Source organism: Aythya marila (assembly GCF_965140915.1).
Source record: "Aythya marila genome assembly, chromosome: 27".
Taxonomy (NCBI): Eukaryota; Metazoa; Chordata; class Aves; order Anseriformes; family Anatidae; genus Aythya; species Aythya marila.
The window spans coordinates 2,111,658-2,212,930 of record NC_139068.1 but is presented as its reverse complement, the minus strand read 5'-3'; the positions used below and the strand labels follow the sequence as shown (position 1 = coordinate 2,212,930).

The following is a 101,273-nucleotide window of genomic DNA, read 5'->3' as shown; positions in this document are numbered from 1 at the left end:
TGAGCCAGCGCTGGGAACAGAAACGCCTCGGGAGCCAAATCTGGGGGTCGCCATTGCCTCAGCAGCCAAAAAATCCAGGCCCATTGGGTTCTGCCTTCCAGATGTTCGTGGCTCTGCTTCACGCTGTCCTGGGCCAACCAAGCTCCCTGAAAACGGGGAACATACGGAGAGAAGAAATGCAGGAGAGATCGGCTGTCTGCGGCTTGTTCAAGCTGCCAGCCCTGTTTCTGAGCAAGGAAAGCAGCAACTTGGGGAGTTTTGGCAATGCTGCCCATGGCACAGCAGGGACCCATGCGGGAAGTTCTTGGCTTGGCTGGGGGAGATGAAAGTCAGGGCAAAACTGCACGTAGCTGGGGTGGCAGCAAGGGGCTGTGCTCAGAGCAGCCTGAGCTGCCTGGGACTTTCCAGGGGGCAGCCCCCCTCCTTCTGGCTCCAGCACCTTTCACTTTCCTTCCAGCGCTGTTTGTGGACCAATTCTTTCGGTTCTGAGAGAGACCCATCTCTGGCAGGCATCAGGAAAGGGGGGCAAACAGGCACGGCTGCGGGACCCCCTTCCCCACTTCTTTGGGACAAGCAGGACACCTGGGATACAGCGGAGGTGGAAAACAGCCCGATATATGAATGGAAAGCCCAAGGTAGAAAATGTTAAAATGAAGCCTGAATTTGTGAGAAACAGCCCCAATTACCTGGGAACCAGGCCCTGGGTGAGAAGTTGGGCAGGGGGCTGAGCTCCCACCTGGCACAGCAATGCCTGGCTCTGGCAGAGCAGGGGATGCTGCCGAGGTTTTGCAAGCTCAAGGAAAAAAGCAGGGCTGGGTACAGCCCCAGCAAACCGGGCTGGCTTCAGGGTGCTTTGGGGTCAGCAGGCAGGGCAGGAGGCCGCTGTTCCACAGGACAGCTGGATAATTCACTTGTTATCACTGTTATTATCTCAGTGTTATCTCAATATTATCTTATTGTCCTGGTGCAGCCGCTGGCACCAGGCTCATGTGCAACCCCTTTGATGGCCTGGGAAGGGGGAGAGGTTTGAGGCTTTTAGCTGGAGGGTCTCTGGGTCTCCAACAGAGCAGGCAAGAGTGGTGCCAGGGCCTCGGAGCGATTCCAAATGGTGGGAGGGGACAGGGACACGTGTGGCTGAGTCTATGGCCGAGGCCATCCCTCTCCGTGCAAACACACATCGATCGTGCTCTGCCCAGTGCCAAACCTGCACTAACCCCAAGGCCCAGGCTCCTGTGCCAGTGCCCAGCACCAGAATCCAGCACTGAGAGCAGTGGGAGTCACCAGGAGCTGGACCAAAACCCAGTACCAACACCCCGTGCCCAGTACCAAGACCTACACCCAAAGCTGATTCCCAGTACCACCACCAATGCTTAGTACCAGTCCCCAACACCAAATCCACGTAACGCTATCAGTGCCCAGTATGAGTATCCCACGCCCAGTACCAGTGTGAATACCCCATGCCCAGTACCAGTGCCCATCTCCAGTATCCAGCACCCATACCCCATATCCAGCACCCATACCCCATACCCAGCACCATATCCCATTCCCAGGGCCAGTACCAATACCCCTCACCCAGTATCAGGACCAAGGCCAAATGCTAATACCCAGTACTAGGCCCAGTACAGGATCAATGCCCAATATCATCCCCAGTACCCCCCAGTACCTTCCCAGCTCCTCAATCCCTGGCCATGGAAGAGGGGTTGCTACAATCTATGATGCAGGAAAAGGGGCTGGGGGTGGCACGAGCCCCCAGTGGGCTGGGGCTGGGCTGCAGCATCCTCCTGGACGTGGCCTTGTCAGCAAAGAGCCACGAGGCATGCGGCTCCCCCAGGCCCCCTCTGCCTCCTGGGTGCACCCTGGGCCCAGCAGTGCCAGCGGAGAGCAGCTCACGCAGTGACCCTCCTTGCAGGCACTTGTACTGCTGCCTTTGGAGCTTTATGAATATTGTAGCAAAGCCGTTCCTTCCATCTCTGCTCCCTTCCAGGGAGCCCCAAACCTTCTGTGCATTCGTTTCCACCTCACTATCCCTCTCAATTATTTAAGCTCGCCTTCCCGAAAGCGGAGCCCTTCCATTATCGCTCCTTCCTGTGGCGTCTGGAATTTGGGGACTTGCAGATCTGCTCGATTTCCTCGCACTCATGCAGCATGGCAAGGCTTCCTGCTGCCCTCCCTCACCGCTCCCCTCCATCCTGGCCATGGGCCACTTAACAGAGGCTTTGCCCACCGAAAAAAAAGCTTCCTTAAAATTTTTGCATCAAGGCGAAGCTCAGAGGCGAGGTCCCTGTTACTGCACGCAGCCGCTCCGTCCATCCAGAGAGAGTCGTGGTGACAAAGATATGGGGAGAGGTTTTGTGACCAGAAGTGACATTCAAGTCACCAAGACCTCGCAGTTCAAGCAGCCCTTTGGTGCTTTTTACTCATGTATTTCCTAAAAAAGGTTTGATTGCATTCCCTGTGCAGCACTGGCTGGCCCCATGCCGTGGTTGTAGGGACTCAGCTCACAGTCCCAGGGTACGACAAGAGGCTGTGGGCACAGGTAGCTGCAGGCAGCACTACGGTCCCTTGGAGCACTCAGCTGAAAGAGAAAAATCTCTCATTGTGGTGCCAGCCAACACTGGAAGTACCTGTTAGGGGTCATTGGGGGGTGGATCCGACATCCTCCCCGAAATGGCACAACCCCAACCACCTTTTAACTAGAAGGCAAGAGTGGTAAACAGAGCTCCTCAAATACTTAAAATTTTAAATTTTAAAACCCTGGGACAAGAGGCTCAGCAGTCCCAGGGGTTTCATTAACATCTTCTCCACCTACTTCTGAAGAGGCAGCAGTTTTAGCAGGGGCACGCGTGCCCTCCCGCTGGCACAGCTCCTCGCAGCTCGGGCTGTGAGCAGCACAGCCAGGCCATTTGCTGGAACAAAAAGCCTTCATTCCATGCTTTTATCCCCATCCTGGTGCTGTTTATAGGTTATTCCCTGGTTAACTCATACTCACTGCCAGCCTCTTGATTTGGTTCACCCATGGGAGGTTTGGGTGGGAGGAAGGGCTGATGGAGACCCCGCTCTGAGCAGCTCCTGCTGCTGCCAGTGCCAGGGGGGACACCACAAAGTGCCACCACAGCATGGCTTATCTGTGACCCAGTGGGGGCTATGACAGTGATGTGTGACACCGGCCACGGCAGCTCTGTCCCCTTCCAGCCGCCCCGTTTGCCCCGTGGCCAGTCCCCAGCAGTGGGACCCTGCGCAAGCTGCAGCCCCTGGTGCGTCACTGCCTGAATTAATCATCAGCCTCGCTCCACGCCGGGCTCCTTACTTAGAGAGATTTTTGCACATTAAAAATTAACGGCTCTAAATGATTGATGGCCGAGAAGCCCCACGCGCTGCGGCAGAGCTCAGCCTGCTCTGGTTTGCTTTCCTGAACGGCTGTCACGCAGCCCTGTCCCCAGCCATCCCCTCCACTGCTTCAGGCACCATCTGGGGGAAGCAAAGCAGCACAGCAGCAGCCCCCAAAAAGAGAGCACTGGATATATAAAGATGCCATCCATCTGCTGGGGATGCTGTTTTAGTGTTCTAGCTGGTGGGAGGTAGCTGAGCATCTTTAGGGCTCATCCAGGACGGTGGCAGCCCCCACCACCAGAAGGGAGGCTCTGTGCCTGCACAGGTAGCGGAGGCGTTGGCTTGCCCTATGTGTGCAGGGTGAAGCGTGCAGTGCAGAGCAGTGCAGCAGGGCTGGGAGATGCAATTTGGGACCTTCTGCTCCTTCTCTCCCTCGTCTCCACCTCTCCACATTGCCCCCTGCTGTGGGCAGGCAGCTGGGAGCAGCCATTGAGGGGATGCCTAGGTCAGGGTGGGGGACAAAGAGCTTCTTGGCACTGGCCCAGGCTGTGTGGCCTCTTGTCCCTCCTGTCATTGTGCCACCGCCTGTGAAGAGGTCCTGCCCTCATCTCCCAGTAGGGCCCGACTGCCTCCCACAGCCCCCCTGGCACCCACCCCACCCGCTGAACCCTGCACCCACCCTGGGCACCCACCTCGATACTCATCACTAGCACCTGCTTCAGGCACCCATCCTGCACCCCCTCCCCGCTCACCCAGCCCATCCCCAGCATCCAGCACCCCATCCACCCCAAACACCCACCCTGTGCCCCCTACTTCCTTCACCCAAACCCACTCACCCACCCCCGGACACCCACCCTCAACTCCCCGTGCACTTCCAGCACCCATCCAAGGCACCCCTGAGCCCACCTCCTGCACCCACCCCACCCCCAGCTCCCACCCCAGGTATACCCCAGCTTCAGGCTCTCACTTCCAGCTCCCAACCCTCTCACCCAGTCCCAGCACCCATTCCAGATACTCCCCGAACACATCCCCAGCACCCACCCCATGCACCCACCCCATACCTGCACGCCCAACATCCATCTCATGCACCCACCTGCAGCACCCACTCCACACGCGTACCCCAGGCACTCACTTCCAGCACCCAACCCTCTCACAGCACCCATTCCAGGCACCCCCCCAAAACCATCCCCAGCACTCACCCCATGCACCCACCCCATGTATGCGCCCCCAGCACCCCCCATACACCTCTCTCATGCACCCATCCACCCCACGTATGTGCCCCCAGCACCCCTCCCATGCACCCACCCACCCCATGTATGCACACCCTGCACCCCTCCCATGCACCCACTCCCCATGCACCCCTCCCATGCACCCACCCCAGCACCCATCCACCCCACGTATGCACCCCCAGCACCCACCCCATGCACCCACCCCATGTATGCACCCCCAGCACTCCCCCCATGCACCCACCCACCCCATGCACCTGCCTCCAGCACCCACCCCATGCACCCACCCACTCCATGTGCGCACCCCCAGCACCCACCCCAGCACCCACCCCATGCACACGCCCCCCATGCACCCCCCACCCCCCGCACCCCCCCCAGCGCCCTCCCCGCTCCCCGCAGCCGCTCCCCGGCCCGGCGCTGCCCCCTCCCGGCCGCTCCCGGCCCTGCCCGGAGCCCCGCGGGGCCGGAGCCGCAGCCTGGTGGGCATCAATAAAAAAAGGTTGGAAAAAGCCTCCGAGGTCACCCAATCCACCCTGCCACCGACACCACCCACAAAACCACGTCCCTAAGCGCCACGTCCGACCTTTAATGCAGTTTTGCGGCTGCATCCCTGGAGCAGCGGGTGCAGGGTCACCGGCACCCCGCAGCCCCAGCACCCCACAGCCCCAGTACCCCCCAGTCCCGGCACCCCACAGCCCCAGCACCCCCCAGCCCACTCTCACCAGCCCAGCCCGATGTGTCCCACCCTGGCCACCTCCTCGCAAAGTCCCCGGCCCCAGCAACACCCTTGCAGCCCAAGCCCTGCAGGACCCTGCTCTCAAACCTCCCCTTCCCCTTTTTTCCTTTCCCCACCATCCAGCGAGACCAATGCCTCCTGCCCTGGCCCCAAGCCCAGTTCCGCTGCCACGTCCCCTTCCCTGATCCCTCCTGCTCCCACCTCTGCTCCCCGTGAGGTGGAGGTGACAGAGTGGGACCTACAGCCCTGGGGCTGCACCCGTGCCCTGTGAGGTTCCTGAAACCTTGAAGTGACAGCAATTTGGGGGACCATTTCTCAGCTTTGGGCTCCTCCAGCTCGTGGGTGCCCACCCGCTCCCAGCCATGTGCCCATGCCCAGAGCCCCCGCAGCCCGGCCGGCTGGCAGAGCACTAACAAGCAACCAAACACCCCTCAGGTCAGGCGTCTGCACTCCTGGAGGGGCAGCACTGGTGGAGAAGCTCCATGTGGAGGGCAGTTCCTCCCACAGCACCCATGGGTGCTGGCTGAGGATACCTTGGTGTGCCTGAGCCTCTCTCTCCGCACCCCACAGGGTTTGGGGTTAAGATGCCCCAGTGGATGGGTCCGAGCCACCCAGAGCAGGAGGGCCAGGGCAGCACCCTGGTGCTGTAGGACCAAGCCACGCTGTCCCTGCCATCCTGCTCCACAAGGGAGGAGGGACATGGGTCCTGCACACCCAGCTGTCCCCTTGTTCCTGTAGGGCTGTCCCCTGTCCCTGCAATACTCAGGAGATCCCAACCCCACCAAGAATCACCTGCAGGAAAACCTGTGGTGACTCGGCTGCTGCCAGCACCTCTCCACTTGCTGGCAAAAGAAAAGAAAAAGAAAAAAAAGCAGCTGGGTGCCAGCACTGGGGCTGATTCCCAGGAGCAGCATCCCAGCCACCCGCATCCCTCCTGGTGTCACCCATTCCCGTCTGGCCAACGGGAACCTCCTGGAGATGGTGGCGATGGTGATGGGGAACCAGCTTCTGCCTGGCAGATGGGGGGAGAAGGTGGGGATTTAGAGAGCAGAACACAAACGGCTGAGGTGCTCCCGGGAGGAGAACGCGGGCTCCAGCACAGCCCACGGAGGGGAAGCAGTGGGAAGCCCCATAGTGTTGGCTCCGCTCCGCCGCGGCGGACTCAATGGCCCGATTGTGCGCCGGGAACAGATGCACCGCTCCAGGCAGCCGCACAGAAAGGCTTTCTGCTGCCCTCAATGGCAGAGCTGTGCGGTCCCGCAGGGAAGGTCCCGCTCGCTGCCCCGGCCCTCGCCAGATGCCCGGCGGTCGGGGACCCGCCAGCAGCGGGGCGCAGGGCGCAAAGGGTGCTCTGTGTGTGAGCGCCGCTGGAAATGTCAAAAGCAAGGCGGGTGCCGCGAGCCCCAGGGCTCTGCTAGGCCACGGCATGCGGGGGGGTGCAGCGGGGAAGCGGGGCTGGGACAGGGGTGACGGGGAGCTGGAAACGGCTGGAAATAATTCCCAGTGCAGAGACTGAGAGACGTCTTTGTCGGTGGCGGTGGTGGAGCAGAAGGGCATCCGCTGGGAAGGATGTTCCCTATGCCCTGGGGACGCTTTCCTGGGTGTTAAAGGCCAGAGAGCCAAGAAGAAGCATTTGGGGGCTGTTTTGTCCTCCCAGTGCACACCCATCCGGATCCTGCTCTGCAGGGTGAAGGCAAACATGCGGGTACAGCTCAACCCGTGTCACCTGCCACGGCTGAGGTGGGGACACCGGTGTCCCCCCGCAGGGCAAGGTCTTCCCTTCCTGCTCACCACATGCACAAGCCATGTGAGAGAGACACAAGCCACACACAAATGAGACAGGAGGGCAGCAAGACAACAGCTTGGCCCTCTCCTTGTGGGTGCTGCTGCTCTGAGCACCCTGGGGCTCCCACTCCTTGCTGGCAACACCTACCTGCTGCCACAGAACTGGCTGCCACGGGGGGGGCAAGCATGGCTGCTGTCCCCAGGCTGGAAACATGGAACTGCCACGGGGAGGTCAGCATGAAAGCCAGGAGACAGAGCAGACAGGTATGGAGGTACAACCTGCAGGCTCCAGAATAAAATAAAATAAAATAAAATAAAATAAAATAAAATAAAATAAAATAAAATAAAATAAAATAAAATAAAATAAAATAAAATAAAATAAAATAAAATAATAAAATATTTAAAATCAGTTTTTAAGGAGTGCTGCGTTTAAGCGACTGGCACAACTTTTCAAAACAGCTCCAGCTGCAGATCCTACATGCACAGCCCGACCTGAGTGCCTGGGAAGCCCTGGCCCAGGCAGCACCCCACTCCCCCTGACTGCCGGGGTGCATTTAGGGCTGTGCAGCATCAGGAAGGTGTCAGCCACTGGGGCCAGTCCCTGCGGTGCTGTCAGTGAAGCTGGCCTCTGGCCAAAGCAAATCCCAGCTGCGGAAAATCTGCACAACACTTTCCTCAGCCCTGATAAGGCTGGGCTGGAAACAGACACAAGAAAAAAGCCGCCCCGGCCATCCCCCACACCAGGAGTGCTAAATATTGTCTGAGATAAAAGCCTGCAGCCGCTGTGCCACACAGGCAAGGAACATCACCTGCAGGCGGCTAGATCAGAGGGGACACAGGAGAGGGGACGCAGGGACAAGGGGACCCTGCACCTGGGGATGAGAGGGCACACAGGGTAATGGGGTGCTGCACATTGGCGGGACGTGGGAGGGGGTGACATGGAGCAGGAGGTCCACAGACAGCGAGTAACATTGCACGTGCTCTGTCCCTCAAGCATCTGCCACGGTGGCACTAAATCAGGCTGGAGGGTGTCCCCGAGGAGGTGACAGGGAAGTGGAGACGTCGGCGCGTGAGATGATAAATGGGGACTGACACCGTGGCTGGGTGCAGCTTCCCCCTCCACCATCAGCCCCCTCCCTGCCAGCGGTGTGCCCGGGGTGGGCGTCCTGCAGCCCCCAGCCAAACCCCCTCCCCTCAAGTGTCCCCAGGCAGCCCCCAGTAGCTGTGGAGGCTGCTCCAGCTCCGCTTTTGGGCTGTTTGTTTTGCTCCGCTGCTGCTACAATGTCCCGGGGAGGAAGGATCTGAGCAGAGATGCAAGGAGAGGAAACCGGCTTCCTGCCCGCTCGCAGACCTGCAGGCAGAAAACAAGGACATCCTGCCACGGCCAGCGGGGACGGCCGAGCCTCCTGGCAGGGAGGCGTGCTGGGCTGGTTTATTTACGCTGGTTTATTTAGGCGTTCACCTCGCTTTCCTACGGAGGAAGCAGCAGCCAGCCCTGCTCCAGGGGTCCCCGGGGGTCCCGCTGCGGGTGCGGCCGGGCGAGCCCATTCGGGGGGCCACAGAAGGGGCAACGGAGCTGGGAACGGGGCTCGGGCAGGCGCAGCGGAGCTGGAGCAAGCAGAGATTAACTCAGTCTGCCAGGAAATGGCTCAAACGCAGCCGAGTGGCTGCTTTTCCAGGTGCTCCCTGAGCATGCACGGCTCTCCCTGCCCCGGGCCGGCACTAGCAGCAGCCCCCAGCATGGCCAGGAGGGCTTTGCGAGCTGCTGCCCCAGATGGAACAGAGCCGTGGAAGCCTGGCCGAGCTCTGCAGGTTTTCTGTTACACTGACCCTGCTTGGTTTCTGTGATAACTCCTAGGGACGTGCACTCAGCCTGTCCTGGCAGTTTGCAGTGATTTCCAGGTCCTGGTTGTGGTCTGCTGCAGAGAAACGCCCCATCACGCTGCTGTGCATCGCAACACATGCACACGTGTGTGCATCCCCCTCCCAACTGCCCCCAGGGACTGGGAGCATCGTGGTTGTCCTGATAGGGAAACCGAGGCATGGGCACATGCACAGCCACAGCCAGGGCTGGCAGGGAGTAGAGGATGAGGGTTCACAAGGAAAAGCCATTTTCTGAGACCCTCTTTTGGGGCCTCAGAAAAAAAAAATCTTATTTTTTTTTTCAATTCTTTTATTTAAATTTAAATTCTTAAATTCTTTAAGAAATAAATTGTTTTATTTAAATTTAAACTCTTAAATTCTTTTTTTAAAAATTCTTTTTTAAATGTTTTTGTTGAACTGAAGACTCATTGGGTCATGGAGCTTCTTGCTCAGATGGCTGCTGCTGGGAGGCCCAGGGCTGCTCTCCCTGGCCAGTGCAAGGCTTGGGACTGGAAGAGCCGTGCAGGACCCTGCCGCGATGCCATGAAACTCTGCAGATCCTCAGACAGCTCAGCTGCCACATTCCAGTCTCATAACATTTGTTGTTGTTGTTGTTTTTTCTTTTGGCAAAACTGCCCTTGTAACAGCAACAAAAGCCCAGCCAGCCCTCATTGCAGTGGCGTGGCTGTGGCTTTACCCCCGTGAGGTGCAGCCAAGGAAGCCAGCAGTGCCCTTTGCCTCCAAGCACGGGTTTGGATGCTGCTGCCCGGGGCCAGCAGTCCAGCCGGGCGGGTGCCACCACTCAGACCGGTCCTGGCTCAGGCTGCCACAGCCCCAAGGGGAAGCCTGCAGGCAAACCTCCTCCATCTGACTGCCCAGACCCAGCACTTTCCCCGTGCCGCCTCCCAAAAGCATTTGTGATTTGTGGTTAAAGCCCTGGCCGGCCCTTGGGACGTCTCTGTCTGCGTTCTTGCATTGGAGCTCTGCATAAACCACAAATGTGAGAAACAAGCACCATCCCTCGGGGCTGACTGCCCTTGGACACCAAAGCTCAAAGCCAGGAGCTCGCACTGAGAGCGGAGGGCATCTTGGGCAAAGGCTGCTCTCGTGTTTTGTCCTCAAAATGTCTTTGAGCTGCCACAGCTCTGCGCACCAGCACCAAATTCAGGCAGCCCAGGTCTTCGTGCCTTGTGAGACCACGGGCTGTAAGAGGCCTTCCCACTCTTCTCACAGCTCTGCTGGGGTGGCATCAGCTCACAAGGGTTGGAGAAGCAGGAAGACCTCGCTTTCCCAATCTCATTTTCCCACAACTTTCCTTTTTTTTTTTTTTTTCTTGTTATATTCGCAAGGAGGAAACAAGAAAAGTTTAGCGATGGGTGAAATTCTTGACAGATGTCCAAGAGCAGGAGCAAGGGACCTGGACACGGAGCCGTGCAGCCAGGGGGTGGGCGCTGGCTGGTTTTGACTCATTGCTGGGTTTCACCTTTCCAGATCTTGATGGAGAAGGAAAGCTGCAGGGGGACGGAGGACCCAATGATTTCTTTGTTGAGCAGTCACTGAATCATCAGGAGCAGTGCTATTTTAGACCTGCTTTGGGTACAGAATGAGGGCATGAAATCACGCAGCTCATTACCACAGGATGCCGGAGAGGCCAAGTATGTAAATGGACTGGAGAGGGCTGGTGTCTGTCGGGAGAGGTAGAGCCATTAGGGCTATTAAGGTATTTCCGTCCGGATGCAAACCTTTTGTCAGGAAGTCCCCAAGCTGCCAGCTGGGAGGGATGTCGGGAAGCACGTCTTGTTTCTCCTGCTCTTCCCGTGAGCAGCATGACGGAAGAGCCGGCCGTGGAAGAATACCCAGGGGTTCAGCAGCTGGGGACGGATCCTGCTGGAAAGGAAAAAGAAACACAAAATCGGTGCTGAGGGACTCAGCAGGCGAATCCAGACCGTAGCAGAGAGCGAGGGCAGGCTTTATGGCACGAAACTGCCGAGGGTCCCTGCGGGATGGAGAACGGGCCCAGACCTCGCCAGCGTGCAAAGCAGGCGGGGAAGAAATCTGGCAGGAAAAGGAGACGAGCAGCCTGAAAACCAGACGAAGGCTGCCAGCCCCCCGGCAGGGCTGGGCCTGGGGAGCTTGGCCAGGGCAAGCGGCACGGGGGGGGGTCCCCAACTCTGGGGGGGTGGGAGCCGGGCAGGGAGACCCCCAGCCCAAGCTGCGTGCGCTCGGGGCACCCCTCGTCCCCCGGGGTGCAAAGAGCGAGGGCTCCCCCAACCGGGGAAGGGGGAGGCGAGGGTGGGGGGCACCCAGCTTCGGGATCCCACCGGGACCGGGGGGCACCTCGAGGGGGTCCCGCTGGCGTCGAGGCGGGGAGCGGGATCCCGTCGGGGCGGTGCCGGGGGCGGTGCCGGGCGGTGGCGGCGGCGGCCGGTGCCAGTCCCGGGTCGGGCCGGGGGCGATCCCCGCCCGCCGCCGCCCCGCCCCGGCCCCGCCGCCGGCCCGCCCTCGGCCCTCGGCCCCGCGGCTGCGGCGGGGCAGCGCTGCGAGCCCAGAGCCGCCGGGCCCGGGAGCACGGCCCCGCGGAGGGGCCCGGGAGCAGCCCAGGGGTCCGGCACGGCTCGGTACGGCTCGGCACGGCACGGCTCGGCCCGCCGAGGTGAGGGGCGGTGGGCCCGGGAGCGGCTCCGGCGGCGGGACGGGGCCCACCGAAGGGTTGCTGCAGCCCCAGAGGAGCCCCCGGGGGTGTCGGAGGGGCTCCGGGCATCCCGGTAGGGAGAGAGACGGAGCGGGGCTGGAGCGGGGGCTGCGCGCCGTCGGGGCCGGGCTGGGCCGGCGAACGGCGGCTGGAGGCGAGGGAGGGTCCCGGGGGGATCCGGGGGGGTCCCGGGTTTGGGGGGGCTGCGGGGAGGGGAGGGTCCCGGGATGGGAGGCTGCGGGCACCCCGTGGTGCTGGGGGCACCCCATGGTGCTGGGGGTACCCCATGGTGCTGGGGGCACCCCGTGGTGCTGGGGGTACCCCATGGTGCTGGGGGGCTGCGGGCACCCCGTGGTGCTGGGGTCCCAGGGACCCATGGGTGCCGTGGGGTTCCTCAGGTGCTGCAGGCACGCAGGGCTCGGGGTGCTCCCAGGTGGGGAGGGCGAGGCCAGGGCTCAGCCCTCGCACGCATTTGGGGAAGCCGCCGTCCCCCGCCCATGTCTGAGTGCCCACCCAGCGTGGATTCAGCCTCCCTGCCACGGGACGGGCGCAGGCTGTCGGGGTTTGTTGTCCGCTCCTTGCTTCGTCACCGGCCCCGAAAGAATTGGAAGGTGTTGGTGGAAAATGCTGGTGGGCTGCCGTGGTAGTAGGTAATACCTACTGGCAGTAGGTATTTCGTAGCAGAGCTATAGGGGCCCTGTAGGTGCAGTGGGGTACCCAGAGCCGTTCCCCAGGCGAGCCAACCGTGCGCCTGCTGTCCGGGCACTGTGTGAGCTCGGGGAGGTCCCAGCATCGCTGCAGCGGGTGGGAGCCTGAGTAGCTCCCTGGCCTCCCGACCGGCCAACCCAGGCAATGGTGACGACAGCTCCAGAAAGAAGAGCCCAGCCCTCAAGTCAGGCTGTGGGGAAGACCAAACTTTTCTCCCCTCCCTCCGTCCCTGTGTCAGTGCAGGCACACCCACCCCGTGCGTGGCCAAGGACCTGCTGCAGCCCCGGATGGCCCAGGCACGGGCTGACCCATCCGTCCCATCCAGCTGGGGCAGAGGCACTGAGGGGAAGGGGCGATGAGCACCCAAACCCCCCTGGCTGTGCCCAGCCTGCCACACCGGCGGTGGCATCGCAGGTGATGTGTCCCTGTGACAGCCAGCTCGGGGCTGTGACGGCTCCGTGCGAGGATCCCAAATCCCAGCAGGTCGCTGGCAGCTCCTGCCCTCTCGCTGCGGAGGAAGCCGCCTGCTTGCTCAGTGGTTTCCCTTTAACTTTGGAACAGCCTCAGCCCGGGGCTTCAGGGCTTATCGCCCGTGCGCAGCTTCAAGGGAAACGTGCCTCGCGAAGATAAATCAAGTCGCACTGGCCGGGGCTGCTCTGGACTCTGTTCTTCTCACATTCCTCATGACCTCAGTGTTTTGGCTCGGAGGACGGCCAGGGAGCGCCGTCAGCATGTCCAGCCCTGGGCGGTCGCCTCGCTCCAGCCCCGTGGATCGTGCGGCTGGGGGAGCAGCCCCGCTGCGCCCCTCGCCAGGGGATGCGGTGCAGAGGTGGCCAAAGCTTAAAAATCGCTCGCCCACTGGCCCTGGGCTTTGGCACTGGAGGAGCATCGCCTCGTGGACCATGAGGCCAGCGGCTCGCAGTGGGTTGGGCTCAGCCTGGGGTGCGGTGCTGGGTGGTCCTGAGCCAGAATTCCTCTCCAGGCCTGGACGGTAGATTAAGCTTCGGTGGCTGTCGTCAGCTTGCTCGGCTGTGTGAGTGCAGCTCAGCATCCAGCTTGGCTCCTGGGCCTCTCACCTGCTGTGGGTTTTTATTGTACTCGAGCTGAGGAGCTCCACTTTGGCCCAAAGTTTCCTTTGTGGGCATCAGTACGATAGCAAAGGGATAAAACAAGTGTGGGACCAGGGCAGAGCACAACCCCAGCTCTGCAGGGACAACTCAGTCCTTGTACATCCCCGTCTTGCTTAAGAGCCTTCCCAGCAGCACAGCAGCTTGTGCCAACCAGCTTTTGTGTGGAGATGCCAGGGCCAGAAATGATGCTTTAACTTCTTCCGAAGGGAGCTGGGATGGCACAGGGTCCTCCCATCCCCGGGACCAGTGCTTTGAGCACAGCACCAGGTCCTGGCATGTCTCCTCCTGGGCACGGGGGTGCCCGCTGGCTCGGCAGGGGTGTGGAGGCACCCGGCAGCACCCAGCCCAGTGTCCAGGGGAGCGGCCGAGGCTGCCAAAACCCAGCCTTCTGCAACAAAGCCGCCGACACGGTCCTCCCCGCCCTGGCTTGAGCAGAGATGGAGAGCGGCTGCTCTTTGAACCGGTGCCGCGGTGCTGGCGGCCGCAGGGACAAGGCTGGCTTTGTGTGGCCGAGCCCAGCAGGTGACGGCTGGGATGTGGGGACTTAACCCTCTCACCGCTGCTGCGTGTCAGCTCCTCTTCTCGAGCCTCCAGAGCTCAACTTTGACCTGATGCTCTCCTCTCCTCCCCTCCCAGCCCAGTGGCAAGGCCCTGGGTCACTGGCGTGGAGGGGATGGCTAAAAGGCAGCGAGTGCGACGCTGGAGCAGGGGCACCATTGCCATGAGCTTTATGGGAGGCGTCGTAGTGCCCGGCCCTTGCAGCCCCCTGCAGTGCAGAGCTGAGCACGGCGGTGCTGAGCACAGTGGCTTTTCCTGGCTTGGCCCCAGGCAGGACAATTCCCGGTCGCGCGTGCGGAAGGGAGCTGCCGGGCCGCTTCCCCGAGGAAATGCGCCCGTGCTTGGGGCCGCACGGCCGCTGCTGTTGCTCTCCCTTTTCCTCCCGCTTGATCCACGGTGAGCACGAAGCCCGGTGGGGACTCGATCCTGGCCTCGGCTCTTTTTTTTTTTTTTACTTGCACCGAGGGCACCAGGCCCGGTGCAGGAGGGCACCGACCGCTTCCCCAGTTCAGCGAGGAGGAGGACGCTTGAGCCTGTTGGGCATGAGGCCGGGATGGGGTGGCAGCACGGAGGTAGCTCTTCGCTGAGAAGATCCCGAGGGAGGTGGAGGCAGCTGTCTCAGGATGCTCATCAGCTGGGATGGGTTGGTGAGGTCAGGGAGCCCAGGGTTCGATCCTGCCCAGCCGGACCCAGCCCCTCATCCCTGTGTGCCAGGGCCAGCAGCGCGGGGCCGCGGCCGTGGAGCATCCCTGTGTGGGGAGAGGCTCGTGTGGTCCCAGGCGCTGCTCCTGGGGCCAGCTGAGCAATTTGCAGTGAGTCACTTGCTACGACTCGTTAAAATGAGGCGTTGGGCTTGGGGGCAGAGTGGGGCCAGGGAGAGGAACAAAGTGCCCAGTGCTTGGTCCCAAAGGTTCGGTTGTGGATGCCAGCGGTCCCTGTGCCCTTTTCCAGGCAATGCTGATCCCCAGCTTCCCTCACGCAGATCGGACCTGGTCCTTTTCTGTGGTGTTGATGCCTCTGGGCCTCTCTGGCCACTCACACCATCCCTGAGCTGCTCTCCAAATAGGCTTCGACATGCCAGCAGCTTCCTCCGACTCGCCCACGGGGGCACTTGTCCTGTGCCTTCTTCCTGAGGGTGCCGAAAATAGCCCAGTGCCAAATGCTCTGCCCGCTGACAGCTGCACAGCGCCCTGTGGGGAGGGTCCCCACGTCCCCCCCAGCACAGGGACCCCCAGGCAGGGTGGGCATAGGCACGGAGAGCCCTGGGAACACGGGGACCAGCGGTGGAGCTCCTGGGACAGACATTGCTTGAGTGACAGCTGCTTCCTGCAAGGGATCAGCGAAGCTGGGAACAGGAATGTTCCCAGCACCGGGCTTGATTTGGCTCAAATGTTTTCCACCAGGCAATATTGTTCCCGCAGCCCCAGTGCCCAGATGCAGCAGGTTGGAGCTGAACAATTGCAGCTGCCAGCCCCTCGGCGGTGAGCTCACCCCTGGACCGTGGCCCGTGCTGCCATTTCCCTCTCCTCGCTTTTTGTTGGGTTTTCAGGAGCGTTGCAGCCCCTTTTTGCACCTTTTTTCCCCCGCGGGGAAGGGAAATGCTGGTGCTCGCCGCGGTGCCTGCCTCCCTGCGCTGAGTGCCAGGCTTGCAGGCGGGCATCCCGCTGGCTCCCCTCCAGCCTGAGCGTGCCTGGCTCCTGGGAAAACCAGGCTCTTGTTTCGAACCCTCCTACGCACACACACACCGTGCTCTATCCCATGGTATCCTCTGGGAAAAGCAGCCAGGTCCCTGCTGGGGCCACCAAACAGCCCCCAAGGGTGGGCGGGAGCCAGGGCTGGGGGTCAGCAGCGGAGGGGGGGGTTGGCAACGCAGGGTGCCCTGCGGCGAGGGTGGACGTGGTGCAGAGCAACTGCTGGGTGCCGGGAGATGCCTGTGGTCGCGTGGCTTTGCAGAAGCATCTGGTTTCATTATCCTAGGCAACCTACTTGCTCCCGTAAAGGCTCAGTGCCCCGCTCCAGCAGCCTCCTGTTCCCTGCCTGCTCCTCCGGCGCAGCCGAGCTCTGACTCATGGCTTTGCGCCCTCGGAGCTGGCAGCGTGGCCGCCCCAGCCCAGGCTGCGAAGCATTCCTTAAATGTACAAACAATCCCCAGCCCCGCCAGCAGCGCAGGGCTCGCCTGCCTGGGAGCAGCCCCAGCCGGGTGCCGGCACCCGGAGGGGACCCAGCTGGTGTCGGGGCATGGCCGCAGGGATGTGCCCCGGGTTCGGGGCTGGGGCACCCGCGCCAGGGGAGCGGTTTGGGGTTGCTGGGGACGCTCTGGTTTGCAGGGTGTGTCAGGACAGGGCCCCGCTGTCGTTTCAGGTTGATGGTCCCATGGTTGGTGGCATCCCGGGGAGAAGATGGCTCAGCCTGCGCACCTGAACCAGAACCTTCCAGGTAAAGGGCCCAGAGCTGCGTGCGGGGACCTGGCAGGGCCACTGCGGGCAGGGGACAGGGGAAGGAGCAAAGGGGACGGGCAGGGCTCAGCCATCCCGTACCAATGGGTGTCAGCACCTGCAGCAACTCGGAAGCAGAGCAGGTGCCCTGCAACACCTGCTGGCACCACAGGTGCCAGGGATGGGCCATCCACCGCGTCCTTGTCCAGCAGCATCACAGCGAGGGGGCTGCAGGCTGTGAATCCCGGCACGACCTGGCTGGAGAAGCGCTCCCGTCTCTGCCAGGTCCCTCCCTAAGTGTCTCCGCCTGTCTTGCAGATCTCGGGGGCCCCTTCTTGTACAGGGACCAAGACGATGGGGAGAAGAGCTCGTATTCGGTGGAAACCCCCTACGGCTTCCTCTTGGACCTGGATTTCCTGAAATACGTCGATGACATCGAAAGCGGCCAGACGCTCAAGAAAGTGCCGCTGCCGCGCAGGGCGAAAGGGGCCAGGCAGCAGCTCGGCACGCTGCGCAGCCCCAGCAGCCACACCAGCGGCTGGACCTCCACCGAGTCCCTCACCTCCACGGCCAGCGAGGACGGCAGGACCGCGCTGCTGCTGTCCCCACACGGCCGGGCGCCCCCGGAGCCCCTGAGCAAGCCAACCTCCCACCCCACGTCTCCCCCGCCGGCCGTGCGGCTGCTCCCACCTCCTGCCCGCAAGTGCTGGGCACGAAACCTGCAGGTGGAGAAGACCTTGCTGGAGACGAGCAGGAGGCTAGAGCAGGAGCAGAGCCATTCGCAGCCGGGCGCCCCGAGTCAGGTGCACCCATGGGTGCCGGCGGGCACCGAGGGCCAGCCGGGCTCCACACGGATGAGCCCTGGCAGCTCGGGGCGCAGCACGCCGGCTGCGGGGCTCGGCGCCGCCCCGCTGCAGCACGTGCGGGAGCAGATGGCCGCGGCCTTACGGCAGCTGCGGGACCTGGAGGAGCAGGTGAAAACCATCCCCTTCCTGGAGATGCAGATCTCTGAGCTGCAGCAGGAGAAGGCGAGGCTGCTGGAGAAGCTGTCGGGGGAGCCCGGCGAGGCGCTCAGCCGCCCCGGCGGGAGCGAGGAGCAGCCCCGAGCGGGGCTGGAGTGTGAAGGAGAGCCGGCAAAAGGTCGAGCAAGCAAGATTGCGGAGCTGAGGAAGCTGACGGAGAAGCTGGCTGTGTCAGAGCGGGGCAGCCGTGGCAAGGGCACGGCCGCCCGCCCCAGGGGTGACGAGAGGCCGTGCCGCTCTGTGGCCGTGGGCGAGGACCGGCCCATGGCCGACGCCGTCTTCTACTACCAGTCCCAGCAGGTGGGCAGTGGCAAGCCGGGCGGCGGGGCCCCAGAGCGCCGGGACGCAGCCGTGTGGGTGCTCGAATCCTCGCTGGGGCTCGCCCCCGAGGCGGAGCGGGAGCTGGAGCTGCTGCAGCAGACGGTGGGGCACCAGAAGGAGGTGATTGCCCTGATGGAGGGGCACCTGCAGGAGGCCACGCGGGAGCTGGAGGAGCTGCGGCTGGAGGTGTGCGCCCGCCGGCCCCGCGGGCGCACGGACAAGGAGGTGACAGCCAAGCCACAGGTGGCCGAGGTGCTGGTGGAGGCGGCGGTGGTGACGCGGAGCCAGGCGGTCGGAGATGCCGTGGAGACGGTGGATGTGGCCGTGGGGTGCTGCCCGCCGACGGCCTGCGTTGGGGTGGGCTGCCGCCCTGACAGGCGGGATGTGGCAGTGGGGCCTGATGTGGCCACGGGGCACGAAGACAAAAGCAGCCAGGCTGACAGGGCCAGCACCAGTGTGGCCAGCACCGACAAGGCCAGCAGCAACAAGGCCAACACCGAAATGTCCAGCACCAGCGTGGCCAGCAACGACATGACCAGCACCAACACAGGCACTGCTGATGCAGGCACCGCCGTCCCAGCACGCAAGGAGCTGGAGCCCAGCGCTGGCGGTGCCGGATGCCAGCACACCCCAAGCAGCCCCCAAGGTGCAGCGGAGGTGGTGGCAGTGACAGAAGGGGACACGTGCCTGGGCAGCCCAGCTCCTGGGGCCGCAGTGGTGGAGGTGGTGGATGGTGGCCGGGATCTGTCCCCAGCACGGGATGGCAAAGCAGCCGCCAGCCCTGCAGCCGGTGAGTTGGGGAGGGGGTTTGGGGTGCCTGGGAGCCCTGGGGGGGTCTGGCTCACTGCCCCCTCACTGCTCTCTGCTGCAGGAGCCCTGAAGTCCATCATGAAGAAGCGGGACGGTGCCCCCCGGAGCGAGGCCGAGGGCAGCAAGAAGAGCCTGCAGTTCGTGGGCGTGCTGAACGGGGAGTACGTGCCAGGGGCTCCCGCCTGCCCTCGGTGCTGGGGGCAGTGGGGAGCCCTGGGGGGACCGGTGGGTCCGGCAGCTCCCACCGCAGGGCATCGCTGAGCCCCCTCCCTCTGCACAGGTACGAGAGCACGTCCAGCGAGGAGGAGGAAGAGGATGGAGACAGCTCCTCTGAGAAGGCTTCAGCCGACAGCTCTGACAGTGAGGAGCAGGGGGGCACTGATACTTCAGAGGAGGAGGAGGAGGAGGAGGATGCCGGGGGTGGCCAGAGCGAGCCGGGCGAGCAGCAGGAGCGTGAGGGGGCCAGCGTGGCCCCGCCAGAGCCCACCGAGGTGAAGGAGAAGTAAGTGCCGGAGGGAAGGTGCCAGGCATGGCTCAGGGCTCCTGCGCCGCGTTTCGGTGCAGCTGATGGGAAAAACACGCCCGCCTCCTGCGGAAACCATTCGGCAGCAAAAAATCATTCCAGCATCTCGGGTCTGCTAAGGAAACCACGAGACCGAGGCTGCAGCTGCTTCTTTTCTACAGGAGATAATTTGGAAAAAAAAAAAAAAAAAAAAAAGAAAACAACAAAAAAAAAATCCCTCAGTAGCATTTTTCAACAAAGGGAAAAAATTCGGCCTAAAAATGGGCAGATCGTGTCTGAGCATGGCCGTATAAGGCTGCCTTTGGTAGGCTGGACACCCCAGGGGCACGGCTGCAGGCCTGGGGAGGAAGGCTCTGGATGGGGGGGGACATTCACCGGGGGGACTGCAAGGAATTGGGGAGAGGAGCAAAACCTCGGGGCCTTGCTTGGGGGGCAGAGGGGCCAGGGATTCCTTGCTGCAACTGCCCTCGTGCTCCCCCCAGGTTCGAGCTGAGCCCCAGGATGCGGGAGGCCTGCCTCATCGTCAAGACCCACCTGGGCCACCCCGGGGCCACCAAGAGCAAGGAGGTGGTGAGTTGGGTGCTGCGGGTGGCACGGCTCCTGCTGGGCTGACAGCGGCTCCCCCCACAGCTGGGGGCACTCCCGGGCCAGCGAAGCCCAGATCAACACTTTTCTTCCTAAAACAAGTCCCAGATTACCCCCCAAATCCCCATGGACTGAGCCAGGGCCATCCCAGCACCGGGCTGGGCTTTGGGGTCCTGCCTTTGCGCCATGCAGAGGCTCAGCCCCGCTCGCTGCCCGCAGCTCGCCAGCAGCAGCCTGGTCCTGCAGGAGTGGTTCCGTCTGTCCAGCCAGAAGTCCTCCGTCCCCGACACAGTCGCCAACCACCTCCTGGCCTTCGCCGAGCTCTCGCCAGCCCTCCTGGCCCACGTGGTGAACCTGGCCGACGGGAACGGCAACACGGCCCTGCACTACAGCGTCTCCCACTCCAACTTCCACATCGTGCAGCTGCTGCTGGACACGGGTGGGTGACCTCAGGTCTGCCACAGCTCCAGAAACGTCCCCCTGCCAGGATGCCACCCTCCTTTTCCCTCCCCCGGGAGCAGCACCCTGAGCCTCCCCCGGCTCTGCCCGTCCCCGCAGGGGTCTGTAACGTGGACCACCAGAACAAGGCCGGCTACACGGCGCTCATGCTGGCAGCGCTGGCAGCCGTCGAGCAGGAGGACGACATGACCGTGGTCAGGAGGCTCTTCAGCATGGGCAACGTCAACGCCAAGGCCAGCCAGGTGGGTGCGGGATGGGGGCCACCACATCCTGACCCCCTCGTGGGCAGTGAACAGAGCTTTGCTCGCCTCCTGAGCCCACCCCGAGGGCAGGACCCCAGACCTGGTGGGGGCAGCACACGGGGAGGGTGTCGGGGCTCCATTGGGGCAAGCAGGTGCTCGGTGGGCACTGGGGCAGCAGTGGGATGAGTGCCACAACCTTCCTGGCAGCGTCCCTTGTGTCACGCAGGCCGGCCAGACGGCGCTGATGCTGGCCGTCAGCCACGGACGGCAGGAGATGGTGGAAGCCCTGCTCGCCTGCGGGGCGGACGTGAACCTGCAGGACGAGGAGGGCTCGACTGCGCTGATGTGCGCCTGCGAGCACGGCCGCGTGGAGACGGTGAAGCTGCTGCTGGCTCAGCCCGCCTGCAACATCTCCATCGTGGACAGCGTAAGGAGCTGGGGTCCAGGAGTGCTCCCCCCGTTCCCGGTCCCAAAGCTCTTCCCGACCGCTCTCCTGCCCTCCTTAGGATGGTAACAACGCCGTCGCCATCGCGCTGGAGGCCGGCCACAGCAACATCGCCGTGCTGCTCTACGCCCACCTGAATGGGAAGGGGCAGCCACACGTGAGTACTGCAGCCCCCCAGCCCCTGCCACCCACTTTGTCCCATGCAGGGGGCACAGAGGGGGCACCGTGCCACTGACTCAGCTCCACGGTGGGCAGGGGAACAGATGAGAGCAGCTGAGGGTCCCCAAGGGAGGGGTTGCAGAGGCGAGAGCAGAGCATCCCGGGTGCCAGATGCTCAGCGCATCCTCAGTGACAAGAGCCCAGCCTGGCTGGCCATCACCAGGAGCCCCTGGATGGTTTCTGGTGATGTTTGGTGACTCTTCCCTCTCCACAGCAGGGGACATCAACAGTGGGCACCAAGAGCCCCGGGAACCCAAAGAAACCAAATTAGAATGAGCTTTGGATCCAGCCGTGTGCCAGCTGGCCGTCAGTGCTGGGCTGTAATTTATGTCCCCCCCTCCTGCTGCTCCTTCGTGTGCCGAATTGCTCCCCGAGGCTGAAGATGTTTTCATCCTCCTGGCGATAGAGCAGGCGCTGTCCCTGGGCCTCGCTCGCCCTGCCTGCTGCAGGAAGCATCCCACGGTGCCCACCTCGCTCCCAGGGACAGAGGAGCCAAGCATCAAGTGACCTCCACTGCCGGCCACCATCACTGGAGCTGTGCCACCTTGGAGCCCTCTGCAAGGCCCCAGCTCACCGGAACAGCAAAAAAGAAAGCCAGCAGAAATAGCAGCTGGTTTCTGCTCCTATTGCCAGCTCCCAGCAGCTGCAGGAGGGCAGCAGAGCCAGTGATGGGGAGCAGGGCTGCAGGAGGGCAAGCATCAGCAGTGACAGCAGGGGACACCGAGCAGCTGGCTCACGCTGCCACGGGAGCATTTCCAGACTGAAATGTGTGCTCATCTTCTCCGGCATTTCATTGCCCAGCAGAAACCTGAATCTTCTCTAGCACATGCACACAAAGGAAAAAAAAATACAGTGTGTTGTCAAAAAAGCTGGAGTTCACCATGAAATCACTCAACGATTTGATTTGCTCAATGGGAGCAAAGCTTCTGGATGCTTGGGGCTGCAGCCAGGCTGAGAGAAGGGGACTGAGAGCCTCATCTGTTTAGGGACTGGGCCTGCCCAGCTGCTGCCCCACAGGATCCAGAAGGAAAGATAAAAATCACCTTGTAAACACTTCTCCTTTTAGCAGTCCCACAGCTATTAGCAGCTCAGGGGCTCGAGTTGCCTTCACAAGTCCCTTTCTGCCCACTTCCCTTCCCCAAGGGGAGGGTGGCTGAGGATAGCTCCAGGAAAAGAGATCAGCAAGAAGAGCTCAGAGGGAGAAAGCCTAGGGCCTGCGGAGATGGACGCGTATGTCAGAGCACGTGTGTGTGTCTGTGTGTGTGCCAGGCAGGGTGGGAACAGACAAGGTAAGCTTTAAGAACTGGGAGAAAACAAAAAAAAAGGGTTTTGCACGTGAAGCAGGCTGCGCTCTGACTCCTTCACAAAGGTGACCCCTGTCGCAGCTCCTCCTACTCCTCAGCTCCTCCTCCCTCACTTTCACACCACGCAGACCTTGTCTGAGCCATTCTCTCTGCTGGGAAATGCTCCCCAAGAAACCTTTGGGCAACGTGCCGCTGTCCTCGCCCTTTTCCAGCTTTGCACTGAAGTTAACACAAGATGCTCACAGCCACTCTCTTTGCGCTGCTCTGTATGTATTCCATACTCACTGCTTTGGTTTTCACAGGTTTGTTTACTGACATTTTAATATTGATGTTTATTTTTAAGATAAATAAAACTTCAAGTAAAATTATTTTGAAATATCACAATGACCACCAGCAGTCTCCTGCCTCCTTGTTTGAGTCAAGCTAAAACCCCCAGAACAGCTTCGGCAGAGGGACAGCCTGGGCACAGCCCTGGCCCTGAGCACTCACCAGCATTTCAACCCATTCCCTACTGGTTAAATCCATCATTTTCTTCCAGCTGAACTGCTCCAGAGCTAAGAACTGGATTCAGGTACCATGAGGTGGCACCTTCTGGCCTGTTTCACTTCATGGGACCAAGCGAGGCACTGGACCCCCTTCACTTTCCTTGGTTTGCCCTCGTGTTGATGCTGTTCAGCTTTGTTACAGAGCAATCATCCAGCAGCAGGGATGCAGGGTGACCTCCCTCACACATGGCTGAGGGTACACCGAGCACACAGGGACAGCTGGGAAGGGCAACAGCTGCTCCAAGCCACCTCACTGCAAATTCACCCCCAGCTGCCACTGATTCACAGCTGATGCCTCACACCTTGCTCACATCTGGCAGCCCTGCACTGCCCCCTGTCCAGAGCACTGAGGCTCCCTGGTCACTGCCAAAGCTGTGCTGGGAGAAAACAGCAGGCAGAGAAGTAAATGCCAGGCTGGGCTTCTCCTTGCACTCAGAACTGAGGGCTCTGCCACCAGAACCAGGGCAAGAGGTGCACCCTATGCTCTGAAACTAAAGCGACACCGCAAAGGAATCAAGAGCTGGGTCAAGCAACAACACAAGCACATCCCCAACAACTGCCTTCTCCAGACCATAAAAATCACAGGCCTGGACCAGGGCACAGCTGCCACTTGCAGGAAGGAAAAAAAATTATAAATGCTCCTTCAATGCCAGCCTTGAACAACCCTCGCTAACTGCTTAAGTTCAGCAATTTGAACATTCAATTCTTTAAGTGCTCTCCTGAGCTTTGGGATTCCCAAGCCTTCATTCCCACTTGTTACTGAAGTGCCTTAATAAGGTTCAGAACATCAGAGTCCCCCTGGGACAGACACTGCATGGTGGTGAGCACGGCATTGGGAGCCACAGACCTGGCTTAGTTCAAACATCACAGAACAGCATCACTCTCACTTGGTAGAAAATGTTAGTTTGCCACAGGGGCAAAGTGCTTAAAAACCACCTCCTAAACTGTGACATTTCTCAGACTGATTCCAAACCCTTTCAGTCTTACCTCTACGTTTATATAGTAGCCTAAAATAACTCTTCTAGCTGATCTTGTGGTGGAAGGGAAAGCTGAGAAGAAAGTGAGTGAGATTGATTTACCAACTCCTCTAAGGGGAGAGAGATGAGTGCTCTTCATGGGCGACTGCCAGGAAAGACAGCAAGCAGTTATATTTATAGTAGCATTTATAGAATAGCTTACTGAGGTCAGAAAAACAGAAGCAGCAGGCAGCCACTTTTCAAACTGGTACAAAGTTTGACTTTTGACTTATCAGACTCCACAGAAGTCCCTCAGGTGTACCAGTGCCACTCTGCTGGTAACACAGAAAAACACCTGTCAGAATTAATATCGTTGTAATCAAAACAATAAGTTATTTTTGCTGCAAGTGACAAGTTAACAAAGACACAAGAACACAGATATGTCAAGAGGAAGGCCTCATGTGTAGCCCCTGTCATAAGCAGGGTGCATTTTTGTCTGACTGAGCTGAACAACAAAATGCAGGTGCATACACCAGAACATTCACACACTCAGTGAGTCCTGGACAAAGGAGTACTGGAAAAAAAACCTTTATTATGTGAACACCACAAACGCCACGCTCCTCTCCATCTGTGCCCCACGTCCAGCTGAGATGATGCATGCTGGTGGCTCCGAGTACATGGGACAAGTCTTCAGCACCTGAAAAGGAACAGCGGAGCCTGTGTCTGCCCGGGGGCACGGCATCCTCCCTCTGCCACTTGGGGGGCAGCAGGGCCGGGCAGTGCCGAGGAGAATGCGGCGCTCACCGGCTCAGCACGGGGGAAGGGGGCACCCACCGGCTCAGCGCAGCCTTCGGGCCTCACGCTCGGACTCCAGCAGGGTGAGGACATCGCCCTCTCGCACCGGGCCCTTCACGTTGCGGATGATGGAGCGGCTCGTGTCGTCCATGAACTCCACGCGCACCTGCGGCACGGAGCGGCCTCAGCACGGCCCGGCGCGGCCTAGCGGCGGCACCGCCACCCGGCCGGGCCCACTCACCTGCGTGCACTGCCCCTGGGAGCCGGTCCGGCCCAGCACCTTGGTCACCTGCGGGCAGAGAGCACGGCGTCAGCCCACCGCCCCAGCCCACAGCCCGGCCCCGTCCCGCTCCCGCCCCGCACCCTGGCCAGCTTGATGGGCTGCACGCGGCTCGTGTCCATGGCGGCCCCGCGGGACAGGAAGAGGGGGGTTCTGCTCCCGCTCCTCCTTATATAGCCTCCAAGTCTCGCGAGACCCGGCGTGCCCCGCGCGCCTCGCCCCGCCCCGCCCCGCCCTGCCCTTCACAGCGGCCAAGATGGCGACGGCCACCCGCATCATCCAGCGGCTCCGCAACTTCGCGGCGGGGGTGAGGGCGGCCTCGCGGTCGGGGGGGCTGGGGGTGGCCGCCGCCTTCATCCCCTGAGACGTTGTCGCCTTGCCTTGCAGCGGGACCTCCAGGCCAAGCTGCAGCTGCGCTACACGGAGATCTCTAAGAGGTACCGGGGGTGCTGCGGCACCGGCCCCTGAGGGCAGGGGGCTCGCTGAGGGCAATGGGGGGCTGAGGGGGCCGAGGGGGCCGCTCCGTACGGCCACAGGGTCGGCAGGAACCTCAAACCAGCAGGCCCCAGCCACCTGCTGCGGCAGGGATGCTGCCAACCCCGTCAGGTTGCCCGGGGCATTGTTGTATAACAGCATTCGCGTATAACAGCATTCGTGTATAACATGTTCATATCAGGCCTCCTGGTTGTCCTGGGCACCTCGCAGCCCCTGCCTGACCCGTGTGCAGTACTGCAGCACCAGTGTCGCGTAGCACGGAGCTCCCCTGGCACCCACTGACATGTTGAAGTCCTTAAACTTTTTCCCTCCAGATCCCAGCCGCCGCCTCGGCTCCCGGTGGGTCCCAGCCACAAGTTTGCAAATAACTATTACTGCACGCGGGACGGGCGCCGAGAGACCTTCCCTCCTATTGTGGTTGCGTCGACGCAGAAAACCCTCGCTGCAGGGGCTCAGGCCAGCAGGTAGGTCTGACCTGGTCTGTCCTCCTGCTCTGCTCCTGACACTGCTCGGTGTGAGCAGGTTTGAGCCTTGTGTGGTTTGTGCCAAAAATACGGAATTCTTTCAATAAGCAGCATTGACTTACAGATTAGAAGAAGGCTGAGCTAATTCTTTGTACTTGTCTTCTCTTGAATAAATAAATGAGTTGACTGGAAATTGACTTTTGGCGTTAAAAAAAGCAACACTCAATTTAGTCTGAGCACTGTTAAAACTTCTTCTCTCTTCCTTTTTCTATCCCAGTTCGGGCACTACAGTGACAACAGCTGAGAAAAAGCCAGTGACACCAGGGCCACCAATTAAGAAGTGGGAAATCTCAAAAGACCAGCCCTATTTGTGAGAAATTAATAAGGCTGGATGTACAGATGTTGGTTCATGAAAAAGCAGTACTCTGATGGGTAAGGCTGCAGTGGATTTAGGTGCAATGATGCTGGATGGAACTTATCCACATATATTAAGTTTTGCTGATGTATGACTAATAAATGCATTTAAAGTTGTAATTATCCTCCCATTTTACCTGTCCTGTTTGAATCATTCAAATTATTTTAACAGCGTTTTGGGTGTAAAGTTTTCTTGAGGGAATAGTAAGATAGTATAGAAATGGAGCTTGGGCTTCGTGGATTTATATGCTGTCTGTGGCCTCAACTGCTCCAAGACGAGACCCAGAAGCACAGCTGGAATATCACTGAAGGTCAGAGCTGAACAAAGCATGCCTGGAGCTGCAAAGGACCTGATGATTTTATTTTCTGGTAAGAAACATTAACCAGTTGATGGCACTGTTTGGTTCCTGTCTGCCTCAGTCATCCTCAGGATGGTTTTAGCGTCAATCAGTTCATCCTGCCACTGCTCCCTTGAGGCTGTGATCTGTGAAAAATGCTTGATACAGATTTTGGTCTAAAGCTTGGCTTTGTAGCATGCCAAGCTCTTTGTGATACTTTGTGTGTGTTGGTTCAAAGGAATCCAGCTGCTTACTCTCACTTCCCAGGCCAGTTGTTACCAGTCAGTCAGCAGCGAAGATCATTTCTGGCTCATGCAGCAAGCACCTGGTCCCCTGCTCCGCCTGCCCTGCTGCAATGACACACATTTCAACCACAGAGCACCCAGGTCCTGCCCTTCCCCAGGGACAGCTGATTTGCCAGGCTTGTGCTGTGGTGTTGTGTCCTGGTTTCAGTTAGAAGGTTAAACCACAACATGTTGCCATGAGCTCTGCTGATTATTCTACAGCAAGTATATCGATTTTCCTGCAGCTGCTAGAAGATGCTGGAAGATTGCTGACAGGGTTATGCCGAGTCTGCGAAGTCAGTTGGCTGAGCGCATTAGTTGTATCCCGCTGTCTTGACAGGACCAGCCAACAGCTTAAAAAATCATACAGTTGACAAGGGAAGACTGACCGGTGTCATCCCCCTTGGACTTCTGTAAGGCCTTTGACATGGCATCCTGATCTCCAAATTGGAGAGAGGTGGATTTGAAGGGTGGACCATTCAGTAGATACTGGCTTGAAGGTCTCACCCAGAGAGTGGTCAATGGCTCCGTGTCCAGGTGGAGTCTGGTGTTGAGTGGTGTCCCTCAAGGGTCTGTCCTGGGACTGGGGCTGTTTAATATCTATAACAGTGACACAGATAAACGGATCAAATTCACCCTCAGCAAGTTTGCAGGTGGCAGCGAGCTGAGTGGCGCAGCTGACAGAGCAGAAGGAAGGGATGGCATCCAGAGGGACCTGGACACTTTATGAAAAGCCCACGGGGACCTCATGAAACCTGAACACGAGGTGACAAGATGAAAAGATAGAGAGCAACTTTTTTGGGAGATAGCGATCGATAGGGCAAGTTTGAATGCCTTTAGGCTAAAAGAGGCGAGATTTAGATTAGAGGTCGCGAGGAAACTCAGCCCTCAGGCCGCTGAGGCGCTGACGGGCGGAGCTCCCCCCACCCCCCCCGCCTCTGAGGCGGGCACTGAGGGGCTGCTGAGGGGGGCGGGGCCGTCTGAAGGTCGCGCGCCACTGCCGCTGCGGAGGGGGCGGAGGCTGCGCGCATGCGCCGTGCCGCCGCACGCGGCCCGCTTTATAGGCGCGTGGCAGCAGCGGCGGGCTCTGCTTGCAGCGGTGGCAGCGGCATGGCGCGGGTGCTGCTTGCGCTGCTCCCGCTGCTCCTGCTGCTGCTGCTGCCCGGGAGCAGCGGGAGCGGGCGGGCGGGGCCCAGCCGCGCCTCGCTCCCCTCCTCCCCATTGGCTGCCGCCGCCCGCTCCCCGCGCACGCCCTCGGCTCTCATTGGCTGGCGCCGCCGGCGGCTCAGGTGCGCGGGCTGCGGGGGCCTCGCCTCAGGGGGGGACGGGGACGGGGCTGGGGCCGGCTGGGCTCTGGCGGCTCCCCTCAGCCCCAGCCCCGGCCCCGACCCCTCGGGCTGCGCCCCGGGGCTGTTCCGCTGCGAGGAGCCGCACGGGGAGTGCTTCCCCCGAGAGTGGATCTGCGACGGCCACCCCGACTGCATGGACGAGCGCGACGAGCTGGGCTGCGAGGCCAGCGGGAGCCCGGCGGGGCCCGGGGCCGGCGGCACAGGTGAGGAGGGGCTGGGCCGAGGGGGGAGCCGGGCCCCGTCCGAGAGGTGTTGGCCCCTCAGGGGTTGTCCCGGTCATGGCAGTGGGCCCCGGGCGCTGTTTGTGTTTGGGGCGGAGGGAGCCCCCCCCATCTTCCTTCCCGGCAGCCGGTGCTCAGCTCCTCAGGGCTCCCTCGGGAAGCGCCTCTGGAGAGGTTTCTTCCTCAGGATGTGGCTCTGGATGCGACCAGCTGCTGCCACGAGGCTGTGCTGAGGGAAGGCAGAGAATTACAGAATGGCTTGGGTTGGAAGGGACCTTAAGGACCCCCCGGTTCCAACCCCAGCCATGGGCAGGGACACCAACCCCTAAAATTGGTTGCTCAGAGCCTCATCCAGCCTGGCCTTGAATGCTTCCATTGATGGGGCAACCACAGCTTAGGTGCTGGGGGTACCTGATGCCTGATACTGGCAGGCCACTGTAAGTTCTCTCCAGAGCTTTTTTTTCTCCAGGCTGAACACCCCCAGCTCCCTCAACCTGTCCTCATAGCAGAGCTGTTCCAGCCCCTTGATCATCCTAGAGGCCTTCCTCTGGACTCGCTCTAATATGTCCCTGCCCTTCTTGTGCTGGGGGCCCCAGAGCTGAACACAGGGCTCCCGGTGGGGTATCACAAGAGCAGAGCAGAGGGGGACAATCCCTTCCCTTGCCCTGCTGGCCATGCTGCTTTTAATGCAGCCCAGGATACGGTTGGCTTTCTGGGCTGCAGGCACGTTGCTGGCTCATGTTGAACTTCTCGTCCACCAACACTGGTTGCTTTCTTTATTAGCCTTCTGTCCTTTTACCCTAATCTGTCCAAGAGGGGTGAGGAAAATCTCCTAGCTTTCTCCTATTGTGTGGACTAATCATAGTAACAGGAGATAAGGCTTTGCTTCAAGCAATACGAACCTGTTGGCACACATAGGGTAAACTGGGAGCTCAGTCAGGTTTGGACTGGAGGCTGCTCTGAACGCTGATCTTAAGGTGAATTTCTTAAGGAAACCTGATGGACTTGTTTTTTTCATCACAGAGGCTTCAACTACCCCTGTGCCTGGGCACACTCTGCCATCAAGGAGTCAAGGCTGCACGTGGGTGTTGATTATTGCAGGTATGTGAGGCTTAAAGTGCCGCACGTGGTTTTGGCTCTGGGTTAGGCTATAACTGACTTTCCTAATGACATTTATTCCAGACCAGCATCAGTAGCTGTGTTCTCTGGGCTTGGAGGCTTAGGGAAGGCTGTACACCATGGCTTGAGCACTTCTGGAGCTCTGACTTGGACAAACTGTGCCTTCCCCTTGGAAAGGCATCTTGTTCCCTGCGGTCTGGCACTAACACTTCCATGCTGGCTGTCCATTATCCTTGAGGAAGATGCTGATCTCTGATTGTTGAGCATCAGAGCCTGGTGCTGATGTCCACACCAGGTGCAGTGAGTGGTTCTCTGCTTGTGCACTCTTCTCTTTAGTGCTCCTGAGCTGCCTGGTAGCTGTGGGTGGTATCGTTGCATGGGCCCAGTCCAAAGCAAAAAGCAGGTCTGACATCTTCAGTCTTGAAGAAGCATCAACTGAGGAACAGTTGATATCTGACAAGAGCCAGGCAGGCTTATTTTCCTGGAAGGTACGTTCCTTGCACCCCACATGTACTGTGTGTGAGGGAGAAATGCCACCTTGCCCTCTAGAGCTTCCCCCTCTGGGGTAGCCCTTCCCAGTTCTCCCTGCTGCTGGTCAGCCACATGCTCGGGCTTTGTTTGTCCTGAAGCAGCAGAACTCTCCCCGTCCCTTCTTTCCTCACAACCAGGCATGAGGACTCCTGTTTGACTGCAGGGGTCATTGCACAACCGAATCTGAGAAAATGCTGGCTCCTTTCAGTAGCACTTATGCAAAGATACTAATATTCTGTTGTGGATTTTCTTCTTCCACTCCATACAAACTGAAGTAACACCAGATTTCTGGCCGAAAGGACTGCAATAACCAGGTGTTTCTTTTCCTGTAACAGGGATCTTTTGCTGCGAAGCGATAAGATGGGACTAAGTTCATTTCCCTCTCACTCATGACAGAAGCTGACTGAATTTACACATTAAGCTCTCCAATCTGGTTTGTTATTACACTAGCACGCTCTCCTTGGAAATGGGTCTGAGGTTGTGCAACTACTTTTGCACTGGAAATTGAACAGGACCTTCCCTGGTGCTATGCAATCACCCCTCATTAAGGTGACAAATTCCCTCATTGTTCTTGCCTACAAGGATTGTTAACACGGCTTCACATCAGCGCGGCCTTTGACCCAAAGACTTTATTCTCCTTGAGACTGGAGGTGCAGTGCCAGGTGCTACTGTTTTCTTCCACTTCCAAACAAGAGCCTTTTGTTGCCTGCCCCCTTCTTCTGCCTGGATTTTGTCAGGTGTCGGGGAGTGGAAGTTTTCTCACCCTTTTGAGTAGGAGCTCACTGAATCCGCACAGCTCAGATGTGCACTCTGTGTTCACGCTGGTGTTTCGATGCTGCTCAACCCAACGCCCTGTCCAACTGCAGGGATGAAAGCTGAAAATCTTCCTGTCCACCTGAGCCCTGCGTCACCCCCAGACAGCACGGGGCAGGCAGCACCTCAGCACGCTCCCTGCCAGCACGGATCTCACCCCCTGCAGAGCAGCACCTTCACCCCAGTGCTGAGTTCTGAATGTTGTTTCTCTAATGTTAGAGCTGTCATCCGTAGGCCTCTTTTGCTGGAGGTTCTGAGTGTCTGGTGTCTTTTGTTTTCAGCTTGAAATAACCGGTGTCTTGTGTCAAATGCTGTTGCCTCTGCTTTGTGGCACGCACAACTGTTTGTGACTGGCTCAGTGTGCGCTTTTGAGAACTGACAGTATCAGAGATAACTGACCAGTGCCTCTAACTCAGCACTGACCTCTCCCATGTATTTCTTGCACAAGTGTTTAATGTGTGTAAAAGACAAAAAGCTGCTGTCTTGTCTGTTGCATTCTGTGCCTTGAGGTGAGAACCTGGCTTCCCACGCAAACTCTCGTCATCAGCCTTAGAGCTTGCTCTTGGATAGTGTGCAAGCGTGCAGCTGTAACTCATGTGAGAAACTGCTATATGAGGTAGTGGAGTACTGGGCTATGCCAGAATGGTTATTTTTAGTACCAAGAGGTCACTTGCAAGGGGACACACAACCTTGTCTCTGTTTCCATAGGGACAATTGGAGATAGCTGTTGGTGAATGACACAGGAAAATAAAGAACTTGAAACTGTAATGACATCTCAATTTGTGTTTTTTTTGTGTGTGTGTGTGTTGTTTGTTTTTTTTTTTTATTGGGTTTGTTCAAATTCTGTAATTGGGAGACTGGGACCTGTATCAGTTCTGAATTGTGTCCTGGGAAAGAGGGCAGGGGGAGAGTGGATTGGCGTGGGCAGACAGGGGAGGCAGGTGCTGCCAAGTCTGTGTGGCCCCAAGGACACACACCACCTGTACTGGGAATGTGAAATACAGGCCTGGAGGAGAGAGAATGGAGTGGGTGGGCGTGGGAAACGCAGCTGGCACTTGCACTGGGGTGCTACTGCAGAACAGGTGCCAAAGGAGAGGCTTGGACAAGAGCAAGGTGGGAAATCAAGACTGCATCAGCTCATTCCTTTTCCATCAGAGCGGGAAGGTGCTTCAGAAACCCCAGCAGGACAGGGCTGAGGGAGGGCTGGTCCTGTGATAGCTGCCTGGCTTGTGGTGGCAGGGGTCAGCTGTCACCAGCCTGTCCCCGATCATCCTCTTAGCGTGAGCTGTTGAGCTGAGGCTGTCCCGTTAGGCTGGGCAGAGCCGCTTGCTGCGTGCCAAGGGGAGTGAGGCTCCTGTGTGAGCTTCAGAGGGGCGGCCTCTTTCCACAGCAGGGTCTCGCAGGCTCTGCTTACTGATCTCTGCATGTTTCAAGCTTGGAAAAAAGCCTCTGTTTATGGGCCTTGTTCAAAAACTTGGAGCGTATCTGAGACAGTCATTTCCCTTCCTCTGTCCCATGCCAGAAGCTTTTTTATTGCCCTAATCTCCAGGCTCAAAGACTTCAGTTCTGGCTTCTGAGCTGCCCTTCAGCCTGATAGCAGCTTTGTGCTTCGGGTCTCTGCATTTTGAAGTCACTCATCCTGCTGCCCACGCTGCTTTGGATGCAGCCCAGGATACGGTTGGCTTTCTGGGCTGCAGGCACGCGCTGCTGGCTCGTGTTGCATTTTTCATCCACCAGTCCCCTCAAGTCCTTCTCCACGGGCTGCTCGCCATCCGTTTGTCAGCCGTGATGGTTGGGATGATTTTTGCTGATGTTTGGGATTGGCCTGACCCAGGTGCAGCACCTTGCACTCGGCCCCCTTGAGGTTCGTGGAGTTCAGAAAGCATTTGGACAATGCTCTCAGCAATATGGTTTGATTTTTGGGTGGTGCTGGGTGAAGGCAGGAGTTGGATTAGATGATTCGCGTGGGTCCCTTCCAACTCAGGATATTCTGTGTGCGCCCACTTCTCCAGCCCATCCAGGTCCCTCGATGGCATCCCTTCCTGCTGGGGCAGCTGCTCACCACTGGACACCGAGCTGTCAACCACAACTCCTGGGCACGGCAAGTTTCGTGTGCTGATGTAGGGTTGTGTGCCAGGCTGACGTAAGGATGGACCTGCCCCTGTTAACTTTGCCTCCCATTTACCTTTAAATCCAAAGGATTATTCCCTTCTCTTCAGTTCCTAAAGGTCAGGGGGACCGTTCACCACATACTTTATCTTCCAGTGTCTCATTCCATGTTCATCCTCCTGCTGACGGACTGACGGGGCTGAAGGCAGGTGTGATGACCAGGCGGCACAGGGCAGCAGTGCAGGAGCAGCTTGCCACAGTGGGGGCCACATGGGCACTGCCTGGATGCTGGACGGTGCCCTCACCTCTGGAAATCTGCACGGGGGGGTGGAGGGGTGAGCTGAGAGGTAGCGACCGTTTCGCTTCTATGACAGCTGACGGGGCAGGGGCAGCTGCATCGACACTCGTGCTTGGTGAAGGACTGATGCCAAGAGCAGCATCTGTTGTGGGGACACAAAGCTGATACGAATCTCCTGCGTCTGCACCGTTGCACCCCTGGCAAGGGAGGCGTTCGGGGTCAGATCAAGGCAAGCTCGTGCTCTCGCTTTGACTTGCCCTAGTGGATGCACTGCTTGGAAATGGGGTAATGTGCTGAACACAACCTAACGAGGAGAATAAGGACAAAGAAAAGTGCAATAAATAGTTCCTTACGTAAAGGGTTAATGCTTCAATCTCCTTATTGTCTTAAGGAGCGGACACTTAGCTGCCTCCAGCTCCTACGGCGCAAACCGCAATCTGATAAGCAATCGGCTTTGGGAACCTGGCAGGTGCCACGTGGCGCCGTGACCCGGCCACTGCCCCTCAGGCAGCAACTCCCTGCTGCTTCCCTGGGCTCAGAGCCTGGTGGCAGCGGTCCCATGAAGCCGAAGCTGCTGTCCCACAGCCCCTAACGGGAATCGCTGCTTCGGAGGGGCAGGCACGATGAGGCAGCTGGAGAGGAGGCGTGTGAGTCTCTCTGCAGGGCTGAAGATCGGGGATCGCCACGGCTGCTGCCAGACCCCGGAGGAGGAGGATGTCCACATCCCGTTTGCACAGGAGAGCCTGGTAAAGCAGTGGAGCTCCATGCAGAACGTGACAGACAGCAACCAGGAGAAAAGCGAGATGCTCCTTCAGAGGAGCAAGTACTTCCTCAACATTAACGTGGGCGGCACGCTGTTCCACATAGCCTGCAGAGCGGCAGCCCGATACCCCGTCACCAGGCTTGGGAAGCTGGCCATTTACACAGACCCTACGAAGAAGCTGCAGCTCTGCGATGACTACTCAGTGCAGAAGAACGAGTACTTCTTCGACAGAGATCCTTCCATCTTCCACTACATCTTCCACTTCTACCGCAGCGGGGTCCTGTGGATAATGGACGAGATGTGCCCCAGTAACTTTGTGGAGGAAATCGAGTACTGGGGAGTCCACCTGAAATACTCCCAGCGCTGCTGCCGGATCCTGTTTGAGGAAAAGCAAGACGAACTCAGCGAGAACCTGAAAATACAGAAGGAGCTGGAGGCAGAACTGGAGCCTCTGGAATCAGCGGAGCAGTTTGAGGGCAAATGTTTGGGGCAGTTTCGGAAGATGATCTGGAACCTCATTGAGAACCCTTACTCTTCTGTCCCAGCCAAGATCATTGCTGTCATGTCAAGCCTCTTTGTGCTCATCTCCATTGTGGGCATGACCCTGAGCACGGTGGAGGAGATGCAGCACAAGACAGGGAAGCAGTGGATGGAGCTGCTGGAGATGGTCTGCGCCATCTTCTTCACTTCTGAGTACCTCATGCGGCTCATCTCCTCCTCCAGCTTCAAGAAGTTTTTGCGGGCGGCGCTCAATGCCGTAGACCTGGTGGCCATTCTGCCGTTCTACATCCAGATCCTCTTTGAGAATCTGGACGAAGGAGACACCCTTTACCACGAGGAGCTGCACCAGATGGAGAATGTGAGCAAGCTGGGCAAGGTCCTCAAGCTCATCAAGCTCATGAGGATCTTCCGCATCCTCAAGCTGGCGCGCCACTCCACCGGCCTGCGGGCTTTCGGCTTCACCATGCGCCAGTGCTACCAGCAGGTTTGCTGCCTCCTCCTCTTCATCGCCATGGGGGTCTTCACCTTCTCTGCTCTCATGCACTCGGTGGAACACGATGTCCCAGGCACCAACTTCACCAGCATCCCCTACGCGTGGTGGTGGGCAGCGGTAAGGTGTGGGCGCCTCTCCTCCGGGGAGGGGTGCGGTGTTGCTCTGTGGGACGGGGCTGCCTTGGTGCTCCGGGGATTCGGCACCGCTGCTGGCCAGGATGCAGGAAGGGGCCCCGGTTTCCCAACTGCTTTGTAGTGATGGGCGAGGCAGAGCCCTGCACGCTCTGAGGAGAGAAATCAGAGATTTGGACTAATCTCAGAGGCTCCAAAGTCAGCGCTAGAGCAGGTTGTTGGGGCAGAGCCTGCACTAATGTAGCCTGGATTGGTGACAAGGGGGACATGGCTCAGTCTGGGCATTCCCTGCAGTGGCAGCCAGGACCCAAGCAGCTGGGTGGCTGCGGTTCGTGCTCTGTGGGTACAGGGAGAGCCACTCATCCCTGCAGCCTGTGCAGCAAAGCAGCTCGCAGAACACAAGGGGACACACAGAGGCAGGGCTGGTGGCACCCAGGGCTGTACATGAGAACCTGGGGGACACAATGGCACATCCTCAGCCTGTGTGCAGAGAGGGGACACAGACCAGAGGGTGCTGCCACTGGGGACAGGAGCCTTTGTTCACTGCCTGCAGAGCCAGCAGCTCTGCTGAGCCAAGCACTAAAATAAACTGGGATTAACTCAGGGGTGAGGAGCAGCTAAAGCACTGGAGAGCCAGGGGCTGTGAGGAGATTTTGCTCTACAGAGGAAATGATCCCACTGATCACTTCTGCTGTTATAATTCCCCTTGGCCACCATAGGCTGCCTCCTTCAAATGCTTTCCTCCCAGAGGAAGTGCCTCTTAACAAAATCAGCCCATCTGGGTTTTTTAATGCTGGGAGGTTCCTGAATGGCTGCTCCCAGCCCTGGTCTGCATCTCTCCACTCAAAGTCCAAACCCTTCTGCCTCAGCTGTTGATGTGACCCATGGCTCTGCTCCCCTAGCCCAAATGTGGCTCCCTGGGGTGTGTCTCTGGGCAGTGCCTGCATTTCCTTTGAAAGGAGCATCCGGGAAGCTTCGACCCTGTGGGACTGGGCAGGTTTCAGCCAGGAAGGGCCGAGGCTGCTGCTCCCTGGGGGCAGGAAGCTCCAACAGACAGTCTGGCTGCTGAGAAAGTTCAGCTCGGTGATGTCCTGCTGCTTTGGAAGAGATGCACAGCAAGGGGAGGAGGGAGCAGGGAAGCTCGCCTCTGGTCTCTGCAGCTGGGGCCTCATCCAGCACCTTCCCCAGGATCACGGGGCCCACCAGGCTGCAGCCCGTGGGGCTGGGCTCAGAACCTCAGCAAGTGCCACTGCCAGCAGGGTGAGGGTCCCAGGGTGCAGCCCCCACCCTGCTGCTTGCCTGCTCTGCTGCCTCGCATGAAGCGTCCCCACACCTGTGTGGCTCCCTCCCATCTGGACCAGGGCTGCATTTGCCCCGGTGCAGGAGGAGGCAGCAGGTTTCTGAACCAGGCACCGGTTCGTGGACGCTCGGGGCTGTTTCCCTCGTTCCCGCAGCCCAGGCCCTGCTTCAAAGGCTCCTTTTCCAAAGCAAACCCAAGCTCAAACACCAGCTCCTGCCCCAGCTCATGGCAGCCTGCACCAAAGCGTCCCCAGCTGCAGGGAGAGGGCCCTGCGTGGGTCGGGGAGAGGTGGAGGAGCAGGGCAGGGGGAGAGCCCACAGCTGGCTTTGCCATGAGGGTGCCTCAGCCCGTGCTGGAGCTGGTGCACGGGTGGGCTGATGGCCCCAGGCCATGGCCATGCAGGCTGCTGGAACAGGGAGAGCTGAGCTGGCTGCAGACGTGGTGCAGAGCAGTTCCTGGGTGATCCTGCACTGGGGAAGAGCAAGGTGGGTCCCCTCATCGCCAGGTGGAGCCTGCACGGCACGTAGCGTTGCTCCTTTCTATTCCTCTCCCAGGTCAGCCTCTCCACCGTGGGCTACGGAGACACCGTGCCCGACACGGTGCTTGGCAGGATGGTGGCGTTCGGCTGCATCTCCTTTGGCATCATCCTCAACGGCATGCCCATCTCCATCCTCTACAACAAGTTTTCTGACTACTACGCCAAGCTGAAGGCCCACGAGAACGAGACCAGCCTCTCCCTCAAGCTCTCCAGGAGGTTCCGCTTCAAGGAGCGAGCTCTGCGGAAGCTGTCCGAGTGCTGCAGAGCTGAGCCCCGCTGCCACCGCTGACCCCGCGCTTCCCAGTGTCCTTCCCACCAAGCCCAATTCCCTTTCCAGTGCCTGGCAGTGCCGCAGGGGCGCAGAGAGGGCTCGGGGTGCTGCTGGGCTGGTAGCCACGGGTGCTGGCCACGCTGGGGTGCAGAGGTGACAGCCAGAGCGTCCCCGGGAACAGACCTTCAATAAACCAGAGCTGAACGGTTCATCAGGCAGCCACTTTGTGTTAATGAGTGAACAGCTCGTGCTGAGGGGTGAGCAGTGAGCTGAATCACCCCCACTTTTCAGCACACCGCTGTCTGAGGAGGTGCTTTGCTGTTCCCTTGAAGTGTGGCACCGATCTATGACCATACAGAAACTGCCTTGTGCTGCTCGGAGTGCACGGCCGGGGCAGCGGGGCTTTGCCTTGTCCCACTGGGGCAATTGGCAAGGAGTGGACATCTCCCCGGGGGCTCACAACCCCCTTCCCATAGGTGGGAGGAGGTGAGCCTGGCTGCAAGTTGGTTTTGGGTGTGTGAGCACGTCCCGATGGGCTCACGGGGGAGGATCCCCCCCTTCCCAAGAGGGATGGGGAGAGGGGCCTTGGGCGGGTGGTGAGAGGAGGTGGTGGCAGGGAAATGCCACCAGCCATGGGTGCTTTTGGGTGAGCAGCAGGAAGGAAACTGGTGCCTACCAGCTGGGGTGGGACTTGGTCGCTGGCAAGCTGAGCTTGGAGGTGCTGGGGGTGTGGTGCTGGTGTCTGGGGCCCTGGTTAAGCGAATGCTGCAGTGAAACTGTTGGAAAGAGGCAGGATGGGCATGCCTGCAGCTGCCCTGAGCCCCAGCACCCACCCCAGCTCCCCAGGGATCCCCCCACCACGGCATCTGGCTGACAGATCCTGAAGGCATTGGGCTGGGAGACATGGCCAAGGAACAGAAATCAGCAACCAAAACTGCCCCAGAGGCTGAGCTGCAGCTGAATCGTCGTTTCTCTGCTCCTGCTGCCCCACGGGGTGTTTGCTGTCCCTCGGCCAGCATTGTCACAAGCAGTGGTCACAGAAGAAACCCCGCTGAGAACAGCACGTTTAATAGCTCCTCTGACTTCATTTTACAAAACGCAGCAATGTACAGACATTTACAGGACACTGTACAGGCAGTTTCTGTCATATATTAGTGCTCTTGCTATTTACATATAGTACAGCCTGCAGGAAGCCTTTGCAGGCACGGAAACCTGCACAACCTGCGTGGGGCACCCTGACACAGAGCCGTTCCCCCGGGGCTGCCAGCTCCGAGGGCTCATTTGGCTCGATTCAGTTCAGCCCTGAGCCTTCCCAGGCAGAGCCGGGCACCTCCTTGCTCTGCTCTGCCCAGTCTCTGTGGTACCGCTGCGGGTTTTTGCAGGACAGACCCTCGCAGAGAGATCCCTCTGCAGGAGGAAATCTCCACATCGCCTCTCGGTGCTCCCAGAGGGAGCAGCAGCAGCCCCCACTTGCTCCTCCTGCCTCAGTGGCAGCCGCAGCTCCCAGCCACCATGTCGTCGTACTGCTTGAGGACCACGTTCTCGTCGTCGTCAAAGTAGAGGAGGTTGATGGAGTGGAGTTTGTCCGGCACGCAGCAGGGGCTGCTGACACCCTCACTCAGCTTGAGGGCGTTGATGATGGACTGCACGGTGGCGTGGTTGGTTGGCCGCATGTTCTCGCCCAGCGGGAAGGGGCAGGAGCCTTTGCAGTGGTAGGCGTTGTAGCCCCGTGGTGAGATGATCCACCCGGACCAGCCGATCTCCTCGAAGTCCACGGACAAGGGGTGCCTCTGGCAGGGCTGGAGCCGGTCCAGTGAGCGTGTGCTGCGTGGCCCGATCAGCTTGGGCACTGTCATCTTGGCAGGAAGAACAGGGTCCTGAGGCTGTAAATCTACCCCAAACGAGAAAATGATTCCATTAGCACGAGCGCATGAGCCTGAAATGAAGGAGGAAGCAGAGCAGCAGCCCTGGCCACCCCTCCATGCCCGCTGCCTGCAGCTGCCCTTAGGTCAGACGGCCACCACCATGGAGCTGATCAGTGAGAGCAAAACCCAAATTTACATCTGTAAGCCCGCACCCGTGTTCAGGCTAACCCGATGAGAACAGGAGCAGCCCAAGCACCCTGCAGGTGAGGTATTGTGGCACCGAGCTGTGCTGGGGAGTGCAGCACCTACCTGGGAAGTCAGCCGTGGGCAGGGACGCTCCCCGGCGCCCGTCATCGGTGAACAGGACCAGCATGGGCTTCTTGCTCTCGTGGTGGTCCCTGCTGGACGCAAACTGTATAGCAGGGGAGTCGAGCGGGCTCCCGCCCAGGCCATGGACTGTCACCAGCAAACCCCGATTGCTACTCTCATCTTCGGTCCAGTCGCGAACCTGGAGAAGCAAAACCAGTGTCACCGCTGTGGGATGGGGCAGGTGTTGCTGCAGTGTCCCCACTGCAGGTGACGGGTGCCCCCTGCCACCCCAGGACACCCAGTGCCCCACAGGCAGTGCTGCTGCAGCCACGGGAAGGGGCTGTGCTGCTCCCGGGCTGCGGCACAGGGAACGCAGCAGGGGCCACAACTGCAGAGCTGCAGCACGATACCAGGACAGATCCATCCACCAGAGCTCATCCCTCCCCACAGGCTGCATGCCCTGGCATTGCTGTTAAGAGGGTGGACAGCAACTTGCATTGCAAGCCCAGATGGGACTGAAATGGGTTTAAGAAGCTGCAGCATGCAAAACATTTGTGTTGTTTTTGGTTTTTGTTTTTGTTTTTCCTCTGTGCCACCCAACTCAGCGTAAAAGTACTCACAGCCTGTGTGATGGCAAAGACCTCCCAGCCAGAGCCCTGCAGTGAGAGGAGCCTGGATGCCAGCAGCTTCTGCCCCTGGGGGGAGTCCGGTTCAGTCTTGTCCAGAATTTGGTAGATGCTGACCTGGGGAAGGAGGCAAAGGGCAATGAGCACCCGTGGGTCGAAGGGGAAACCCCCTTGGCACGGGTACTGGGAAAAAAGGGGGGAGATGGAGAGAAAGCACCTGTGGTATCCCTGAGCACAGGCTGGGAGCGCCCCCATGTCCCTCTCCCCACCCTGTCCCCGTCCCCCTCCTCACCTGGCAGAAGTGGTGTCGTTTGGGCCCGTCGGTGGCTTTTGGCCAGAGGCGGAAGAGATGCAGCTCCGCTGTCAAGATCTTTTCATTCTTGGCCACGCTGGAGAGGACGAACAGGAACCGCATCTTCTCGCCATGAGCTGCAGGGAGCAACAGGTTGGGAAGCGGAGCCAGACAGGAGGGTGGGGGAACAGCGCTCAGCCCCCTCCCGCAGCCCCCCTCTCCCCAGCACCCAGGGGCCTCCCCCCTTACTTTTATCCAAGAAGCTGCGGACCGTGTTGCCCTCCAGGATGTCGGGGTTCTTGGTGACACCATCAGCGTTGGCCACGGTGTTGAACAGATCCACCATGTACTGGGGCGGCTGCTTGAAGTGAGCTGGGGGGGGCGGAGGGTCTTCGATGCCAAAGACTTCCAGCAGCCTCTTGAGCGCCTCAGCTCGCCGGCTTGCTGCGCTGGCCGGGCTCGGGCACGCCGGCCGTGCCAGCACCACCAGCAGCAGCAGCAGCACGGTCCCCAGCATGGCTCTGCTGTCCCAGCCCCAGCTCGACTCCCCCCCTGCCTCCCCAGAACCGCATTTATAACTCGCTGGAAAGATGGATCGGGGTCAAATATGCACATGAGCAATCAGGAAGGCAAAGAGAGCTAATTGCCATGCTAACAAGGTGCAAAGCTGGGCTCCTGGGCACCCTACACCAATTAGCTCCAGTACACAAGCAGGAGGGGAGCGCTGCACCACAGCTCCAGGGAGACGCAGGTCCCGGCTGCACAGCCCCTCAGCAGGGCTGGCCAAGCTGCGTTTGCTCTCCCTAGGAGACTAACTGGTTTTTAATGACGGCACTAATGGGACAAACAGGAGAAGCTTTGTGTGGGGAAGCAAAGAGGGAGAGGAACAGCCAGGGCTGTTGCATGTGTCCCCTCCTGTCCCCAAGCTGCTCCGGCTGCCCTGCATGGCAGGGGGGCTTGGTGTCGTGCAGGTGTCCCTATCCCTCTGCCCTGCTAAACGTGCGGGATGGGGTGTGTGTGTGTGGGGGGGGGGGGGGGGGGTGTATCTCCAATTGCCTTCCCCAGGATTCACAGGCATTTGCTGGTAATTCTGCAGTGCCCAATATTATTGAAATACCACAAGAACCCTGCAAGTTCAGGATGATGGGATAAAAGCCAATTCCTTGCTCGTGTTCCCTACCCAGAGGGAAACCAGGTTGGTAAAGGTGACCGCGCTGACACAGTGCACTTGGACTCTTTACATTGGCTGTTTGTTCTAATGCCACATGACTGAACAGAAAAATTAGCACTATGCAATGCCATCCAGCCAGACAAAAGGAGCAGGATTAGAAAAGCCTGGTAGGTTTTATAGTGACCCGTGAATCCCACAGGAAATCCCTGTGAAGGAGGCCCGCAGGTACTTGCTCTGTGAGCAGCTTGGTGCAGAGTGGAAGGTGCAGGAGCAGAGCTGGACCTGTCGGTGTGTCTGTCCATCGGCTGGCAGGACTGAAGCACTTCCAGACCAATGCCGGCAGGAGACGAACCAAAGGCTGCTTGGCCAGCTGGCAACTGTAATTTATCCTAACCCCACGTTTTGATGGTGAAAGGGCTGTTAATTATCCAGAATACACAGGGAGGCAGTGACAGGCCTGGGTTAATCACCAAAGGAAACTATTCCCATCCTGTGGCTCCTTTCCTTTCCCTTCCCTGCTCGCTAGCTGCGGGGCTTCCTGCCAAGGGGACACCTCCATCCCAACACACCCACCTCCCCGATTCCCTCTCCCACCCGACTCCTGCTCCACATTTTGCGGGTGGGAGCAGCCGGCCCTGTGTGGTCCCAGTGCCAGACAGCCACATCCATCCCTCCGCACACCGCATCCTCCCGGGATGTTTGGGCAGACCGAGGGGCTGGGGAGCTGCACAAGGGAGCCCCGAGGAGCTGTGAATTGCCCCTGATGTTTATTTTACAAGCTGCAAAACATTTTGCGGAGGGTTCATTTATGCAAACACTGTTTAAAATAGCTTTCATTGATAAAATAGCCTTCTCTCATTTACATATACTACAGACAGTCTGGCAGGGGTCCTGCAGGAGCCCCACCTGCGGGTCCCCAGCCCCGCTACCTCCTGCACTTGCACTGCTGGATGGCCACGACGGTGCGAATGAGGTCTCGATGGCTCCTGAAGATGTGTATGTCATAGCGGTGAGGGGCACAGCGGCGAGAGGCAACCTCTGCCCAGACCAGACATTTCTCTCCACCTTGTGACTCCCTGCAGTTAGAGACAAACCAAGTACATTCCCCGCCTGCCCCTCAGGCCCCAGGTTCCTGCCTTCCATCACCTGGAAAAGGGGAGATGCCCGGACCAGGGAGGTTCTGCCTCTGTTCCTCGCTTCTGGCGTAGCTCAGCAGGCTGCCTCCTCCCTCTCTGCCCGTGCAAAGCAAGGATTTTTTTTCTTTCTGGGTTGATTCATTTCCCTACACGTTTGACACATTTTGTCTCTGAAAGCAACGCAAAGTGCTGCCCTCCTGGCCTGAAACAACCGTTTGAGCCTCCCCATCCTCTCCTTCTCTTTCTCCTCCTCCTTCCTCCACCCTGCAGGAATCACAGGCAGGGAACAGCAACGACACATTCCAGGCCAGAGAAGGCCTTTGTCAGGATCTTCTCCCCATCTTTCTCTGCTATTGTGGGGGACCACAAGCTCTACAACCAGCTGCCTGATGGCTGAATTCAGCATTGTCATCAGCAGGTTATTATTTATCCCTCGAAGCAACAGAGCTGCTGTAGCACCACTGCAAACACTGCTGTGTTTCAGCTTTGTCCCTGTATGATCAGACATGGGTGAGCTGCAGGTGCTACCCCAAATCTGCCCCGGTGTTACCCCTTAGGCCCTGCCCTGGGACCCTTGGGGTGTTGCTGTAGGGCAGTGGGAACAGAGGCAGCTCCAACCTGCCCGGGATGTGTGCGATGTGCCCATGAGGGGCCAGACCCTGCCAGCTGTGCTTACCTAAGCAAGCAGGGATCCCCCGAGGAGCAGCTGCCCAAGCACCTTCCCACATCAATTTCCTGCAAAGATTTGCAAAACAAAGGCATGAAAATCCCCCACCGCACCTCGCAGGGGACACTCCAGGGGACTGGTCGTGCATCCCTGTGCCCGCCCTCCACCCCCAAGCTGAATACACACCCCTGTGCAAAAGGGCAGCAGGGAGGCAAAGCTCACAGGGAGAAGTATTTTGGGGGCACATTATTATTATCGCATCGTAGTTACCTATGCACAAAAGCTATGCTGAAGCCGAGTCTGTTGAACTGAGCTTAAGACATACTTAACAATTAAACCCTTTCTCACATAAATAACTCACTATGCCCTTAATTAGTTTTTAAAGAAATCCCCCCCTAAAAAAAAAAAAACAAACAAACAAAAAAAAAACACACTGTATGTTACTTGTTACTTTACACCAATGTATAAATGAATTAGTGGCATAGGATAAAGTAAGTGTGAGATTTTTACCACTACAGATTGTGGCCAGGTTTTGCTCAACATTTCTGGGAGAAGCTGCCCATGGCAGAGCAGCCTGGGGTTGTTTGAACCCCTCAGATCAGTAGAGCTGAGCCCATGGCTGGGGAGACCAAGCTGCAGGGACCAACCTTGAGCCGTTTTTCCCTGTGTCCTGTGGAGCTGTGCACAATTTCATAATAATATTCCACTTGGGAAACACGATAGCATTTCTCCTTCATTTCGCAGCTCTCCAGTGTCTGAATCACCTTCTCACCACTTGGATTTTTGACCAGGGCAGTGCTGAACTTTGTGGGCATGCAGAAAAGGCTACCTGCAAGGAAACAAGATGGAAATTTAATCTGGGGCTGTCTCTGAGGCCATCACAACTGCAGCATCCTTGAAATGTGTCTGTTGTGTGGTTCTGGCATCCAGCATGGGAAGTGCTGTTTTTCCATGTGAGGGGCCGCAGCTAAGATTTTGGGGCTCATTCTTCCACCAGGTCGGGGCTTCAGCTATAGATTTTGTTCTGCCCTCTCAGTTTCAGAGCACAGGGCAGAGACAGCTCATTCTGGGTAGAAATTGTGAAACCTGCGAAAGCCACATCCCTGGGGATCCAGCATGAGCTATTACATTTTATCTTTCAGAAAGAAGGACTTTGAACATAAAATATTCATGGCAGAGCTTTTTCCAGAGACATCCTCTCACGCCAGGGAGCTGGGGAGCATTATTTGACATTTACTCATTCAGCTTCCTCTGGATTTCACGGGGCTGCTGTGCCCAGCACAAGTCCCTGACCCTACCAGCCCCTGGCCAGCCCAGTGCCACGGTCTCTCCTGCCCTGGAGCAATCCCTGCATCCCGCCGCCTTCCTCCTAGCACGGCCCAGGATGGGGTTTTGCTGTGAGGCTGACAGCTGGCTCGTACCCACCCAGAGCCCACCTTCCCCCGAGCCTTTCAGACAGACCAGTTGCTTCCCAGTTCCCTGAAACAAAAATACTCAGCTTCCCCCCAAAATATTTGCAGCTGCTCTTGCCCTGCTTGGCCACAGGAGGGGAAGGGGCCAAACACCCCCTGCAGATGCAGGTTGAGTCCTGCTTCCCCTTTTCTTTCTGTATTCAAGCCTTAATTCAATGGAAAATGCACTGTGCAATAAAAAATAAAATTGTCTCAGTTTGATATGCCTGGTGTGATTTTTAAGGATGCCCACAGCGCTCATGTTGCAGAGAGCAGGCAAAGAGGGGTTTGGGCAGACAGGCTGCACTGCACGCCTGCGTCTTCACTGCTGTTACCCCACGGGTCGGGACGCAGCATCCCTGTCCCTCTGTCCCTGCAGCATCGGCTCTGCAGCTGGAGAGAAGGGAGAGGTAGGAGAGGCTCCTCCAGAAAACAACAGCTTAAAGGACACAGGCACAGACTGTCCCATGGAGCTCAGTCTGAATGTATTTTCTGAGAAAAAAAAAAAAAAAAAAAAAAAAGAGTTTATTTGCTGAACATCCCAGTTTTTTTCTCCCTCACCAAGTAAATTAGAATTAAAATTTCCATTTCATGTGCTACAGGCAGTGAAGGATGGCTAACTTGACACAGGGGTCATTCTTGGGCTTTTGTCTCTAAGCAGTTGTCTTGCCCTGTACCCTGTGGGTGCAGGTTCTACAGGATTTGCATCTGGTTCCAAGCTCTAAAATGGCTGTAAGATTTTCCTACCCCCTCCATCAGCTCCTGGAGGACATTTCTTTGTCCAGGATGCAACTGTTTTTTGGGGGAGCGAACAGCAGTTTCTGACCGCAAGTCTCCGGGATGCTTTGAGGGGAACACAAGATCACGACTGATTTCTGGGAACCAGCGTTTTTGGGTGAGATTTTAACACCCTTCTCCAGGACCCCCCTCCTCCGTTGCTGCCAGTCTGTAACACAACGCCGAAAACCTCAGCCTGTCTTTACAGGGGGGAAATCGAGAAGGAAAGTGCCGAGACCTGCCCTGGGGCAGAGGCAAAGCCGAGGGCGAGTCCACATTTCCCAGTCCTGGGCCATTATCACTGAATGAGCCACCATCCATTAGCAACCCTGGGGACAACTGCCACTGTCCAGCACCTTCCAGTCACACATTTAGGAAGTAAATGTCTGTGCTCATTCTCCCACCCCTGGAAAAAAGCACTTCACGCTGCCTAATGATCCACTTGCTGTGTCTTGTTGCCAGATTACACAAGGCTGTGGGACCACAGTGCCCCTCATCACAGATCCTTCCTTTAGGAGGGATGACAAAGGACGGAAGAATAATTATCGTTTTCATCCACGAGCACAGCCCTTCTGCATTTTGGCTTCTTGGCCACCCACCTGGCTTCTCCAGCCCCTCTGGATCAGGTCCCTTGGCTGCCTTCCTAGCTGACACCAGGACTCGCATCGATCTCTATCCCTCTCTAGTGGCTGCTGTGCAGCCCTGCCACAAGAGCTGCCTGGAAGGTTGTAATTGGATAGTTTTACATGCCAAAAAGCCAATAAAACAACTTCAACAAATTCAAAGAGAACTGATTTTTATCAAGGAGTTGTGGAAAAGCATTTCTAAATGACTTTTCATCCTGATAAAAAAGGATCGGTTCAGCTCCACTGACGTGACGCTCTTTTATGTGTGAACTTGCAAGACAGCCCCCAGTTCAAAATGGACTGACTCAGCTTTATCCCAGTGGAAGGTTTTGACTTGTTTGGAATGATTTAGTTTGGAATTTCCATTTCCAAATGATTTTTGAAACATGAGCGTAGTTCACCGGTGCCAAGATGAAAGTGCATTTCAGAATGTCAAAAAAAGAAACTCCATTTCTAAGTGTTCTGTTTCAGTTTTTAATCATCACACTGTTGTTTTTTGCTTTGAAGCAAGCTTTTGAAGCTTTCTTTGGAGCAGAGACTCCCAAGGTCCCTTCAAGTCCATCATTAGAGTGCACTTTCTTGGACCATAAAGTAATTGTACTCCCATCCTCACACCATGCATAGGGGAAGGAATTTGCACTGCACTTGCAGACCTGTGCTGTAAGGGCACAGCGACAGAATGGAAAGGAAAAACCAAGCTCAAAATAGAGTCCCCTCCCCCTGTAAATCAGAGGCTCTGTGTGGCAGACTTGGGTGCTGATGGACCTTGCTGTAAGCTCTGATGTTGCAGGAAAGGGTGCTGACCACACAGCAGGGCTCGTCCCTTTTTTCCTGGAAGAGGGGCCCTCCACCATCCCCATACCTGCACTGTAGGTCGGCTCAGAGCATCTCCCCACATCAACCGTGACCTCCCAGGGAGAGTCTGGAAAGAACGTTTTCAGAGCTGGGAGACGCAGACACTCCTCAGGCCACGCGCTGCAGTGACAGCCGCCAACCACCTCCACCTCCCGATCGCCTTCCAGGAGCAGGAGCCGCTCCACGTGGATGCGAGCTGGCTCGCAGTGGGACCCTGCCGGGCAGGAACGTGATGCTCCTGGAACCTCGGGGTGCCCACCCTGTAGCTGCACAGAATGGAGTAAGGAGCAGATTCACTTTTAAGAGCAGCTTGCACCAGCTCCCTGATAAAAACCTCCCCTGACCTGGAACTGACTCAGCTTGTACCCCTTTAGCCCAGCATGGCAGCACGGTGTTGCTGTGGTGCTGCCCTTTGCAATAACATTTAGAGCAAAGTTGTTTCTTCTCCAAAGCTCTGCTACAATCAGCTGAACGGTGATGGCTGAAGCAGTCCCACTTTCCCTCCAGGCTCCTGATGTGGAGGATCAGCATGACGGCAGCTCTGGAGAATGATTGTGGACCTGCTGGGCTGGAAGGTGCTGCAGCAGCAGAGCCACAGCTCTGACAAGCAGTGAAAACATTTTTCACAGTCACAGACCCCAGGGTGAACACACACAGTCCAGGCAGGTGCAGTGCCTGCTGATCTTGTTCCCATTCCCTCTCCAGGGTTAGCTGTCCTGGTGCCACACAGAATGGAGATGGGACATTAAGCAACTTCAGCTCTCCTGGGATAAAGAAAGCACCACAGCCTGTGTTTGGGGATGCTCCTTCTAGTCCCATCTAGGAGTCACACATGGCACAAGGTAAGGCAGTGGCATAAACATCTCAAAGGCCAATTTTGCTCACCCAGGCAGCAAAGGGCCTCTGACAGCTCTGAACAGACACCAGCTCTTGTGCAGAGCAGATGTGGCTGAAAGAGTTGGTCTTGCTGCTGGTCTCAGGGAGGACAGAAATACACGTGGACACTGCCTGGAGCACCAACCCATCCTCTCTCATAGGGTATCTCGTAGAATTTCTGTTTGTCTGCCCTGCATATTCCACTGCTTGGTAGCTGAGGAGGACAAGAGGCTCAGTAACTCGTTTACTGCAGTGCAGAAGACAGTAACTTAGAGCGTGTGCCAGGTATTTTAAAACATGTACAAAATCAGAGCCCCAGGCACCAGTGTGTGACCTTCATGCAGAAACAAATGCTCCTGCCATTGGGGTCACAAATACACATTTCTCACCTTCTTACTTCTAAGAAAATCAAGCATGGAAGTGTGTCTGGAGAGCCCCAGGAGGCCAGGGTGGTGGGAGCTGATAGGCTGGGCTGGGCAGGCAGACCTGCACTTCCCAACATCCACGCTTACAGGGCTGCCAGAGACATCTGTGAAACAAGAATGATAAAAGGATTATTGCTTACTATTTGGATACGATCATTTTATAATTTCTGCCGTTCACATAACAACCTCAGATGTTTTGCAAATACTAAAGGTTAAATTTGTATGACTACTGCTCTTACACATTGAAAAAAAAAATACCCAAATCTGATTAAAGAAACCTCAGACTTTTGGACACACAGTTCAAATCCATTTTCACACATCTGCGCTAATATTGACTGAAGCATGTTTTATGTAGCCTTAGGGGCTGCAAGGGGAACTGAGACTAACAGCTACTCTTGAAGGCCACAGACTTTTCTCTGGTGAACTAATGGACCTCTTTCCTACTTTCTCTGCACATTAAAGCCAAGACACCCCATTGCCTCACTGATTCCCCTGTCAATATTAAACCTGAGAACCAAAAGTCTGCAGTAGTCCTGAACTTACACAGTACCCAAATGTTTCAAACACGGAATTCAACCATAACTTCCTGACACAGATCTCAGTCTGTTGTTGCAGCACACTTGTACAGAATATGAAACCTGTTTCATGCACATGAACAGACCTGGTGGCCACGCTACTCTCCAGTTCCTAAGCAAAACTTGCTTTAGGTGTTGGGTTATCTGGGTGTGGAGTCCCCTGCATATAAGAAACACCCCAGGGAGGACAGGTGGGACTTGAGTGGGGATGCTTGAAGGGTGCGTGTGTCCTGTGGGTGAAGAGTGAACTCACCATGCCCCACGTGGAGGAAATGGCTTTGCCTCTGGCAGCAGCCCTTCTCTTCAAACATGTTCCCTTGCTCACCCTCTCTGCTGATGGCTCCAGCACCTGTAATCACAAAGCACCAAGCTCAGCATTGCCCCAGTCAGAATTTGCCTGCCTAAGACAGGAGGAAGCACTGAGCTCCAAGCACACAGCTCCAGCCACCTGCTGCCTTCAACCTGCTTCAGTGTAAAGAAGAGATTTAGAGTAATTATAAATGAACATGACCTATCTGACCTCTAACACTTGGCTAGTTGGACTAAATACCCAAATTAATTACTCAAAAAAAAAAAAAAAAAAAAGAAATGGCTGTGTTTAGCAGTTTAACCTTCATATACCCATTCCCTGTTCTCCTCTACTTCTGTGCTACTGCAATGTGAGCTAGGATCAGAGGAACAATTTGTGCTGAAAGACAGTACAACGCAGCTCCTGGGCTCTAAACTCCCCAAACACTTATGCACAGCACCTTCCTCAGAGGCAAATCCTGTACCATTTGTTGAGTGCAGACAATCCCCGATGATGTTCAGACAGTGAAGCATAGCAGAAAACACACACCATGCCCACACAGAAACATCACATACAAAGCCCGCATGTGCCTCACACCACACACCAGTACAAGCCCTTTTCTCTCCTACACAAGAGCCCAAATCTGCACCAAAGAAAACGAGAAGGAAAAAGGAACTTACTGGCACAGATGGGACTGTGTAAAAGTCCCGCCAAGAACACTACAGCTAGCAGGTCCTGCATACTGCACTTTAGGAAACACAAGCAGGGCTCCACATCCCAGATACTTATACCAGCCCTCCCTCAGCAGGCGAGAAGGTGAACAGCTTGGGGACAAATGGGTTTGCACATTGCTGGCAAACACTGCCAGATTGTGATCTGAACAAACATCCCGGCAGCCCGGACAGCGATGGCATCTCTCCCACAAAACCTATCAGGATCGGGATTCAAGCAAACTTCAAAGTGTTACTTGAGAGCAACTGGGCTTGCCCACAGCCTAGGGAAGCTCCCTTGGGGGTCTTTGTTCTTACTACTGCTTTCAAACTAATTAAGTTTGTGGTAACTCAGAGTCACTTTTAAGTCCCCTCATTTGAAAAGGACGTGTATCCTTCATCCTCATTCATCGTATTCAATGGGCTTTTTATCTAGAGATAACCCACCTTTGTCACTCTGCAACACCAAAACTGGTCTTTGATAACAGACAGCAACACACGAGGACTCAGTAGCAAGGACAGTGTGTTTCCCATGACCACAAGGAGAGATCCATGACTATTTTTGCCTCCCTTCAGTGTGACTGACCCCTGGAGCATCTTCTTTCTAGCTTGTTAAACACAAAGGAAAGTAACAGTCTCCTGAGTCGTGGAAACATGAGAAGCACCAACAGTGCTTGCATCCTGCAAGAGACTCTCACAGACACACGGCTCAAAGGCAGTGATGCATCCTGAACACTTGCTGCATGTGGTTCTCAATTACAGAGGTTAGGATCTCTGCACCTACTTGCCAAGTCCAATTGGCAGGGACTAGATCCAATTCCCAGGGTAATTCTTTTGCCAGATTCAGGAATGAGAGCAAAGGAGAACAGCAGTGGCAGCATAACATGACAGATGTCATTAATGCATTCAAAATTGGATTATTATTATTATTTTGACTCAGATCACTTGCAGGTGCAGGGATCACAGTTTATGGAAGCTTCCATGAACAAAACAAAAAGTTTCCCTGGAGCTCATGCACAGTTTCTGGGGGAGAGCTGGGCTTAACTGTAACAGATGCACCGAGGAAATGATGAACAAAAGCAGAACACCATTAGAAGGCATCCTTTCCAAACTACACTAGTGCTATAGAAACAAGACCTTCATTCGTCACAGCAGCACAGAGGAGGAATCAAGACAGCTATTCAACAACAACAAAAAATTTAATGTTGGCCAAGAAACAAACATATACAAAGAAAAATACATTTCCATTAGAAAAATCACCATGCCTTGGCACCTACGCTAATCCACTCTCCATTCACAGCTTCGTGGTGCTGCAGAGTACCTGGAGAGGCAGGGACAGTTACTCTGAACAGCTGCTGTGTGCCATGACCAGAGCTGGAGAGCAGTCTGCATTGCAGCAACAGGGCACAGTTAAGTGACGTACAAAATATTTATGAAAAAATACATTATTTTAAATAAAGAACTTACAACAACTTAAACTTTATACAAAATATTATGGTTGCCATTTCAGTGTCTCAATTCTAGGAACTACTTTCGAATGCTCGGTGTCCTGTTTTCCACCCCACATCTGCCTCTGCAGTCTGTTTCTCCACAGAGCTCCATCTCTGGCCAGCTCAGTCCAAAGTACCTACAAATGAAAAGAAAAAAAAACAAACAGTCAGAAATCAGAAAGGAAACAGAAATGCAATTATATGAACAACTGAAACTTGTTTCACCTCTCTGAAGGGAGAGAGGGACATAGAGACTTATGCTATTAACTATTAAAGATGGGCCCCAGAGGGGCTCTGCAAATTATTAATTTTTTTCTCTCTCAAGAAGGGGACTACAGAAAATATTGAAACCAACTGAAACCAAGCAGAAACTCACCTTCCAAAAAAGCAAATTCATCAATAGCTTCAATAGCATTATCTGCAAAGCAAAGTGAAAACAATTAACATAGATAAAGCTGACTCCATATTTGCTTTTACTTCAAATAGCAGCATTTGAATTTGCATCACAGTGCAGTGACCAATTTCAAAGAGGTTTATTTGTTTTGGAGGTGGTGTGTGAAATTACTAGCATATAATATTTGGTAGAAGATTTTGCTTTCATCTTTGGAGAAATAAGTTGTTCCTACAGCTGTTTCATCACACCAGGACAGGTAGAAAAACCCTCCCTCCTACCAACCCTTTGCTAATGACAGTACTAAACGTGGCCTCATACCCAGATCTTTTCTCTGCAGAGTTTTTCTTTTTCCTTGCTGAGCGTACACATAAGCATCTTTGGCTATGGTTTCAACAAACAACTCCTGCAAAGCAAAACACGAGAGTTTCACAAGGAGAATGTGAGAAAGAAAGAAAGAACACCTGTGCAACAAGGAAGATGAAAGGTCCTACAGAATTTCAGAAGAAACCAAAATCGCCATCCTAAAACATCCCCTTCCCAATATATAGCTCTGAAAACCACAAATTAAATTGTTGGGTAGTGGTATGCATGAGAAGTAACAGAGGACAGAAGGCTGTGCAGGGCAGAGACAGAATCACATAATCATCCAGGCTGGAAGAGACCTCTGCGATCACCTGGTCCAAGCCCTGTCTCCTCTGAACACGTCTGAGACCAGACAGCTGCTCCCAGGGCACCTCCTGGGACCCAGTCCTCGCGTGCCATGCCGAGGATGCCTCAGCTGCTGGAGGCGGATACCCAGCAGCAGCCCTGAGAGTTCCTGGAAGAGTTACTGGAAGGTGGTGCCAAAGCTACCCTACCATCAACCCTCGCCTGTGTAAAGGGAGACACCTTACAGAGGCAATGGAAAAACCCCTGTCACACACTGCTCCCATCCGCACACCACAACCCCTCCACCTGCAGCCAAAGCCAAGTGGACACCCACCCCGACCAGGCTCAGAACTGCCTCGGAGGAGCAAAAAGCGAGCAAGCTGCCGCTCCACCGATAACCTCAGGCCCACGGGGAGGGGGGGGGCCCGGAGGACCGGGCTGGGCCGAGGCTCCCCGCCGAGGGGCCCGCGCCGCCCCGCGCCTCACCGTGGCCCGCGCCAGGACGAAGACGGCCTCCTGGCTGGCCAGGGTAACGTCCGGGTCCGCCTTCACCAGCGCCTTCACCCTCGCCAGCGGCAGGCGGGCCAGGCGGGCCGGCCCCGGGCACTGCGGCCCCGCGCCCGCCTCCTCCCCCGGCCCCGCCGGCTCCGAGCCCGCCGCTGCCGCCGCCACCGGCCCGGCCGCCGCCGCCATCCCGCGCCCAGGGGCCGCGCCTGCGCAGCGCCGCCGGGCGGAGCGGGGCCGCCGCGGGGAGGGCCCGGCGGAGCTGAGGGGCTTGAGGGGCCCGGGGACCGCGGGGTGGCCGCGGTTGGCTCGGTGCCTTCGGGGAGTCGGCTGCCAGCCAGCCCCTGCCCCGGCTTTGAGGTGCGCGGTCGGTACCGAACACAGCCCTCGAGCCGCCTGCTGTCACCCGCTTCCCCCTGGCACAGCGCTGCAGCCTCCCTGCCCTCCCCAAATGTGGCCCCCGAGCCTGTCTGTTTCTCCCAAACACAGCCCTTCATCCTCCTGTAACCTCCAAGCACTGCCCTTCATCCTCCTGTCACCCCCAAACACAGCCCTTCATCCTCTGGTCACCCTCAAACACAGCCCTTCATCCTCCTGTCACCTCCAAACACAGCCCTTCATCCTCCGGTCACCTCCAAACACAGCCCTTCATGCTTCTGTCACCCCCAGACACAGCCCTTCATCCTCCGGTCACCTCCAGACACAGCCCTTAGCGATATGGTTTAGTGGAGGACTTGTTAGTGTTAGGTCAGAGGTTGGACTAGATTATCTTGGAAGTCTCTTTCAACCTAGATGATTCTGTGATTCTGTGATCCTCCTGTCACCTCCAAACATAGCCCTTCATCCTTCTCATCCCCCCCAGTCTCACAAAGAAGTCCCTCGTAACTCCTCCTTCACTCCAAGACACAACCCTTCCTCCTCCTCATCACCCTCATCCCCCAGACATGTCCTTGCAGCCTCCCTGTGTCCCTGTCCCCCAAGCATTGCCCTGTCCTCCCCACCCTGCTGGAACCATGGTCATGGGGACCCCAGGGAGGTGGCTGTCCCAGCCAGATGCACACCTTGTTGGCACCCAGAGGGTTGGGCACAGGACCCCCCAGCATGCTGCCTCCACCCGGTGGGATCCCACCCTCCAGTGTCCCCTTCACAGGATGTCCCTGAGGACCACCACCATTTACCACCATGGGTCTCTCCCAGGCTTCCCCACATCCTTGACCCACCAGCTTATCCTTAAAATGGTCACCCTGACAGCCATCCTCAGGCACAAGACAGTCATGGGTGCTGCTGGGGGGACATCTTCCCAAAGGGACAGAGGGACATGCCACCCCAGGGCAGGGACATCATCACCAGTCTGCATCTGGCCAGAGCATCTCTGCAGGCCTCAGCCAGTGCCCCAAGCAGGGGTTGGATTGTCCTCTGCAGAGCGGGGTTTTACCCCATGCTGACGGGACTTGACTCAGCCTCTCAGCTTTCCTGTCTCTGAGGCAACGAACAGCAGGACATTTCAACACACAGATGGCCCAACTAGGTGCCGTGCTGTGCAGAGCACTTCTGCTTCCCATCAAAGCTCGACTCCTCTATGGAGCAAACATCCTCCAGTTCTGGATGTGTCTAAAACCTGGAGCCCTTACCCCAACTCTCCCATGCACATGCAGAGCTTGGCTGAGGCTGGGCTGCACAGGCCGTGCTGGTTGTGCCACGCTACCCAAAAAGAGCAGACCATGAATCCCCCTTCTCTCTGCAGGTCCCACGGGGTTGTGAAAACCCAGCCTGCAGCAGGTTCACGTTGGCTGTCACGAGATGAGAACGTAACTTGCCCTCTTGTTCCTCGCAGGAACCCTTCCCTCTCATCTCAGAGTCTGGGCTCTTTTCTGGGTGAGACAGCAGGTTCTGGTGGGCCTCACACTGCCCGGCAGCAGCAGGGGCCAGTGTCCAAGCTAGAAGTGCACAAAGAGCTGCTGCTCCTCCTCCTCCTCCACCTTCTCCTCCTCCTCATCGTCCTCCTCCTCCTCCTCTTTCTGCTCATGCTGCTTCACAGTCAGCTACTTCCTGGCATTGCACACAGCTTCTCACCAACCATTAGGAAAGAGCTTCTGGTTTCAGAGGAGGGGGACCCTGCTGCCATCTGAAGAGGCTTGGCTTACACAAATCCTCCTGTTTGGATGCCTCTGGTGGTCTTTAGAAAAGAGGAGAACTCGTAGGAAATTGTCCACTGATGGAAAATGGTGAGTAAGAACTTTACCTGGGCTGCTGTGGACCTTGGGTTGGGGCATGGGGAGCAGAGCTGTATCTCCTGCTGAGGAAGTTGGAGAGTTTCTGTGGCCGTGTCCTTGTGAGGGGTCAGGTCCTGCTGAGACCCTCGTCCCCCCTCAGGGAGTAGTAAAAGGCAAAGTCCTGTGGTCCACCTGTGCTGATCGGAGCTTCAAAGGTCTCTGACCAGTTCGTGGGCTCAGTGCAAGAATTGCCAGGTGACGTTGGGCTGAATATAAAATATGTGAAGGAGGCGAAGCTTACATTGTGCTGCTGAACCCAGGAAGGCACCCAGCAACGCAAAAAGCTGGACTTTATTACTGTGACAGCACTGCTGTATCCCATAGGTAGGCTCAGGTACTCTGTCTGTCCCACCCCATTGAACAGCGCTAGAACTTATGGTTACAAACATCTGAATTGTGTTCACATCTAAAATCCCTGAGGAATGTTTGATAGTTGCTTTTTTCATTAGTTTTTGTGAAATCTCCACTGCCTGGTGTGCAGGAAACAGCAAATTCACGCTGTTCTACCACAGGCTCTGCCCAGAGTGCTGTGTTAGCAGTGTTTACTGGGGAAACTGTGGTGACTGCCCAGGGATGAGAGGGGAACTTGAACTTATTTAGGTGTATAAATTTGAGCACTTATGTCTGAAAATATTGCGTAGCTTCTTTGTACTCTAGTCCTTCTGTTGTGAAATAAAAAAATTACGCAAGTGCAAACCCAGACTGAGATCCCAGAGGGAGGAAGACTTCAAAAATGAAGCCTATGGTAGGGCAAATGGAGCAGCCAGCTCTGATGCAAATGGACGCTGTGGTCTGAGGACAAGAAGGCAGGAGAAAGATGCAGGAGGAAGAGGACAGATCCTTCCCTTTCCATATGGTCTATCTGGGATGGTTATGGAAATGTAACCCTGTCACCCCTGAGCTTTGTGCTGTATCTCAGACTTGGCATTTTTCTTCTGAAAGTCATCCAGGCACCTCATGGCTGCCTTTCTCTAGAAACTTCAGAAAAAGGTGCTGCTTCAGGAAGCCCAGGCAGCTCTGTGCCGGGGCTGGTGTGGCCCAGTTTGCCTGTGTGCTCATCACGGTGTGAGCAGCACAGGAAACACCCTCATCAGAAAAGTAGGGCAGATCTGCCATTTCTTGGCTTTTTTTTTTTGTATACAGCCTTCAGCGGGATGGGTTTTCCTCCAAGGAAAGGATGCTGACAGCTCCGCGTGGTCTCCTCCACACAGGTGCCATGGCCCCTTCTCCTTATGGAGAGGCTGTCACAGAGCAGGACACGTCCCCATGGTTTTGGGCTCCCCAAGGCTTTTGCTGGAGCTCACAAGGGAGCTGCTGCACTTCTGATTACCATGGTCTTCATGGGGGCCAGGGCCAGGGCAAACTAGGTTGCTCCCCTCCGAGCCCTGGGCAATATCAAGGTCTCAAAGTCTGCCCTCGGGAGTTTTGTTACCAGTAGGGCATAATTCCCTTCCCTGTCCCACTGTTTTGAAGGTTCCTGATAGTGGGCAGAGGATGGATCAGGCCAAAAGACTCCGTGAAACAGCTTCTGGGTGCCCTCACGGTGGTGGACCTGTTCCCAGTCTGGTGCAACCCTGAGCTCTTTTCTCAGCCACCCATGCAGTGAGCAAAGGCCACTTTTCATAGAGGAGGCTCAGTGTCAGGCCATGCTGAAGCAATAGTGCATTCTGCAGAGGGGCTTTGACTCATTTTCCTCCATAATGTTTTAACTGGAGCTTTTCTTAATGGTTGCAGAGGCACCTGGAGGGGAAAGGGGCCATGGTGCGGCACCTCCAAGCAAAGTTCAAAGGCAACAGGGAAGATCTCCCCGAAGCGGGCAGCTGGCTGGAGAGTCGCTCGGCAGCATCCCCTGCAACGGAGCCAGGACAGATGCCTGTGCTGGGCTCCAAGGGTGAGCCACCCCCTGAGTCCCCCCGGACCAGGAGGGTGGACTTCAGCAGGGCACCTCCACCTCACAGCAAAGGTCAGAGTGTGGGACAGAGCTCGCTTCCTCATCCCGTTTCTGAGACCCCGGAGTGGATGGCACGACTGAAGAAGGGTATTGCTCAGGACGCCAGCTCCCAGCCAGCCCCTGCAAAGCCAAGAGGAAGAGACGTGTTGAACAAGGAAGTTGGAGCCACCTCTGATCCTCCCCAGAGAAACCAAGCCCAGCAGAAATGGCCACTTGTCAAAGACAAGGGTGCTCCAGCAGTTCCAGCCAAAGGTGCAGCTGTTGCAGCCTCCTCAGATGCTGTGGGAAGCACCCAGGAGACAGGGCACCCGGCTCTGCCTCGGAGGAAGCCTCTGCCACATGTCATGACGCTGGGAGCGAGGCCGGCCAAGCCCAGGCGCCCTCCTGCCGTGGATCTGGAGAAGTTCCGTGCAGCTGCACGTCCTGGGATGCCCGGCCGTCCTGCCGTGGAGCCAAGGAGCACTAAGCTGGGTATGGCCAGGCACCTGCTGGCACCTCAGAGTCCCCCACTGAAGGCAACCCCTTCAGGATGCAAAATTTTCCATCTTAGAGCCTGGAGATCCTGGGAGACAGAAATTTTGGGTGGGCTGAGTGGGGGCTGGTTGGTGACCAAGGGGCTTCATGAGCATAGCACATGCAGGGGACATAGGACAGCAGCTGGAGAAACAAGGAGCAATCAAGTGCCATGTCCCTGGCTGGGGACAGGTATCAGACTCTGGGGTGCTTGCAGGGAGTGGTGCAAGGGGAAATCCATTCCTGTAGGAGTGGTGCAGCCCTGTGGCAGGGACCAGGGAAATGGGTATCTCTGTCCTTGGAGATATCCAGGTGTCAGCTGGACAGGGCCCTGAATGACCTGCTCTAGCTCTGAGGCTCTCTCAGCCCTGCTCTGAGAAGGAGATTGGATGAGAGGCTCCTCAGGCCCTTTCCAACCAGCCCACCCTTCCGTGACTGTAAGAGCAGTCAGGCATTACTGGTGGGAAGCAGAGCTGGCCTCCTCTGTTGAGAAGCACTTACACACCCTTTGGCCAAGGGGCAGAGGCTCTCTGAAGCTGGCAGCACATTGCCTGCAACACCATCTGCCTCCAAGCCTGAGGGAGCTGCCAAGACTGCAGGGGCACAGACAGGACCATGGGGGCACCATTGGGACCGTGGTGCTGCTTGGTGTGTCCTCTGTATGGCTTCTGGCTGCCTGCAGGACACAGAGCTTGGTGCCTCTTGACGTGGTGGTTCTCTGTTCGGCACGAACTCTGCCACAGTCCTTCCAGGTGGTGTCTTTCCAGATCTAGGCAGATTTGTTGCTTTCTGACAGCCACCACTCTGCTAAGACATGTTCTCAGCTTTGAAATTTGTTTCAAATCTTGCTTCTTCCTCAACTTTTCGAATTTCTTCTTTACCACCTTGTTATAAGGACATTTCCCTATTACCCAGCTCCTGCCATGACTGTGGGGCAGAGTGCAACTCTAAGAGTAGAGCCTCTCCCTTTCCCTATGAGAACTTCAAAACCTGTTTTATATTACTGTATTAGCCCAATGTTTTGTGGGATCATTCAGAGGCCTTTATCAGTCCTGGCTGTGCTGTTGTGCTGGGAGATGCTCACCCAAAGAGGGGCCCCAGCCTAGAGGGTTAGAGTCACCCTGGCAGAGGAGTGAGTGATCCTCCCTCCATATGTCATAAAATCTGGCAGTTTTCAAGTATTTTATTGCCTTCTGGAAACTGAGGCAAGTTGGAAAACCTAGAGTGACTCCTCTAGATTTACTTATTTTTGTTAATCACAAGTTTTAAGATAATCTTAAGATTTTTTAAGGCTTGACATATGATTGCTCATCACCTGGTACAATAACCCCATCAGATCTGCTGTGTTGGATATTCGTGTTGGTTGCTGACTGGTCTAGCTGACCAGCTGTGAGTCTGGCGATAAAACTGATGGCATCTTGGTGCAGCTGGATGAATGCTGGGGCTTGCAGCAGGTGCAGCAGCACTTTCTGGCTGATGATGTCCCTGAGCACTTGGAGATGCCCAGGACTTGCCCTGGTACCAATCTGATGCAGATCTGGAGTTTAACGTTTTCAACATATTCAAAATATTCTTATTTGGCTTCCCCTGGCCTTTCATCATTGGTCCAGGGAGAAAAAACTTTATGGACAAAAAGGCAGGAACTCATAATTAAAGCTCCCTAGGGAGCTCCCCAGTGAGCTGTGCCCCAGAGCGTAGGGAAGGAAGAAAATTCCCAGATGGGCCATGGAGACAAACTCCTCGCTGGATCCAGATGTGCAGCCAGCTTTATCACCCCACATCCCTCTGTACAAATCTAGCCTGAGGAGGCTCTGATCCTCTGAGCTGAGGTGAAAACTTGAAATAATCCCTTGTTGCTTTCCCATTCTTCTTTTTACCGTAGGTTACCCGAAACCAGGTAGTGTTGCATCGGGCCCGGCACGGTTCCCACCGCGGGATGCACCAAGTGCAGCAGGGTAAGTGCTGCTGAGGTGCTTTAATTTTAGGTGGCCTCCAGGCTGTCCCGACCAGGTGGGAAGGGCACCAGTTCCATCAGGCACCAAGGCATCGGTCCATCAGTTTCCCTGCGGGTTCCTAGAGCCCAGCTTGGGATGGCTCCTCGTGCAGGCAGCTCCAGTGGTACAAAGCATTGTTCTTCACAGGCTGCTGCATGGCTTCCTAATCACACTCTGCTCTGTCCCAGGGATGAAGAAGAGATATACGATGATGTAGAGACCGTTGAGCTGGTCAAGAGAGACCGAAATGTTCCACTGCCCCCCACGTCCCGACCACCAGCGTATCTCCGTCCCGGAGGAGGTGGGTACAGGCTGGGTGCTGGATGTGGTGCCTCAGGGAGCACTGAGGACCCAGTGAACTCCGCAGCCAGCAGCAACTGCACTGGGCTGGCTGCTTCCATGCACGGGAGGGTTTCTCTGCCACCTTGTAAACAAGCACGGGTGACTCTGATCCCCTGAAATTATCAAATCTGCTTTCCAGCCATCTGGATGAGCCCATTGACATCAACTGAGCTGGGCCCTAGGGACACACATGGTCCAGCAAGGCAAGGGCTGTGGAGAGCAGCTGCCAGCCCTGCGCCCTGACCTGCCCAGCTCATTTCAAGGCGTTCTCTCAGCAGCTGGTGGTCCCAGTGGTCCCTCTCGCTGTTGTTTCAGTCTCTTTCCCTGTGTTTTGTCTCAGTGGGTGCTTGCAGCTTACACCAGCCTCATGTCAGCATCTCTGGGTTTGCTTTTACAGGTAGAGATGCCGGTCGAGCCTCTGGCAGGTTTGCCCTGCTGGCAGCTGTGCAAAGGTAACGAGGGTGGGTCACGCTTTCCGTGGGGCCTCAAACTGCCAAGAATACTTGGTGCTTCTGCAAAGCTGGTTGTTCGGTTGTCTTTGCTGGGGTTGCAATAAGAATGTTGGTGGTGAAGGGCACAAGTGGAGGGTTTAAACCTGGCTCAAGAGTTCCAGCATCCCTGCAGGGAGGCACCTCTGGGTGCTGGGGGAGACCCAGAGCAGGGGAAATGTGACAGGGCATTGACCAGGAAGGAAAGTGTAAGGGGGGAGTAGGAGTGGGGTTACCCAGGCTTTCCCTTGACTCACAATGACTCTGCAGAGAAGCCCAGGCCTCCCGAAAGATGAAGCCAATGACACTCAAAGAATGCAAGAAGGAAGAGAAGGCAGACAGGGAGTTTCAGAAGAAATTCAAGGTGAGTAGCACTGAGTGGTTTCGTATCCCTCTAACCTCCCTCTTGCTCCCCAGGAGCCGTGCACCACAGAGACCTGGCTGTACCCTATCAGACCTGCCCTGTGCCCCACCAAGGCATCCCTAGATCAGACTGGTCCCTCAGACCCTTTTGCTTAAGATGAGCTTGCTTTTTCCATGAAGGGAAAGAGATTGGAGCTGCATGGCCAGCACTGCTTGGGGCAGCTGCTTGAGCTGCAGTACTGCTGTTTGTGTTTCAGTTTGAAGGGAGCATCAATGTCCTGACCCAGATGATGGTCGACCCTGCAGTGACTGAGAAAAGGGGCGGAGGGAAGAACCTGCCGCTCAGACGGGGAGAAATTCTTGATGTGATTGAGTTTACAAACAAGGATCAAATCCTCTGCCGAAACAGCCAGAGGAGGTGTAAGTCCAGGGGGACTGAGGCTCTGCTTGGAGCAGGGATCACAGCACACAGCTTCCAGGCAGTCACAGCTGGTAACTTCCTTCGCACACACACCATTATGGTGTGGGAGACATCCCCTTGCTGTTGGAGATAGTCAGCATATCCTGGGTCTCCGGTGTTCCTGCTTCTCTTTGTAAAAATGCCGTGCTCTTCCTCCCACTCGGAACAACCCTTTCTGCCTTTAGCTGGGCTTGTCATCTCCTTCTGCTAAAAGCCTCTGCATTTCCCAGAGCCCGGCACATCGGGCTTTGCTCTGGTCACAGACTCCACGAGCTATGCTTGCACTGTAGGGTGCTCGGGTGACATGGGCTGCAGACCCCCCAGGCAGAGATGGGGATGAGGGCTATGACCCAGCCCGGCAGGCTGGTTCCCTGCGTTGCCAGCAGGTTCCTCCCAAGGGTCCAGCTCGGCTTCCTGGAGCCAGGCTGCTCCTCTTCCCCAGCTCTCCTGGGGATGTGGGGTGCTGCTCAGCCCTGCCTGTGCCGGGATGCGACCCCGCTTATGGCCCTGCTCCCGCCACAACCTGATGTGCTTCTCCTTGCTCTGTTGCAGATGGCTATGTGCCCCGGGCTGTGATGCTACACCTGTGAGTATCTGTTTCCTGGCCCCTTCCTCCCCACTCCATGAGCTGTGGTGATTGCCCAGCAATTGCCCAGCACCGAACCAGCCCTGGTGATCAAGTGCTGGCTCTAAACCATCCAACGCAGGCAGTGGCCATAAGCACAATGCCTGCTGGTTAGCCTCGAGGGGCAACCTGCCCTTTCCAGTGATTTCTGGTGTCAGGAGAGGTTCTGGCACTGGGAGAAACTTCCCAGGTTGTTGTGAGCCCTCCTCAAGCTGTGGTCCCAGCACAAGCTGGGATTTGCCTGGGCACTGCTCAGCTGCTGCTCCTGGCACAGCACGAGGGGCTCTCAGCATCCTGGGGTGGGGCCACTGTCCATGTGCAATGCCAGAGGGGCCAGATCCATTCTCCCCTTATGTTGGAGGATCCCATCTCCTGGGAGGAGCAGCCCAGAGGGGCAAGCATGAGCCTGGCAGGAGGTGAAAGCGGTGACACAGAGCACACCAGAGCCAAGAGGCATGTTAGGAGATGGGACAGACACAGCAGCAGGAGCTGGCCCTTGCCTCAGTGGTGGGAGGTCGGGGGGGACCAGACTGCTCACAGCATCCTGTTTGTTTTTTTTCCCCACAGGGACACTGACATCTATGACGACGTTGAGATTTATGGTAGGTTCAAGTGAACTGCTGCCAGTTCATGAGCAGGCGGCAGCTGTGGTCCAGGTCCTGAATCCCTTAGCAGGCAGCAGGCAGCATGGTCCCAGGGCCCCTTCCCCAGGCCTTGTACCCAGGCACTGGTACCGGGGCCTCCCCTCCCACCCCTGCTATTTCCCTGCTTTCCATCTCATAGGAGCTGGGATCTCCCCTCCCTCTTTGATTTCTTTCTTCCCTGGGACATGCCTTTCTTCCTCACAGGTCCCCACAGGTTCTTCCACTCCCAGTTACGTGGATTTCTCCACACCCTTTCCCTTCTCAGCTTGCTCCCTCCCATTGCAGCTAGCCCCATGGACCTCTTTAAGGTGTCCCTGATCCCCCAAACAACTCGGGATGCCTTTCCTAAGCTGTTACTGACTCATGGCTTACAAACTCCATCCCTCTGCATGCAGAGGGCTTTGCAGATGGAATTGAATGGAGACAGCTGTATTTTAGCTATGCTGATGAACAAATATTTTATCTATTCCACCTGTCAGGTTGAACAATCCATGCTAAAGCCGAAGTCATGATGCACACCAACAGAGACCTCTCCAAAGACCAAAACATGGAAAGTACTATGTGCCACGCTCTTGCTTTGGAAGGAGGTCTGCTTCCTCTGAGATAGCTTGCAAAAGCCACCACATCCCTGCCGAAACAGCAGGGAGGTTGTTCAGCACACTGGGGGGATGCAAGGATCCTGTCCCACAGAGGCAGGGACTTGAAATAAATCTCCGTATCAAGCCCTGTCTGTGGCCTAGTTTCGTATGTGTAAAATATAGCAATGATTTGAGAGGGTTTTGTGTTCTTAATTTTTTGTTTGTTTGTTTAATCTGTGCAAGAAAGGTTTTAATTCAGAGAAGTTTGAGCATTTTGTCAGTCGCAGAGCATCTTCAGCTCCCTGGGAACAGCGCTGTATCCCTGAACCAATCCAGCAACAAGAAATATCCCAAAATATTGTAAGCAGCAATGATTATTGTACATGCACCCTGTGAGCAGCCCATGGCCTGCGGGGCAGCTTCCTTGAAGAGCTGGGGCAGGGGGGTTGGATCTGTTGGGACAGATATTCCTTTGGGTCCCTTTAGCACCATCCATCGATATGCTGGGGTGCCGAACTGTTCAGACCAGCACAGGAAATCCTTGGATGAGCTTATTAATGGTTTTGGAAAAGTCCTTGGCAAGCTCTGCTCTAGAGAAGCCCTTGCACCGACGCAGATGTGGAGTGGGATGGGGATGCACTCACAGCCGGTGGGAGCCCAAACATTGCAGCAGCCTCTGATGGGCTCAGCAGGACCCGGGACCCAGATCCTCCTGGATCATGAGCTGCTATGGAAGGGAGCTCCCCCGTTGTGTCCCTGCTCCCAGCCCACAGCGTGTGGCCCCGATCCATTAGGGTGGGAGCAGCAGGAAGGGTTAACTCGGCTGGGATCGGCACAAGGCGCTCGCAGAAAGCCAAGTCCAGATTACCCAGTTGAAGACGTCACTTTCCATTATGGGAAAGGCTCCCCGGTAGCAGCACGGCTCTTGGCGCTGGGGATTAACCACCCGGCACAGCTGGCAAAGGGCAGGGCTCCGATGCCCGGAGCGATGCATGGTGCCAGGGGCTGCTCCCAGGGGCACGGCTGAGCGGGACCATGTGGGATCGCATCCGGAAAGCTCTGCTGGCCTCTCTTTCCGTGAGCTCCATGCGCCTCTGGAAGGGGGTGCGGACTTTCTGGAGCAAAAACGGCCTCCTCACCCTGTCGATGCTGTCGGTCGCCACCGGCTGCCTCCTGGGCTTCCTGCTGCGGGCACTGGAGCTGACGGAGCTGGTAAGGTGCTGGGGATGGGATGGGAGCGAGGGAGTGGGACTGGCAGTCAGGGCAGCCACAGAGGGGCATGGCCACAAAAGCAAAGGCTTCAGCCCAAGAAAGGACATTCTGGATGGTTTCTGTCTGTGGCTTGCTTTTTATTTATTTATTTATATTTTGCCCAAAAGCCGCAGGACAAATCTTGGCACCCTCTGCTGGGAGTGGGGGCTCTGGGCCAGACCCTGTCAGGCTGCAGAAGCCTGCAGGAGGGATGGGGATAGGAAGGGGGGGCTCCTGCCCCACTGCCCCCAGGGGTTGGAAACAGTTTAAAACACAAAGCAGCAGTGGTGGCATCCCGGGGCTGAGCTTCTGCTGCCTCTCCCTGCAGATGCTCAAAGCAAAGCCCAGGTCCACGCTCTGGAGAAGATCCAGCAAAAAACACTCAGGGGTTGCTGACAGCCTGGGTGCTTCCAGCAATTGCCATCGCCCAGCGATTTCCAGGAGCGCTGCCCTGTTAAATGTCACCGCAGTGAAATCCCAGTGGCTTTAATGGCATCGAGCATCTCAGCCGTAGCTCAGCTCGATGTGGGGCCGGCCTGGCTGAGCCACGGGAGGCAGGATGCTCAGCGGGATCCCGGCTTCAGTGAGCTCGGCTGATGCTGGAACATCCCCGCGTAACCTACAAGGATTTAGCAGGGGCTTGTCACTTCAATTACGGACTGCAGCATCACTGCCCCGAGCGAGGATGATCTCCTTACTTAATGGCAGTGGGGTGTAATCCCGCTGCGTCCCAGTGCACATGGCCACAAGCACCCCACGGCCTCCCACGGGGCCTGCACCCAGCCGGGGTCCTGCCCCTTGTCCTGCCCCAGCCCTGTTGCTGCTGCCCAGTTCTCCCCATTAGGGACTTTTGGCCCAGCCTCCATGCTGCAGATGAAGGAACCATTCCCTGCTTCCTTCCCCAAAAGGGGAAGTGTCACAGGGCTGGAAAACCCAGTGAAAAGGGGACGCTCCTCGGTTCTGGGGCTCCTTCCTGCACCCTTCTGTCCCCACGCTACGTGGAGCTCAGCCAAGGTTGGGCCACGCAGGGATGGCAGGACGGGGCTCCTGGGTCCACGGTTTGCCTTGGCATCCCCCAAAGCCCAGTGGTGCTCGGTCCTTTGGAGCAGTGGAAGCACACATTTGGCTTCGGCCACCTCAGACCTTTCCCTGACATCTCCAGGGCGGTGCAGTGAAAAGCTGGGGGCCGGGGGGGAAGGTTGGGTGGAGGATGGACAGTGGTGGATGGGCTGATGGAGGAGGGAGGGAGGCATGGAAGGAACTTGCTGAGTGTCCAGGAGGGTGGTGGGTGGAGGGATGGTGGATGGACAGACAGCTGGAGGGACAGACGGATTGTGGAGGGACGGCTGTCTGGCAGATGGATGGAAGGAGGTAGGGAGGGTGGGCACTGGGTTGCACCTGGAGGCTTTGGGTCACTGCTGAGTCTCTGCTGCCCAACAAGGAGCAGCACCGGGCACAAGCCAGCAGCAGGGCCATGGAGGCCATTCCCCAGAGGGTGGTGGGTCCAAAGATGCTTTAGTGAGGGGAGCAGCCGCACACACCCAGCTCCAGCTCACAGCCAGGTTTCCCACTTGTAGCCCATATTTCTTGGCCCCAGCCCAGCTCTGGTAAGGGTCAGCCAAGGAAACTGTGTCTCAGCAACCACAGGTTGGGAGCCAAGCTCAAAGCTGTGTCCCATTAGGAAAAAAAAAAAAAAAAAATGTCAGGTTTGAGCCCTTAACCTGAGGTCAGCATCCACTTCTCAGCTCCCAGCTGACACACCAGCTCTGCTCTCTGTGCAGGAGAAGCAGTACTTTTCCTTTCCTGGAGAGCTCCTCATGAGGATGTTGAAGATGCTGATTTTACCCTTGATCACCTCCAGGTAAGACATCATCTTCTGCTTCTGAAGTGCCATCTCTGTGTCACATTGAGGAGAACGCACCATGAGACAGGGCTCAAAACTGCCCAGAGTGAGAATAACCCCACACCAAACAGCCAGCACCCAGGCAGCATCCATAGCTTGGTGTCCATTGAACCCCATAATCTCCTAGTGATGGACTAGGACAGGCCCTGAGCTCAGGGGAGGAGGTTTTGATTTGGTTTGTTTGGTTTTTGCCTTTCCTTTGCTTTCCTTACAGCGATCATTCTGAGTGCAGTGGTTACTTCCCTGCCAGGGTGAGCCCCAGGTACTCCAGCAATGACATTGCCACCAGAAAAAAATGCTGAAAAGTTGTTTTGAATATGTTCCAGCCGAAAAACCTAAATCCCGTAAACTTTTCTGAAGTGTAATGATCCAAATCAGAGAGGGGGGTAATGGTTTTGTCCAGCTTTGTGAGCGGCTGTGTGAAATGGAGGGGTTGTTATTTCTGCACTTGTGCCTGGGCTGCCTTTGATTAGAGATGCTCATTAGAGAGAGCTGGAAAACACTACTGGGGGGTGGGCTGGGGTAATTTCCTTTGCTTTTCATGCAGAAAACCACCAGCAAAGCACACAGCAGAATGAAGATCAAAATGTCCAGTCCAGGCTTCAGGGTCAAAGACAGTAGGAAGTGGCTGGAGAAGGTTTTATGGAGTCCTGAGGTGCTGCTCTCATGGACTTCCCAGTGGCTAGGACTGAGAGCTCACGGTGAGGCTGTCTGTGTGTCAGGCAGGCTGCAGGCACTGAATTTACTGGAGGAATGAGGTACATTGGCCCTGACCTGGATTTGGTACATACTGCACTGGTCTGGGGTTTTGCTTCCTTTTTGTGCCCATCCAGCTGGCAGTGTGGGACCAGCCACAGGCTGCTGCTGCTGGGCAGAGGTTTAAACTGAAAGCAGATTTCCTTGTTTAGAGGATTTTGAGACAGTTCAGTTAAGAACCAGAAGCGTCACTCACTGTTGCATGTCATGTTTGCAAATCCCACTTTCATCAGCCCATCCGAATCGAGAAATAAGCAACAGAGCCACATTTAACCCTAAGCGAGCCCTTAAAAAGCGGAGGTAGAGTCACATATTTTAAATGATCACCGGCACATGGTCACCAGAAATACCCAATTCACTTTCATCCCCTTGCCGATGTCTCACTGCTCTGTTGTTTTTCAGTTCGCTTGCTGCCTGGTTTGCCTCTGGTTTATTTTTGGGAGCAGCGTGATCACCTTCCTTGCCAAGCTCGGTGTTTTTGCCATCAGCCCCCATAGGGCTGCTTTCTGTTTCGCCCCAGCATCCACCCCCTTCCCAACACACTGCCAGGGTCTCTTGGGGTGCTCCCAGTGCTCCCTGCAGCCGAATGCTGTTGGGGCCCAGGGCCTGTCCCAAAAACAGCCATGCTGCCCATGGGGGTCTGGGCATCTGCAAAACACCTGCAGCACATTTCCTGCAAGCTGAACCCAACCAGGATTTCTCTTATTTAATTACTGTGTGATGGTGAAGTGGCTGCACCCCTCCGTGTACCATCCCACAGGGACCAGGCTTGTGCTGGGGAGGGATTTGCCCGGCTTGGCACTCAGATTTGGAGCTCCTCACGTCAGAAAGCTTCACCCGCCTCCGCCTCACCTTTGTGGCCTCTCCTCAGCTTCCCAGAGCCTCTCTCCTCCCAGGCACGCGGCTGCAGGAGGGGATCTGTGCTCCCTCAATCACCTGTCCCTGCTGTGTCCCCGAGGGCAGCACTGACCCTGCTGCCCCCATACCTGCCCCGCATCTCCTGGGGCTCTGCAGTGTCCCAGGAGAGATGGAGCAAGGAAAACCAGAGGTCAGGAGCTCTGCATGTCTGGGGGGGTGACACACTGCAGCCCCCACATGCTCCCATTTGATGTCCCCACCAACAGCCTGCTGGCACAGCCCGTAATACCCTCTCTATTTTTAGTCCAGTTTTGTTCAAAAGTAGCTTACTGGCTAGCTCTTAGGAAAGCTTACGTGTACGTGAGGTCTGAACCTGTGGTTCTTTGCCTGGGGGAGTGGGCTCCAACCCCACCTTGTTTTACACCTTTCTTCGCAGCTGACATTGACACCCCATAACATGGTGTCAAGCTGAGGCAGGGGAGGTTTAGGCTGGACAGCAGGAAGAGGTTCTTCACTGAGAGGGTGGTCGCACACTGGAACAGGCTCCCCGGGGAAGCAGTCACTGCACCAAGCCTGTGGAGTTTAAGAAGCGATTGGACTGTGTACTTAGTCATGTGGTCTAAAATTTTGGGTAGACCTGTGTGGTGCCAGGGGTTGGACTCGATGATCCTTATGGGTCCCTTCCAACTTGGGATATTCTATGCTTCTATGATTCTGTGATAGCAGCACCGTGTGCCAGAGGTTTTAGAGAACAGTATCACACTAACCAGAGCAGTGTTAGTTATTCACCATCAGAACATAAGGATATGTACTTGCTATCCCTTGGTGAAGACAGAAGGCATGGCCAGACCTTGATAAGGGACCTGTAGCTCTGTCCTGCCCTTCGCAGCACCCCCCAGGCTGCCACAAGCTTGCCCTGGGAGCAAGATCCCCTGGGGAGCCACCATGCAGGCACCTGAACATGCAGGAGCCCTGTGATGCCCCTGAGCATCCATCAAAAAAAAAAATAAAATCAGTGGAAACTTCTCACAGGTTGGAGACTTTGCCCACTGGGTGCATCTCGTGCAGCTTTGGGGGCAGATGCTGACCACGATTTTTTCTGGTGCAGCCTCATGTCTGGGCTGGCCACCATGGACTCGAGGGCCTGCGGGAAGATGGGGGTGATCACCATCACCTACTACCTTTGGACGACCTTCATGGCGGTGACCACCGGGATCATCCTCGTGGTCAGCATCCACCCTGGCGCAGCTGCCCAGAAGGAGGACTATTCTGTGGGGAAAGTGGTGCTCAGCTCCGCCGACGCGTTGCTGGATCTGATCAGGTACCTGGTGGGATTTCAGGGGGAGCCTGGGGCTTAGCACCTTGGATGGTGCTCCACAAACAAGATCTGCCCCCAGGGCTGTGATTTCCCAGGGGATACTGAGATCTGAGGGGAAATGGGAGAGCTGCTGCCGTGCTGACCGTGCAGAGCGGGCTCCCTGCTCCCAAGGGTGCCTCCTCCCCATGGGTGCATCCTGCACACACCCAGGGGCTTGCTTATGCCCACGGGTGCTCCAGCAGCCCCACTGCTTGCCTCGGGGCTGGCACAGCTCCTCCCAGCACTGCTCCGGCCTCCCAGAGATGTTGGCAAGGAGGGCTCCGAGCATCCTGCTCCTGCTTGGTCTTGGTCTGAGCAGGGGGCTGGAGATGGCCGGGGTCCTTCGCAGCTTCTGGCTTTTGATGAGTCCAGTTTGTGTGGCTCAGTCCCGCTCTTCATTCACCTTCCAGCCCCTCTTCCCCCACAGCTTGCAGGAGGACACCCAGAGTGTCGGGGCTGTAGCAATCCTCCTGCTGGCCTCTCACCCACCAGGGGGGGCTGCCTGGGGCTGCCTCCAGCTCACCGCATGCTTTAACCCCTGCACAATTGCTCTCTTACAGAAACATGTTTCCTTCCAACCTGATTGAAGCTTCGTTCCAGCAGGTGAGCCCACCCGGCCACAGCTCAAGCTCTGGGATGAGATTGGGATGGTGCTGGGTTTGGCGGGGCTGCTCTCCCCCAGCCACAGCCTGGACACGAGCCCCTTCCCCTCCCTCCATCCCCTCCCTCCCTCCCTGCTCCCTGGCCACTTTCTGCTCACTGGTGGGGGACACAGGCACAGGGACACCCTGTGCTGAAGGGCTCCTCCACAAAAGCAATATGATGCTTGGACCCCAGGGACCTCAGGAACCCCAGCATTGTGCAGCAGCTCCCCAGTGCCAGCTCCAGGATCAGGGAGCAGTGCAGAGGGCCTGGCACACAGTGGGACAGAAAGCTGGGTGGAAAGGTTGGGGTGGCCGAAGGAGACGACAGGGGAGGGGATGGGCACGGCGCAGGGTAGGACAGCACACTCATGATGTTGGGAAAGTGTCTTTGGGGCTCCCAGGAGGGGCACAGGGCCAAAGGGACCCCTTTATGGGCATTACAGTGCTTCCTTATCCAGTCCTGCACTGGGATCCTGCAGGGACAAGACTCAAATGCCATGCGTGTGCCCAAGGAAGTGCAGTCCTGGAGGATGGCTGTGCTCAGTTTCCCTTGCCTGTTTCTTGCTTCTCTTCTTCTCATCAATTTACTGCCTGAAAACCAAACCTTGAGCCTGCAGCACCACTTGGCCCAGTGGTGGCTTTGACTCTGTGTTCAGAGCAATGTGGAGTTTGCTGCCAATGGGACATTAACCTCTCTGCTTTGCTTTTGCTGCAGTATCGAACTGTCCTTGTCCCAGTGGTGAAGTCCCCAGGATTTCCAAAGATCCCAGGGAAATCCCTCAGTTTTATTTACTTTGCACCTGATGATGAAAACCCTGAAATTCATCACCCTGTGTTTCTCGAGCTGACGCCGTCTCCTGAGATGACCTACAGGACCCTGCCCGGGACCAGCAATGAAATGAACGTCCTGGGAATCGTTATCTTCTCAGCAACCATAGGTACCTGCTAAAGAGAGAACTGGGCTTTGCGCTGCTCCCTGGCCACGCTCACCAGGCTGCAACCCAGAGCAGCAACTGCTGCAGCTCCCGTGCTGTAAATCAAGGCAGGGATGCTCAGAGGCACAGGACCAGTCGTTTTAGCTCCAGCTGCTCAGGTCCTTGGGAAACTGGGCATGGCAGGCAGTTTGTAACACCACCTCCCACCAGTAATGTCAGCAACGGAGCTTGCAAAAGGTGTTACAACTGCTCGTTATGCGCAGATCAGCCTGGAGGATCAGGAGGACCCCAGAATTTCCCTAGGAGCCCTCAGAGCCTGAGGTTTCTGAATCATAACGTGAGCTGCAGGAGCCTTCTTATGAAGTCTGCTAAAGTGAGCGGTAACTTCTGCAGACCCTATGTGGGAAACAGTGTAGTAGTGAAGGTCCAAACCCCCTGTGCTGGCGGCGCTCAAACTCCCTGAGCAGGCAGGAGTCAAACCTGGTGCCTGCCACAGACGTGTGGAAATTTCTACGAGCACTTTGTGAAGGGGGTGAGAAAACTCCCTGCGCTGAGCAGCTTGCAATGCAGCATGGACAAGGCGTTTGGTAACGAATTAAGGAAAGAAGAAGAGGTTGGATGGGGGGGAACATGTGAAAGGGATGGGGAGGAAGAAGGCTTAAAGGGGAGAAAATCACAGGGGGAGGAACCTGGAGCTGACTCAGAGCATGAGGTGGGTGCAAAGCTGAGTGAGAAAGGAGGAAAGGAGGAACCAGAAGGGAAAGGAGTAGGAGGCAAGGAGATCAGCGTGGGGGCAGGATTACACCTAGATTAAGAGGTGAGGGCGAGGAGCCTGAATTTAGTGTGTGTAAGTATCCAAAAAGCCACTTAGAGGATTTGGGGTGTGGAGGCAGCGCAGGAGAGCAGTGCTGGAGCCCTCCGAACTGCCTCAGGGCAGAGGCCGGGCAGTTTGCGAGGCTGCGACATGCTGGGTGCCTGCAGGAGGTGGCCAAAGGGAGGCTGGGCAGAGACAAACCCGCCGGGAGCGCCTCCATCCCAAGAGATCCCTCCTGCCCCAGAGACCAGCGCCATCGGCAGAGCTCTGCCTTCACGCCGGTGCTTGGGGAACGTGTCTTGGGACACCCGTCCTCCTCAGGCCCAGCACAGCGGGTGACCAGAAGCTGCTTTTTCTGCCCCTGGGATTACCGCCCGCTGCCCTGCTGGTGTGGGTAAGGATCAGCGCTGCGTTAGGGCTCGGAGATCACCTGGGCTGGCCCCGGTCACCCAACTGCACCCATCCGGATCTGACCTGGGAGGGATTAAAGCTCCACAGAGCCCAGCACCTGCAGCGGGGCCTGGTGGGAAGCGTCCACGAGGGGCCGCACGAGTAGGGTTTGTCCAGCAGAAAGCAGAGCAGGTAGGGAGGGCCTGGCCATGGTCCTGTGATGTTGGAGCCCTTTTGGAAGGAAACGGAGCTCTGCTCCTCCTCACAACAGCGCAGACAAGGCCAGGTGAGATCTCAGCAAATGCCATTTGTGTCCATCTCAAAATCAGGCATTTCATGAGACTGTGGCTGGGTGTCTGTGCGGTGCCTGCTGGCCATCAGGAGCAGCCATGCGCACAAACTGCAGCACAGAGGCGAAGCACAGCACGCCAGGGGCACCAGAGCAAGGTGCGGGACCCTAAGATGTGCTCTCATCACTTCTTCTGGTGCCCTTGAGGCCTGCTGCTTTGGCCCACTGCCCTGTGGTGCCACGAGGAACCCCACGCAGCCACCATAGCTCCAGTGGCTTCCTCAGAAGCATCCTCAGAGTCCACTCTGGTGCCTCTGAAATCAAGGAAAGGGCAGAGATTTAAAGTTACTTGAAATAAATGGGTTATGTGCTCGGGTGATCTTCTTCATGGCAGCCCTCTGCAGGACACAGAGAAACTGACTTCTTTTAAGGCAGCTGCTATGACCACCAAACACTGGGCGAGTAGCCAAGAAGCCAAGAATGACACGTCCAGCCTCGTCTCATTTCTCAAGGCTGGGCAAAGATGACCATTTCTCATTTGTTTTTGGAGCAAGATGTTAGCTGGCCAGAGTTCCAACTAAATGCACCAGGTCTCTGGGAGTCCTCAGCCCTGAAGACTGGAGAAGGATGAGAGGGACAGGACAAGATGCTGACTATACTCTTCTTTTCCAAGTCGAAGCAGACACTTCTACAGTGCTGCGGAAGAAATTTCAGCTCATACACCGAGTGTATGCACCAGGCTCGAATCCAGATGGGCAAATACTCAGGCTCGGTTTTGTTTTCCTGAAACCTCCTCAGCAGTGAAAACAATGGGATTGAGCACAGTCTAATTTGGTGCTGGCAGACCAGAAAGCCATGCCAGAACCCATCTAACCATTAAGTATTTATGCTCCAGTATTCCTACAACTGAAAATTAGACTGGGAATTGTGTTAAGGCAACATCAAAAGAAGCAGCAGAATTAAGGCAGATGGCTTAATTCCCGTATCCAAGCATGGCTGGATACTTCCTTACCTAACACTAATGCAGGCACTGTCACCATTGCAGTACAACCTGTGGGCAGGTGGCAAAGCCATCTGTGGGCATTGGGCAAATCCAAGCACTTCTGTTTGTTTCAGGAACTAGATCATCCTAGTATTACCAAAGAGCAGCCAAAAGACAGCTCGTCCCCCTCTAGAAGTGACTCTTCCAGTGACTACCCTCAAGAAACTCGGTGCATTGCACGCTGCTCCTTTGGTACTGCTTAGTAATACAAATCACTGTGTTTGGTTGCAGGACTCCTCTTGGGGAAAATGGGCGAGCGAGGAGCCCCGCTAGTTAACGTGTGCCAGTGTCTGAATGAAGCAGTTATGAAAATTGTCTCGATGGCAGTCTGGTAAATCTGTTTTTGATCAATTCAGTTCTTTTCTTACCTGCTAGTTAATGATGGTGCCAGCCATACATATGTCTACAAATATCTACTGCAAGCACTGTACTTATTTTTAGTGTGACTGCATCATAGAGTACCAAATACTGTAATGACCGTGGTGTAGTGCTTCAATAATTGCTTGATCCCCATAAATAAGTACTCATGCTTATTCTTTGCAGGTATTTCCCCTTTGGCATTGTATTTCTCATTGCTGGAAAGATCCTGGAGATGGAAGATCCCTCAGTTATAGGACAGAAGCTGGGACTATACGCCATTACTGTAGTGTCAGGGCTGGTCATCCACGGACTTTTTCTCTTACCTCTGCTTTTTATGCTCATCACCAAGAAAAACCCCTTTGCTTTCATCAAGGGAATACTGCAAGCCTTGCTGATTGCCTTAGCTACATCCTCCAGGTAAGAAAGCACGGCCAAAATTTGCCGGTACAGCTGGGAAGGGCTCTGGCTTAGCTGTGGGAGACCCGGCTGCGCGTACGACTGGCCACACTGCAGAATAGATGCAATTAACACATAAAAGAGAAATCATGCTCCAGCACTATTCGAAAACACAGAACAGGGCTTCTGTAGGTGCTTTATAAAGCAGTGCATGGTTATGAGTTTGGATTTTAATTGAAAACATCAAAAACACTTCTGGATACTTTACTGAAAACCTCAGTCAACTCCTGTGTATACCACGCTCCTCCAAAGGAAAGTTTTGTCTATTTTGATAAGGTTTTATAATTGTAAATAATTTTTATATCTTTAATTTTTATTGCAAAACATTCTTTGAAACAATGAAGAAAATGTACATCAGAAACTACCATCCTTTCTGAAAGACACACAAACCAGAATATTTTCTCAGAAAGCATTAGGCCAAGTGAAGTTTTCCTGCCCTCCCTGGCATCAGTGCTGTACACGAGCTCAGTAAAACCATAGAGGACCGTCCCTCCCTGCCCTTTCCCCTGTCTCTGCACACTGCTGTAGACAACCCTCTCTCGTCCTGCATGGGGGACCCCATCCCTGTTTCCATCGGCTCTTGCTGCTGTTTCCCTCGGAAGCATCTCCTGTAGCCACCATCGTCCTGCCAGGCACAGGGTCCTGGCAAAACCCCAAGGTCGACATGGGATTCCTGCAGCACCAGCACCATGCTGGGACCTTTCCCTGCAGAGATGGGCTGCCACGAGCAGCTGCTGCTCTCCAGCCAGCGTGCAAGCTGAGGGGCTGTTGTGTAGGGGCTGGTGGGAGAGCTTTGTCCTCGTCCTGCCGTCCGCTGTAGGGATTGTGGGTGTCTGTGATACACCCTGCACACATTGGAAAAGCAGCGCCTGCCTTGAAGAGTTGATCGCAGTCCCATCGGCTTCTTTTCCACGTTCATTTTCCATCTTTCATTCTGTCCTCTTCCTCACCATCCTTATCCTGATTCCCACCATACAGCTCACATCTGTGTGCCCGACAGAAACGAGCACGAGTTCAGTGGGGTGGTACTGGGCAGCACTGGGCAGCACTGGGTGACACTGGTACAGATGCTCCCCACTGCACACTGGGGCTGAACCAGGGCTGAAGGAGCCCCGTGGGGGCTGGGGTGGGCACTTCTGCTTCGTACAAATGTCCAGGTGTTGTGGGATAAATGTGGGGAGCGGGGATTACAACAAACAGATGGAACCCATGCACAAAGCTCTCCGTAGTGTGATGCCTTCAGACACCAAAATGATTTTTTGAGTTTATTCCGTTGGTACTGCAGGCTTATGACAGACAGTGTCTGACTCCTTGGCTAATTGTGTATTCCCCAGGCAGATGAAGAAATGCATAGCAATTCGTGTAACAGTGCTGCTGCACTACCCCAGGAGGACTTATGTTTGTATACTGTTAGGCTGCAGACAGCAGAGTGCTCAACATGGAAAACAATTACTTATCGTTTCTTCTCCCGCAGCTCAGCAACCTTGCCCATCACCCTCAAGTGTCTTCTGGAAAACAACGGGATAGACAGGCGCGTGGCACGCTTCGTCCTGCCGGTCGGGGCCACCATCAACATGGACGGCACGGCGCTGTACGAAGCAGTCGCTGCTATCTTTATCGCTCAGGTGAACGAGTACGACTTGGACTTGGGACAAATCATAACAATAAGGTAAATGTTTATTTGCAGCAGTCAAATTAGTTCTCCGTTCTTATAGATATTAGACCAGTATCTCACCCCTTATCCATTTATTTGGCTGAGACCACCCCAGCTGCTGCAGCATCAGCCCCTGCCAGTGGGTGACAGCGGGGCTGCCAGCTGGGTAGCACGCCTGGGCAGTGTGACGCCATCGAGGAGCTGTAGCAGCACAGGGGTGCACTGGTGTAATATATTCTCCTTCAGAAATACCCTCATTTAACGAGCAAGGGAAAAAAAAGCATCTAGCTAAAAATAAGTACAATTTCAAATATGAAGCCATTCCAAGGAGGGGCTGCCTACGCTGGAAGGCAGAGGGCTGCTTTCAGCACAAGGTGCATGCCCACAGCCAAGGCCCTGGACAGTAGCAGGGCAGGAGGCGAAGCATTGCAGCTGCAACCCCCCAGGATGGGGCTGCCCCCAGGAACCAAGTGGCCCCCATGCTGGAGCCTGTCCTCACCTTTCAGAGCTCACCCTGGTCCATTCCAGCACAGAGCTAGAAGGAAGCACTGGCACAGGGGATCAGGACGGGCAAGCAAATTGTACAAGTGTGCAGGTGACTGCAATGGGAGCCTGAGAAGCAGAACTCCTTACAGTGAGATTTCAGAATAACTGGAAGTGATCTTTCTTGGCCAACAAAGTGTTTCAGGTCCTGTCACTATATCATAAAGAATGATATAATGAGGACATGATTACTTTTATTATTAATATATATAACTTATGCAACACCTCATTCCTTCAAAGAAAAAAAAAAAGGCAGCTTTTTTGGTGGCACTAATTCTGCAGCCTTCCTCTCTCTGCAGCATAACAGCGACAGCAGCGAGCATAGGAGCGGCTGGGATCCCCCAGTCGGGGCTCGTCACGATGGTCATCGTGCTGACGTCTGTGGGGCTGCCGACCGCCGACATCACACTCATCGTGGCCGTGGACTGGGCGCTGTAAGTCTCCCAGAGGTGATGCTGTGGGCTGGTGCTAGCGGCAGCTGATAGTGGGGACGTGTTTGGGTTTCCTGGAACAGCTCTAGCAGAGGTAACAGAGGTTATGGGATCACACACAAGGTCAGGAGCCAAGTGTAAGATTCCTCGTTTTCCCATTATTTTCCTGAAACAGCCTATGATAATGACAGGTAAAAGTCTCTTAAATGATTGTTTGAGCTAAGGTGTTTCTGTTCTGAGGTGCCTGCTGCAGTCTGTTGCCTCCTTAGGGACTGCACTCAGAAGCAGTGATGAAATTACCCCATGCAAGATACAAACTTGCGCCTTTTTTTTTTTTTTTTAAATCTAAATCCTTATCAGATTGTACCCCAAATTTTTGCTAGGTCTCAAGTGAAAAACAAACAAAACCCCCCTCTGAAATATTGAAATATCTAGGTATGCATGTATACTTTCAAGAGATGGAAAGGATTCCACTTTCCTCCATAACAAGAGGTAGAAAAGGAGGGAAGCAGACACATATTGTTGTCTTCATAAACGTTACCGTGTAAGGCTGCTAGTTGATGTATTCCCTAGAAATACCTCAAGTCCCAGTCTCCTCCAAGCTGTCCATTCTGTGAGCAAAGGAGGATGGACAGCACGAGACTGAAAGCGGTTTGTCGGACAGGTAAGTGTGGAAAGGTACAGTGGTCACTGCTTTGGTGGAACATCTCCCTGCGAGATGAACGAGGCTGCAGAAAGGTCTCTGGCTTCATACGAGGAGAAATGAAAACCAGCCAGAAGGGTGCTAACAATAGAGACAGAAGGGGTGGAAGCATAAAATTGTTTAGGACAAAAGCATGATCTTTAGGATAAAATTAACTGATACAAACCATAAACCACTTGGAAATGTTTGCAGCGTATGTGCTCATCCAGGTTTCCATTTTTATTCCTAAGACATGGGATTTTTCATAATTAGGAGAGGACAGAAAGATAGACTAGGGATAGATAAGAGGGTTGGGATAGATGTTTAAAAGGCAAAAAGGAAAAAAAATGATCTGAGATGATTACTGATTGTCAGAACAGAACAGTAAAAAGGTAAAGTATGAGCTGGTTGTGACACTAAATCATAAAAGAAAATTAGGGGCCCCTTCATGAATAGATATAATAGTGGGAAAAAAAAAATAAGTTGCATTCAATAGGCAACTTACATCTTACAAGCCATCTGTCACCAGAACTAAAACATCACTGGAGTTTCTAAAAGTAAGGATGACATTTTCAAAAGACTGCATCCAACGCCAAGGTCTGTCTTCCAGGGAGGTAGTCCTCGCCTTGGTGGATGAAGACCAGATTGATGTTGAGACAAAATACGATGCCTGATAACACTTATCATAACATATGCATTCATGAAATGTAGCATTTAAAAGTAGTATGGAAAAAATGAAGCAAGTTAGGTAGGTGACAAAAACATACAGTGTAGTTACTGACTTTTAAGGAACTGATGCATGGGTTGCTGGTTTGGTCTTCACAGCCATCCTGTAGAGAGGGAACAGCTCAAGTATCACGGCTGCTTTTCTCATTCTTACACTCACAGGAAGTTTAACTTTTCAGGTGGAAGTTGTTTCATCAGAACAAAATGTCAGCTACATCTTTGAGCATCACAAGGCACCAGTAGTATCACCTACAGTAACACTGCCGGCACTTCCTACTGACATGACAAGAACTTGCCTTAGGGCTGGACAAACACAATTTCATCCCCAAGTGTCACCTTAAATAGTTTTGTGGTTCAGGGGGCTCACACAGATTTTGAAGGAAAATGCACGATGCACCAGTTTTGGTAGCAGTACAGCCACCCCTACACGCTAGAGATGAGTGTGATGAGATGCTAGTACCAATTTCTTGCTGTATTTGCACAGGGCCAAGGGCAATACCCCATTTGTCTTAGCTAGTTCTTATCAGGAATAACGGTAGAGGTGTCAGGGATGGGGGTTCACCTTCCAAAGCCATAAAAGACCACAGCCACTCTGGCCGTGGCCACCAACTGCAGCCTCACAGCTTTTTCTCTTCTAGGGACCGATTCCGAACTATGACCAACGTCCTCGGAGATGCTCTGGCTGCTGGCATCATACAACACATCTGCGAGAAAGACTTTGCCCCAAAGCCCCCTAAGGTAGGTACAGCTTGTCTGGGAGAGCAGGCGAACACAGGACACATCAGGGCTAGAGACAGACACAAGGGAAGTACTCAATTAGGAAAATAAAACAGCATTTTGTTCCTTTTGCAGCAAGATCCAGTGAGCAACACAGAGAAGTTTCCTTCTGCAGAGACCTCACTTCTGCATCCCAAAGACAACGTGATTGAACTGATTGAAGAAAGTTTGTTTGATCAGACAGGAGTTCACTACAACATCTGTCAAGTGTAGATCACAGCATTCCCATGCCCAGGATGGGATCTCGGTGCTAAACTGATGCATATGGATGTTGTGCAAGACAAAGGCCTTACTTGGCACAAAAAGTAGAAACATCCTCTACCCTTTGAAGACTCTGGGACTCTCCAATGAGCAGAGCCCGCTGCTTGTACGGGAGGATATGGCTAGACTGGCTGTTCTGTCTAAAGCAGCTGGGATTTGAAGGTTTTATTCCACACATTTTCTCAAGCCCAGTTCTCTTCCAAAGTTAGGGAGGAGAGCACGTACTGGGAAGTGGAAACTAGACTGGATTAGAAAGTAACAGAGATGAGAAAACAATTGGACACCTTACATCGGCAGCCTTTATCTGCTGTCCAGGCTGCATGCTGTAAGGCTTTATTTTCTTTAATATATTTTTTAAAATCTTTTTTATTAATATATATACACTAAACATATTACATATTACTATACTATATAAGGTTCTCATCTAAAAACCTATGCGTATTTTTTGTCCAGATCTCAAAATTAAAGCTGAACGTAACGGGATTTTCCAGCCATTACACAAACAGAGAAGAGCTGGTTGGAGCATTTCACTTCCAGTGCCAGAGAGATTCATTTCAGCTGCCAGGACGGAAGGGCCAGCTGTACGTGTATTTTTACCGGCTGTCTTATTATAGTGAAACTAATTGACCAACCCAGTTGCAACCGTGTTGGTTTTCCCAGCTAAGGATCTGTTCCCAAGTTCAAATTTCCATTCCAATTACAGCCTTAAAGCACAGGCTTCCAAGGGCAGCCTTCTCCACAAAAGCCTTTTACACAACTGATTTATGTTGCTGAATTCGTTCGCTTCTTGCAGTGTCCCCTCATGCCTTTTCTCCCTGGGTTTGTCATTACTGCCACAGCACAAGGCTCATGGAAGCAGCCTAAATGCAGACTAACATCACTTACTTTCTCCAAAAGGCAACACCCTGGGCCCAACTCACAGGGAAATTGATGAGAATGCTCCTAAGGCTCAGATAAAGCCAGAGGAGACCCAGAGAGCAGCTAACAGGGCCCTGGGGCATGCCCAGCACAGCCCCTTGTAGCACCTGCGAGCGACTTTGTGCAATCTCCAGGCAGAATCACTGACAATGAAGCTCAAGGTACTGCTGTCCACTTTGGCATTTCTTACCCTTCACTCCTAGGTTAGTTTTGTACCCTTCTATACATTTAATGTCCAACTCCTCTTCAGTAGGGGCAGTCGTGGGGTCAGAAACTCACATCCCAAACCAAGGGAACCCTGCAGCTTCTCAGGTCACCCCTCCACAATCACAGTCGCATCATGCCCACCAACACTCAACACTGCTATTAGGGGCACTCTGCAAACTGTTCATCTGTCCTTGGAGCAGGTTGGGGCACAAAAAAATCAGTCAGAGGCACTGCAACACAAGGGAGGCTGTGGGCTGCAGGTGCCTGTGCCTTGATCAGTCCCACACAGAGAGCTGGGTGCCCCAAGCTACGCACAGAGGAACAGGTGCTTTGGAAGCACCCTGCCTCCATGCACTGCAGCCCTACCCCAAATGACATAAAGCAGGGCATCCTCATGCTCACCACAGCTGAAAGAACACATCATTACTGACAAAACTGAGTATTACATCTCGGTACATCTAGAACTGGCACAGTAAGCAGAAACCTGCATGGTTTGCCTCAGAAGCTGCAAGAATTGTGATTTGTTTCCATGCTCACTACTGGGGTCCCTCAAGGTTCCATTTTAGGGCCAGTCCTCTTCAATGTTTTTATAAATGATTTGGATGTAGGACTCAAAGGTGTTTTGAGCAAATTTGCCGATGACACCAAACTTGGAGGAGTTGTGGACTTGGCTGAGGGTGAAAGACCTTGCAGACAGATCTGGACAGATCGGAGCTGGGCGATCACCAACCACATGAAGTTTACCAAAAGCAAGTGCTGGGTCCTGCACCTGGGATGGGGCAACCCTGGCTATACATACAGAGTGGGCGATGAGACGCTAGAGAGCAGCCCCGCAAATAGGGATCTGGGAGTTGTGGTTGACAGCAAGCTGAACATGAGCCAGCAGGGTGATCTGGCAGCCAGGAGGACCAACTGCACCCTGGAGCGCATCAAGCACGGCATCGCTAGTTGGTCAAGGGAGGTGTTTGTCCTGCTCTACTCTGCACTGGTGCGGCCTCACCTCGAGTACTGTGTGCAGTTCTGGGCACCACAGTACAAGAAAAACATTAAACTGTTGGAGTGTCCAGAGGAGGGCGATGAAGATGGTGAAGGGCCTAGAGGGGAAGACGTATGAGGGGCGGCTGAGGGCACTTGGGCTGTTCAGCCTGGAATCACCAGTGATAGGACTGGCAGGAATGGTGTCAAGCTGAGGCAGGGCAGGTTTAGGCTGGACATCAGGAAGAGGTTCTTCACCGAGAGGGTAGTTGCACACTGGAACAGGGTCTCCAGGGACATAGTCACTGCACCAAGCCTGTCTGAATTTAAAAAGCGATTGGACTGTGCACTTAGTCACATGGTCTAAAATTTTGGGTAGACCTGTGTGGTGCCAGGAGTTGGACTCGATGATCCTTATGGATCCCTTCCAGCTTGGGAAATTCTATGACTATGATTTGTCAAACATCAATAACATCTCCCGCTATCTGGTGATAGCTGTTTTATTAGATAAGCTCCAGTTCTGAAATCAGCAGCGAGGACATTGTTTTACCAGTGTTAAAAAAAAAAAAAAAAAAGTGGATGTATTCCGTGCCCCTCTAACAGGACGAAATAGGGAAAATAATTCAAATGTTTCCGGAAGTCTGATGGCCACCTGAAGCCATCAATACTGTTCTGGAAAAGCCACAGGCAGCAAAGGACAATGCATCCTCTTCAGCGCTGCAAAGAGGCACAACCAACTTAATACATTCCAACAGGAATAAACAGTGGATAAATTTAGGAAACAGTTACTAACTGCCTGAGTTGAGCTGCTAGCAAGGCACCCACTGCCTCTGGCGTCCTTGGGATGGTACCATCCCAATTCCACTGGTACTTTCAATAAACTGCTGCTGGGGGAACATTTATTCATTTCTAGCTGGTCAGTAGGGAACGACAGCCTTCATTTGCCAAAGCTGAATGCAGGCAGGCATCCATCGAACCCCAAAATGTCAGCAAGACTTTAGGCATACAGAGCAATGCCAGTACCTCCCAAAAATCCTGGCATAAAAGCCATCTATTTGGCTACACGAACTTTGATGAGGGAATAAATTCCACCAGTGGGTTTGGGGAATTTGAGGATGTGACTCACAATAAACACTAAGCTTAGTCAAATGTTTCATCAGTCTGACCCTTCAGCTTGAGTGAAATCCTTACCCAAGAAAATTTCTTCCTACAGTCCATGATGGGGCTGCCTCGATCTTAACAACGGGCTGTCCTCCTGTTCTCACTATTAGCTGTTTTCTAGAGCAGGAATTATTTTTACATTTCTGAATTTATAAAATAGTCCTGAGTTTTGATCATGGAGCTTCATTTTATATCATTTTTACATTTTTTCAGGATTTAAGAGAAGTGACATAATAGTGGCATAGCAAATAACAATCGAGACAGCACACGGAGTCAGTAGAGAGCGCTGCCACCTGTTTTTTCCTTCTTCCAGAACAGAATGTACTTTGGTTTGCCTTTTATTGAAACTAAAGAACAAAATAACTCAACATTGTAGCACACGGCAAAATAAAGTTAAAATAAAAGACGTGAAAAGCAGACAAAAAAAAAAATATTAAATAGTATCAGTTTCAAAATTACCCCATGGAAGTTTACTAGGATGACCTTTTGAAAATTCCATTCCACCAGAAGTTTCAAAAGTCTTTATTTAAGTCTATTAAAACAACAGCTCTCTCTGTAAAAGATTTCCAAACAGTTCTAAGTGACACATGTGGGTTAATTTAAACTATAAATTAGCAGCACGTAGCCTACCCAAACTACTCCTTTTAGGAGTAAATGTCTTCCTCATGAACGTGTGGTCAGACTTGTCTGTCTTTGCCTCTTGCTATGTCTTAAGAGACTTTTACCTGTCATTTGCCTCACACCTGTCACTGTAGGTACTTATTTCCTCGTGGAATTTTTCATTTTGTCTCACGTGCTGACAGACTTTCTAGAAACTATGAATATGTCATTTTAGTCCCTACTGCCTATGGCAGAACATGGCCATACTCGATCATCTGCTCCTGAGCTGATGGAGCTCTAAAGTGGCGTCCCTTCTGTCCTTTTCCGCATACAAGATATTTAAGGAATTAACTATCTAAGAAAATCTTGTGATGGAAGTTTCTATAAACACGAACTTAGATGACTTTTTCTCCCTTTGTTCTTCGTTTTCCTCACTCTGATGCAATATACATTAAATACCTGTACAAGCCATGCATCCTCCAGCTCCCCTCGAACCATACAAGTATTCAAACTCCTCCCAGCAAGTGCTCAGGACCTTAGCCATGGCATGGGAAATTAATGAAGTGCCCCTGTCCTCAAAACCTTGTGCCCATGCAGCATGCAAACAGTGGGAGCTGTGCAAAGCACCATTCCTCGGCAGCAGCCTGTGAATGGCTTCTGCTCCTTGGGAAGGTCAGGGTGCACCTCCTGTGTCCTCACACTCGAGCAACCTCCACCAGGGCGCTTGGGCAGCTGCTCCTCACCACACAACTGTCAGCTACACCCCACCTCATTCAGCAGATCCTCCTGATGGAGTGGTATGAGAGAAAAAAAAGACGTGGCATGGAGGTGTCTGTGTTAACAATGACATCTGCAAATGGCTGGGGTTGCACAACAGAAGTTCAGGTACACTTTGCATTTGAACCCTTCATAAGGGATATAAATCTGCTAATTAGTTATGCTAAATCTGCTAATAAATTATGTTCAGACACATCACCATCCTAAAGGGCAAAGCAGCCACCCAGCAGAGTGCATCAGCCCCCAGCTAAGCACAGGCTTTGTGGCTGCTCACATAGGCACAAGCCCCAGCATGTGGTGCAGAGATGCTTTATGGACTCAGCAGTCTGGGTCTCGACAACTTTGGGCAATTCTGCATCTTCTTCCATCTCACTGTGTTTGACATCCCCTGCTTCCCAACTCACCAGTCTTCAAAGTGGAGAGGAAGCAGCAACATCCCTGGACAAGAGGCTCCAAAATCCCCGTCGGGGAGCCAGCTCGTCTCGTCCCTGCACAAGCATCCTGGCACTCAGGCATGCAACCAACACTTACCTTCGGTCTCTAGTTACATGTGCCATTTAAACACACAAATGAAGTCCCCTGTAGCCAACAGTGGGAGACTGGCACTTTTATAAGCTGTTACTCTCATTTTATGATCAGATTAATTGTCTTCTGATAGCCTTGGACTGGGTGCTGATTATTTTTAATTATTTGAATCAGTAGAATGAATCCCATTCTGCAGTACACATCTGAGCGGTGAATTTATTTTTAGAATGCTGAGCCTTCAGACTCTCGTTTCCAAGAACAGATTTTGGTTTGGATTTTAAGAGACAGACTACCCAAACCGCGTATCAGTGCAGACAGGAAAGAACAATAGGGTTGAACAGTACACCCAGCCAAACTGCTGCCTTACTTACCTGGCCATCTCACCTCAAAAATCTTCTACCCACTGTCCTTCCTTGTGCAGAACCACAACAAAGTGGATATTTGGCCATTCTCCTCCTTGATTCCCTTTAAATATTCCTGAAATCTTCAGATTTCAGAACCTGTAGAGCATTACCTGAAACTGCGTTCTGGGGCTAAAATATGAAGAGCAACATCACGCTCCCCCATCCTCAGGAGGCTGTCCTGTCTTTAGATATCTTAACTCTATTTTGCTGCCTTTACGTCTGTCTCCCTAATGCCGTGTCCTAATTACAGTTATTTGCTTTGACAGCCTGCAATCACTGGATACAGACAGAACAAATGCTTCTTGTGCTTGCATCCTGTTAAGACATCTGGTGCTGATTTCTCTGTTCTAGCCAGGCAAAATTCCTCTCGATTCTGCTCCCAAACAAAATGCCAATCCCGACCTTCAATTGTTAGTTTCTCCTGCCCGTATGTTGGTGATTCCTCCTCTTCTGAGATGATACGTGCATCCAGTCATCTATTATTCAGAGCTAAGAGTTGTTCTTCAAGAACACAGGCACCAATTTGCATTTCCTATACAAGAAGTAGTAAGTAGGAAATAAAACATTCATACATATGCTTTACGAGTAGCAATTATTCACTTCCCCATAACTAGTTACAAAAGCAGGACTCTATGCATTCACCCACACCTTTCCTTTCCAGCCAGATACAAAAAATACATACAGGGAACTGGTTAAGATTGTTTGTCCACCTACAGATCTGAGCCATCTCCCCTTTTCTGCAACTGCATCTGCAGTATCTGCAATCAGAAAACCTCCCTCTTCCCTTTCACCTCATGATCTAGCAAAAGCAGCAGCTCGGTGAGCCACGCTGAGTTAATTCTCACAGCACTGACACGGCCAAGCACCAGCTGATAGCAGTAAGTGGCTGAGTCACACTGCTCGGGGTTGAGCAGCTCCTCAAGTAGCTGCACTCGGGCACTTCCAGCCTGCCACATCGTGCCTGGACAGGATGGTATGGAGAAAGGTACAAGAAGCTCACAAACAGAAGATGCAAAGCAGCAAGGCCCCCTCCTCCCTTCCGCATCCCTTCCTCAAAGCAGGTTGCATCCAAACGGAGCTCCAGAGGTCCCACTGGAAGAGGCGCTCTCCAAGGACCTTCTCTTTGGTCTCTCCCAGCAGAAGCTCTGCACTGCTGCCTCTCAGCAGATCCCCACCTGGAATACCAAGTGAGAGCAGAGCTGAGCTCTGTGCGCTGCTCTCCATCTCAAGAGACAGCTGGTGAAAATAACGAGCTGTTGCAGACACTGAAAATACATTTGCTTAAGGCACACCTAGGCTAAGGACTGGAGGCTAGGTTCTTAGGCAGCATGTGGAAGCTTAACAGACTGCTGATAACTTGGAACTCAAATAAGAAGTTCAAAAAAGAGACTATAACAAGCTGCACATCAACTCTAGAAGAGAGGAAAAATTAGACAACAATAACTCATGGGCAAGAAGCGAAAAATCCGAAGAGTCAAGTAACTTCTATACTGCATAGGGAGACCATGGTTGCAAGACTAAGGTGATGCAAGCCTAGGATCATTAGTACTCAAACTCAGTGTAAAAAAAGCACTACTTTTCTGTACTCTAAAGGCCCTGAGGAAAAAAAAAAAAAAAAAAAAAAAAAAAAGTACATGCTTTCATCAACACCTGGCATACAGCCCTTAGATGTCACCAAGACCTAAGCCTATAACCTCCTCAGTAATGTTCCTTGAGAATGGAATTAAAGCAATGCAGTTGTTACAGAACAGCCTATGAATGCCAGTCTGTGAACACATCTAAGAAAGCCAACTGCACATCTTGGGCTGCATCAGAAGCATGGCCAGCAGGGTGAGGGAGGGGGTTGTCCCCTTCTGCTCTGTCCTTGTAGGACCCCACCTGGAGCCCTGTGTGCAGCTCTGGAGCCCCAGCCCAAGGCTGTGGATGTATTAGAGCGAGTCCAGAGGAGGCCACGGGGATGCTCAGGGGCTGGAGCAGCTCTGCTATGAGGACAGGCTGGGAGACCTGGGGGTGTTCAGCCTGGAGAAGAGAAGGCTCTGGGGAGAACTTAACAGGGGCCTGCCAGTACCTAAGGGGGCTGCAGGAAAGCTGGGGAGGGACTCTTGGCAGGAGGTGTAGTAACAGGACAAGAGGTAATGGACTTAAATTAAAGATGGTAGGTTCAGATGAGCTGTTAGGAAGAAATTCTTCCCTCTAAGGGTGGTGAGGCCCTGGCTGAGGCTGCCCCGAGGAGCTGTGGGTGCCCCATCCCTGGCAGTGCCCAAGGCCAGGCTGGATGGGGCTGGGGGCAGCCTGGGCTGGTGGGGTAATGCCCATGGCAGGGGTGGGACGGGGTGGGCTTCGAGATCCCTTCCAACCCAAACCACTCCATGGTTCTGTGATTCTATACAATGTGGAATTATTCAAAACGCACAGTGTAAGTGCTTGGCCGTTGAGTTTTACAACTAGCGAATTCTAACATTTCTTAAAATATGTGGAGTAGCTTCATAACTTTTGTATTTCTTAATTTGTGTGTATTCTTGTTTTAATAAAATAGCTGAAAATCCCAAAATCTTGTGCTCAACAATTCTGGCTTTCAAAACTACAGCATCAGCTTCTGGAAGCTGACCAAGGACCTAATGAAAATGGAAGCAAAATATATGGAGGCAGTCTTACTTCACAAATACAGATATATGTGTGGCAAAGTCTTTAATAAACGCTGCAATCCAAAAAACAAGCCTTGGCTCTGTTTGAAGTTCTAGTTTTTCTGTAATGCTCCATGCTCCTTTTCTAGTGCAACAAGCAGCTCAATGCAGAATTTCAATGGCACAGCACTTACACTTCTGTAGAAAACATTTTTATTTAATGTGGAGCACACATACTGGACCTGACAGCTGCATTTACAACTACACTCACCATCCTTCTACAAAGAGATTAAGTGATAACCACCAGCAGCAAGTCTGCAAGAGGAGCAGCCTCCTGCAAACTCATCAGGTGTGCACACTGCTGCATTCACAAATGGCCACGCAATTCCAGCTGCTCCGCACTGGGTTGGAGCAGGAATAAGAGATGCCAGCACTCTGCTGCCCAAAGAAAATGGTCTCACAGGAAGAGTTGCTTGAACCCAGTATTACCAAGATTATTCCAAAAAGCAGCTGAATTCAGTGATGGGCATCACAGCTCCTAGCTTTGGACAGGAGGCAACCATGCCTGTTATTACTGCAACGGGATCACCTAACTTCACCTGGCAGATGTCTGAGCCTGGACCTTTCTGTAAAACATCTGTGTGTGTGCATGACTCATTCACGTCACTACATCCTCAGCCTCACCATGCCCTCACTTCCACTTCTGTTCCTTCTCCAGCTACAAAAGGAACCAAATTACACAACTGGTTCACTGTCAGAATGACACCGACAGTCGAAATCAAGAGCACGGTGCTTTCCATACAGTCCCTCTTGAGGGAGAAGAAGAGCTCCATGGCACCATCACAGACTTCACTTGGGAACAGGACATCCAAAGTGCTTCTCTGCAAGTGCTCACTCCAGCCTGTTAGGAAGACAGAAATCACTGAGTGACCCTTCTTGCTGCCTGTACAACAAAGCCCTGAGGATGAAATCACTCAGATCCATCTAGATTTCCAAGTTCCTATCAACAGCCTTCCCCTACATTCTCATAAAGGGACATGAGACAAGGCAGGATGCAGATTGCTAGATCACATCCTTCATATAAATAAGTTCCTAGTTCCCAGCCTTATGCATCTCCTGGCCAAGGGATACAGACTGACAGCAGGTGTAGTTAAGTATGAATGGACCCCCTCCTATTATCTTCTCGAAAGCTTCTGCCCACAAAGCTAAGAAAACTGTAACTGTAGTGTCCTCACAGTCGAGAATCTCCTGCTCAGCTTTCCCTGTTGCTCTCCTTCTTTAAAGTACGTTGTACCTTCAATTTCTTGTATTTATAAGAAATACCCTAGTTTATTAGTGTTATGCAACACCACATCAAATGCTTTAGAAAAGCACAGGTGAATGAGAGTTATTGCCTTTCATGCATTCATATATTTTATTTATAAAGCATTTGTTCTTATCAAAGAAACCCACCAAATTGATGATACTACCCATGATAAACCCTGTGATAAATCTGTGACAATCTGTTATAAAATGTGTTTAAGCCATTTCTATTAACCTCCATATCGTTCGTTACATTAGCTATTCAACATCTGAAGAACAGTTCTTTCTGTTCTATGTCTCATGGGGGTCAGTCAGAAAGCCCGTCACGGCTCTTCACACTGCCCATCCCCTTGGAAGATGCTGCCTCAGCCTTCTGCATGGGATCTGATGCTGCCTGAGGTCTCCCAACCTCAGCATTCTGCAGGGGTAAACGTCCTGCCTATCAAAACACTTTGTGTAGTGGAGATGAGATCTACAGGGTTAGAGTTGCACGTCTCACATTCCCCTAATACACGTATGCCTATTACTGCTATTTTCCACTCATACTGATGAGTTAGGGTATTTCCTACCAGAACTCCAATTCTAATTATGCAGTTACACCGAAGAGCACGTTCGTCTTCTCTGCTTTATACCTGCTACCGTGGTCACCTCCATGTAATTGCCCTTATTCTCATCACCCATATTTCTTTTTGCTGAACATGCCACGTTCTCCCAGTAGCTTAAAATTAAGTCTCTATTCCACTCACAGCACCATAAACCCCCTTCCTTTCCTAATTTTTCATATGTATCTTTTGCGGCTCACCAGTCATCCCCCACCTCCAATCACATGCTAGCTTTCCACTTCCTCTTATTCTCCTTTAATGTTTTGGTGTGACTTTTTTTTTTCCAGCGCATTATTTTGCTTTGCTTTTGCCAGGAATAGAGACTGATGACAGAGTTGGGAATTTGAAAGAAGAAGCAACTCCAACTGTCTTTCACATCTGTACAGTTCACCTTCTAGTCTTGCAGTTTCTCTGAATAGTTTCTGTATAGCTGAATCAAGCCACCCAGCTGACACTATGCACTTGAAGTATGTTTGAGTACCTTTTTTGATGCCAACGCCACCATAAGCAGCCCCAAGCTCAGCTGCTTGGTCCCACCCTTGAACTGCCCCTTCAGTAGCAAGTGTATGTGCATCCCTGTGGGACAACACTGGAAACAGATCCAGCAACTGCTTCAGGTGTAAAGTAACCCTAATAGCCGGGCTTATTTTCCATTTAAACAAGCCCTATCAACTTGTATCAGCACAAATAAGATGAGGGTGGAAGGCTGGTACACCAGGACCATACACAAAGCACACCCTTAGAGCCTTAGCTTCTAAAATTTCTACTTCTTAAAAAAAAAAAAAAAAAGAAAGGCAATATGACAACATGCCATTTTAATAACTTATTAAGCTTTCCCACAGCTATTAGTGCCAACAGTGGGTAACTGCAGCTGCTGCAGGGAACTTCTCATTCAGCTAGCTCCATAAGGAGCAGGCGATGGACAGGCCTGGGCTGCCAGCTTGAGCTGCCACAGCAGCAGTGGCCACCAGCAGGTGAGACGATCCTACTTCTATCACCTACACTGAAACATTTCTGAGCAAAAACATTTCATCCCTATTCACAGGACATCACCTGTGTCTTCCTCCTCTGGATCCTGTGAGATGCTCAGGATTAGGTAACACCTTCATCACCAAGCAAAGGGGCAATATGGATTATAGACCTCCCATTCAGCCAGCTTCCTACCCCACAGCTGCTAAGAGTGTTGCTGCCAGGGCTCCTTGGTAAAGACACCTTCCTTTTGCTGCACCCAACACCCAGCAGCTATGAGACTGTCACCCAATTATTCTTTGCAGAAGGCAAATTATGTCAGGCTGCCTTAATGTCACCAATTCAGCAAAGCCTGTCTCTTCCCCTTCTTATTCTTTCTTGGATGTGGTCTTAAAAGAATCAGCTTGCATTATTCCTTCGCCCAAAACCAGGATGCATATTGACAAACTGGGAAATCAGATTCCATGCAGGAGATACTAGCTAAGGTCAGTATTCTGCTGCCAAGGTCAGTATTGGCAACATGAATGTGGAGAGGCCAATTTCAGGCCAGACATTCTTTCCTCAAGGCCACCAGCAGTCCAACAGCATGCGAGGCTCTATCCTGCCCCACCGAGAGAGCTGCACTCCGAGGAAACGGGAAGGAAGGCACAGAGCTTCAAAGATTCAACCAAGCTATGGCATCACTTGTGCCGCCTTTGAGAATTACTGTTTTAATAATGTAAGATGCGAATCAGGACAGCCAGAACACTCCTTAGTAACTGTATGAGCACTGGAGACACCCCTGTCCAGGAGTAAAGGGACTGGTTCAAGTCCTTGTAAGCCCTCTGTGTGATAGGACAAGGCACAAAGACACCAGAGAACGTCATACCTCAACACCTGGCTACAAACCTTAACTTTGCCTTGTTCAGAAAAGAAGCACTTAAGACATGTGGGCAAGGCTCAGTATGCTTTATCTACGCTAGCACAAGAAGCCTGGATTTCTATCCTGGAATCCAGTGACAGGGGTGGGGGTAGTAGGGTCGGATGGTGCAATCGTGTTGTGTGACATGGCAAACGAGGTCATTCACTGCCATTTCAATAAATTCAGTCGTTCCTGAAGCTGAGTTGTCTTCCTTTCTCCATTCCTGCAGTAAGAAAGGATTAAAACATTAAGGCCCATGAAATATTGTACAAACAGAAGGGGAAAATAGAAAAGCTGGTCCAAAAAGAAATGAGAATAATTTCCTCAATAAGTCACTCAAAGATGTGACAACATTTTGATCCCATGGAGAAGTGAATGGGAGGTGCTCCCTGAAAAGGGGTGATAAAGGGGTCCATTACAGGACCACTGCAGAAAAATACTAGGACACAATACATAGATGCAACTATTTCCTAAAGTTATTTCAAGAGAAGTTTTAGAGAAATTTGGATGTTAAATTCTTATCCAACTGGAGATGAATTTTCTTAAACCCCGTTACCTCGCTCATCCCATTACTGTACTATTGTTAAAATAAACCTTAAATTTATAAAGTTTTTTATAAAACTATGAAGTTTTATAAAAGCTTAGATTTTTAAGGACATATATCTTTGTGTTACTTCTATACTGTGTAGGTATATGGAACAGAATACATGTGCATATAAAGCAGATACACAACATGTTAATACATACAATTAACAGAGATTAAAACACATCATAAACAAACTATATATAAATACAGTCTACAAACATTTCAAAATATGTTGCAGTATTAAACACCAGCCAGCCAGCCAGGCTGGCAGGAAAGTCTTGTGGCTTTTTTTTTTTTCCTTTTTTTTTTTTTTTTTAAATTAGTTTGAAACAGAAGTGCCAAGGTACTAACAGGCCCACTCCTGTTCTTACCCCCTACCATCAGAGTGGTTCCAAAGGGCATTTACCAATATGGTGATAGATGCTTTATATATAAATATACATACACACATACAGATGTATTATGTGCATGTGTGTGGATACACACATATAAATATGCATCTCTTGAAAGATGCAAAGCAGAAGAAACAATCTGGGACAAAGAGGTAAGGTAGGATCACAAAAACAGATCACTCGAATTACAAATCTGCTTTGACTAAGACCAAAACCATTTGTGCCATGACTCTATAGAGAAGCACACAGGCTTACTTACCATAGCCATATGCAAACTGCAATACAGCCTCGAAATCCTGAAAGCGCGTGTGCACGCTCCTTCCATGATACCTGAGCTGGAGACTATTGAAGTCTATGCAAAGGAAGCAGCTCAGCATTGTTTACACTGACTCAACACTGCTCCTAAGCCAAACAATTTCTGCTTTGCTCTCCATTTTGATCTTTCTTTGTAGCATGCACGGGCTGGACTTGGGGTCAGAATCTGTTCCAACACATTCAAACAGAATTTCAGTTAAAGTAAGTTTCAGAAGTCCACTGATTACTCAAAGAATTCAGGAAGTCCCAAAGCTATTTTTATTAAACTCAGTGAAGTTCTCCATAAATTCTAGATTAAGTTGAGAATATGGTCTTTAGTAAGTGCTCCAGCTGCAGCTCTGCAGAGAAAAATCAATCAATTCTGAAAAATTTAACATTTATGGTGTTATATACTATACTATATATTACTACTCAAATGAAAAAAAAAATGTATTTGAACTGTGACAAATTTAGTTTGAATTAATTTTGTTGCAAAGGAAGGTATTCAACAATGTAATGTTAGTAGAAGTATGTTCTGACAAACTAGATTCAGATTCCCATTTTGCTACGTTCCCTGCCTTTATACGTAAATACTTAAAAAACAAAACAAAAAAAAAGAAAAACAAAAAACAACTTATTTCACAAAACAAAGAGAAGCACCTGCTATTCACCTTCATTCAACTGCATTGGTAACACACACATGTAAAAATACTACCCCAAACATCCCACACTTCCTTTCAATCTCCTACTTTCAGAAAGTGATGAAAGCATACGGCAGCTTAAAAAAAAAAAAAAAAAAAAAAAAAAAAAGCTTCAAAATCAAGAAGCAAAATAAGAGGAAATAAGGGAATAGGCAGGGCCCCTCTGACATCCAACTTCTGTGCATGCTGGGGAAGCATGAGGGGAATGACAAAGGGACAGGGACCAGACTCGAGTGCTTTCCTTAAACAGCTTTTCCTACCACAACTGTTGGAGTCAGAATCCTGAGCTAGATGCACCATTAACATGACACAGGAGGAATATCCTTGTTCTAATATTCTCTATGCTTTTTTTTTTTTTTTTTCTTTTTTTTGGTAAACGATGGGAGATACAGAAACAAATATAAAGGCAGAATGAACTTTGTTCCAGCTTGTTTCCTCAAGTACCAGTGAGATGGAAATCATCATTGTCTAATACCTATTTTTGGGGGGGATTATTTATTGTGGAAACGGAGGTGAAGTTCAACAGTAAGGGACCCCAAGAGCCACCACCACAGAGCAAGTGGTAGAGAGTCCAAAGCCAGGGAGGCCACAAGGAATTCTGCAAAAAGGGAATCTCCCTCGAGGGTTAAGGGGTCTAATCTTTTTTTTTCCTTCTGCCTTTACAAGAACAGCCATTTCTCACAGAAGACACACACTGCACTTGGGTATGCTTTCTTACTAAGCATTCTGTAAGTTTTCCCTCATTTTTCATTGAAAAAAACTCTAAAACTGGAAAATAAAATGGTCATCAGTATGAACTTGTGTGAAGTGAATCACATAGGACTAACATGCATCGGGAAGAATTACACGGGAGTTGCCCTAGCTTCACCCAAAGAAGGTGGCAGGAAAGGTCTACAGTTTTGTGCTGCTGATTAAGCATTCCTGTTCGAGATGGATGTTGCACATACTAATGGTAGCATACTGTTATACTGTATACTCACTATAAAAATATGCTGATTTCTGCTCTTTACCAATTCAGAACAAAGAATAATTTCAACTTGGCAAGATCGCTGGACTGAGGAATTCCCATAGCAAGAACAACCAGAAACGCAGTTTTCCACAGTATCAAGATGCCTGTGCTGACTTGGCAGTGCTATCCATTCCGTGTTACCACAGAGTCACAGAATGGTTTGGGTTGGAAGGGACCTTGAAGCCCACTCTGTCCCACCCCTGCCATGGGCACGACCCCCCCAGCAGCCCAGGCTGCCCCCAGCCCCATCCAGCCTGGCCTTGGGCGCTGCCAGGGATGGGGCACCCACAGCTCCTTGGGGCAGCCTCAGTCAGGGCCTCACCCTTACCATGCACTGGACACTTCCCCCTGTCCCCCCTCTTATTTTACATCCCTTTTTGGAGGAAGTCAAAGTTCAGTTAACAATCAGAGCCAATGTCTCAAAGGTATGGTAACTACCACAGCTCCTCCAAACAGAAGGATAATTTCCACAACTGAAGAACAAAGCAAGGCACCACCTGCTTTAACTCAGTAGGGGCCAATTTAAATTTATGAAAACTTTACAAGATTCTGTGTTGGCAAACAAGGGAGTATTATGGTAAGGTACTATCAAAGAGAGCCTGTTTAAAGACAATGGCAGTATACTATACTTCAGTGACACGGTTCCATGGGCATTTCTGAACAAGGCCTAGCAGGCCGCGAAGCATCAGAGCCGAAATTGGACAAGAGGAACCAGAATATGCTGCCTGACCTCAAGCCTGCAGGATTCCTTGTTCTCAAGGGCTCTCTTCAAAAGTTGCAAAACAAATTTCTGAGTAATAGTATAGCTGGGTTCTGGTTTTTGTTGTTGTTGCTTTTTTATTTTATTATTATTATTTTTAAATCAGTAAGGATAAACATCCTAAGATGGAGAGAACAACTTGTTTCCTGAAAAATAAAAAGTAAATCATGTGCCTTCTTTTAATTCCATCTTTCTAATAAGGTTACAAGTAACAAAATCTTTAGTGAAGCAAGCTTGATTAGCCTAAGTCATGAACACAGTTCATATTCTTCTGAAAAAATGTCAAATTCCAAATTGCACAATAATCCAATTCCTGCAGAAAACAAAAACAAAAAACCAAAATACGAACGATTAAGTAAAAGCCTAATACTATTTTGAAATACATCAACTGTCACCATAGATCATTTAGAAATATCATGAACATGTTCTAAATAAGCACTTAACAAAAACAATAATGAACATGTAGCAAAAAAATAACAAAAATCCTTTGCACTATTGACAGAAAATTTCATTTAAATATTAAAACTAGCGTAAAATATCTAGGCTTTGTTTTGTTTAATTTTGAAAATACCTTATAAGAAAACAATACTTGTAATTCCATCCACAGGATTCTACAAAACTGCTGCTTCATTCATCAAATCTTTGAACCGTTTCAATATGAAAATTCCAATTTTTCAAATTACTTAAAAATCATTGCAGAGAATTTCCAAGCACTTGAATTAAAGCACAACCAAAGTATGAAGTTGGTACATTTTTGCAATTAATTCTAAAATAAGTTAATTTACATAAATACTCTCAAAATAACACAATGGGATTCAACTTCATTTTAGACATTTGGAAAGCAGTGTCATACTTTATTTAAAATAAACCCATGTAAAAACAAAGTTTAAATGAAAATGGTACCTGAAAAATAAATTATTTGATATAAAACAAATCAATAACTTAAAAACACACTAAATATACAAAATGTTTAACCATATACTGTACAGTATGGAAAACAATTGATAAAACCTTCTGTCCCACAAACAGATTAATTTATAAACAAAAGATTACATAAGTTAAGGGAAATGAAATCAATAAAAAGACTAGAAGTACAGTATTATTCAAAGTTACTGGTCAAATAAAGGTTTATACCAACTTATGTTTCAAATGTCTCACGTCATTTTCTTCTCAATGACCAAGTGAAAAAGTTCAGCTGTACCACTGAAAAGTTGCTCAAAAATGTTTAAAAATAAGGAACAATATGAGAATAAAGGTTCTAAAATGTGAATGCTACCAATTTTTTGAGGTTTCAGGTGGCAGTGCTACTATTACTGATTTTCCATCATCATCAACAAAATAATTTAGTGCTGAAAATTCCACTCAACAGAAAAATATTTCTAGTTAAAACCTTGGAAATCTTTTACCAAGTGTAATATATAATAAATAACTGCAGCAAGACTGAAGAAAACAATAATGGATTTGAAGTGAAATCTACTCACTGGGTATGGTGTCTTGTTTAGAGATCATAAAGGCTTCAGCTGGATTTTAAATCATGCAGAAGGAAAAACCAACACCTATGGTTTTGTTTAGTTTTGCTACTTAAGACTATCACAAAAAAAGCAATCACAAAACCAGTGCTGTAACTGCTTAACCTGGGAGCATGTATTTTCAGGAATTAATTATAATTTTCATTTCTGCTGGCTGTGTCATGGAGAAGTTGCGCATGACAGGGGTACCACCTCTTACCAAGTAAGACTGTCCCCTTTCATGACCAGCAGTTTTTTTTTTAAATAGAAAACTAAAAAGGTATAATAAACATATAAAGTCAATGCTAGCCTTTTGATTTTCATATTTATCATTTTATCATGCGAGTATTCAGCACTCAGATGTGCAGAGGAATTAGAGGAATTTGCCTAAGGGACAGAAGACAAATTTTTGCCTCCAAATACAAAGATTATAGCACCTAGGGTGACAATATCGGGTTTTGGGAAAAATTAAAAAATAAATAAATAAAAAATGAACATAACTCCACTAAGAGAGCCAAACGGAGCAGTGTTTTCTTATGCTAAATGTGGATTTGGTCCCTTCACTCTAAAGCTATTCTTAGGAGCCTAAGAGGCGAAACGTCATCACAAGGTGCTTTGCTGACAGTGTTACAGAGGACAAACCTCCTCCGTTTGCAAGTCAAAATATGGTAGGTTACCTTCTGAGAGAGGTAGCACTAAGACAAACAGATCCGTATTTGAGCTTTGTGACTGAACCAGGGGAACACCGTCAGTAGTTCGCAAAAAGCCATATGTTAAAAACCTCCCACGTCCTTCCATTTTTTCAGGTAGATTTTGTTTTTCCAGAGAACGTTGTTTCAAGAAGCCGTTTCTTTTATTTTTTCCATGTTTACTTTGTTAGAAAAGTTGATGTGGGGATATTCTCAATGTATTTTTTAAAAGCACAAATGTAACTCACAAACTACCCAAGAAGTTGCTTTAGTTATTCTGGTTTAGAATATACTGAAAAAGAAATCTCTCCTGAAATATTTGAAGAATCTCTATTTTATTAACCTAACCCAGAACATTAAAGCAAAGTAAAATTTTAATGGCTGTTTAAGGACTCTAAGGACTAACCATTTCCAAAACTTAACATTCAAAATATTTGATCTTAGTTGTAACTGCTGAACATCCTTGCTGTAGATGTAGGTATGCCAGTTTATTGCAAGATTCCAAATCGCTTTGTATCAACGGTATTACTACAGAATTTAACACCTCTGCAAAAATTGGTGTCCTCTCCATGCTGATACCCATCAGTCCTTTGGACCACCACAAGCGACCATAAGCTGGCCAACTGACTGCAGTGAAAAGTTTGTCCTATTTTAGCGACTTGTGTACCCCCAAATATTCAGTGTTTTTCATATTATGACACAGATGTACTGAAAAAAAAACATAACCAACCAATGGGAAGGAAAGGGCTGTGCAGACACACTGCTAGGGGGATGCTGCTCTGGACAGTGATGTTTCCTGACTTCTCCTCCCACCCAAAAGGACGGATCCTTAAGGCCTTCTCAGTCCCAGACCTAGAGCAGAAGCGAAGGGATGGGCACAGCAGGCAGCAGCTGTGGGGGCTCGGGTCCCCTCCCTCTATGCAGGAGAGTGGAGCACAAATACTCAGGTAAACCAAATTTATGATGGCGTGGCTCGAAGAACAAAAGCTCAACACTTTAGTGTACAGACACCGTCTAGAATGGAATCACAAAAACTAGAAACTCTATGCTGCTTTGATTCTGCTCGTGTTTAATAGCTTTTCTGGTGTTGCCATCCCCTCTTTTGAAGGAATTGTATTCGCCTCTTCCAGCTTACATAAGCTGCACAGCAACATCAGAGTTTCCTTTTCTGTATTTACTGTGAAATTTCCCTATGTGCAAATCGTTAACAATGTTTAAACAGTGATTAGGCTTGTGGCTAGCTTTCTACACAGGGCTGAATTCCATTCATAGTGGAAATCTGGGAAGCAAGTGTAAGTTACTGAGCAGGAATAAGAATTTATCAATAAATCAATAGGCTGGAATAGACTAGTCCGAATAAAGCCTTCAAATAATTTTAATTTTGATACAACTTTTTTTTTTTTTTTTTTTTTTTTAATATTTCTACATTTTTTTTTAATTTTTTTTTTAGTTTTTATTCTGCATAACACAACTAAAGCCCCGAATATCTTCAGAGTTTTGAAGTGGTCTAAACCACCATCAGGTCAGTTCTGCTCTGAACTACACATTGTCTCATTTTAGAGTGAAACTCCACAGTCCTGAGAGGAATGCAGACCAGACCGCTTCTGTATGGCTCTGGAGGCAGCCCCAGCAGAAGTTCAGCAGCCATGCTCTGGCCTGGTTCCTGCACTGCCAGATACAAGTATTTGGAAAAAAAAAAAAAAAAAGTGGAGAAATGGATAGATGCAAAGAAAGAGAAGGGAAGTAGAGCTTCCCTTTCAAAAGGGAAGTAAGAGATTCTAAAGCTAAAGGTGCCGAAGCAACAGTTCCAGCCATTTAGCTGGTAAAATTTCCAGAGGTTCTGAAGATGCTTGTCTTAATAAAGCCCTGAGGCCTGGTCAAGTCCCGATGTACAATCCTGCCCTCGCTCAGTGAGCCTTTTCATTGCTGTAGAGGCCAAGCCAAGGCTCAAAGGTGAAGATCCGCAGTGCAAATGAGACGGCTGCTGCCCAGCGAAGTGAAACCCCAGCGGGACTCATCGCCTGGACAAATGGAAAAAGCTACAGCAGCATAGGCTGTTTTTTGCTGAAGTGCTAAAAATCCACATGCAGAAAAAGTTCTTTTTACAAGAGCAAATGAGTTTTGCGTGCGAAGCAAACAAGTCCATTTGAAGATAAAGCCCAGCTGAAGCATGGCAATACATCACTGAGCTTCCCCTTCCTATCCCCAGCTGGCAGATCATCAATGTCATAGTCGGGGTACCCTCAGCTTGAGGAAGACATCCAGCCCCCAAGCCTCCCTCCTTTTTTTTTTTTTTTTTTGCTTTATACTTAAGAGATGCAGATAAACTTCACTTCGTTGTCATATTCGCCAGCCTGATCAAAGCGTATCAGGGAACTGGTGTCATCCAAAATGCAGGTGCATGAAATCCAGATTAAGCCCTTCAGAAATCCTGGCACCAAGAACACATCACCAGCCTTGAAGACACCATAATCCTCTTCAACATCTACACACAAAACACTGCAATAGAAGCATGGACAACTATGTGTTGTCACCAGGAACGATACCTGCACCTGCTGAAGTAACTGTGGGCACCCTGCGATGCTCCTCAAAGCCCACAGAGCACTCCCATAGCAGCTGTGCCCTGCAGCACATCTCCAGCATGGATCATCAAATCCAGTTCTTTAGAATCTGATCATTATGTACTAATCTGGTCATCAAGACTTTTGAGTATTCTCTACCTTGTTGAGCCTACTGCATCTCATGAGAAAGGCTTGAGACTGACCCTTTGTACGACAAAGATCTTGTAAGGCCAGAGATAGAAGTATCAACTGAAAGGAACTTCTGTATCTCAAATAAACTTGAACTTTGCATCCTTTAAACCCTTAACTCCCTGAGGATTATGGAGACAAAATCACTTTGGAAATGGGTAAAATCAGGCATTAGCTTGAAAGAACAGTATGCCAGATGATGTGATAAGAAAACCCAATTGTTCTTACCTTTCTTCTTACCAAAATCGTTGACAGATTACTTGGTACTGGAGTTTAGTTTCCACTTCCTGAAGTTTCCTTTTGCTCTTTACTAATCCAATGTATAAGTTATTGTTTAGGTCCAAAAGCATCATAAATACATTCACTTTTTTTCTTGATTTCTACTACTTATGCCAAATATTTATCGACTGTGAGAATGGTGCAATGAACAGACCATGCACTTCTTCCACCATCAGCTCTTGATATTTAAGTAGGATATTTCTTTCCCGTTTTACTGACTCAAGAGGCTGCACTCTGCTCAGGTAAATGGCCTAGCAGCTGCTTTCAGATCAACTATCAACGGCGTCTGGGATCAGATGTTTCCTAAAAGAGAAATTGCCATACTGCTACTAACAGTATCCCACATTTCTATCTTATTTAGCAAAGGAATAGGAGATGGAAAGATAGGGAAGCAGTCAGATGACACTAGAAGCCTCCAAGAAAAGTTAAAATAAGTGAATGTGACATTTGGTGAGCTCACAGTAGCGTACTGCTGATACATGCCTGTAATAACTGTAGATGCAAAGTCATATTCAGGGTGTCATTTGTTACAAGTCTGATCTCAATCTAAATCCTCTAATAAAGCAGCAGCTCCCATTTAGTTAGAAAAATGATCTTACATGAAATAAGGCAAGAGAGAATTACAGGAAATTGGAAACCATTTCAGACTCACTCCAGTGGAACAGCGGAGTATTGAGGTTAAGAGGTGATGGGACACAGTAAGACTGCTCTATATTATCCAGTTGGAACTTGGGAGAAATCCCAACAATGCTTCTGAATCTCTTCTTGTACACCAGAAAAGGATCCACTGAAGTGATAAATAATGATAAATCAGTGGAAACATCTGGAATAGACAGCCCAGAAGTAGCTGGCAGACAGCATGCTTGGGGTGAGGAGTCATTCGGTCGCAGTTT

General features: G+C 53.1%; 10 protein-coding genes across 16 annotated transcripts; 6 read left to right on the top strand and 4 right to left on the bottom strand.

Annotated features, from left to right (window-relative positions):
* Positions 1-11,369: 11,369 nt before the first annotated feature.
* Positions 11,370-22,780, top strand: KANK3 (KN motif and ankyrin repeat domains 3). 4 transcript variants are annotated; one of them, XM_082780056.1, is made up of 11 exons: positions 11,370-11,558; positions 16,390-16,464; positions 16,782-18,596; positions 18,678-18,777; positions 18,897-19,118; positions 19,622-19,709; positions 19,944-20,163; positions 20,283-20,425; positions 20,652-20,852; positions 20,932-21,027; positions 21,304-22,780. In XM_082780056.1, the coding sequence occupies exons 2-11, from the start codon at positions 16,428-16,430 to the stop codon at positions 21,358-21,360; spliced, it is 2,979 nt and encodes a 992-aa protein (XP_082636182.1). In that variant the 5' UTR covers positions 11,370-11,558; positions 16,390-16,427; the 3' UTR covers positions 21,361-22,780. The 4 variants fall into 4 exon arrangements, with proteins under 4 accessions (XP_082636182.1, XP_082636183.1, XP_082636180.1 ...); XM_082780057.1 differs by having other exon boundaries at positions 11,370-11,593; positions 21,307-22,780; XM_082780054.1 differs by having other exon boundaries at positions 11,370-11,593.
* Positions 22,781-24,466: 1,686 nt separating this feature from the next.
* RPS28 (ribosomal protein S28) lies at positions 24,467-25,115 on the bottom strand. Its single transcript, XM_082780108.1, has 4 exons — positions 25,053-25,115; positions 24,931-24,978; positions 24,729-24,855; positions 24,467-24,591 (listed from the first exon to the last, which is right to left on the bottom strand). Exons 1-3 carry the CDS (start codon positions 25,089-25,091, stop codon positions 24,733-24,735), a joined length of 210 nt encoding a protein of 69 aa, XP_082636234.1. The 5' UTR covers positions 25,092-25,115; the 3' UTR covers positions 24,467-24,591; positions 24,729-24,732.
* A 76-nt stretch (positions 25,116-25,191) lies between these two features.
* On the top strand, positions 25,192-26,462 carry NDUFA7 (NADH:ubiquinone oxidoreductase subunit A7). Its single transcript, XM_082780105.1, has 4 exons — positions 25,192-25,276; positions 25,357-25,406; positions 25,779-25,928; positions 26,206-26,462. Exons 1-4 carry the CDS (start codon positions 25,226-25,228, stop codon positions 26,300-26,302), a joined length of 348 nt encoding a protein of 115 aa, XP_082636231.1. The 5' UTR covers positions 25,192-25,225; the 3' UTR covers positions 26,303-26,462.
* Positions 26,463-28,007: 1,545 nt separating this feature from the next.
* On the top strand, positions 28,008-31,937 carry CD320 (CD320 molecule). Of its 3 annotated transcripts, XM_082780096.1 has the most exons (4): positions 28,008-28,516; positions 29,558-29,635; positions 29,990-30,141; positions 30,520-31,934. In XM_082780096.1, the coding sequence occupies exons 1-4, from the start codon at positions 28,075-28,077 to the stop codon at positions 30,541-30,543; spliced, it is 696 nt and encodes a 231-aa protein (XP_082636222.1). In that variant the 5' UTR covers positions 28,008-28,074; the 3' UTR covers positions 30,544-31,934. The 3 variants fall into 3 exon arrangements, with proteins under 3 accessions (XP_082636222.1, XP_082636223.1, XP_082636224.1); XM_082780097.1 differs by lacking the exon at positions 29,990-30,141 and having other exon boundaries at positions 30,520-31,937; XM_082780098.1 differs by lacking the exons at positions 29,990-30,141; positions 30,520-31,934 and adding an exon at positions 29,717-29,974.
* A 2,090-nt stretch (positions 31,938-34,027) lies between these two features.
* On the top strand, positions 34,028-37,419 carry LOC309887877 (potassium voltage-gated channel subfamily V member 2-like; the record flags this gene model as incomplete). The annotated part of the gene is made up of 2 exons (XM_082779906.1): positions 34,028-35,278; positions 37,147-37,419. 2 exons carry the CDS (start codon positions 34,028-34,030, stop codon positions 37,417-37,419), a joined length of 1,524 nt encoding a protein of 507 aa, XP_082636032.1.
* Positions 37,420-38,467: 1,048 nt separating this feature from the next.
* LOC309887968 (bone morphogenetic protein 2-like) lies at positions 38,468-42,210 on the bottom strand. Of its 2 annotated transcripts, XM_082780091.1 has the most exons (6): positions 41,849-42,210; positions 40,743-40,865; positions 40,494-40,630; positions 40,196-40,318; positions 39,576-39,774; positions 38,468-39,292 (listed from the first exon to the last, which is right to left on the bottom strand). In XM_082780091.1, the coding sequence occupies exons 1-6, from the start codon at positions 41,964-41,966 to the stop codon at positions 38,886-38,888; spliced, it is 1,107 nt and encodes a 368-aa protein (XP_082636217.1). In that variant the 5' UTR covers positions 41,967-42,210; the 3' UTR covers positions 38,468-38,885. The 2 variants fall into 2 exon arrangements, with proteins under 2 accessions (XP_082636217.1, XP_082636216.1); XM_082780090.1 differs by lacking the exon at positions 41,849-42,210 and having other exon boundaries at positions 40,743-41,499.
* Positions 42,211-42,318: 108 nt separating this feature from the next.
* On the bottom strand, positions 42,319-51,649 carry LOC309887970 (uncharacterized protein). Its single transcript, XM_082780093.1, has 7 exons — positions 51,519-51,649; positions 49,306-49,401; positions 48,442-48,581; positions 47,184-47,442; positions 44,115-44,296; positions 43,477-43,535; positions 42,319-42,740 (listed from the first exon to the last, which is right to left on the bottom strand). The coding sequence occupies exons 2-7, from the start codon at positions 49,361-49,363 to the stop codon at positions 42,590-42,592; spliced, it is 849 nt and encodes a 282-aa protein (XP_082636219.1). The 5' UTR covers positions 49,364-49,401; positions 51,519-51,649; the 3' UTR covers positions 42,319-42,589.
* POLE4 (DNA polymerase epsilon 4, accessory subunit) lies at positions 51,098-53,276 on the bottom strand (the record flags this gene model as incomplete). The annotated part of the gene is made up of 4 exons (XM_082779905.1): positions 51,098-51,678; positions 51,918-51,959; positions 52,254-52,338; positions 53,070-53,276. The coding sequence occupies 4 exons, from the start codon at positions 53,274-53,276 to the stop codon at positions 51,665-51,667; spliced, it is 348 nt and encodes a 115-aa protein (XP_082636031.1). The 3' UTR covers positions 51,098-51,664.
* Positions 53,277-55,121: 1,845 nt separating this feature from the next.
* Positions 55,122-63,389, top strand: PRAM1 (PML-RARA regulated adaptor molecule 1). Its single transcript, XM_082779735.1, has 10 exons — positions 55,122-55,312; positions 57,095-57,782; positions 59,707-59,779; positions 60,007-60,119; positions 60,558-60,612; positions 60,919-61,012; positions 61,269-61,431; positions 62,024-62,057; positions 62,664-62,698; positions 63,220-63,389. Exons 1-10 carry the CDS (start codon positions 55,310-55,312, stop codon positions 63,222-63,224), a joined length of 1,263 nt encoding a protein of 420 aa, XP_082635861.1. The 5' UTR covers positions 55,122-55,309; the 3' UTR covers positions 63,225-63,389.
* Positions 63,390-64,353: 964 nt separating this feature from the next.
* LOC309888080 (excitatory amino acid transporter 5-like) lies at positions 64,354-79,399 on the top strand (the record flags this gene model as incomplete). The annotated part of the gene is made up of 11 exons (XM_082780299.1): positions 64,354-64,530; positions 66,351-66,430; positions 69,195-69,407; positions 70,004-70,046; positions 70,803-71,025; positions 73,789-73,888; positions 74,101-74,334; positions 75,848-76,042; positions 76,870-77,004; positions 79,048-79,147; positions 79,262-79,399. 11 exons carry the CDS (start codon positions 64,354-64,356, stop codon positions 79,397-79,399), a joined length of 1,638 nt encoding a protein of 545 aa, XP_082636425.1.
* Between the last annotated feature and the right edge of the window lie 21,874 nt (positions 79,400-101,273).

What these genes read in the sequence shown, in the direction of transcription:
- KANK3 (XM_082780056.1), top strand. Translation starts at nt 16,428, where the DNA reads ATGGCTCAGCCTGCGCACCTGAACCAGAACCTTCCAG. An exon ending in CCACCAAGAGCAAGGAGGTG is followed by an intron (nt 19,710 to 19,943) that starts GTGAGTTGGGTG and finishes CGCTGCCCGCAG; the next exon opens with CTCGCCAGCAGCAGCCTGGT. An exon ending in GCAGCTGCTGCTGGACACGG is followed by an intron (nt 20,164 to 20,282) that starts GTGGGTGACCTC and finishes CCGTCCCCGCAG; the next exon opens with GGGTCTGTAACGTGGACCAC.
- RPS28 (XM_082780108.1), bottom strand. Translation starts at nt 25,091, where the DNA reads ATGGACACGAGCCGCGTGCAGCCCATCAAGCTGGCCAGG. An exon ending in AGCCCATCAAGCTGGCCAGG is followed by an intron (nt 24,979 to 25,052) that starts GTGCGGGGCGGG and finishes CTCTGCCCGCAG; the next exon opens with GTGACCAAGGTGCTGGGCCG. An exon ending in CCCAGGGGCAGTGCACGCAG is followed by an intron (nt 24,856 to 24,930) that starts GTGAGTGGGCCC and finishes TCCGTGCCGCAG; the next exon opens with GTGCGCGTGGAGTTCATGGA.
- NDUFA7 (XM_082780105.1), top strand. Translation starts at nt 25,226, where the DNA reads ATGGCGACGGCCACCCGCATCATCCAGCGGCTCCGCAACTTCGCGGCG. An exon ending in TCCGCAACTTCGCGGCGGGG is followed by an intron (nt 25,277 to 25,356) that starts GTGAGGGCGGCC and finishes CTTGCCTTGCAG; the next exon opens with CGGGACCTCCAGGCCAAGCT. An exon ending in GCAGGGGCTCAGGCCAGCAG is followed by an intron (nt 25,929 to 26,205) that starts GTAGGTCTGACC and finishes TTTCTATCCCAG; the next exon opens with TTCGGGCACTACAGTGACAA.
- CD320 (XM_082780096.1), top strand. Translation starts at nt 28,075, where the DNA reads ATGGCGCGGGTGCTGCTTGCGCTGCTCCCGCTGCTCCTGCTGCTGCTG. An exon ending in GTGGGTGTTGATTATTGCAG is followed by an intron (nt 29,636 to 29,989) that starts GTATGTGAGGCT and finishes TCTTCTCTTTAG; the next exon opens with TGCTCCTGAGCTGCCTGGTA. An exon ending in CAGGCTTATTTTCCTGGAAG is followed by an intron (nt 30,142 to 30,519) that starts GTACGTTCCTTG and finishes TTCCTGTAACAG; the next exon opens with GGATCTTTTGCTGCGAAGCG.
- LOC309887968 (XM_082780090.1), bottom strand. Translation starts at nt 41,010, where the DNA reads ATGCTGGGGACCGTGCTGCTGCTGCTGCTGGTGGTGCTGGCACGGCCG. An exon ending in AACGACACCACTTCTGCCAG is followed by an intron (nt 40,319 to 40,493) that starts GTGAGGAGGGGG and finishes CTCCTTCCCCAG; the next exon opens with GTCAGCATCTACCAAATTCT. An exon ending in TCTTTGCCATCACACAGGCT is followed by an intron (nt 39,775 to 40,195) that starts GTGAGTACTTTT and finishes TTGCTTCTCCAG; the next exon opens with GTTCGCGACTGGACCGAAGA.
- LOC309887970 (XM_082780093.1), bottom strand. Translation starts at nt 49,363, where the DNA reads ATGTTTGAAGAGAAGGGCTGCTGCCAGAGGCAAAGCCATTTCCTCCAC. An exon ending in TGAGCCGACCTACAGTGCAG is followed by an intron (nt 44,297 to 47,183) that starts GTATGGGGATGG and finishes GTTTCCTTGCAG; the next exon opens with GTAGCCTTTTCTGCATGCCC. An exon ending in GGGGATCCCTGCTTGCTTAG is followed by an intron (nt 42,741 to 43,476) that starts GTAAGCACAGCT and finishes CTCTAACTGCAG; the next exon opens with GGAGTCACAAGGTGGAGAGA.
- PRAM1 (XM_082779735.1), top strand. An exon ending in CTGCTGGCAGCTGTGCAAAG is followed by an intron (nt 60,613 to 60,918) that starts GTAACGAGGGTG and finishes ATGACTCTGCAG; the next exon opens with AGAAGCCCAGGCCTCCCGAA. An exon ending in CCGAAACAGCCAGAGGAGGT is followed by an intron (nt 61,432 to 62,023) that starts GTAAGTCCAGGG and finishes GCTCTGTTGCAG; the next exon opens with ATGGCTATGTGCCCCGGGCT.